Source organism: Sceloporus undulatus, chromosome 1, assembly GCF_019175285.1.
Source record: "Sceloporus undulatus isolate JIND9_A2432 ecotype Alabama chromosome 1, SceUnd_v1.1, whole genome shotgun sequence".
In the NCBI taxonomy this organism is placed as follows: domain Eukaryota; kingdom Metazoa; phylum Chordata; class Lepidosauria; order Squamata; family Phrynosomatidae; genus Sceloporus; species Sceloporus undulatus.
Genome location: NC_056522.1, coordinates 7454422 through 7580896, shown reverse-complemented (window position 1 = coordinate 7580896; position 126475 = coordinate 7454422). Strand labels below are relative to the sequence as shown.

At 42.4% G+C, this 126475-nt stretch overlaps 2 protein-coding genes across 2 annotated transcripts; both read right to left on the bottom strand.

Annotated features, from left to right (window-relative positions):
• Positions 1–30349: 30349 nt before the first annotated feature.
• NEIL2 (nei like DNA glycosylase 2) lies at positions 30350–46168 on the bottom strand. Its single transcript, XM_042444976.1, is given in 6 exon segments — positions 30350–31466; positions 33005–33181; positions 33184–33200; positions 39383–39738; positions 42321–42514; positions 46132–46168. Coding segments are annotated over 5 exon segments (1008 nt in total). The 5' UTR covers positions 42459–42514; positions 46132–46168; the 3' UTR covers positions 30350–31146.
• Positions 46169–48777: 2609 nt separating this feature from the next.
• On the bottom strand, positions 48778–109776 carry GATA4 (GATA binding protein 4). Its single transcript, XM_042441321.1, has 7 exons — positions 109526–109776; positions 98529–99326; positions 59189–59364; positions 56810–56935; positions 56589–56676; positions 55427–55578; positions 48778–52572 (listed from the first exon to the last, which is right to left on the bottom strand). The coding sequence occupies exons 2-7, from the start codon at positions 99052–99054 to the stop codon at positions 52390–52392; spliced, it is 1251 nt and encodes a 416-aa protein (XP_042297255.1). The 5' UTR covers positions 99055–99326; positions 109526–109776; the 3' UTR covers positions 48778–52389.
• Between the last annotated feature and the right edge of the window lie 16699 nt (positions 109777–126475).

Sequence of the window (126475 nt, the reverse complement as noted above, 5' to 3'; positions counted from 1 at the left end):
TGTTCAAAATAGGCAAGGTGTATTCAACAATAAGAGGGTTGAGGAAAAGAATTCTGGGAACCGTGCGGCAGCTGAGACCTTCAAAGACTGAGTTATTCAAATATCCTCATTGTTTCAAATGAAAAGTTTGTTTCCAGACTCTCAGTCACAAACCACGGCCTTTTGCCTCTCATTATGCTCTTTGAAGATGTACTTGATTGCTTTTGATATCAAGAGCTGGCACCCACAGGAATTCACATGAAATGGCAGCAAGAGATGGCAGTTGAGACATCCTGCAGTGCTCTTGAGGTCAGAATGACACAATAGTATTATGAGACAAAAGATCCTGCGTCATTCAACTCCAAATCCCTTTCCACAATTCCACGAGTTCATTTAAACTACCAGGGCTCATATCCTTGGTCTCCATCCGATCTTGTGAGTGACTTCTCTATTGGATCAGTTCCCACTCAAGGGGATCTCAACAGATTCTCACCATGAAGCCAATCTTCCTTGCTTTTGCGGTGCTCCTGCTGGCCATTGTGGGCCACTGAAGGTAATGGGGTGTGTGTGTTTATGTGGATGGATGGCCCTTGTGGTGTCTTTTGACTCAGTGATTCTATGATAACGTCTGAGTCACTGTGTCACCTTTTGGAAACATTAACGGGTGGCCGAGATGCTTACTTGTATTCACATAAACAAAGAGATTATGATTTGAACATAGGGTGATTTGCTCTCTTAATGTGTGAAAGTCACACAGAATTTGGAAAAGTTACTTTTGGGAAATACTTGCAAATTCCCAGAATTCATCAAGTTGTCATCTCCACTGATTTTTACTCAGCTATTGTCCCAGAGACAATGTTTCTAACTCTTTAATGAACCTTTTCAACAACCTGCTGTTACTTGTAGAAAGGTGAAGGATGGAGAAGAGAATTGCTGGGTGAAGAAGACTCACTCTCTCCTAGAGTCTTTTTTTTTGGGGGGGGGTCTTTAAGATAGGATGGCCATCTGGGTCCCCAATGTATGGGCTACAACGCCAAATCTCTTATCATGAGTGATACTACTAAGGACTGAAGCGAGTTGTAGGCCAAAAAGGGCAAGGAGTAGATAGCCACCAGTGTCTTTCCATTCTTGAACCGTAGTCATCATCTAGTACAGTACCAGGAAGAAGACTGCTAAGGATGATGATAAATGTCCAGGACTGCAAGGTGGCTGTGGGCAGAGGTGGCATGGCCTAATACTTCTCTCATCATGACAGAAGACAATTAATAGGACTTTACCAACTCTTCTACAAATTAAAACTCTTTAAAAGAGTTTTGAAAGTGTGTTGGATAAGAAGCAGAGGTCCTTTAAGTTCCAGGCATAGATACTACCCAATAGGTGGCTGGGACTGCATGAGAAGGGTACATAGATGGGAAACATGGAAGTATGCTTCCCTGCTGACTTCACTTTTTGCTTTCCCCCCTCTGTCCCTGGGGAACCTTGAGGTCTGTGACTGTATGAAAACAGGGCTGCTAGGGATCTCAATTGAGAGTTCATCGAAAATTTGAAACATTGTCAATTTTTTTGCTTTGTGCTTTGCAACTCTCGAGGCAATCATTTGAAAATGTTCCCACACTGCTAGCCTGTATTTATTGTTTTAATGCAGAATATGAAGGCTGGTGGTCAGTCCCTTGCTTATCATTGTCCAGTCAATCCTTAACCATGAATGTTGGAGAAAGATGGGGAGGATGGCACAGGACTCTCGCACTGACTGACATCCTTGCATGCAAATTGCATTTTAATATTGAGAGCATCTCACTGCACTCTCCCTTAACAGTTATTTCACCTTTGTTTCTAATTAAAATTTTATTGGTTTTTATAACCAAACCATTTTTAATCTCGTGAGGGGAAACAGGCTTTCAGTAATCCCAGTTCCTGCCCTTCAGTATTTGGATGAATGGTCTGACCCTGGGACGATGGGGAGCCATTTATCTGAATTAAAGCCCAGCCTTGTCCATCACAAAGGAAAGCTGTTGTTCAACCTCAATTTCCATTTGAGGCCTTTGGACAAGGGGCTGAAGCTGTTGCTGAGAGTCTGTGGTCCTGATGTGGACGAGTGAGTCCATTCAATACATCTCTTCCTTTGGCATGGCTGATAGGAAGGAGCTCATAGTCTAGGCCTCAGGGCTATTTTTGTCTGTAGGCTGTTTGTTGGACCTCATTCTGGGAGGAATCTGTGTGGAGCTGTCTCTCCTGTTGCCACATCACTCCTTGTTCTTAGGGCTTAGCTGTTGAATCAATTCTGGGGACCACTTGTCTCTCTCTTGCGATCTTTTCCAGGTCTTATCATTATCTAACCCGGACTTTCTTTTTGCAGCCAATACAGGCAAAAAATGTGGCAGTACTGTATGGAGGCTGTGGCAAGTATTGCGCATATGGTGTGGATGCCATGAAACTGCGCCTGTTCATCCCAAGGTATGGATATGTTTGCTGTCTTGCGCCACCTCCACCTCACCACCACCACCACCACCACCACCCCCTCCTCCTCCACCACCACTCCACCTCCACCACATACAAGGGCTGTGTGCCACCATTCCCCACAAAAAAAAGCTGAGCTGCCTGAGAAAAAGAACAGGAAGAAACACATCGGGCATAGCAAAACATCTTCAGCACTGAAAAAGTATCTGTGTCTCCTCTGATGAATGATACTACTACTAATAATAAAGTGGTGAGATCACAACAGTTTACATGTCATTCCTTTCTTGCTTGTCTGTCAGACATAATTCCTTATTAACCCTTCCAGACCTCTGTGTCATCATTCCCTTGTCCAAATGAGGGCTCTCAGGCAAAATGGGAATATGAGTCCAAAACATCTGAGGTTGGGGTGTTTCTCTAGAGAAGCTAAAGGCTCAGCATAGGAAAGGAGGGCTTGAAGAGGTCCCCAAGAAAGGATTTTTTGCCCTAAAAGTCAAGGGAAAAAGAAAAAAAAGAACATCTTGTACGTGAAAAAGAGAAACAAGAGCTGCTGCCACACTGCAGAACTAATGCAGTTGACACAGCTTATGTGTTCCTGGCCTGCCTACTATGGAATCCTGGGATGTAGTGGACTCTGAAAGAGAAGCTAATTTCACAAAACATCAAATCCCAGAATTCATAGCATGAGTCATAGCTAAAGAGATTTAATCTGTCGCATGCAGCCAAGGTTAATAATCACACACACACAAACACCCACAACACACAACACGGAAATTCTATGGTCTGGTTGTTATAACCCCCATTGCAGCTCCATAACCAAGCCTTCAAACATTTCATATATGAAATGGGGACTATGTGAGGAAAGAGTGTGGTCTGTTGTGAAAATAATTACAAAGACGACAGATAAGCTAAGAGAGGCTGGCAACAGTTTGCTTTTGCTGAGCTGAGTGGGAAAAGCATATCCTGTTTCTCCTCTCCTCTCTCCCTGCTCATGTTAATTCGGCAAGGTACTTTTGCACTTGACCTCAGTTTGCAAGCATGAAAGTAAGCTGAGGATGAAGGGGAAAGCAGTAAAAGGAAAGAGAAACTGGGACATTTGCAAAGCAGCTGTAAAAGTGGGATGCAGAGGATTATTTGGGAACTGTCATTGCCAATCAGGACTTTAGACTTGCATAACTGGTACAAATCCCTGTCACTTGAATCATAGAATCATAGGGGAAGGACCTCAAGGACCATCCAGTCCAACCCCTGCATGCAGGACTCTCAATCAAAGTATCCCCGACAGATGGCCATCCAACATCTGTTTACACAACCTCCATAGAAGGAGATCTACTACAACTCCAAGGGGTGTGTTCCACGTCGAATAGTTTTACTGTCAGAAACTTCCTTCTAATGTAAGGTGGAATCTCTTTTCCTGGAACTCGCATCCATTGGTCTGTGCTCTATGTCTGGAGCAGCAGAAACAAGCTGGCTGTCCACCTCAATGTGACACCTCTTCAAATATTAAACAGAAGCTATCAATACTACTTCTTAACGTTCTCTTCTTCCAGGCTGAACATCCCCAGCTCCCTAAGTTGTTCCTCATAGGGCATGGTTCGCCAGGCCCTTCACATTTTAGTCGCCCTCCTTTGGGCACGCTCCAGTTTCTCAATGTCCTTTTTGAATTGTGGTGCCCAGAACTAGACACAGCATTATTCCAGGTGGGCCTGACCAAAGCAGACTAGAAGGCACTATTACTTCCCTTGATCTAGACCTTGGTGCAGCTACTCCATGTCTTTTCAGCTTCCATGTCGCACTGTTGACTCATGTTCAACTTGTGGTCTACTTGGACTCCTAGATCCGTTTCCAATGTAATCTCATTCAGCCAGGTGCCCCCATCCTATACCATGGATGTCATTTTTTCTACCTAAGTGCAGTACCTTGCCTTTCTCTGTGTTGAGGTTCATTTTGTTAGCTTTGGCCAGCTTTCTAGTTTATTCAAGTAATTTTGAATTTCATCCTGTCCTCTGGGTATTAGCTACTCCTCCTAATTTGGTGTCATCTGCAATTGATAAGTATGCCCCCATTCTTCATCCAAGTCATTGTAGATGTTGAATAGCACTGGGCCCAGGACCAAACCCTGTGGGACCCCACTGGTCACTTCTCTCCAGGATGAGGAACGACTTAGGGAGCTGGGGAGTTTAGCTGGAGAAAAGAGAAGGTTAAGGGTGATATGAAAGCCTGTTTAAAATTTGAAGGGATGTCATATGATGAGGAGCAAGCATGTTTTCTGCTAGGCTTGCCATAACACGGCGGCCCCCGTGCCATTCACGGTTTCAGGGGGCCCCTCCCGTCACGGTCCGGTTTGGGCCCCCACCGTGCCTTGTTCCCGGTTTGGGGGGTGTCGGCCATTGCCGCTGCCGCTAATGCGGCTGCTGCGGCGCCGACCCACCTCCTCCTCCTCCTCCTCCGGCTCCACATTCCTCCTCTTCTGGCGAGCCAGCGCAGAAGAGCGCGCTGCCACGCGCCCCACTGGGAGGGCTTGCGCGCTGCCAGGCCTCAGTAGGGGCCAGTGCAGCGCGCTCCGCGCACGCGCCTCCATTCCTCCACGGCGCGCGCGCTTCCCCATTCCCTCCGCGCGCGCGTGTGCCTGCCCCGCTTCCCTTCCTAGTTCCTCCCAGGCCACCATCCTAAGGAGGAGGAGGGGGGAGAGGAGGGGAGGAGGAGGAGGAGGAGCCGGAGAAGTGTGCTGAGGCCAGGGCGGGAGAATTGGGCAACAGAGGAGGAGGGGAGGAGAGGAAAGCTGAGTCAGTGGCCATTAGGTCTGCCTGGTATTTGGGGGTTTTAAATTTTTTTTAAATATAAAATACTTATTTTATTTAATTTTTTTTAATTTTTATTATTGCTTTTTATTTTATTTTATTAATTTTTATTATTGTTTGTTTTTATTTTTATTTTATTAATTTTTATATTTGTTTTATTTTATTTCTTATTTTTATTATGCTTGTTTTTATTTTATTTCATTAATTTTTATTATTGCTTGTTTTATTTTTTTATTAATTTTTATTATTGCTTGTTTTATTAATTTTATTATTTTATTTTGCTTGTTTTTATTTAATTTTATTATTTTTATTATTTTTTTTATTTTATTTATTAATTTTATTATTGCTTGTTTTATTTTATTTCATTAATTTTTATTATGCTTGTTTTATTTTATTTCATTAATTTTTATATTGCTTGTTTTCTTATTTTATTCATTAATTTTTATTATTGCTTGTTTTTATTTTATTTCATTAATTTTATTTTTGCTTGTTTTATTTATTTATTATTTTTATTATTGCTTGTTTTTATTTTATTTATTAATTTTTATTATTGCTTGTTTTATTTTATTTTCATTACTTTTATTATTGCTTGTTTTTTATTTCTTAATCATTCTTATTGCTTGTTTTTTATTTTATTACATTAATTTTATTATCAAATATATACACCCCCTGCCTTGTTTTTATTTACTTTTTCTTTATTTTTTATATTAAATATATGCAGTGCATTTTTTGTGTATTTATGGTGCTTTGAATGCTAACAGTCCGCCTTTCTTGACCAATTATAGTGTGATGATGATGATGATGTGATGATGATGATGATGGATGATGATGATGATGATGATGATGATGATGATGATGATATGTACTTATCAACAAGCCTCTGAGGCACGGCCAATGAACTGCTGTGATTTTTACAAACTCATGCGCAGTGAAGAAAAACCACAGTCCCTTGCCCAAGTACACACTTCTTATGTGTCAGTTGAACCTGAGGGCAAGTCCATTTCTGCCATCTGTCTAAGAATAATGCCAAAATGTCCTCCATTTTGATCATGCCTAAAAACATGCATTTATATTAACATTTTTTTAAAAAACCTCAATTTTTTGCGCGTCCTCCATTTTTATAAAAATGTGTCCTACATTTGAAAATGTTGTCCTACATTTGTCCTACATTTGTCCCGGTTTGGAGGTCCTCACTTATGGCAACCCTATTTCTGCTGCTCAAGAGACCCGGAGCAATGGATGCAAGCTGCAGGAAAAGAGATTCCATCTCAATATTAGGAGGAACTTCCTGACAGTAAGGGCTGTTCCACAGTGGAACAAACTCCCTTGGAGTGTAGTGGAGTCTCCTTCCTTAGAGGTATTCAAACAGAGGCTGGATGGTCATCTGTCAGGGATACTTTGATTTAGATTTCCTGCATGATAGGGGGTTGCTTCCCCTTTCTGCCAATCTGTCAAGCCCCTTATATTCATTTAGATTAACCAGGTATTCCTGTACTATCTCTTTACTAATTCTGTGCTGAAATTCCCCTATTCTGTCCTCTGCTCCATTCTCCTCAGGTTGAGCACCCTTTGACTTTTCTGAGAACACTGAAGCAAAGAAGGTTTTGAGTAATTCTGCCTTTTCTCTGTCTTCTGTTAGCATTTTGCCATCTTCTCCACTCAGTGGTCTTACCATTTCCTTCTTCTTCGTTTTGCTGCAGACATATCCAAAGAAAGCCCTTTTTATTGTTTTTAACCTCTCTAGCAAGAGAGGTTCACTCTGTGCTTTAGCTTTCCTGACTTTACTCCTACATAAGCTCACTATCTGTTTGAATTCCTCTTTGGTGATTTCCCCATTTTTCCATTTCTTTTACATGTTCTGTTTAAAACTTAGCTCAGTTGAAAGTTCCTTAGTCATCCATCCTGGTTTCTTGAGACACCTCCCATTTTTCTTCCTCACTGCAACTGTTTGAAATTGTACTTTCAATATCTCCCTTTTGAGAAACTCCCATCTGTCCTGAACTCCCTTCTCTTTTACTATTTCTAACCATGTGATCACCCCCAGTATTTCTCTAAGTTTATTAAAATCCGCTCTCCTGAAGTCTAGAATGCATGTCTTGCGGTCGCCTTCCAGCTCCAATCGATCCTGGATGAAACGGATTTTCTAAACCCATTTCAAGCCGGCTTCCGGGCAGGCTATGGAGTTGAGACTGCCATGGTCGCCTTAGTTGATGATCTCCGTCTGGGCATGGACAGGGGAAGCGTGTCCCTGTTAGTGCTTTTGGACATCTCAGCGGCTTTCGATACCATTGACCATGGTATCCTTCTGGAACGCCTGAGGGAGTTGGGTATCGGGGGCACTGCGCTCAGTGGTTCAGATCCTACCTCTCAGGTAGTTTCCAGATGGTGCAGCTGGGGGACGTTTGCTCCGATAAGAGGGCACTTACATCTGGTGTCCCTCAAGGAGCTATTCTGTCCCCCATGCTATTTAACATTTACATGAAACCGCTGGGAGAGATCATCCGGAGATACAGGGCGCGGTGTTATCAGTATGCTGATGACACCCAAATATGTTTCTCTGTGTCTCCGACTGATGCAGTGACTAGGGATGGCATCTCTCCTCTAAATGCCTGCTTGGAGTTGGTAATGGGCTGGATGAGGGAAAACAAACTCAGTCTGAATCCAGAGAAAACGGAAGTACTGGTGATAGGTTCCCCGGGTCTGGGTGGCGAGATTTGCCATCCGGTCCTGAACGGGGTCACGCTCCCCTTGAAGGACTCGGTCCGCAGCTTGGGAGTGTTCCTAGACTCGTCGCTCCAGCTGTCATCTCAGGTGGATGCGACGGTCAGGAGCGCTTGTTATCAGCTTTGGCTGATACGCCAGCTGCGTCCCTACCTGGACCGGAGAGACCTTGAAACTGTAGTACATGCTCTGGTAACCTCTCAACTGGATTTCTGCAATGCGCTCTACATGGGGCAACCCTTGTACCAAATCTGGAAGCTACAGTTAGTGCAAAATATGGCAGCGAGATTGGTCGCTGGTTGTTCCAAGTCTGACCATATAAGATCTATTCTGAAAGGTCTTCATTGGCTGCCTATTCGCTTCTGGGCTCAATACAAGGTGTTGGTAATGACCTATAAAGCCCTAAATGGCTTGGGCCCAGGGTACTTGGAGGGCCACCTATTCCCATACAATCCACCCCGCACATTCAGATCAACAGGGATGAAATTGTTGCAGGTCCCAACAACACGCTATGTGAGGACCTTACAGAGGGCATTCTCTATCCTGGCCCCTAGATCTTGGAATAATCTCCCAGATGAGCTCCGCTCCACCACATCCTTAGTTCTTTTTAAAAAGAATCTAAAGACGTTCTTCTTTTCCCAATCCTTCCCACCGTGAAAATCATATTATCCCTTACCCTCTTTTATTGATGACCTTGTAATGTGTATATCGACTCCCCTATTCATCTGGCCCTTTTGTTGTTATGATTACTGTGTTGTTTTTAATGCTCTTTTTAATTGATTTTATTGAGATGTTTTATACTTCAATTGTATGCCGCTTTGATCAAATTTTGGAAAAGCGGATTATAAATAAATAAACCATATTACTATGCCTGGCTTCTCCTTTCCACTGTATAACAAACTCCAGGAGAACATGACCACTTCCACCTAATGATCCCACCACTTGAACCCCATTAACCAGGTCATCCTTGTTGGTTAGGATCAGATCTAAAATAGCTGACCCCCTTGTTGCTTCTGGACAATGAAATTGTCTTCCAGGCAAGTGAGGAATTGGCTAGACTTTGAGGATTTGGCTGAGTTTGACTTCTAGAAAATATCAAGATAGCTGAAGTCACCCATCACTACATCTCTTCTTTCTGAGTGTGTGGACATCTGTTCTAGAAAGGCATCATCCAATTCCTCCATCTGATTTGGGGGTCTGTAGTAGACTCTCATGCATTTGCAACACATTTGTTCCAGACTCTGGCCTAGAGCACAATTGGGGAGGCCAGGAGAGGCAGTCCATTAAAAAGAGCTTAGGAACCATTTCTGTTTCAGACATCAGCTCTCAAAATGTTCAGGATAGCGCAGGATGTAATCACACTGGGTGGAACATTGTAAGAGCTATGCATTCAAGAGAGTAATTTTCTTGGGTTCCTGCCCTTCTGGGTATTAGGTAGTGAAGCTGTTACAGTGAAGCAGCACACAAAGAACCAATGCCACTGGGAATAGGCCAAAGAAGTCAGTTTCTCCTCCAACAGTCCTTTAGGACTCTAGGAAAGTCCTAATATTTCCCTTCAGTGGATGACCTGACAATATTCAATAGGAAAGGAAGCATCTCCAGTCCACTTTCTCTCTCCCTGGGCATAATGTATAATAAAATACTATATTTTTATTAAAAATATACATTGGCTCTCCAATGGCTCCTCTTCATCTTGGAGAGAAGTGACCAGTGGGGTGTCACAGGATTCTGTGAGTATTATTCAACATCTTTATCAATGACCTGTGTCTGAATTTCATATCATGAATCTACACATAAAGAGCCATACATTAAATAAATGAACCACTGACCCAAGCATCAGATGTGCCAGTAAATGCACAACCAAATGATGCATCCATACACAATACACATTCATGCCTAATGTGTATCTAAGCAGAATGACAATCTGCATACACAATAAGACTAGATGCACAACCTCACTCCCATAAACATGGACTTCATACAGGCATTCATGTCCGAACAAAATGATGTAGGGGATCTGTAGGGGAAGCAATGTATGCATAAACGAATGTGATTCTGGTCAGAGTTCAACTGTGGAATTCCTGGCCACTAGGAGTGATGATGACTATGAATTTTCAGATCATATTGTGTCAGTTTTTTGGTTCAGAAAATGGCAAAGTATTATTTGATGGTCTGGTGTCCTTAAAATCAAGAAACTGAAATTAATTATTCCTTCTACCTGTTTTCAAAATGGACTTGATATGGGCTATGTCCTGTTGTTTTTGTGAACAAAATCATAGAAATGGTGGCCTGCCTCTGAGATTCTTTAGGGTCATAACAAATATTGTATATTTTATACTTTTTTAAAACTTTTGTAGCGTTTTAATTTCTATAGTTTTAAAATGTTTTTAGCCTCCTTGAGCCCCATTAATGGGAGAAAGACAGGATATAAATCAATAATAATAATAATGCCAAAAAGACCAGGCATACCTTCACTTTCCACATAAAATAAACCATGTTTAAACATCGTTGTTGTTGACTGCTTTTGACTTGACTCATGGGGACCCGGTAGATGAGATGTCTCCAAGTTTCCCTATCCTGAACTGCTTTCCTTAGGTTCTGCAAATTCAGATCTGTGACCTCCCTGATTGATTCCATCCATCTAGCATGCAGTCTTCCTCTCTTTTTATCATCCTCCAGCTTTCCTAGCATTATTGTCTTTTCTAGTGAATCATGTTTTCTCATGATGTGGCAAAAGTACAGCAGCCTCAGTTTGATTATCTTTGGCCATTATCAGACGAGTGTGGAACTGGGGGTCTTCTGCACTGGGCGATTCGAATTCACGTTATTTCGCACAATACCATCATACCTGGGAGTCCCTCCGCATTGGCATGATTCAAATTGGCCAATCTGCATTCGCGCGAAGTGCATTCAGTGCAGAATGATTTGTCACACCGGTGCTCAACACGAGAATTGGCCGATTCGTATCGGCCCCCTCGCACATGCTCAGTGGTGCCCTGCATGGGCTGCGACCTTAAACGCTTCCGGGGTGAAAGGGGAGGTCCCGTCATGACAGCCCGGTAAACAGCTGGAGAGCCAGCTCATGCACATTAACAATCGCGATACAACGTGCCCGTTACTGTTTCCTCTCTACATTCCTGCTTGGTTTTAATGTTACCATGACCTTCCCTTGCAACAAATTAGCAATGCCCGGTTCTACGTGTGTGTGTGTGTGTGAGTGTGTGTGTATGTATTCTGGGGGGGGGGAGGAGCAGTTCCAGCGGCTGTCAATCGCTCCGTTAGCAAGTGCCCACTACAAATTGAAATCGAATGCATTTTGACAGAAATCGAATGCATTCTGTAGATTGGCCGCTGCCAATCAAGCTATCGTCATGGTGACGTTTGCAGGGCATCGGGGGAAGTGTCCTCCCTTTTTAAAGAGCCAGGCACAGGGGTTTCAGCGGCTGCACAAGTGCAAGCCTGGCTCCATCTGCCTCTGGAATATAAACCATGCGCAGCTGCGCTCAAAAAAATGGTTAAAAATAAAACATACATTCTAGGATATTAACCATGCGCATCTGCGCTAAAAAAAATGGTTTGAATTTGAAAGGGGGGGGGTTGCCTGACATGAGCTCCGTTCATGACCTGATTTTTTCCTCCTGCAAGGGAAGGAATGCCCAGCGACAGAGGGCTTTGGGCAGGGGATGCAGGGAAAAGAGGCTCCTAAAGAATGCCTTCCCTTGCTCCCTTCTGCCCAGGGCTCTTTCCTCCTCCCCCTCCCCTCCGATGAGGGGAGGAAATGCCTTGCCCTTCCAGGCAGGGAAGAGGCGCGGGGGGCAACGGGAATCGCGGTTCCAGCAGCCTCCTCCTCCTCCTCCCGGCTTGGGATCCAGCCTGGGCTGCATCCCAGGCAGGGAAGAGGCGCGGGGCCGCTAGAATCGCGGCGATCGCCGCCGTTCCAACGGCCTCCTCCTCCTCCTCCCGGCTTGAGAGGCAGCCTGGGATGCAGCCAGGGATGCCTCTCAAGCTGGGAGCAGGAGGAGGAGGCTGCTGGAACCACAATTCCAGCGGCCCCCCGCACCTCTTCCCTGGAACCGGCAAGAGGAAAGACCCACCGGAAGTAAAAACTGGAATCTGGGGGTCTTGCGATGGAATTCAGGACTGGGTAGTCACACCAGACCCATTCGCACTGAGATCGAACAGAGCCCCAATCCAGGATATCGCCAATCCCCTTATCAGCGCACTGGCCAACACGCTCCAAAAAGAGGAGCCAGTACGCATTCAGTTCGGCAGCTCGCGCTTTAACGTGAGTGCGGATTGGGCCATTCGAATGCAGGTATGATGGTATTGTGCGAAATAACGTGAATTCGAACCGCCCAGTGCAGAAGACCCCCAGTTCCACACTCGTCTGATAATGGCTTTTGCTTCCAGGCAGAGTTCCAGCTTGATCTGTTCCAGGATCCATTTGTTTGTCTTTTTGGCTGCTTGTGATATCCTCAGCACTCTTCTCCAGCCTCACATCTCAAATGAGTTTATTTTCTTTCTATCCACTTTCTTCACTGTCCTGCTCTCACATCCATACATGGTGATGGAGAATACCACAGCATGGACAATCCTAACTTTAGTGTTCAGTGCTATTGTTGGAAGTGTAAAAACGCTCTGCACTGAAAGAGTTGGTGCCTCATAGTGGGCAGTAGTAATATGGTTAGATTGCATGAGTAACCCAAAGTGTCCTCTGTTCTGGTCTATGTCTCCTGACTCCTCTCTCATGTAAACTGAAACTCTTAGGGATATTTCTACTCCTCACTCTCACTCTTCTCTAAAACCAACCTAGAGGTGTAGCTAGATTAGAATAGCTCCATCAATAATTTTCCTATCTTAGATTAGAAAGATGGACCAAATGTAACAAAATGAATTTCAACATTTAGAGCAAAAATTAAATGCATAGATACAGGATGGGAGACACCAGGCTTAACAAGACTACATGAGAAAGGGATCTAGGAGTCATGAGTCAACAGTGTGATGCGGCAGCTAAAAAAGCCAATGTGATTTTAAGCTGCATCAATAGAAGTATAGTGTCTAGATCAAAGGAAGTAATAGTGCCACTGTATTCTGCTTTGGTCAGGCCCCACCTGGAATATTGTGTCCAGTTCTGGGCACCACAATTCAAAAAGGACATTGAGAAACTGGAGCGTGTCCAAAGGAGGGCACCTAAAATGGTGAAGGGTCTGGAAACTATGCCCTAAGAGGAGAGACTTAAGGAGCTGGTTATTTTTAGTCTGGAGAACAGATGGTTAATAGGTGCTATGAGTGTCCTTTTTAAATATTTGAAGGGATGTCATATTGAGAAGCTTGTTTTCTGATGTTCCAGAGAATAGGACCCAGAATAATGGATGGAGGGTACAGGAAAAGAGATTCCTTCCAAACATTAGGATCTGTTTGACAATGAGAGCTGTTTGACAGTGGAACACTCCCTCGGAGGGTGGTGAACTCTCCTTCCTTGGAGGTCTTTAAATAGAGGCTGGATGCCCATCTGTCAGGGATACTTTGACTGAAAGTTCATGCAGGCAGGAGGTTGGACTGGGTTGCTCTTGTAGTCTCTTCCAACCCTATGATTCTATGTTTCGAGAATGAGTTTCCTATAATAAAGTCTTTAGTTTGTTCTCTAAGCCATTCGTGTCTTTGCTTCTTGGACAGAACCTGTGTATTGCTGCACTGCACTAATTCTAATAGTTTTATCTTTGCACTTTTATGGCCTTGTTTAGTTCTTTCATAGCTGCCCTTCCCATTCCTAGTCTTCTTCTTATTTCTTGACTGCAATCACCATTCTGATCAATGTTTGGTCCAAACTTTGGAATCTTTTACTATTTCAATTTTCTTGTCATCTAGGATGTATTACTCTTATTAGCTTGTAAGAAGATAAAAATGTTGTAAATAAGTATTGAGTATTGAGTATGACAGTTCCCCCCCCCAGATTATTTAAAGGACATTTTAGATGGCCCCCACTAATTAAAAGAAGAGTAGACGAGTAGTGGACAGTGCAATGGTATGCAAAGGGATCTTGTAGCACCTTTGAGACTAACTGAAAGAGAAAAGTTGGTAGCATGAGTTTTCATAGACTTGAGCCTCCTCCTTCAGATGCATGAGGTCAATGCAATGCAATGGGGAGCCCTGGTGACACAGTAGTTAAATGCCAGTACTTCAGCCAGAAGTTGATCCTACAGGGCTCCAGCTTAACTCAGCCATCCATCCTTTCGTACGTCGGTAAAACAAGTGCTCAGCTTGTTGGGGGCAATTGACTAACACATTGTAAACTGTTTAGAGATATAAAAATGTAAGTGCTATTGCTATTGCTAATGAGTAATGTAACTTGCTACTACTACTGTGCATGCATGACAATATTAATGATGAAAAGCAGTTTTGCAAAGAGTAATGTAGAGGGTAACTACTGAAAAGCAATTTATCCCTCTCTGGTCAAGGCATCAGATGCCACTGGCCAGGTCTTTAGCATGACTAGCCCAGTGACTAGACCTTTTTCAGCATTAAGGACCTCAAGTTACAAAACTGCCTCTGTGACAGGTTAGAAAAACTGTCTCCAGGTACAGGGTTTTTTTTCCAGAACAGTTTCAAGACAGATGTCTCTCCCCTGATTTTTCATGATCCTAGACCTTCTACTGTCTCTGTATGCTGTTCTTGGTTTTTTACTTTATTGATACCAATTTCCACCACAGCATTTATACTATTCTTTTAGAGGGGTGGGGGAGATGTGGTCAAAGGGCCATATGTGGCCTTCCATGTTTATGGACTCTGAAGGCCTCCAGGGGATACCAAAGCCTACAGACCACCTCTTTACTAGGAATATTCCTCTACTGAGCCAAAACTACACAAAAACATGGTGGTTTTGTTTCTTGTACATGCAAGTCCCTCAAAATTTAAATTCGAATTAATGTCATGATATAATTGATGTCAGGTTATGAATTGATGTGATATTATAAACTTCCATTTTATAAGAAATGTGCTCCCATGGCCTGATGAGGTCAAAGTTCAATTAGGTTCACAAAATACGATAGATCAAAAGGAAAGATGAGCAACTGCATTAGAGAAGTGCTGATCTTCCCGTGTGTACCCCCAACAGGGAAAGATCAGCCCTACCCTTTTATCTATTGCATATTGAGAACCTATTTGAACCTGCACTATTCATAAAGCATTGACAAGCTGACGTATGGCATCTCTGAAGGACAATAGGTTGAACAAAATAGCAAGCAGCAGGAGGAGTAATGGAAACAATTAAAAATAATTTTGCTTTACAGAAACCCCGCAGTTGCAATTGACAAGAAGGACACAGATGGCTAAATTGTTGAGGTCTCACCACTTTTTTATTACTTAACATGAGGAGACAAACATATCTTTTGCCAGAGTTGAAGCGAGATGGCTGGCGCCCTTGATGCTGATCCTCCTTGCTGATTCTCCTGGTGCTCAGCCTTTTTTGGGGTATGATGGTGGCGGTACCCAATGTTTATAATGTGGTGGTGGAGGAGGTGGAGGAGGTGGTGGTGGTGGTGGTGGAGGTGGAGGTGGAGGTGGAGGCGGTGGTGGAGGAGGAGGAGGAGGTGGCGGAGGTGCAAGGCAGCAAACGTATCCATATCCCTGGGATGAACAGGCGCAGTTTGCACTGGCATCCACACCATAGGAGCAATACTTGGCACAGCCTCCATGACAGTACCTGCCACATTTTTTGCCTGTATTGGCTACAAAAAAGAAAGTCCAGGGTTAGATCATGATAAGATCAGGGAATGAAAGATAGGAATGATCAGGAATTAATCAGGGAACTGACTTGGCCATGACAGTAGTGGCTGGGGGCTTCCATATTGACTGGAAGGTGGACACATTCCAGGTCTTTGGGAATTTATCCAAGGTGCTGAAAATTTCATAAATAACTTTGGTACTCTGGAGAGCTAAATCAGTTTAAAACTGGAATGCAGGTATGTCTTTTAGTGTTCCCAACTAGGAAACCTGAATAGAATGGGAGCAGGCACTGCACTTCATTATAGGAACCTTCAATTGCTACCATAAACTTTTGGAGTACAAACCAGAACAGGTTTACAGGCCCAGGCTGCATCTACACTGCAGAATTAGTGCAGTTTGACACTGTTTGAATGACCATGACTCAATGTTGTGGACATCTGAGATTTTGGTGAGTTATTTAGCCTACTTTGTCAGAGACTGCTGGTGCCACAACAAAATACAAATCCCAGGAGCCCATAGGAAGGAGCCTTGATGGTCAAAGTGGTGTCAAACTGCAATAATTCTACAGTGTGGCAGCAGCCCCATTTATAGGGAAACCAAAGACTGCCACTGCCAAAAGATATTGCCCAGTTACCAGGCAATGATTTCAGGCCACTGGAGAGTAGCTAGGCTCCACAGATCTGGCTTAGAAGGAATGATTTGTCGACAAATGTCTCTCAAACTCCTAGAAGGCCTGAGAGTCTGAATATGCTCCTTCTGCCAACCACAAAAAGGAAGGAAACATGGTGGCCACAGTCCTTGGTCAAGAGACAGGTCCCCACTTCAGTTCTAGCCTCTCCATAACTGTACAAGGGCTCTTGGTCCTTGCAGAATGATGAGAGTTGGCATCCAACACATCCATGGGGCCAGTCAGAAGGCTGGGCTGGAGCTTTAATTTCAAATAAATGTCTTTTCCCTTCCTCGATAAGAAGCAGGACAAGGATCTCCAGAATTACCTAATGCCAAGGAATGGGGTTTTTAAAGATTTTCTCGCTTGGCAGGGTTTAAACATTCAGGAAATATTTAGGGTTGATGGGGTTAGTTTCAAGGGTTTCCAAACCAAATTTCCAAAATTGGAGGCAAAAATGTCTGCATTCTAATCCCAGCCTGATGCTTTCCATTTTGCTAATTTTGAAGAGTGTATCACCCCCTTCTTTATACTAGACTTAAAGGAAGAATAAGCAATGGTCCATTTGTTGCAACCTGCACCTCCTATCAGTCCTAGCCAGAACCACTAGTAGTAAGATTTTATGGGAGTTATAACCAAAAGCATCCGTCTTAAAGAGTAAATTAAAAAAACCAAAACCAGTTGGCTTCTCCACTCAGCAATTCTCTGCTCCCATCCATTATATTTCTATGAGTATTATCCAAAATCAAAAGTTAGTGTAGCACTTGGAATAGTTACCTTTTTGGACGACAGTTCCCAGAATCAGTCTATCTGCTGGAAGAGGATTTCTTGAAGTCTAAAAGGTGACTTTTCCAAGCTTGGGGATAGCATGACTAGAGAAGTGGCTCTAGGTGCATCTACACTTTAGAAATAATGTAGTTTGATACTACTTTAAATGGTGTAGCTCCATCATATGGATCCTGGGACTTATATTTTTACAAGGTTTTTACTCTTCTCCACTCAAGCATGCCTTACAAAACTACAAATCCTAGGATTCTGTAGGAGCCATGGCAGTAAAAGTGTTGTCTACGGTGCAGATACACCCAAGGTCCCTAAAGGAGACAATCCTATATTTACCCTTTGGGTTAGACATACTCTCAGGAAATACCTAGTTCAACTCTGCTACCACTCTGAAGAAATATTGCTGTATGACACCACTTTAACTGCTATTGCTTGATCCTATGGAATTTTAGGATTTATAGTTTTTTTAGATATTTAGTCTTCTCTCTCAGAGAGCTCTGGTGCCATAACAAACTCCAAATCCTAGGATTCCACATCATGGAGCCGTGACAGTTAAAGAAGTGTCAAACTGCATTAATTCTGCAGTGTGGCAACAGACTGTGACACACCAATGTGTTCCACCCAATTCCCAGGTTACCTTCAGTGGCCACAACGGCCAGCAGTAGCACCGCAAAGGCAAGGAAAATGGTCCTCATGGTGAGAGTTTAGTTCAGATCCTCCTCAGTGACAAGTGATCTGTTGACGGGTGATCCAATGATGGGGAACTCACACGATTGGATGAAGAGGGAGTCTCCAAATCCCAGTATTTATGGAGGATTCAATGAATTCACTTGGAGTTGAGTGACGTTGGGATCTTTTGTCTCAGAATACCATTGTGTCATTGTGACCTCAACAGACCACAGCCAAAATGCTTCATTGTCATCCCTTCCCATTTTCCACATAGACTCTATTTGGTGCCACTTGATACTGGAACTTCTCACTTTCTAGATCTCGGTCTCTGATTTCACAGAGTAATAGCACATAAATGGTGCCTTAACAGCTCCTGAGATCAAAAACATCAAATATTGTCTCCAAGGAAAGTGAAAAGATCACAGTCAAGATTATGGCCTTTGACAAGGATCACAACATCAGAACCGGAAATAAAAATTTCACTTGAGACAAATGTTGGAATAGCTGAAAGGTTGAAGCCCTGAAGCTCCCTCATGGCTCCCAGAATACTTTGCCCCAAAATTCCTCAAAATTGGTCCTAGAATGAAACTTTGTACAGAATTTTAAAACTTCCGGTTAAACAAACCTGTCGATAGGTTGCAGACAGGAGACCATGGGTGATTGTGATAAGAACCATCTTTGACACTTAAAGTCATGTGTATCCCATCAGGAGAAAGACGGGATACAGCATGTGCGATAATCTCGCAAGTTTCTCCTCATAGGGCATGGTTTCCAGATCCTTCACCATTTTGGTCCCTTTCTTCTGGACACACTCCAGTGTCTTAACATCCTTTTTTAATTAATGATGCCCAGAACTGGACACTGGATTCCAGCTGAGGCCTGACCAAAGCAGAACAGAGTGGCACTATTACTTCTCTTAATCTAGACACTATACTCTCACTGATGGAACCTAGAATTGCATTGGCTGTCTTAGGTAAAGCATCACACTGCAGACACATGTTCACTCTTAGATCCTTTTCATGTGTATTGCCTTTAAGCCAGGTGTCATCCATCCTATAGCTGTAAATTTCAGCCTTGATTTGAGGGCAAGGATCATAGACTGTAAATCCACAGAAGAAGCTCTTTTCTCAGTCATAGAATCCTAGAGTTGGAAGAGACCACAAGGGCCATCCAGTCCAACCACATTCTGCCATGCAGTAAATCTCATTCAAAACATCCCTGACAGATGGCCATCCAGCCTCTGGTTAAAGACCTCTAAGGAAGGAGACTCCACTTTCACAGGAATGGTTGGTGGGAACCCAAGAGAGGGTCTTCTCAGTCGTCGCCCTACGGAACTTCCTCTCTAAGGAGTCTAAAATGGCCCCCTCTTTGCTGTTCTTTCATAGGCAAGCAAAGTATCATCATCATCATCATCATCATCATCATCATGAACAATGAAGCAGGAGTATTGTTTTAAACCATGCCACTTCACTTTAAGAAAAAAACTTTTTGGATGTGTATGTTTTTAATATTTAGTTTAATTCAGTTTTAATATTGGCTTTTTGTATGTTTTTAACTGTGATCCCTTTAATACATGAGCTGCTTGGAGTCCCAGTCTTGGGGGGAAATGGGGACAATAAGTCAATCAATCAATCAATCAATCAATCAATGCCAGTATTCTATATCAGCTACATAGGTTACATCTATATTGTAGAATTAATGCAGTTTGACACCACTTTAAGTGCTGCAGCTCCATCCTATGGAATCCTGGGATCTGGTGCCTAACAAAACTACAGATCCCAAAATTTTGTAAAACGGAGCCACGGCAGTTAAAGTGGGGTCAAACTGCATTATTTCTACTTGGTCTAGACACATCTTTAGTAAAGCATCATGATACCAGAATCTGAAATTATTTACTTGTTTTATTTTACTTATTTACAAATAAGGGTGTTACTTAACTAAGTAATTTATCTTGGCCTCAGAAACATTGGAAACAAATGGAAACATAATTCACTCATGCTCCAATCCCTGACCGAATGGACCTCTTTCTCCCCATGCAAGTAATGCACAGTGAAGCAGATTGGGAAAGAATTACAATTGTATCAATAATGTCATAATTGTGACTAAATACCAATTATAAATATGGTACCTAGATTCACCCATCTGTAATGGTTCTGTAGCCATGATCCTCATAATCCCAACCTGAAGCTCTGTCAATAGGCTTCGAAAATGAATGGTTGGGTTCTTAAAATGATGGGCGATGTGGCACAGGGGTATGAAGATCAAAGGAGGAAGCCTACAGAACAACTTAGGATGCTGGTGATGTTTAGCTTGGAGAAGAGATGATGGAGAGGTGATATGAGAGTCATCTTTAAATATTCACATATGTTGTGTGTTAGATGGAGGTTGTTTTCTGCTGCTCCAGAGACAAGGGGCACATCTACACGGACAGAAAAATCTAGTTTACCTTTGGGTTACCATGATCGACAGTGACCAAGGGCTTATCTACACACACCAAGATGACTTCAGGAGAACCAGTCACACATTTCTCCTTTTCAAACACACCTTTGTCCAATAAATCACAGTATGCATGGCCACATAGATATGGTCACTCTAGGGTTTCCCCCTCAACTCCCCATGTGCGTGAATGTATGCATTTCTGTGGTCCTCTCCCCAGACTCACACTGATGCTATAGAGCAGTCCACCAATAGCATCCACACAGATACTATTGCACAATTACATGGAGGCACAAATATTTGGATTTTCCACTTAAAACTGAGTCTTACAGCACACTTGCTTATTTTTCATTACAAGAAACCAAACAGTATAATCCTAGGCATGCCTGTCAAGCATAGGAACGCAACCTGATATTTTTTTAGTTCTTGGTTTTTGTTGTTGTGTCCCTTCAAGATGTTTCCAATTTATGATGACCCTAAGGCAAACTTATCACAGTTTTTTTTTTCTTGGCAAGATTTATTCAGAGGAGGTTTGCCCTTGCCTTGCTCTGAGGCTGACAGATGCCCAAGATCAGCCCATGGATTTCATGGCTGAGATGGGATTCAAACCTTAGTTCCCAGAGTTGTAGTCCAAAGCTCAAAGCACTGCACCACATTGCTCATCCAGAAAGAGACTAGTGGTGTCTTTGAATTTCCATTGTGGAAAAGGCCTTGCATTGTGCACTTTGTTGATTTCTATCACTGTGCTTGGCATGTGTGTGTTTTCAGAAAACTACCTGGCTCTTGATGCTGCACAATGGAAACCACTGTCAGAACAATTGTTCTTAACCAGGAGACAAAAGAGACAGACAGTCCCAGAACGGAGAGTTCCACTGGAGCAGAGAAAGAAGTTGATGGCTTCATGTTTGCAGTCAGTGTCCAACTGGTGGGGCAAAATCTGTATTTTTTAAAGTAAAATGTACAGGCCCCCCATCCCCAAAGTTTCCTGGGCGATAATGCACAACACCAACCAGCCATCTCTGGGTTCAGCCTGGTTAATATCTGGATCATCAGGAGGTAGTAGGGGAACTTCAGCCAGGACTAGGAGAGACTCCTGTCTGAAAAACTGGACAGATCTACTGCTAGTCAGAGCTGACAGTACAGGGCTGGATGGAGCAAAGTTCTGACTCAGCATAAGGACTCCTCCAGATGGCGCAAATGTGTGGGGCCTTGTGGTATTTGCAGCTATACTGTATTCTCTTAGGTGGCTTCCTGCTAGTGAGACACTCATGCATAAATCATGCCATATGCATGGGGTGAATTATTTGCCATAGTGCAACAGACACATTCTGCTGACAGTGGCAGAAGTGGAGTTGCACATACAGCAACATTGTGCATGAAACAATAACACCCATAATCCACAAAACAGAGATATCTTTACTAGGCCAACCAAAATGCACAAAATACAGGATGCAAGCTTTCAAAGTTCCACTGGCTTCTTCATCAGGCAAAGGTGCTAAAAATCATACAAGAGAGAGAAAAATATGAGGATGCTAGAGTCACAGGCTTACATTTTGTCCAGTTGTTGTTGCTGTTGTTCTCAGTTAAGATGGTACAGAGGGATCCGTGTAGACAGAGACCATTCCTCCCTTTTGACCTTGTGGACTCTGGGAGACAAAGAGTCCTAAAGTCCAGAAAATATCATTTAAACTCCATTAGCAACACAAAAAGTTTGTGAAAAGATGGATATCCCTCCCTACCATCTTAACTGAAAACAACAGTCTGGGACCTTGATATATCACAGAGAATCAGCCCTGGTGATGCTACTGAGATGCTTTGAAATATCAAATCTGACCATGGTAACACATGCTTTAATTCCATCTTGGGTGGATTACTGTAATGGACTTACATGGGGCTGCCTTTGGAGACTTTTGGAATTCAGCCTAAAAATCAAGCAGTGTGCTGGTTTTCTGGGATTTGGGAATGATGGTCTCAGTGAGAGGTAAGGGAACCATGATTTATTCAATTCTTTATTTTTAAAAAATAGGGGTCTGGGAGCTTTGGAAGACTCCTGGGGGAATCGGGGACCCAAAAATGGGATTCTGGGGGCTACATGCAGCCTACAAACGACACTTTCTCTCACCCCTGACTGAAGGTCTATCTACACTATAGAAATAATACAGTTTGACACCACTTTAAAAGGATGTAGCTCCATCTTATGGAATCCTGAGATTTGTAGTTTTACAAGGTCTTTAGTTTTCTCTGACAAGGAGGACTGATGCCTCACAAATCTTCAGATCCCAGCATTCTGTGGGATGGAGCTATGGTAGTTAAAGTGGTGTCAAACTGCATTAATTTTGCAGTGTAGATGCAGCCATAGTGGATGTGATTGATTGATTGATAGATTGATTGATTGATTTTATTTTATTTACATGCAACTTTTCTCCTTATGCAGCAGCCAAGGTAGCTATGCAACATCATGAAGCTATACAGCCCATCAGAGTGGGCTATATACCAAAGTAACTAAAGATTTTATTTTTAAAAGCCCATTAAGAGTCAGTGGAATCATTATTAGGGTGCGGACTGTGCCAGGTGACACCCTAAGGGAGGGGGTGACACCACTGCTCTCAGACACCAACCATTTGGCAGAAACAGTCTGTGGAATTCACCTGCTTCCCTTTCAAATGCTTTAAAAGATGGTGGGAATGGGGAGAAGCTCAGAGGGAGAAGAACAGAGAGGCTCCAGATTTTTTTAAAATTCAAATGTCATTTTTTTTTACTTTCTTAAAAATTTAAATTCTTAAATTCTTTTTAAAATTTTCTTTTTAAAAATTACATTTTAACCAAATCGCATACGTAAACACATTTAGGTTGTGCCTATGATATTGTAATTTGAAGGTATAATTTTAATTTTGTTAGTTGTTTATGTCACAGCTATTACACTCAATGGCATATGGAAATTACGATTTACGAGTAACATTTAGTGCAAAAAAAGCATTGCTAAGGATTCTGTAGGGTGTGAAATGGGAGGAGGTCAATGGGAAGTGTGTGCCATCATGAGTTACCAATCGTGGATGACGCCAACCCTAGAGATGCCACTGTTAAGAGCAGGGGCAGTGCTTCCAAGCCTGGCCATGTGGATGACTATCTGATGTTCTTTTGTTGCCTGTTTATCGATCCATTTCCTGTATTGCTATATATTGTATATGTATTATCCTACTTGAGAGTATGTATTTTCCCTCGAAAATGATTAACCATCCATTATGAAGCCTCGCCCTCCCTCCATTCCATCTGCCTTGGTCCTGGCCTCGGAGGTAGAGAGGAACTGCTGGACTTCTTACCCTTTCCCTCCACCACTCCCTTCTCCTTCTGTGTCATGTCTTTTTAGATTGTAAGCCCGAGGGCAGGGAACCGTCTAACTAAAAAGATTGCATGTACAGCGCTGTGTAAATTTACAGCGCTTCATAAATAAAGGTTAATAATAATAATGATGATGATGATGATGATGATGATGATGATGATGATGATGATGACCATCACAGCCAACTGGACTGGCCTGGCTCTCAGACTCAAGCACCCTCATTGCCCTCTAGTGCCCTCTAGTGGCAGTTTCTGGAAAAACCTTGGGGTGGGAAGGGTTTTTTTTTCCAATGTAGCTACAGATTTGTAAAAATATGAAATGTCAACCCTAAGAAAAAGAACATGGTCAAGACCAGTTAAAGTATAGTTAAACTATGCATAGCATTAAAACCATTTAAACAGTTTGCAGACTGCTCCTTTCCTTACTGTTTTTAAACCTCAGTTTAAAATGTTCTTATTATCCAAAGCTATTGAAATTTTAGTCAAATACGGTTTATAATCTGGTAAATTTTGATATATATATATATATATATATATATATATATATATATATATATATATCAGTTTGTTTTATATTGAGTTGTTGTATTTCTAATTAGATAATTTGTTTAGAATTACGTTGCATTAGTTTTATGTTTGTATTACTCCTTCCTTCCTCTCTCTCTCATTCTCTGTGTATTAGATTTGCCAGGGCTGACTGTTTTTAATATTAAAAATTTAAATATTATAACAGCAATACCAACATTTACAATATAGTGATTAAAAATAATAAAACAATAAAATACTATACTCTTCAAAACTCTTGCAGTCGTTCCTCCAAAGCTTGTTCGAACAGAAGTTTTTACCTTTTAACAAGAGGACAACAATAGGAGGAAGCTGGTTTAAATTGCTTTAAAAGGTGTTCCCTTTTCCAGGGGCAGTTATCAAAAAGGCCTTCTCCTACATTCCCATCAAATACATTTTTGAAAGTGGAGAATGAAAAAAAAAGGATCTACCCTGGGGCTGTGATTATTTATTTCTGGTTTATTACACTGACAGATCACCTTTCTTTGTAATGCACTCGAGGCAGTTCAACATTTAAAATGTTGGCCTGGAATTTGCTTGATGCAACACGAAACAGGGAGGGAACAGGGAGGGAAGAGGGGAAATGATCAAACTATGGGCATCTTGAAAACTGTAAGAGGAAGGTCAGAGAATGGGAGGGGTCAGGATGAGTGGGAGGAGCCAAAGGGCTGCCTCTCTCTACCAAACCAACAGAGGGCGACATAGTCCATCAAAGTGTCTTTCTCAATCTCCATTGAGGAACATAGGACCAGATCTGTTGGCCCAGAATTTTGACTCAGAGACCCCTGTCCCATCAGAACCATGGACAAAAGCTGTTGCTTTTTGCATGTAATGTGCATACTCTTTCGTGGACCTTCCTGTGTCCCTCCCCATATATATATATATATATATATATATGCCTTCTACTGAGCTACAGAGCTAGCAAAAAATCCATTTCTGGATAACAACTCAACCCTTGTTTCAGACAGCATGGTATAATCTACCTTAGCTATGCAGTGACTTCCTCAGATCAGGTCATTCTGCCTCATTCCTGGTCTGCCAGAGCCTTAAACAAATGGTGACGTGAGGATTTGAACCTGGAACATTCACCATGTATGGCATGCACTCAGCCACTGGGTTGCCACACAGATTACCTGTCCAGCTCCCTGTATATATATAGCAATAGCAATACATCAATAAGCTTTTGTACAAGGAAGCATTCTCCACCAGCTGCCTTGGATACTATTTGGAGAGAAATAGTCATCCCAGGAGTATATTCGTAAATAAATATTACTCAGACATGAGATTCTGATCCCCATCATCTCAGGTGGGTCAAGGAATGTCTTGCTTATTCAATATTGGGTTGGGGAAAAGGGGAATCCCTCATTATATGGAGATAGAGTCAGTCAAGGAAGCCATGGCTGCCATGAGTTTGTAAGATCTGATCAAGGCAATGGAGAAGATCTCTGATTCATAGGGTCACCATAAGTCAATGTTGACATAATAGTGTCAGGATTATGGTCCAGACATGGTCCTGCCATGCATAATTGCTGTGCTTGGGTATTTGTGTGTAAATGCAGGATGGTGGGTTATGCTATTGGTGATGCTGAGGAAAAGAAAAGTATTGTGTATCTGTAGTGGCCTGGGATAAGGAGCTTATGTGGGCAGCTATGTGGGGAGAAAGTATGTGCTGCAGATACCAAGCCCGTTCTTGTGGGAAGATGTTGCATGGTATGGGGAGGAGGGGTGAAAGCAGGGAAGACATGTTTTGAGTTGATGGCAAATTTGCAATAGGTGAATTGCTTGAACTCTAAATATACAGAGTACAGTGCTACCTCGGGTTACAAAATTAATTCGTTCCGCCATTCCGTTCGTAACCTGAGTAATTTCGCAACCCGAAAAGGCTTTCCGTTAGCGCTGGAAAGCCGCTAGCCGCGCTTTGCGTTTGAATTTCGCGCCGAAATAATTTTCGTAACCCAAAAAAAATATCGTAACCCGGAACAGTTTTTTCCAATCTAACTTTTTCGTATCCCGGAAATTTCGTAATGCGATCATTTCGTATCCCGGGGTACCACTGTAATCAGAAAAAGACATATCAGTCCTGACAGCAAAACTACGTGCTGTGATCTGCTATCCTTACTGAATAAAACTTTACTGAAGGCTTGTGCTCCTGGAGTTAGCCTGTACATTGCAGACAACAATTAATAACATAATCCAGGGATGGAAGAAGGAACTGTCAACAAGGTTTCCAAAAACAAATATGCCAACAAAAACCATCTAAGTTCATACCTACACATCATGCCACCCTGCTTTTCCAAACAATAAAGGATTGTTGGGTTTTGAAAATTCATGTGTGGGCAAACAGACCCTAATGTTTCCAAATTGAAACATCATATCTTTATCCTAAAATAACAGAGCATTAACCTAACATTTAAGAACTGCCATTAAAAAAAAAGAGTTTCTCTCAAAAGACCATTTTAAATGCAAAATTGTGGAGGGGAGGAATGTTGGTGGTTTTAAAACAGTCATCTTTCAGACTTCTGAAACCCTCTGCTATGCAAAAAAAGAATCATCACAGAACCCTGCCACCGAAATAACTACTAAACCAATTTGAGCATGTACTGAAGATATATAGTGTAAAAGGCCAACATCCTCAGACTTTGTAGAGATCTCTGCATACTAGCATTGTTCTGTTTTATACACTCATTGTCTAGTGTTGCCTCAGTGCCCCAAAGGCTCCAAATCCTGTCTGATCTTGGAAGCTAAGCAGGGTCAGTACCTGGAAGGCAGACTACCAAGGAATACTAGGTGCTACAGGCTGTATTCAGAGGAAGGCAATGGCAAAACCAACTCTGAGTATTCCTTGCCTAAGAAAACCCTAGAAAATTCATGGGGTCCCCAAAAATCAACAGGAGACTTAAAGGTGCATTTGATACTTGTAGCAATGAAGCTATGGAGAACATCAGGTGTCCTCCTAAATCAGGCCAAAGGCACATTGAAAATCCAGCATTCTGTTCATCCAATGGGCAATCCATAGATGTCTGTCAAGAATTCACAAGCAATTCATGAAGACCAGCGCTTTCTTCAACTCACATTCCTCAGCAGCTGATATACATAGACTCTAGAGACCAGGGTTCGAATGTCCTACTTAGCCATGGAAACCTTTTGGGTGACCTTGGGTGAGTCACACACTCTCAGCCCCAGGAAACAGTGTGATAGGTTCTCCTTAGAATTGCTGTAAGTTGGAAACAATTTGAAGCCATACAACAGCAACGAAGTATAGATTTTACTACAGTGGTACCCTGGGTTACGAAAATAATTCGTTCCGCCGCCGCATTCGTAACCCGAAATCCTTCGTAAGCCGAAAAAGCCATAGGCGCTAATGGGGAAAAGCCGCGATTTCGTGCGAAATAGCGCCGAAAAGCACCAAAAAATTTTTCGTAACCCGAAATAACCTTCGTAACCCGGAACAGTTTTTTTCTATGGATTTTTTTCGTAACCCGGAAATTTCGTAAGGCGGCGCATTCGTATCCCGGGGTACCACTTATTTTAATATAAGGCACACCATCCTACTATGTCATTGTATTATACAGGACCTGAGCATCCACAGATTTTGGTATCCATGATGGGACCTGGAACCAGACCCCAGAGGATACCAAGGGTCCAATGTACCTCTGATACAGGCAGTAATACATAGCCATCTCCATGAATCTATCTAATTCTTTTTTTAATCCAGCCAAACTAGTTGCCACCACTACCACTTTATTATTAAATAATAACATTCCACTATAAATTCCACAATTTAATTATTTGCCAGAATCCTGTTGATTTTTTAATCTATTTAAGTACCCTTTCAGAAGCAGATATACTTTTTTGTCTGATGCAAAATGACTCTATTAAATTTAACTCAAGTAGAGTTGTGCATGCCACTTAGTAGCACACCGCACAAAGACATTCATCTGCATTGCACACTGATATGCATAGTTATTGTCCAAGGAAGCAACCTCTCCATGCTCTGATTGAATCCAGCCCACTTGCAACCATGCCATAAAAGGCACAGCAGTGAACCCCCTTGACAAGGTACCTTCAACCTTCAGGAGCCACAGCAGCCAGCAGCGGAAGCCAAAAGGCAAGGAGGACACCCCTCACGGCAAGAGTTTGGTTTGGATCTCTCAGTGAGTCCTGACAGCAGGTGCTCCCATGAAGGAGAAATCATTCAGAAGACTAGATGAAGAGTTTGGTCTTCTTGTTTTTGTTGGGTGCCTTCAAGTCATTTCCGGCCTAAGGCAAGCCTGTCATGGGGTTTTCTTGGCAGGATTTGCTCATAGGATTAGTTCTTCCCCTGAGACTGAGAGTGTGTGACATGCCTAAGGTTTCACAGCTGAGCTGGGAATCAAACCCTGGTCTCCAGAGTCAGAGTCCAATACTCACACCACTATGCCACCCTGTTATTTATTGTGAGTCTGACAAGTTGATGACAGAGGGTTTGGTTTGGACCCGTTATTTATGGGTAGTCTGATGAGCTGAGGGAAAGAGTTTTAAAAGAGGGTAGTGCATTTGTGTATTGTCCTGGAACACACCTGTGGCATCCTGACCCAGACGTGCATTCCTAGCATTTCCCTCCCCCCCTTGGCCATGTTATTATCCAAGGATCAAGTGAAAAAGGTTTCACAGGCATCTCCCACTCCCTTCCCAGATGGAGTCCTTTTGGTGCCCAGTGCCGGAACTCACCTCCCTCTATATCCGGCTATGCAGTTCCAGAGAGATGAGATGGACAAAGGTGAGCTTAATGGCCCTTGAGATCAGAGATGCTGAGCACACTTTAGAAGAGAAGAATGGGAGATAAAAGATCAAAATAGAGATTGAGGTCTCTGAAGTTGCTCAGAGAGGCAGAAAGACCTGGGCCAAATCTTGCAAGGGAGGAAGGCAGTATTTCACAAGAGAGGGCAAAGAATAGGATTGGTGGTGCAGAGAAACTTGTGTGCTGGTAGATGAACCCATTGTTAGGCAGGGTAAAACAAAGAAGCAGCTGGAAGGAAAATCAACTCATGTGAACCATGGGGCTGGTAGGAAAAGGCTGCCATTCCAATCTCAAGTTGCACACTTTGAGTTCCATCTTCCAATGACAACAACATGCCTTCCGGGTTTGAAAACTGGATACTTGAAAGTTGGAAGGATGTTACATGTTTTTATAGCCTACTACAGCCATTGATTTCTAAAACTATCCCAACTGAGTGTCCTCCTGATAAGTTGACTACAATTCCCATAGCCTCAGCTATGACTCATGACTCATTACCATATTAATTGAGGAGAAAGGGACATGTAGTCCATTGGTTTGAGAAAGGCTAGGTTAGGCCAAGTAAAGAACAACACCTCCTTCCCAAGGCTTGGAAAATTTATTGAGAGGAGTGGGAAATTCAATTACTAATCCCAGGCAGAGCAGATTCATTAAAACATGGGATTCATATTCATGTAGACTTATAATTCAGCTAGTGATTCCACAGGTTTATCGTAACTGGGATAAACAATTGGCTTTAGGTCTTGGACCTAACCTTCTTGGAGAAAAGAAGGTTAAGAGGTGATATAGCCCAGTTTAAATATTTGAAAGGATGTCATATTGAGGAGGGAGCAAGCTTGTTTTCTGCTGCTCCAGAGAACAGGACCCGGAACAATGGATGCAAGCTACAGGAAAAGAGATTCCACCTGAACATTAGGAGGAACTTCCTGACAGTAAGGGCTGTTCGACAGTGGAATGCACTCCCTCGGAGGGTGATCGAATCTCCTTCCTTGGAGGTCTTTAAACAGAGGCTGGATGGCCATCTGTCAGGGATGCTTTGATTTGGATTTCCTGCATGGCAGGGGGTTGGACTGGATGGCCCTAGTGGTCTCTTCCAACTCTATGATTCTATGATTCTATGACTACAGTTCCCAGAATCCCACAGCCACCATGGCCAGGAGACATGCTGATTGGGGGATTTGGGGATGTATAGTCCACAAAAGTAACTTTTTCAAGCTGTTTTCTTCTAGGATTCCATTTAACCTTCTAATTGTTGGTGAAAAATAAGGCCCTATCTACACTCACAATATGTATCTGCTTTATGTTTCTTGGAAATTCATGGCTTCCTCACAATGAATATTATAATGGAATTATAATGTGGTGAGGTACAGCAAACTCTTTATTACAGGTCCCCAGCCACCACCATCATCCCATCCTTGTAGAAACGTACACAAGACATTTCATGTTCAAACCAAACTTTAATAAAAGCCAAGAATCTAGCTAGACACTCATCTTCAAAACAGAATTTTAAGCATCTCAGGAGCTACAGCTGCACACAAAAACTAAAATAAAACCTCTGCTTTGCAGACTAGAAAAAAAACCCACTACCTATTTTCTTATTGTTCAACCAACATCTTTGCCTACTCTCCTAACTTCAATAATACAAATACTAATAGTTTGGCATCAGGCATATGGAGTGCTAGCTTGTGGCTTCCATATCAGTGGAGTGATGAATCCAGTCTGGGACATAGTTCAAACTCTAAAGGAGCTATGCAAGGTGCTGACCCTTAACCCTCAAAACAAGTTTGCAATAGACAACTCCATTAAGAATAAAAACCAGAATGGATTCATCACCCTAATGATAAGGGGAGCCACCAAGTTCCACATACATATAGTATGGTGAGAAACTGGAAAAAGAAAGATCTTGCCAACTGAAGCCAATGTTGTTTCTGTCATGGGTAGCTTGGCAGTGTTTCAAAATGTCTTTCTCATGGGTAACTCAATAATTCTTATTTTGGATTCCAGTTGTGTATCGCTCTCCTTGAACTGCATTCCTTCCTGCAGCAACCTGATGAGGACACGCCAGTAGGTAAGTGCTCCCAAATCTGAAAGCCAGGATGAGAAATGCTAGGTTTGAGCAGTGTTCATTTCACAACTATAAGCATGTGCCTTACCCCTCATTTCAAATGGAAATCTAACTTTGCATTTTTTGCACAACCAACTTAAAAAAAAAACTGGGGAAGGAAAATGGCACTTCAGGTGGAATGTGCAGTGGGCATTTCCACCTCTTCTGATGACACTTGAGGTTGACATTGTGGACACCACCAGGTAAGTCTTTTCAACCCATCTAGAGGTCCAAAAGCTGCCTTCTTCACCTCGTGCCCTTCAGGGCATTTATCTCTCCTATAAATCTGTAGCTGTAACCTTTGCTTCTGTAACTTGCTGTGAAGCCACTCCAAGCTAAATTGAACAACAGAGTGCAGCAAAGATTCAAGGTCCGAGAGTGGCAACATAGAGCCAAGGGAGAGTGGATGGATCCGGGCAAGATACAGAGCCTCATTCTTAATTCTGTTACCTGGAGCAGGTAGGAGGGTGGGAGGGAGAGAAGAGAATTCAAGAAAAAGAGATAAAAGCAGAGGAATCAATAGAAGCAAAATAAAATGACTGCCACCCTGTTATCACAGTTCAAGGATTAGCAAGCTCTGAAATTCCAAGGTTTAAATTTCACTCTCTGGCCTCAATCTTCAATCCCCGCAACATTGTAAATATCCACATGCAAAGCTATGTTACAGTGAGCCACATAATCTCCGACCCCACCCCAATTTAATGAAAAACCTATGAAGCATCTGACCCATGTGACTAGTCTGTGCTTCACAGGGGGCAGGAAAGCTCAGAGAACTGTTTGGACATCTTCCCATAGCCAGATGTGAAATGATTACAGCCTGAGACCACTGGCAGATCTCAGCACATCTTTTCACATCTGGCTACATGGACATAGCTAGATGCTTTTCCAATCCTGCCTGCTCACTGCAAAGCATGGAATAGCCATGTGAGGAGGCTTCAGGGGCCTTTCAGTGAGTCAGGCAAGGGCCTTTGGGCACAGAGGCTAGATGGCCATCTGTCAGCAATGCTGTGGTTGTGAGTTCCTGCATGGCAGAATGGGATTGGTCTAGATGGATGGCTCTTGGTGTCTCTTCCAACTTAGTGATTCTATAATGAACTCCCCACCCAAGAAAGTTAGGCTGGCTCCATCTCTTTTATGTTTCTGGTGAACAGCCTAAACATCATTGTTCCACATGGCATTCAGTGTTTCAAATTGCTGTTTTACTCGTAAATGTTTTAAAACTGGATTTTAGGATTGTTTTTAGATAGCTCTTAGAAGTTTAGGGAGTTGTTTTAAAGTGTTTTTATAATGCGTTTAACCTTTATTGTTTTAATTGTTTTTTTATTTCTTCATTGCCTCAGGAGCCTTTGTGGACAGGGAGTGATACAGAAATATTTTAAACAAATACATTAAAAAATAAAGGAGACAGAAAATGGCTAAATTGAGGCTATCATAGTTTGGATATATCATGAAAGTCATGATGCTTGAAAACATTGGTAATGCTCTATAAAGTGGAAGAAAGAAAAGAGGAAGACTGAATAGCAGGTGGTTTGCCTCCATCAAGGAAGGAGAGGTTTGCCTCTCAGTTTACAAGACATAAGCAGAATTGGTAATAACAGAGTATCTTGGAGGTCTCTCATTCAGAGGGTTGCCATATATCCAAACTGACAACAATGTCCATTGTCCCAAGGTGAAGCTTTCAGGTTGTTTTAAAATGTTTTTAAGTATTTTGGTCTGTTTTTAAGATTTTTTTTTTAAAAAACCCAACAACTTTATATTGTTTTATTTGCTTTACTTTGTTGTGCATCACCTCAGCAGCCCCTGCGGGCTGGGAGGCAAACTATAAATACCTTAAATAAATAATAAAATAATAAGCTCTTTGGAGTAATAATAGGTGAGGAAACATTTGAGAATATATTTCCTCCTCTCCTAGTTTACTCTGAAATGCTACACACCACCACAATCCCTACCTCAGAAGGGAACCAAACCTTAGGCGACACTAAACTTACCTAGCCCTGAGAAATAGGTTTGGTCCAGGAGTGTGTGACACACAGGCTTGGCTTTGCGAAGAGCTTCCAAAGCCTTTCCCCAATCAAACTCTGGGCTTAGGATGTCAGTGGATGGCTCAGTTGCAGGAGAAGAACACAGCTGAATCCGGCAGTTGTAAAACACAAGGAAACCTCCGCCTCAAAATTTAGAATAAGCCTAAACATAAAACAAACAATTTCTTAGTTTGTAAAAACTGGAGTAGCCATGTGTCAGTATCTGAATCCCTCTGAGTTTCTGCCATACTTGTTTGTCATTAATAATAATAATAATAATAATAATTTATTTATTTATATTTCCCGCTTCTCCCTTCAGATCAAAGCGGGATTACATCATAAAATTCATAGATAATACAAAATACATCAATCAAAATAAAAAATAAAATAAAAAGGGGAAGAGTTGTTACAGTGTTGCTCACAGTTGTAAGAATGGAGTCATCATATTCAGATGTTCAAAATTGGATTAGAGGAGATCCATTGGATAGGCCCACCGGAAGAGATCCGTCTTCAATGCCCTCTTGAAGGCTTCCAAAGAAGGTATAAGATGGATCTCTTCTGGGAAGTTGTTGCAAAGTCTAGGGGCCATCGCAGAAAGCGTTTTGCAAGAGGTGGTTTTCAACCAGGTTTTGGGTTGTTCTAATATTTTTGTGCCAGATGTCCTGAGAGTGCGGGGTGGATTGTGTAGGGAGAGGCGTTCCCTCAACTAACTCAGGCCCAGGCCATGTGGGCTTGATAGGTAATAACCGACACTTTGTATTGCACCCGGAAGCTAATCGGCAGCCAATGTAGAGATTTCGACACCGATAATATGCTCTGATCTCGGTGTCTTGGTGATCAGTCTGGCTGCAGCATTCTGAATCAGTTGGAGCTTCCAAACTTGGTACAAAGGTAGCCCCATGTAGAGTGCATTATAGAAATCTAAACAAGAGGTTACCAGTGCATGTACTACTGTTTCAAGGTCCTCGAGCCAGGTAGGGACGCAGTTGGCGTATCAGCCGAAGCTGATACCATGCACTCCTGGCTATCGCCTCCACCTGAGATGTCAACTGTAGAGATGAGTCTAGGAGCACTCCCAAACTGCGGACTTCATTCTTCAGGGGGAGTGTGACCCCGCCAAGGATGGGTTGGCAGATCTCCCCTGCTGGACCAGGGGCACCTATCACGAGTACCTCCATTTTCTCTGGATTCAGCTTGAGTTTGTTTTCCCTCATCCAGCCCATTACAGACTCAAGGTAGGCATTCAGAGGAGAGATGCTATTCTTAGTCACTGCAGCAGTCGGAGACATAGAGAAGTGAATCTGGGTGTCATCAGCATATTTATATTTAACACAGTGCCCCATCTCTCCCAGCGGCTTCATGTAAATGTTAAAAAGCATGGGGGACAGACTAGTGCCCTGAGGGACACCAGATGTCAGTTCGCTTTTACGAGAACAACTGTCCCCCAGCATCACCATTTGGAATCTGCCCAAGAGATAGGAACAGAACCACTGGAGTGCAGTGCCCCCAATACCTAGCTCCCTCAGGCGCTCCAGAAGGATACCATGGTCAATGGTATTGAATGCCGCTGAGATGTCTAAGAGCACCAACAGGGCCACACCTCCCCTGTCGATGCCCAGACGAAGATCATCGACTAGGGCGACCATGGCAGTTTCAACTCCGTATCCCGCCCTAAAGCCAGTTTGAAATGGGTCCAGATAATCGGCTTCATCCAAGACAGCCTGGAGTTGGAAGGCGACTGCCCTCTCGATCACCTTGCCCAAAAATGGTAGTAAAGAGACTGGCCTATAGTTGTTCCTTATCAAGGGATCTAGAGAGGGTTTAAGAGTGGCTTAACCACTGCATGTTTAAGTGCTGATGGAAATTTCCCCTAAGGGATGCATTTATTACAGTCTGAAGCAGTGATGTTGCAGCATCTCCTCCCTGAACGGTCAGCCAAGATGGGCAGGGATCAAGGGGGCAAGTCATCCTCCTTACACATCCAAGGAGCTTGTCCACTTCATCGGTACTCACAAGCTCAAAACAATCCAGTATAACGCAGTCCGCGGAGTCACTGGATACCTCTCTCATAGTTTCTATTTTAATGCCGGCATCCAGATTGACCCTTATCTGAGAGATCTCATCGGCAAAGAAGTCATTGAATGCGTCAGAGTAGGCTGCTGTTGGTTCTAGTAATACGTTCGGGGTGGGAGGCAGTTGGATTAGCTCTCTGACCACTCTGAATAGCTCTGTATCTGCTTTGCTTTGTATTACTGGGTGATGGGTAATGTCATAGATCTGGTGTTGCTGGATGGAAAAGCTTGTTTATCTATTCTGCAGTTGGGTAATGAGCAGATGTAGGAGGGAGGGAACAGGCACTGGGAGCTGCCAAAGTCTTGTCCTGGGAAGAAGAACATTGTGGTTTAGGAACTAATGAGGTTTGTTCATGGGAATAGGTTTGATTTGTTTGTACTTTTAATATACTGTGTAACTGAAATTGCTTTAGTCCTATCAACATTGCCATGCTGTGAAATACTTTAGTTTCTGAATAAAGCTGATTGTCTTAATACTGATGTCTGTATTTCTAAACTGATGTCAGCCAGTTAAGATTCCTGAATAATACAAAAATGCATTCAGAAAAGGCCTTCCATGCCAGTGAACTGGAGATAGAGAGGCGCTGGACACAAGGTGAGCTGAGCTGCAAGCCACTGTGTCCAATGTACAAGAGATTGAGGAGTTGGATCAAGATGAGGTTCAAAATGAAGGGAGGAATGAGGTGGGGATATATCTCTACAAATACTTTTCAAGTAATGTTTATGGATTCCCCCACTCAGCTGGCCCTGTGTTGTTATTGTGACTGTTTTTAAATGTTGTTTAAAATGTTTTTATCTTGGTATATTTTTTATCTAAATTCTGTATGCCGCTTTGATCAAAGTTGGAAAAGCGGGATAAAAATAAACTTTTTATTTATTATTATTATTATTAAGTCAGTGCTCTCACGTTGAAATTCCTCCCTGAGAACTGGAGAAGGGCCAGGCTATGAAATCTGGCAAGCTTACACCTCCTACACTCTAAAACAGTGCTTCTCACGCTATCTGATGTATGGGCTCGGAATCTTTTTTCCTAATGTGCCATTGTTTCCGAACTGTATTTATGCTACAACTGTTTCTTCCCACTGGCCAGCAGCCAATGGTTCACAGAACAACACCACTCCATGGATCACTACTTTTAGTAGTGCCAGGCAATTTGGATAGGTTCCTACCCACTCCAGGTCTTTTAGACCTGTGGGGCTTTCCTGCCATGAAGTATCTCCTGCTCATTTCTTGTTTCAAAAACAAAGTCTCTCCCTAGACCTAAAGAGAGTGATAAGAGACAACAAGATAAAGAACCACAAAGTGCTATTGTGGGAGAAAATGTAGGTGCCCAATCCGACAAGGAAGAAAAAGGGAAAGAAGAAGGAAGAGGAGGAAAGAAGAGGAGGAGGAAAAAGAGGAGGAAAGAGAAGCTCATTGGTCTAGAAATTATGATTCAAAATAAAAAAAAAGTATTAACAATAAGAATGTACAAGCCACAAAAGAAAACACAGAAATCCTTCCCACAAAATATATGCAAAATACAAGAATATAGTTATGACAAAATTATTATAATGGGAGAGCGTAATGGGGTTATAGAATCCAAACTGGATAGAGTTTCAGGGAAAAAATAATAAAATAAAAACAAAGGGCGCTCCCAAATGCAATTTTTAAAAAACCTATTGGATAATTTAACTTTAGTTGACATTTGGAGACTTAAACATGGAGAAATAAAAGACTATATTTCTTTTTTTCAGAACGACACAAATCTCATTCAAGGATAGATATGTTTTTGGTTTCTAACTTTCTACGTCTGAAAAGTAGTTCAAGGGATTTCAAAACAAAATTATCTCCAATCATAACCCAATATCTTTTACCTTTAAAAACACAAGATCAGATTTTATGTGGCTTTTAAATGATAACCCATTACACAATTTAAAAAAACTTAGAAAAAGTAAAACAAAGGCACAGTACAGACCAGCTTAAAATGGTGGTCTGCAGGTGCCCATTTTAACTCCGGAGGGACACTGCAGCCACCAAACCACACAACGTCCCTCCAGAGTTATAAGAACCTGGTTTTTCTGGGTTCTTTTAGCAGTGCCAGGGTTACGTTGTGAGTGCGCCAATGGCGCGCTCGTGACGTAATGGACATGCAGTGATGTGTGCACGCTGTGTGTCCGTTACATCAAGATGGCAGCGCCCGTGTGGATGGGACACCGCTATCAGGCCGCCACCATTGCATACTAGGGTTCCAGACTGTGCGGTTGCTGCACAGTCTGGAACCCTAATATCGTCGCTGCCACGCCCCTTTCGGCCTGTCTGTCTCAGGCCTAACTACTTTTAAAAAAGAAAACATTGGGAAAGGAACAGATATAGGGGTGAAGCAGATGGGACAAAAGGAGCAGCCAGAGGCTAATCCAGGCCCAATCGCTTCAGAACTGTGGCAACCAGATGGAGCAGTCCCAAAGCCAGCCACTGCCATGGTCCCAAATGGGCCACCAGCAGGAGTGAGTTTTGCTGTTCCTTTTCATAGAATCATAGAGTTGGAAGAGACCACTAGGGCCATCCAGTCCAATCCCCTGCCATGCAGGAAATCCAAATCAAAGCATCCCTGACAGATGGCCAATCTTGGGCAGCCTCAGAGCAACCTCCAGGCGGTTTGGGAGCATGTGGTGTTTGAATGCCATGCCCCCAAAGTGCCCAGAAGTGGGATCTCTTTTCCTGTAACTTGAATACATTGCTCTGGGTCCTAGTCCCTGGAGGAGCAGAAAACAAGCTTAACATCCCTTCAAATATTTAAACAAGGCTGTCATGTCACCCCTTAACTTTCTCTTCTCCAGGCTAAACATACCCAGCTCCCCAAGTTTCTTCTCATGAGGCATGGTTTCCAGACCGTTCACCATTTTGGTTGTCCTCCTCTGGACACACTCCAACTTGTCAACATCCTTTTTTAAATTGTGGTGCCCAGACACAGTATTCCAGGTGAGGCCTGACCAAAGCAGAATAGAGTAGTATTATTACTTTCCCTGATTTAGGCACTATACTATTGATGCAGCCTATAATCGCTTTGGCTTTTTTAGCTGCTACATCACACTGTTGACTCATGTTCAGCTTGTGGTCTACTAAAACGCCTAGATCCCTTTTGCATGTACAGTGGGACCTTGTTATTTGCTAGGGTTTGGTTCCAGGACCTCCCATGGATACAAAAATCTGTATATTTAAGTCCCACTAAATACACTGGCACTGTAAAATGTATAAAATGGCAAAATCAAATTTTGCTGTTTGGGTTTTATATATTTTTAAAATATTTCCAAATCATGGACACTTTCCATGGATAAAAAAAATCCATGTATATGGAGGGGTGACTGTACAGTTGTCAAGCGAAGTGTCACACATCCTGTATCTCAGCCTTTCTTTCTTTCTTTTTTCTGCCCAAGTGCAGTATCTTACATTTCTTCCTGCTGAAATTCATTTTGTTGGTTTTGGCCCAACTCTCTAAACTGTGACAGTCATTCTAATAGTACCACTGAATTCTGCTCTGGTCAGGCCCCACCTGGAATATTGTGTCCAGTTCTGGACACCACAAATTAAAAAGGATGTTGAGAAACTGGAGCATGTCCAAAGGAGGGCGACTAAAATGGTGAAGGGTCTGGAAACCATGTCCTATGAGGAACAATTTAGGGAGCTGGGGATGTTTAAATATCTGAAGGTGTGTCATATTGAGAGAACCAGCTTGTTTTCTGCTGCTCCAGAGAGCAGTACTCAGAACAATGGATGCAAGCTCCAGGAAAAGAGACTCCACCTCAACATTAGGAGAAACTTCCTGACAGTAAGGGCTACTCAACAGAGATAGTGGAGTCTCCTTCCTTGGAGGTCTTTAAACAGAGGCTGGATGGCCATCTGGGGATGCTTTGAGAGTTGCTGCATGGCAGAATGGGGTTGGACTGGATGGCCCTTGTGGTCTCTTCCAGCTCTACGATTCTATGATTCTATGAATCCTGATCCTGTCCTCTGAGGTATTAGCTACATACACACATTGCTATTTTAAGAGAACAATTTTAGGTAAGACATAGGGTAAAGGCCAGCTGAAGTTGGGTCGAAATTTTATTTTTCTCTACTGCAACTCTCTGAGAGATGTATTCCAAGCTCTGGTATGTATTATGTAATACAGTGAGGAACGTACAGCATGTATGCATCCCCACCAGGGATGTTTTGTGCCCCCGGCACATTTTTGTCATGCCCAGGTCTCTCTTTTTGTCACTTCTTTAAAAAAAATGCACCCCAAAATTTATACCTAGGAACTGGATCTCTCCAATCTCCCCGTTTGTTTGCCTTATTGGCTCTTGCAAACTCGTTGGCGCGGATGCTTCCATACAGGCCAAAATGGAACCGCAGCCACTTCCAAAGGTCACCAGCAGTGTCTTTGGCAAGCAATGGCGAATCTCCATCATGCTCCACTTGTGGCATTTTTTGAAGATCATGGGCATCAGCCACTTTTTCATCTTCCCTCATGAGAAAGGAGCTGCCCTCACAAGCTGCCAGCCCTTGACCAGTTGATCTCTGTTTGGATGATTCTGAATCTGCGCTCTCACAGCTGGCCACTGCTTCCTGAGAGATACCAAAGGCCAGAAACAAGTTCTTTCCATGGACCTAGAAAAAAAAGTACTGTTTATGTAAATGTTTGTGTATTGTTTGTGTATTAAGCACCTTCAAGTTGACTTAATATCTCACTAAACTACAAATCCCAGAGCATTGAGCCATGGCAGTTAAAGCAGTGTAAAATTGCATTCATTTTGCAATGTAGATGCAGCCAAGGTCTTTATCCTTCTCTGCCAAAGAGTGCTGGTGCCTCACCAAACAAATCCCAGGATTCTAAATGATGGGGCCATGGAAGTTAAAGTGGTTTCAAACTGCATTATTTCTACAGTGTAGATGCACCTTGTGTTGCCTCTTTTCCCTCACTCGTCTATCACTTTGTACCAGTCAAATTACATTGGAAGAGGATAACAGTCACGGAAACTATTTCAACATAATGTGCAAATGTGACCAGTTTAAGGTAAGGCTGGTAATTCTGTGGCCTTCCAGATGTTGTCAGAGAGCATCTCCCCTGAGTCCTAACCAGTATAAGCCAACAATGAGAAATGCTGGGAGTTGCAGTCAACCAACCTGTGGAGAGCTGCATGATTCCAATTACTGGCTTACAGTAAGGGTAGAGAAGAGAACTTCACTTGGACCGAGGGCCAAATCCGACTTTAAAGAAGAGTTCCACATTCCTACAGTTCAAGATAATCACTGGTCCAATGATCCAAAAAATTCCAGCATATTTTATCTTATTTAGCATATTTTAGCTCTTCCTGCAAAGAGACTTTGTAGTGTTTTGGAATGGTGGAAAATCCATTTGGAAACTGGGAAGCCACGGAATCACAAGGAAAGAAATGTATTCAGCTGGAGCATGATGCAAGCCAGCTTGGTGTAGTGGTTTAAGCATTGGGCTATGATTCTGGAGACTGGGCTCAGTCCTGGCTCAGCCATGTAAACCCACTGGGTGACCTTGGGCAAGTCACATTCTCTCAGCCTCAGAGGATGGCAATGGCAAACCACCTCTCAACGAATCTTGCCAAGAAAAACCCATGAGAGAGTCACCATACGTTGGAAATGACTTGGACACAACAACAACAACAATGTTGTGATTCCTGGAGGGACAAACTCAACCACAGGTTCTCTAGCCATGCTGTGGACATACAAAATGTTTAAGCAGATAACAACATATCTACAATCCCAGAGGTATCCAGAGGGTCCAGAAAGGAATGTCTTCATTCTAGAACCAAAGTGGGCGCAGGATGCTTCTATCACTGAGCCAATCTCTCAAATTCATAAAAGGAATGTGAAGTTGAAGGCATTCATGGCCGGCATCCATAGTTTTTTGTTGGTTCCTTGGACTATGAGGCTGTGTTCTAGAAGAGTTTATTCCTGACATTTTGCCAGCAGCTGTGGCTGGCATCTTCAGAGAATGCTGGCATGGAAGAGAGTGGGGTTTATATGCTGTTGGTTGAGAGAAAAGCAATTCACATGTTAATCTGTGTACTGTTCTGTTGTTGCTGAACCCTGTGGACTTGTCATTCAACCCCACTCTCTTCCATAGCAGCATTCACTGAAGAGGCCAGCCACAGCTGCTAGCAAAACGTCGGGAATAAACTCTTCTAGAACACAGCCTCATAGTCTGAAAAACCCACAAAAAAACTACTCATAAAGGGAATTTGGAAATAACAGAGTCTGTAAATTCCTTGGAGGAAGGACCTGCGCTCTTCTGTTTCTGATACACTTGTGATATCCTGTATATGTTAAAGTTATTTTTACTTGTTAATCACTATTTGGAGGTCTTTAAACAGAGTCTGGATGAGCATTTCTCAGTAGTACTTTGGTTGGTATTCATGGAAGGGGCTGGAATAGATGGCTTTTGTTTCCAGTTCAACTCTATGATTCTAATCCATTTTTAATTTTAAAAAACAATTGCTAAAGAAAATGGTACCTTTTCCTTTAAAGAAAAAGATGCAAAAACGAGCTTAGTATAGTTGAAAATGATCGGTCCTAACTAGAGCCAGTTCACTATGACAATAAGAACTTGGTTAGTCAAACCTTAGGTAAGTTCCATTGCTGCAATGGCCCTAATCATGACTTTTTAATTTGTATATTTTAAAGAATGTACTCATATGGGTATATTTTAATGATACTGCACTATATTTTAACTGTTGGTTTTATGTGTTTTCTGTTTCTTCTCTCTCTTTTTTATGTTTTGTATTTTAATATTTTTCTGTGTCTTGTATTTCCTGCATTCCCCAAATTTCTTTGATCTCCAAATGTGCATGACTAGATTGGAAATAATAATAATAATAATAGTAATAATAATAATAATATAAATTATAATAATATAAACTATTCTCCCTGTATTGGAAGAAAAATGGGATATAAGAAAACAACAACAACAACAACAACAACAAGTTGTACTCTACCTTGAGCCTTAGGAAGGCAGGAAATAAAATAATAATAATAATAATAATAACAATAATAATAATAATAATTGAGCTTATGCCAAACAAATTGGGGCTGGAATGTTGACTTACCTGGGAGTTAAGTTCCAGTATTTTCTGTAGGGTACATCTTTTGAGCAAGCACGGATAAGATCATATTAGAAGAGTAAACTGTTTGGGCAAGCCAAATGCAGCAAGACTCACCTGAGCATCGGACAGCACCAGTGTTTTCAGATCATTGGGGTTCATCTGTTTCGTGCTCCCTCCCACTTTGGTCACTGTCTGCCCCACAAAGGGAGAGCAGAGGAGTTGAAACTTCTTTACGGATGGGCCTTCAGGCATTGTGGAAGGAATGAAAAGGCCAAGGAGCCAGCTGAGGTCGGCAGTCAAACGAAAAGCTGCAAAGTTTGTCAAAAATACAGTTCTATGCAACAGATTTTTACATGGATTGCAGAACTTCCAAACAAATAAACAAAATGGCCAACATAACTACACCTTACTTGTTTTTGGATTGTGATATACCACACTGTAGCTGCAACAGGGGAACCCTGAAGAGTGAGCCAGCGGACTGGGACCTTCAACCAAGGTAAAACCATGTTTTTCTTCTCAAATTTGGACCGGATTGGCATGTTTTACCTCAACATCTACCAAAATATTCCTGATGCAAAAACATGGAAGTTTTATCGCACTGGCCCTGAAACGGGCCCAGTGCATTCTAAAACGTGCGTGCGCACAGGCACGCACTGAACGAGATGGGGCTAAGAACCCCATTTTACCAATTGTGTCCCCATTCCATTCCAGAGGGCACCATTTCTGAGAACGCTTTAGAACAATTCTCAGAAATGGCACCCTCTGGAACGGAACGGGGATGCAATTGGAACGCCCGGCGTCAAAGGTGTTCCAGTGTGTGGTAAAATGGGGTTCTTAACCCCATCTCGTTTTGTGCGCACCCGCACACATGCACATTTTAGAACGCACTGGGCCCGTTTCAGGGCCAGTGCAATAAACTCCATGGTGACTTTTTGAGGGATCCATTGTCTTCTGCCTACAAAGGGGCCTGTGGCCTCACAGGAATGGAGACAGATTGGATTGCAAAAGAGAGGTCCTTGATACATAAACGGACTTTAAATTTCCTGGACTTTGTCCAACTGCCACATGGCCAGAGGAGAAGGGGCCAGCCTGCTAAAGATATGCTATAGGAAAAGAGATTCCACCTCAACATTAGGAAAACCTTCCTGAGAGTAAGGGCTGTTCGACAGTGGAACACACTCCTTCCTCGGAGTGTAATGGAGTCTCACTCCTTGGAGGTCTTCAGACAGAGGCTGGATGGCCATCTGTCAGGAATGCTTTGATTGTGAGTTCCTGCATGGCAGAATGAAGTTGGACTGGATGGCCATTCTTGGGGTCTCTTCCAACTCAACGATTCTATGATTCTATGGTTTGACCCCAGGGAGCTGGGGACCGGTGAGGACCAAAATCAAGGCAGCCAGTAACAACTCCTCCTCAGGAGAATGAAGAGACAAAAGCAAGGCGAATGGCCCTGAGACAGTTTGTCCGCAGCAAAAGAGAGGCTATAGTCAAGCAATTTTGGAAGGAAGGCCTGTGGCCGTTTTATAAGTTTCACTCAGAGATAAGAATGTGAAAAGTGAGCCAGTGAAGGGGCTCCATTTTAAAAAATTTCCTCAGGAATAAAAAGAGGCTTTGCCAAGCGCGCCAGGAAGGCGGGGAGAAGGCGAGGCAGGCCGCTGTTAAACAACTCTACCTCAGAATTTAAATTCACATTTAAGTATAATATTATCTAAAAAAACCCATAGCATTTGCTTTAAAATATGAACAATTACCACCAAAACACAGATTTAGCCTGTCAAATCGAGTTTTTAAAAGTCTGACAGGAAAACGAGTTCCTAGATGCTGCTGCTAGTGCGGCAGACAAAAAGGAACTGAGGGTGTCGGTGGGAAACCGGCTAATAAAGCAGTTGGAGGGTGGAAGGGGCTACCACCAAAACGCCACTAATAGCTCCAAGAAGGTTCCAAAGCTAACTGTGCAGGCAAAAAGCAAACCTTGATTTTGCCATTTTATAGAAGGGACAACATTGCCTGTGTGTCATATTTAGCACGTCTCCAAATATCATACAGGTGTGTGGTACCTGGCACACCTAGATGTCTGGGACAACAACCCCCATCATCACCAGCAAGCCCATTGGCTGGGGATTTTAGGAACTCATCTGGCAAATAACATACAGGATAAGTCTGACTTGACCAAACCACGCATGGGCTGTCCTGAACCTTAGACAGATGCCTCCTCCACTAACTAATGTCTAATCCAGAGCTGCACAATTTGGAAGTAGGCAGGGGCCAAAATTAAAATTGCCAAACTTTTTCAGGCCGGAGATAGGTTTTAATTAATTATTATAATGAATTATTATTATTGATTTATTATTTATTACTACCGTAATAAATAATATTATTGTCAGCACCTTGCGCTTTGTTGGGAGAAGGCCGAGCAGAGTAGGAGCCTTGAGCAAGGTGACCAGATGTCATAATAACCAGAATGGAGGGAAAGAAACCATAAAATGGAGGACATTCAAGAAAAACGTAGGCAACATTGCAGAATAAAAGCTAAAAACAATAATATAAATTCACAACATTTATAAATATCAATGCACAAAAAACTCTCCTGATGCCCCCCATGCCATTGCGCTCCTGAGCTAGAAAAGCACATCTCACTCCAGAAGATTAATATACTTGAGCAGTTTGCACTCTATGTCTTTCTATAATAGCTACTAAATTGAATAATGGTAATAGTATATGGGCCGCTTAGGTTCAAAACACACTGCAGAAATAATCCAGTTTGAGACCACTTTAACTGCCCTGGTTCAATGCTAAGGAATCCTGGGAACTGTAGTTTTCTGAAACATATATCCTTCTCTATCAGAGAGTACTGGTCCCACAACAAACTACAACTCCCACAGTTTTTTGTGGGTTTTTTGGACTATGTGGCCATGTTCTAGAAGAGGTTATTCCTGATGTTTTGCCTGCATTCTCTGAAGATGTCAGCCCCAGTTGATAGCGAAATGTCAGGAAGAAACTCTTCTAGAACATGGCCAGATAGCCTGAAAAACCCACAAAAAACTATGGATGCTGGCCATGAAAGCCTTCGACTTCTCATTACAATTCCCACGTTCATTAGCATTGAACCAGGGCAGTTAAAGTGGTCTCAAACTGGATTATTTCTGGAGTGTGTTTTGGACCTTACTTTTTAAAAAAATAATCCAAATATAAATGCTGCTTTGAAAATTCTTTCCATGTCCCAGCTATGAAATGGTTGGGGGGAAAGGAGAAAGTGTTGGGGGAAGGGGCTGCCAATATATCAAGTCCTAATATATCGGCAGTCCCTCCCAGCATCACTTTCTCATTTCCCCCCAACCATCTCTTAGCTGGGAGATGGAAAGAATTTTCCACCTCTAAGAATTAGGTGATGCCTTCAAGGGTATGTACAACACATATGGGCACAACACATGCTCTCAGCCTCTTTTGAAGAAACTTGTCAAGAAAACCCCATAAGGTTGCCTTAGAGTCGCCATAAGTCAGAAAGGACTTGAAAACACAGAAGAACAACAACAACAGTCTGCAATAGTTTCATAGGTAGCACATAGGAATAGGAGCCAGTGTGGTGTAGTGGTTTGAGTGTTGGACTACGACTCTGGAGACCTGGGTTCGATTTCCTGCTTAGGTATTGAAACCCACTGGGTGACCTGGTCATATCACACGCTCTCAGCCTCAGCAAGGCAATGGCAAACCTCCTCTGCACCAGTATTGCCAAGAAAACCACAGGATTGCCATAATAAATCTTGCCAAGAAAACCCCGTGATGGGCTCCCTATAGGGCCGGTCAGAAACAACTTGAAGGCACGCAACAACAATAGCAGTAACATCACTAAAAGGGCTTTTCCTTCCTTTTTTTAAGAGTATTTATACCCCGCCCTTTAACCCTAAAGGCTCTCAGAGCAGCTTACAATTATTATTGTTGTTTTTAATTAGCCAGTTCCTTGTCCTGAGGCTTACAATCTAAAAAGACATGACCCCAAAGGAGAAGGTGGTGGGGCAGGGGATCAGGCCCAACAGTTCTGCTTTCCCTCTGAGGCCTGGACCAAGGCTGATGGACTGAAGCCAGGGCTCTGCTTATTAATCTAGGCCAGGCCCGACGGAGCTGGGAGGCGGATGGCACCAGATGGACTGGAGGGAGGGCTCTGCTTCTTAGCTTAATAATTAAACCTCCCCACTGAACACACCCAGATGCAGCCATCAACATGGCTAGGGAGCATAGTGGTGGCGGCCGTGGCTGCAGCAGAGGGAGGTGACAGAGCTGGTGGTGCCTATAATGCAGCCTAGCAAACTTTACCTACAGCTGTGCCTACAGAGCCCACAAACTCCTGCTGCAGAGGGAAGAGTGGGAGGGAGAGGAGGGATGAAAGAGGGAGGGAGCAAACTTAGAATTGCAAAAGTGGAGAGGAAGGTCTCCTCCAACAGGGCACAGGCTGGTCTGACAATGAGGACACCGTCTGAGCCTCTTCCTCCTCCTCCTCCTCCAGCTCCTTCCTTCTCAAGCTGCTGGCTGGCGCAGGGGCTTTTGCCCCATGGGTGTGACACTGCTGGCCAGACAGCTTACTGCTGGGGAAAGTGTTGCTGTGAGGCTGGGGGGGGGGGGGCAGGGCCCGGGGGCTGAGAGCCCCTCTTTGGTAGCCTCACCTAGAATACTGTTCTGGGCACCACAATTCAAAAAGGATGTGAAGAAACTGAAGCATGTCTAAAGGAAAGCAACTAAAATGGTGAAGGGTCTGGAAACTATACCTTACGAAGAGAGACTTAGGGACCTGGAAATGTTTAGCCTGGAGAAGAGAAAGTTAAGAGGTGATATGATAACCCTGTTTAAATACTTGAAGGGTTGTCATATTGAGGAGGGAGCAAGCTTGTTTTCTGCTGCTCCAGAGAACAGGACCCAGAGCAATGGATGCAAGCTCCAGGAAAAGAGATTCCACCTCAACATTAGGAGGAACTTCCTGACAGTAAGGACTGTTCGACAGTGGAACAAACTCCTTCCTCGGAGTGCAGTGGAGTCTCCTTCCTTGAAGGTCTTGAAACAGGCTGGATGGCCATCTGTCAGGGATGCTTTGACTGAGAGTTCCTGCGTGGCAGGAGGTTGAATTGGATGGCCTTTGTGGTCTCTCCCAACTCTATGATTCTAAGTGACAAGGATGTACCAGTTATGCATATCATCTAACAGTCCTAATTTGGCAATGACAGTCCCAACTAATCCTTTGCCATCCCTTGGAAGTCTTTAAACAGAGGCTGAATGGCCATCTGTCAGGGATGCTTTGATTGAGAGTTCCTGCATGAGCGTCTATGATTCTGTGCTCCAGCAGCAACAGCAGCTTTGAGGGCAAGTGGTCTAATCCTTTTGAGTAATATTTCCGATCTTTTTGGTTGTGAAAGCTGAACAGTAAAGAAAGCTGATACAAGGAGAATCAACTTGTTAAAAATACAGTGCTTCAGAGTTACAGGGATACCATGGGCTGCTAAAAAGACAAAGCAAGCCTGAAGTCTTACTCGATGCCAAGATGAATAAGCTGAGGCTGCTGTACTTTGCAGGTATCATGAGAAGACATAACACATTAGAAAGGACAATAATGCTTGGTAAGATGGAAGGCAGTAGGAAAAGGGGAAGTTTTCATTACTGGTGGATGGATTCAAGCAAGGAAGCCACGGCCCTGGGTTTGCAAGACCTGAGCAGGGCTGTTGATAACAGCATGATTTGGAACTCTCTCATTCATCTGGTTGCCATAAGTCAAATTTGACTTGACAGCAATTTACAACAATGGCCCTTTCTAAGTAATGATGCCAGGGGTTGCAACTGTGACATTGGCATGTGCCATCTAAGAGTGCATCTACATTGTAGAAATAAGGCAGTTTGACCCCACTTCAACTGCCATGGCTCCATCCGACAGAATCCTGGGATTTGTAGTTTTGGGAGGCCCAAACATGCTTTACCAGGGAAGGGAAAATACTTTGTAAAACTACAAATCCCAGGATTGCATAGGGTGGCGCTACAGCAGTTAAAGTGGTGTCAAACTGCATTATTTCTACAATGTACACGCTCCCTGCGTAGATGATGTAGAATACTGGTATTAATTGATTGTCCTCATAAAAAGCCAACATTAAAAGCAAATTAAACTAAATATACACATCAAAATATACATTTTAAAGTGAAGTGGTACACCCAGTGAGGTTTTTTCAAAGACATTTGTACCCATTTGACAGGTTTGTTTAACTGGAAGTCTTAACACCAAATTAACTGCAATGGCTCCATCATACAGAATCTAGGGTTTGCAGGTTTGAGAGACACCAGCAGTCTTTGGCAGAGAAGGCTAAAACTACAAATCCCAAGATTCCATAGTAAAGTGGTGTCAAACCTGCACAATTTCTACAGTGTAGATTGACCCAAAACCTCAATGATTTTAAGTGACTGTGAAAGATGTAGGAAATGAGGCTTCACTCTAAATTGCTTATAGATTTCAGCCCTGGGAAAATGGAAGCTGTACACCTTATTTTTTTCTTCTTCTTTTTTGGAGGTTGGAGGAATACAAGCATCAAACACAGCCAGGTTTTTTATTTAGGATTCCACTTTATTGTGCCATTTGCTATTCCGCTTGATCTGAGATAGGTAAAGACATGATTTATTTTCACTGAAACCTGCTCAAGGACATTACAGCATCTTTGTATTCGTGGGCATCATCACGGCTGCCTCAAACAGAGCTCAGTCTTTTTCCAAGAGGGAAGATGTAAACAATCAGCGTATTTCCACATTGTGATTCCCATCGTTTTTAAAAGAAAAAGAAGAAAGCCTATGGGAATTGTATTGTTAAAGCCATTTGATCCACAGTCTCCTGGCCTTAAAAATAATAAGCTGATTGAAGAATCCCAACCAACCCCAGTCCGCCATCTGGACTCTCAAGGAAAATCCTTATATCAGAGTAAAGTATTTGTCCATCTCGTCCAGGGCAAGAACTTGGCAAAAGTTACACTTTTGGACTGAAGCTCCCAGAAAGCCCATAATTTCCTCATAGCTGGCAGACAAATCCCTCGATCCACCAGCCAGCATTACCTTTCTGGCTAGGGTTTCTGGCAGCTACAGTTTTAAAAAAGTAACTTTTCTACCCAATAATGTCTATTTTGACTGAATGCCTCAAACAAGAAGCCATCCCTCATTGTCTGATCCTCCTTCTCCCTTCTACTTTTCTATTCTTGTTCTATTTTTAAAAAACCAACAATGCCACGCATTTAACCAGGACATGGAAAGTACGACTCATTGTCCAACACCATAGAATGGAATGGGGTTGCCAACTGACCAGAGCAATGGGCCTGTGCAGCTCTTGTGTGTTTTGCTTTTTTGCAGCATTTTAATCTGCTATTCCAAAATCAAGAGGCATTTTTTCCAGCTGCGGACAGAGATCTGCCCAAACCATCTGTAAATGTGGCATGCAAGAGGGCAACTCAAAGCACAAGAGCTGGGTGAGGTAAAGACAATGGCGATCCTACCTGAAGATTGGGTGCAGTCTAAAAGGCTGCTGTTATCCCATATCACTTTTTATTTAGCTCATGTGGCAAGTTTGGCAGCATAGGAGTGGTGGCTGTGTTTGGGATTTAAAAAGTGACCTTTTTTGTTTGCAATGGGGAAATCTTGCCGCTTATCCAGCTGATTTGCAGTTTTTCCATATTCTCTGTCAAGTTCTGCTTGTATTGGGGAGGGGGAGAGTATTTAAGGGCATTAGAAACTCCCTCCTTCAGTTTAATGTCAGGAAAGGGAATGCGGAATTGCTGCTTGTAAAGTAAGAAACATTAGATTCATCACTAGTGACAGAAGGGGGGAAATAATCAAAATGACAGAAATGGAATGAATTTAACACTGGCACAAGCTGCAGGGAGTTGTCAGATCACTAGATCCATGGGATCCCCTAGGCAGTAGTGGATTCTGCCAGCTGTGATCTCAGCTACCCGAGTCAGAAACCTTGGGAATCTTTCTCCCACCTTTCAAAAGGCTCTAAATTCTTGGGACCCTTTTTCAAATCTTCAGCTTGTCATTTATGGTGGGATTTTACTATATCTTATTAAGGAAACCCCGTCCTAGATTTGGAAAAGAGGAAGCCAAGAATGAATGTAAAGCGATCCATTCAGTTTTGCAGAAATTTTCCCAACACATAGGACTGCTAAAGAATCCAAGTCAGCAGCTAGTTTGGGGGCAGAGAGTCCTTTGAAAACTGGAGGGGGGCAACAGGAGGGGGTAAGACCTCAATCCATCCTGGTAACTACCTGGAAGCCTAGATTCATTGCAAGTCAAGCTGCTCACCTATAGCCCACTATTGCATCCAGGACTGGCAGGTAGGTGGACAAACATAACCTCCCAGCAGGGCAGATTTTGCACAGTGGCTGCCAGTGGCTGATTCCCCACCTGAGAAATCATTGGGACATCGCTGAATCATGTCCAACTAGTTCTCTTTCTGTTTTACTTTCACCAAAGAAAGTGCCGCCCCATATTTTTTAAAAGGTGTGAGCAAAGATGTCTTTCAGAGGTCTTTCAGATATCATGGCCTTGCACCTCCCAACATCTTCAACACTGGCTTTGCTGGCCAGAGCAGAAGGGAGCAGCAGTCTAACAACATCTGGAGAGAAAGACTTTGCCCAGCCCCATTTCATGGTCCTCATGCCCATTCTAACTATACTGCTGTGATTCATTCCATCCACCCATCCATCCATCGTGTGCCCATCCATCTGTTCACTCACCCATCCACCCACCTACCAAACCATCCATCCATCCATCTATCGAGGCAGCCAGCCAGTCTGCCATCCACGTACCTGCCCACCTGCCAACTCATCGGTCCAGACACCTACCCAACCACTCACCCATCCATCCACCCACTCACTCATCCACCATCCACGCATCCATCCCTTCATCCATATCCAACCTTTCGCCCAAGCTGGGTCTCATGGTAGCTTTAAAAAAGGGGGTGGGGGGTAAAGCCCTAGAGGTTTGTAGTTTGGTGAGACATCGGAAACAATTTGGCCATGAATCCTAAATGCCCCCCTCCCTAAACTGCTAATCCCAGGATTCCATAGGGCATTGACATAACAGTTTAAGTGGAATCTTGGCTCTGTAATTGTGTGGTGTGAATGCGCCAGTCTGGGCTGCACAAATGGTTTGGTTTTTCCAACTTTGTTGGGCTCAGGGCTGTCTGTCTGAAAAGCCTTATTTTGTGCACATCACATGGAGCAAGATGAGAGCTCCACTGGGTTTTAAGTCAGTATTTAAGTCATCACGTCATAGTTGGCTTCTCTAGCAAATGAGAACCAGTTGTATGGAAAAGTTGTTCACACAGCCAAATCTTATCCATGAATGATAATGAATGATGGCATGAGGAGCATTGGGCAACTTTCCCCCAGCGTGTCCAGGGACCACATTCCCCAGCATAAGCCCATATATCTCTATCTCCATCTCCATCCCCTCTTAAAATGTCACCATTTTGAGAGAGACTGTAGAGGGAAACTGTGTTATTTGGGTATTGGGATGTTTTTAGGGACGGGATGAGGTATTTTCATGTGCTTTTGTGCACTTGTGAGGCTTTCTATGTGATTTTTTTTAAGGCAAAATTGCCTGGAATCACATTGAAGTTTTGAAAAAAAAGTGGTGAGTTGGGAGTTTTTGAAGGACTGGTGGGGGCTTGCACCATGCCCACACCTTATTCTAGCTGATCTTGGAGTGAGCACTTTCCAAGTTAGGTTAGTCCAAGGAGGATCTCTGTTCTCCCAAACTTTTTGAGTGAAGCAGGAGTCTTGAATAGATGATGAAAGTCAAGAAAAGAGCAGAAATATGGCTGTCCAAGTCATCGGGTGCAGAGTTTTGTTTCATTTTCTTGAAAGAATTAATCATTTTTGTCTGTTGTACTGAAGGTAGCTTTCTGAACCACTGCTGGCCAAAATTTTCCATTTGTTCTAACAGTTGATGGCCATCTTCACAGAGTTGAATCCAAAGATGGACCCTTTGGCCTTCAGAAAAGCCACCTCCAAAGGCCAAAGCTTGGAATGGTTCTACTAAGACTGGTATACCCTTCAAGAAAATGGGCGGAGAAAAAAAACCCAAAACCTAAAGAAAAACAATCCGGTGTTGCTCGATCGTGTGATTCGTCTATGTGTCTTGTACATCCATGGAGGGCAGAAGGTGGTTACCCTGTGATGATGTCTCCATGGTTTTCACCTAAGACCAGGCCATTCCATGAGTCTTGCTTGGCACTAGCCTGGGGAGACTGGCTGACGCTTGCCTGGTAACCCTGGGGGGAAAGTTTGAGGGATGCCATGGTGGAATGAAGAGTGGAGCTGTGCCCAGACGCTGTAGCGAGTGGATACGCCTGGAATGGGGAAAAAGCAGGGCAGGTAGAAAGAGAAAGAAGAAAATAGGTGGTCAGTAGAAAGGTGGAGGAGGGGACACAATACCTTCCCAACATGTCACAGATGAAAACCAGGATATGCATTCACCAACAACATCAGAGTGCATTCAAGACCGCAAAGTTACTAATGAGGAAGAACACACAAACCAGGAGAGGCTGCAGCAGTTTGCTTTTCCTGGCGCCCACTGGCTTCCTCTCTGGAGTTAATTGAGTCCAAACTACTTTGAACACAATTTGCAGCAGTGGAAGTAAGCAGTGGACCAAACGCCTTTTCGGTTGCCCTCTCCTACACCATTTCCAACTCCACAATATCCCTTCACAATACTCTAAATTGTCCCACACCACAACTTTGTATTATGGCTTATGTCACATTGGCAGTTTTATCCCCTTAAACCACACCTTTTCCAAGTAAGCATCAACCATAAAAGGTTGAGATTTTTTAAACCGGCCCTGCCAGTCCTAACTTTATTAGGGGGTGGGGTGGGTAGGAAAATAAATAATATAATTTAAAAATTCCTGCTTTTTGCCAGGCAATCAAAGTGACATACAACAAGCTAAAATACATCCATATATACATAGTACCCCCCCTTAAAACAAGATTAAACAGTATAAGATTAAAACTAACATGCAAAAATCCAAATAATCCAAATAATAACCATGCACAGAATTCAATAGATGGGAAGTCTTATTCGTGGCTGAGTATTTTATTCTGGGAAGGCCTGCTGGAAGAGATCCGTCTTAATGGTTTTGTTTTTTGTTTTTTTGTTGTTGTTTTTTGAAGCTCTCTAGATTGGTAATTTGATGGATCTCATCTGGCGGGCCATTCCATAAATTGGGAGTGGCTGCAGAAAATGTCCTCTGGGAGGTCGCCGTCAATCTGGTCTTTAAGGGGTGTAGTAGATTCCTCCCAGAGGACCTGGGTGTATGGGGCGGATTGTATGGAAGCAGGTTATCCCTTAGATAGGTTGGGCCCAAGCCATGTAGGGCTTTAAAGGTAATAACCAACACCTTGTACTGTGCCTGGAAACTAGTGAGTGACTTCAATATTGGTGTTATATGGTCACTCCTTGCTGTTCCTGTGACCAACCTGGCTGTCATATTCTGTACTAACCGGAGTTTCCAGACTAGGCACAAGGGTAGCCCCATGTAGAGTGCATTGCAAAAATCAAGTCTTGAGGTTACCAGTGCATGTACTACAGATTCGAGGTCACCCCGTTTCAGGAAAGGGCACAGCTGGCGTATCAGCCGAAGCTGATAACAGGCACTCTTGACCGTCACATTCACCTGATTCATCATCTGAAAGCGACAGGTCAAGAAGCACCCCCAGACTGTGAACACAGTCCTTCGAGGAGAGCGTGAACCCCTCTAGGACTGGAGGTTGCAGCCCAATATCTGGTTTGGGGGGGCCCTACCATAAGCACCTCCATTTTGTCTGAGCTTCTTTTCCCTCATTCAATCCATTATTGCCTGAAGACACTGGTTGAGGGGAGAGATGCCATCTGTCATTGTTGCTGATGACCGGGACGTGGAGAAATATATTTGGGTGTCATCAGCATACTGATAACACCCAGCCCAATATCCACGGATGATTTCTCCCAGCAGCTTCATATAGATGTTAAATAGCATTGGGGACAGGATGGTGCCTTGAGGGACACCACAATTAAGCTCTGTTTTTGAAGAGCAACTGTCCCCGTGCATCACCCTCTGGAACCTGCCTGAGAGGAAGGAATGGAACCACTGTAATTCAGTGCCTCCAATTCCTAACTCTCTCAGGCATTCCAGGAGGATGTTGTGGTCTATTGTATCGAATGCCGTTGAGAGGTCTAGCAAGGGTTACGCTCCCTCTGTCAATGCCCAGATGAAGGTCATCAGTTAAAGTGACCATGGCAGTCTCCACCCAGTCCTGAAGCCCATTTGAAATGGATCAGGAAAATTGGCTTCATCCAAGACCATTTGGAGCTGAAGAGCAACTGCTCTCTCAATCACCTTACTCAAAAATGGTAGATGAGAAACAGGCCTATAATTTTTCATGTCCAGGGGGTTAAGGGAGGGTTTTTTCAAGAGCGGTCTAACAGTCGCTTCTTTCAAAGAGGATGGTATATGGGGTTATTGGAATTGTGATTATAATACTTTCTGTACATGGACAGACAAAGTATATGACAAATGGAAAATATAAAAATGATTGAGGAAGGAAAAAAATATTTGCATAAATAACCAAATGATTAACTCATTAATTAATTATAATAACCTTGTTTCTTTTTTTGCTTTTAAGAAAGGTGTATTAATGATTAACAGTTCAGTGTGATTCTTTGGCATTGGGGAAGCTCCTACAAATTTGTTGTATTTGAAGTTGTTTATTTGTAGTTATGTATGAGGTTTTTTTTGTCTTTGTCTTCTCTGTTTATGCATTTGTAACATAACGTATGTGTAAAACTAATTTTAAAATTACCAGACAAAATGCCCTTCCCCCCAAAAAAATCCAAAAAGCAAACCTTGATTTTGCCATTTTATTTAAGGAGTACCATTTTACTATCCCACTATATAATGGAACTTGAGCATCCATGGATTTTGGTATCCACAGGGGAGCCTGAAACCAAACTCCAGTGGCACCTCTAGGGTTGGTGTCACACACATACACACACACGCACATGCACCCAGTGTCACCATTGGCAGATACCAAGGGCCACTTTTTTATTTTAAAAAAGCTGGAGTGATTTGAAATCGTGGTTTTAGGTGCATGCTGACCTGAAATCCCACTATTATGATGGCAGGAGAAAATATTTTAATTACATCAGAAATAATAATCAAGATTCACCTGAGGAATTGGACTGAGGTGCCCATAATGAGATGAAATCCCTGGTTCTGTCTTGATGGGACGCATTTCTTCAGTGGTGTTGGTAGTTGTGGTGCTGGTGCAGGCGGCTGAGCTGATGGCTGAGGTAAGGTTTTCATTATTACTTGCTGGTCCTAGATAATGATGAGTGTGAGGAGTGGAGAAGAAGAACACTTGTTAAACCAGATCCTTCTTGAAAACCTAAGTGCCAGTATGGTTAGAGCTATCAGCATGCTCCATGTTAATAGAGAAGTGGGTCCACTCTGGGTGTCAATGAGAAAACCTGGAATGGATTCACACTGCCCCACTGACATGGAAATTGCTTTTGAGCATGGTATATTGGATAGGACTTAGATCTGACTGATGTATGCCCATACCAGGACATACCTAGGGTCTGTCCACACTATACAATTGTAGCACTGTGATTCCACTGTCATGATTCTATCTTATAAAATTGTGGGATTGGAAGTTTAGGAATTCTAAATACTAAATTTATTAATATTATATTCTGCCATTCTAAATACAGTGTGCCCTTACTATCCGTGGGGGAATCACTTCTGGATCCCCCTACAGACAGTAAAAAACGCGGGACCTTAAGTCCTGTTCTTCCCAATGGGTGCATGCACTTAGTGTGGAAAAATGAAATGTACAGATATAAGATGGCCGGCACCTGGCTGAATGAAACTACGTGTGAAAGGGATCTAGGAGTCCAAGTAGACCACAAGTTGAACATGAGTCAACAGTGCAATGCGGCAGCTAACAAGGCCAATGCAATTCTAGGCTGCATCAATAGAAGTATAGTGTCTAGATCAAGGGAACTAATAGTGCCACTATATTCTGCTCTGGTCAGGCCCCACCTAGAATATTGTGTCCAGTTCTGGGCACCACAATTTAAAAAGGACGTTGAGAAACTGGAGCGTGTCCAAAGGAGGGCGACTAAAACCATGCCCTATGAGGAAAGACTTAGGGAGCTGGGGATGTTTAGCCTGGAGAAGAGAAGGTTAACAAGGGATATGATAGCCCTGTTTAAATATTTGAAGGGATGTCATATTGAGGAGGGAACAAGCTTGTTTTATGCTGCTCCAAAGATTAGAAGATGGAACAATGGATGCAAGCTACATACATACATATATATTATACTTACCTGCAGTTGGCTTAGACTTGTTTACGTTCTTTGGTTTACGTTTCCTGGTTTGGATCCCTTCTTTTCTCATCGCTAAAGGCCTTGGGACCTATAAAGAGGGATTCCAGACTGTTAAGGGCAGTGGTGGAGAAAGTGAGGTGACCTGCAGCCCTAAAGTTCCCTTTATGGGCTCCCCACACCCTCCAATTTTAAAAATAAAATCAGGCAAAAACTGCTCTTACCCCATGGAGTTTCATATATAAACCACAAGCATTACACACTGGCTCGCCTTCCGCATTCCTGCGCCACAGGGTGGTTGTGGTCGTCTGGCAGTTGGCACACATGAGCCCCAACCGACGGGAGGCTGACTGTGGGAACAAGAATCCAAAAGCAAGAGCAACTGGCTGTTAACAGTGGCCTTGAGCAAACCAACATTATCCCCAGTTGAAAAGCTGTCAGCCATAGTATGGCAGTTCAGGGGGCTTTTGTAGCAAAACCATGAGTCAGGCGAGCAGCTTAAGTCATTGGAGAGAGGAAGAGAATACAACCTAAGGGTGATGAGTAGTAGCCTTAATGGAGTCCACTTACATAAATCTTCCTGTTGAATTAAACTGCTATAGCAATATAATGTACATATACTCCTTGTTATAATAACAAGAATTGGTTGTGATGGATGGGCAATTAAGACCTGTTAACTTCACACAAGACCTGCCCCCCATAACTGCTAGAACTCAGTTGCTGAAATGGATCAAGAGTGGATCTTGGTGGAAGATGTTATCCCTCTGCATCTGGCTATGGAATGTAACCAAATGTTTCTCCAATGCAGTGGCATCTCTAGGGTTGGAGTCATCCATGATTGGTAACTTATGATGGCACACACTTCCCATTGACCTCCTCCCATACCACACCATACAGAATCCTTAGTAAGGTTTTGTGTACTAAAGTTATTCATCAATCATAATTCCCATAAATCACTGAATGTAATGGTAATAGTTAGAATCATAGAATCATAGAGTTGGAAGAGACCACAAGAGACAACCAGACTCCTAGATCCCTTTCACATGTAGTCTTGTTAAGACAGATGTGCCCCATACTGTATCTATGCATTTCATTTTTTCTGCCTATGCACAGTACCTTACCTTTCTCCCTGTTGAAATTCATTTTGTTAGTTTTGGCCCAGCTTTCTAATCTATTCAGGTCATTTTGAATTTTGATCCTGTCCTTGGGGTATTAGCTACTCCTAATTCAGTGTAATCTGAAAATTTAATAAGCATGCCCATTATTTAATCCATGTCATTGATAAAGATGTTGAATCGGAAACTGGACCCAGGACAAAACTCAGTGGCCACTGCCGAGCACCTTTTGGGTTCAGCCAGTCAACCAAGTAAAAATTCGAAAGGGACGCAGGATCACAATGTGTTCCATTCTAGATGTGTTCCATGAGGCTGCAAACATGGGCTTTAGTAGCCTGAAGGTCTTTGTTGGGGGCCATTTCCACCCCCATGAGCTACACCAGTGATGGCGAACCTTTTCCAGTTCGTGTGCCGGGAGCGGGGCTTCTACCCCCAGGATGGGGGCTGAGTGCCGGGGGCAGGGCTTCCACCCCCTTTTCAGAGGGAGGAGCCTCTGGCTCCTGCCCCAGCTTTTGCTGGCCCCTGAGGGTCCCTTCTGGGGTCGTCAGAGGCCGTAAAAAGGGCCACGGAAGATGGCGGGCCGCCCTCCGGCTTTTGCCGGCCCCTGAGGGTCCCTTCTGGGGCCATCAGAGGCCGGCAAAAGGAGGGAAAGGGAGGAGGAGGAGGCTGGGCACGCGTCCCAGCTGCCTTCTCCTCGGCCTTTCGCGCAGAGCGAAGGGAAAGGCAGGAGGATGAGGTTGGGCACGCGTCCCAGCCGCTTTCTCCTTGGCCCTTCGCTCCCCACGAAAGGGCTCTATGGAGCCCTTTCACTCAGAGCGAAGAGAAGCCAGGAGAGAAGGAGGAGACAGACGCGCGTGCCTCTGTCTCCTCCTTCCAGACGCCATTTTCTGGCTTCCCGCTGTCTCAGAGAGACAACGGGAGGCCCAAAAATGGCAGGGAGGAGGCGGAACGGGCACGCGCCCTTTCCGCCTTCTCCCTTGCCCCATGCCCGGTGAAATGGCGTCGCGTGCCACCCCTGGCATGCGTGCCATAGGTTCGGCATCACGGAGCTACACTGTCACTCCTAAAATGGCCAGAATTGAGATTGCATCACTTCTAGTTCCATGAATCAGTTACCAAATGGCTAATCTTGAGCGTATGGGGGAGAGCACGTTATGGGGGACCCAAACCACAATGTTGTTGTGGTGTTTTGAGATTTTCCCCTCTTATTGTTGGCTTAATATTTGTCCAGACTCTTAAAATATTTTGAGGTCTCAGGGGGCTTCAGAATCTTGGGGGTGGGTACAAAAGGGGATCTCAGAGGGCCACATGTAACTGCAAAGTGCCGTTTCCCCACCCCAGAATAGATCTATTTTGGGGTAGAGTGGCTATTATGGATCCATGTTCTGCATGGGGTGTATGTGTGGTGGAAGCAGTCCTTAACTGTGGGCCTGACCCCACAGTTGTGGCACGGGCCACATTCCTAGACCAGGACAAGCTCTTCCTTACCAGCCTCCTCTGGGGCTTAATTAGTGGCCGGTTGATGCCATTCATCTTGTGGTAGAGTCCACAGGCATTGCACAGGTAATGGCCGGTTCCATCTCTCCGCCATAGTGGGGTGGACATGGCCCCGCAGTTGACGCATTCTCGGCCTTCGCTGTAATCGTCAAAATAGTCTGGAGGCACTGCAGAGAGAAGGAATGAAAAAGGAATCAGACACATGAATCAGTAAACACATTTGGGCGCATGGGAAGCTACCATGCATTGTGACAACTGAGCATCAGAGAATCCTGAGCTAGAGAAATGCAAACCATTAGTCAATGAACAGTCCCATTCCATGTGTCCAACAACAACAACTTCTTCTTTCTCATAGTGGTCCCTCCACATTCGCCGGGGTTAAGGGTGAAGGCCCCCCATGAATGTGGGAAAACCACAAATGAAAAAAAAACACCATTCTTTTAACCTAAGAAAATACCTCTCTAGGAATTTCCAGGCCCTCTATGCACCTCTATGGTCAAAATCTACCAGAAGCTGACCACAGAATCATTCTGGAGGACCTAGGAATGCATAGAGAAGTGTTTTCTCTAGGAACTTCTTGGTTCTCCAGTATAACGCTATGGTCAACTTCTGCCAGAGTTCCGCTGGAAGACCTAGAGATTCCTAGAGAGACTATATTCCTCAAAACTGCATTTACATTCCCCCAAAAGGAAGACCAAAATTTCCTTTCCTCTTTGTTTCCATTAGATACAGAAACTACTCCAGGTGAACCAATACATCCTCTCACATGGAGACACTTTTGAAAATCTGTTGGCTTTTCCCCTTCCCATCATCTCCAAGACACGATGGTCCAGGACTTCAAGAGCAAGACTAGGGTTGCTGTATATGTGTTGTGTGTGTGTGTTGTGTGCCTTCAAGTTGTTTCCAACTTTTATGGCAATTCAGGGTTTTCTTGGCAAGATTTGTTCATAGGGGGTTTGCCATTGCCTTCCCCTGAGACTGAGAGAGTGTGACTTGCCCAAGGCCACCTAGTAAGTTTCATGACCAAACTGGGAATCAAACCCTGGTCTGCAGAGTCATAATTCAACTACTATGCCATGCTGGCTCAATGCTGTCTGTCTGTCTGTCTGTCTGTGTGTGTGTGTGTGTGTGTCCTTCCTTATTTCCTCATTCTGTCCCCTCTAGCAGAATCTCTCAATGTTGCTCATAATGTTATGCTCTTTTGGATTGACCCAATACAGGGTATGCAAAGGGATATTGTGTGAACTAGCATGGTATAGTGATTTGAATGTTGGACTATGACTCTGGAGACTCGGTTTTGAATACCAGCTATGCCATGGAAACATACTGGGTGACTTCACACGTCACACACTCTCAGCCTCAGAAGGAGGCAATAGTAAACCCCCTCTAAAGAAACCTGCCAAGCAAACCCCATAGTGAGGTCACCTTAGGGACACCATAAATCATACATGGCTTGCATACAAGAACAAGAACAAAGGGATCTTGAAGCACCTTTGAGATTAACTGAAAGAGAAAAGTTAGTAGCAGGAGCTTTTGCAGACACGAGCCTACTGTTTCTGATGCAGCTAGTCTCAAAAGTGCTACAAGATCTTTTTGCATACTGATTTTTGAGACTAACAAAGCTGCATCTTTGAAATCTACCAATAAAGAGTATTACTCCAATATGGATTTTGGAACTCCTTGTTAATTCATGGGGCTCCCACTAGAGGGAGCCTCATCCCACACAATTCTTAATGCAAATCCATTGTTTTACCATTTAGCCCAATGAAAGGATCAAGTGGCATAACTTGGACTGTGTGAAAGGCATGCTTCAACACTTTAAAGATCCTTCCAACTCAAATTGGAAGTGGAAATCCATCAGCTTCTTCAAGAAACTTGCCCAGAGACAGACAGAAATCAATTGCATAACGTAGGGAACAGCAACGTACCAACTTCTTTCTTTCAGATAGTCTCAAAGGTACTCCCAAGATCCAAAGTTCTGCATCTTTTTGCTGGATAGGCACATAAATTTAACCGCCATGGTTTGATCCTATGGAATCCTGGGATTTGTCGTTTTTTGTGGCACTAGAGCTCTGATGAAGAAGGTTAAATAGCACACAAAACTACAAATTCCAAAATTCTATAACATTGAGCCATGGCAGTTAAAACCGGTGTCAAACTGCAGTAATTCTGCAGTATAGATGCAGCCCTGATTACAAACTTCTACACCACTGAGATGCATGTCTGAGGCAGACAAAAGTGAAAGAAATTGACATTTGGGTTACAATTCCTAGCATCCCTTGGCCTGTGGCAGGGAATTCTAGGAGCTGCAATCTGCTATGTCCTGTTTTGTCTCCAAAGACCTTGTTTATGTGCAAATTAATATTTTAGGTTGATCTTTTTTGACTTGTAAGCACCCTTTCTTTTTGGAGAAAGATCAGATATAAATTCAATAAATAAATCATGGAACAAGTGACTTCGAAGTTACATTTTCCTTAAAGGCTCTTAAATCCCCTGAACCCCCTTTGCCTCCAAAGTGAACAAAACCCTGCAGGGTTATTTTCATTCCTAGAAAATGCACTGCCAGGAAAAACAAGGCTTGTAGCCATCAAGCGGGCAAACAACGATCTTCTGGATGGGAATCATCCATAAAAAGTATGAAGCAGACAAGCAGATGCAATGAAGGGGGTGGAAGAAGGCATGGGGCAGAGAAGGGAGGCGGAAGGGAAAGTGGTGTCCTTGCTGTCGGCTTTGTTCTAGGTTTATATGTGGCACATGCAGAGGCCGCCTGGGATTTATCATGCGGGAACAGAGGCCTTGTTTGTACTGCACCCTGGAAGACGGAGACAGAATATACATAATGTCCAGGACTGGGGTTGATAAACTGTGCAATGTTTTTGGAAGGCGTTCAGCTCCTCCGCTGTGCCAGACAGAAGCTAGAAAAACTTGGAAAGCAGAGCACAGCAAAAAAAAAGAACAAGGAATGGAGTCCTGTGCGTTTTTGAAGGACGAACACTAACTGCAAAAAGAGAACTTGACTCCAGAAGGCTCCAGTATATTAAATTTCTGGCTAAATTGGGAGCAGTTCTTTTCCAAGGCTTTATTCTGATTATTCAGTTCTTTCCCCTGGTAAATGCAACTGAGGAAGTAGACATTAGACTGCGGAAGCTCATGCTGCCAACTTCTTTCTTCCAGTTAGTCTCAAAGGTGCTACAAGATCTCTCTACATACTGTTTTTACAGACTAACACAGCTATATCTTAGAATTTCCCCAGGTTTTTTATACACCATTTTGGTGGTGCATCTCTACAGCAGAAATAATGCAGTTTGACACCTCCATCCTAAAGAACCCTAAGATTCATAGTTTTGTGAAACACCAGCACTCTTGGGTAGTGAAAGTGAAAGACCTTGCAAGACTACAGGTCCCAGGATTCCACAGGATGGCCCCAGAGCAAGTGGTGTCAAACTGCATTATTTCTACAGCATAGATGCACCCCAAAATGGTGTAGAATAAACCTGGGGCCCTTTTCTCTAAAGCACTACTTTGATTCCACTTCAGCTTCCAGGTTTCTGTTATAAGGAATTGTGTGGTTTCCAGTTTAAGGAGGCGTACTTAGAATTCTCTGCCAGAGAGTTCTAGTGCCTCACCAAATTACAAATTCCAGGATTCCTCAGGATGCAGTCAGGGGAGATTAAGTGAAATCATAATAATAATAAATAATAAAAGCTTTATTTCTATCCCGCCTTTCCATAGATCAAGGAGGCATACAATAGTGGGATTTATCATCCCGATGACAGATAAAAAAATTACAATAAAAACATTACAATATCAGCATAAAAACAACGGCAATACACAATAACACTTCCAAGCTAACAATGGGGGGAGGGGAACATAATAGGGCTATTGGGGGTAAGCTTGTTTGAACAAATACGTTTTCAGTCCTTTTTGAAATTGGGCTAGGGAGGGGGTCGAGCGGAGCTCGTCGGGGATCGAGTTCCAGAGCTTAGGGGCCGCCATTGAGAAGGCCCTTTGCATGGTGACAGCTCGTCTCGCATCTGGAACTTTTAAAAGATGTTTATCCCCAGATCTGAGAGTGCAGGGCGGATTATATGGAGAGAGGCGGTCCTCTAAGTACCCTGGGCCCAAGCCATTTAGGGCTTTATAGGTAACAACCAACACCTTGTATTGCGCCCGGAAGCAAATAGGCAGCCAATGAAGATCTTCAAGTACCGGTGTTATGTGGCTAGCCCTGGAAGATCCAGTGACCAGCCTAGCTGCCATGTTCTGAACCAACTGAAGCTTCCGGGTATGGTACAAAACCCCATGTAGAGCGCATTACAGAAATCCAAACGAGAGGTTACCAGAGCGTGTACTACAGTTTCAAGGTCCCCCCGGCCCAGGTAGGGTTGCAGCTGGCGTATCAACCGAAGCTGATAGCAGGTACTCCTGACCGTCGCATCCACCTGAGATGTAAGGTGGAGCGACGAGTCCAACAGCACCCCCAGACTGCGAACAGAGTCCTTCAGGGGAAGCGTGACCCCGTCAAGGACAGGTGGACAAATCTCCAAACCTGGATCTGGGGAACCTATCACAAATACTTCCGTTTTCTCTGGATTCAGCCTGAGTCTGTTTTCCCTCATCCATCCCATTACTGACTCCAGACAGGCGTCTAGAGGAGAGATGCCATCCCTGGTCACTGCATCAGTCGGAGACACAGAGAAGACTATTTGGGTGTCATCAGCGTACTGATAACACTACGCCCCGTGCCTCCGGATGATCTCTCCCAGCGGTTTCATGTAAATGTTAAATAGCATGAGAGACAGAATGGCACTGATAGAGGAATGTCTCAGTAAAGAAAACCTCTCACAAGGAAGCTTCTTTTTTAATAAAGCATTTCTCCCTCCAAGGTCCCAAGGCCTTTGGATCTGTGCCTTGCTGTAGCTAAAGAAGGATACTCCAAAGTTGCCATCCCTCTTCCAACTAAGGCTGAATCTGCACCACAGAAATAATGCAGTTTGACACCGCCTTAACTGTCATGGCTCAATGCAATGGAAAATATGGGATTCGTAGTTTTGTGAGTTATTTAGCCCTCTCTGGCAAAGAGCCACAATAACATACAAACGCCAGGATTTGATAGCATTGAGTCGTGGCAGTTAAAGCGGTAGCAAATTGCATTAATTCTGCAGTGCAGATGCAGCCTCAGAGAGTGGCAAGGGAAAGCACTTTGATTTATGGCTTTCCCTCCTCCAACGACAGCTCTAAATCCAGCCATTATGGACCTCTTGACACCAATCTTTTCCCCTAGAAATTTGGAAAGGAAACACTTATTCAGGCAGCAGCAAGCTCTGAACAGCAGGAAGAATAGGTTACCACAGGCAAGCATATCCCATTCAGGAAAGATTTATGCCTCTTTGATAGAGCTTTCGAACATTTCCCTTTCTGCTGTTTCAAGGAACATTCACTCAATGGGCCTGAGCCAGCAACAAGTGAGCTAAAAAGGAAATCCTGCCACATTTGAAGGGAGAGCTTCCTTTGTGCTCAGAATCTCCAAGTCACATAGGCTGCATCCACACTGCAGAATTAATGCAGTTTGACACCGCTCTAACTGCCATGGCTCAATGCTACGGCATTTGGGGATTTGTAGTTTTCTGAGCTGTTTAGCCTTCTCTGTCAGAGAGCTCTGGGACCTTGACAAACTGCAAATCCCAGGGTCCCATAGGATGGACCCATGGCAGTTAAAGCAGTGTCAAACTGCATTATTTCTGCAGTGTGGGAGCAGCCCTAGTTACCTCTCCCCAAGGGTGTCTGGAAGGAACCCAGGTAGTGCATCCGTTCTGGGTTTCAGTCAGAACTGTAAAGGAACCTCCTATGCAAGGGGCTGAATTGTCCTCCAAATGGGTTCAGGACCTGGATAACTTCTTTAAAGTTTGTACTAGTCCCTTTACTGTTGTAGGAGGCACCAACTGACACTGTCTGCAACAAGGTGTTTTTTGTTCACAAGGGTACAGTGAAGTTATCTTTTCAAAGTAATATAATGAGCTGAAACAACATCACTTGTGTGTAATGAGTAGCATTTTCTAAGTATTTTGACACAATTTGTTTCAGGTAATCTTTAGTGACATAGTGGCTTGAGTGCTGGACTACAACTCTGGAGAACATGGTTTGACTCCCCAGCTCAGCCATGAAACCCACTGGGTGACCTTGGCCAAGTCACACTCTCTCAACCTCAAGGGAAGGCAATGGCAAACCTCTTCTGAACAAATCTTGCCAAGAAAACCCCGTGATATGTTTGCCGTAGGGTTGCCATAAATTGGAAATTACCTGAAGGCACACAAAACACACACACACACCATTTTAAGCAACACATAGAAAATTTTTATGGGGAGATATGCCATTCTTTTATTAATCCTAACTACAACCCCTAGCAAGTAAAAGCAGTGAAACATACTGCAGTCAACTTCCAGGGGTAACCATGTTGGCCATATAGCAAATCAGTGTTGCCAAGAGGCTTCGAAGATATCCCCCGGAAAGTTTTACCGAAATCCAAAATTCCCAGAATTCCCCAATATTTATTATTAGTATTAAGTCAAAATCCCTGGAAAGAAATTAATTAAATTCCTGAATTCCAGGGAATTCCCTGGAAATTAGCAACACTGGTCAAAATAGATGATATACACGTTGCAGTCTTTTGCAGCTCCACTAGCTTCTTCAAAGGTGTTTAAAAACCATACAAGAGGGGGAAAGTTGAAGATGATAGTTATAGGCCTGCATTTTTCTGTTTTAGTTCTTAGTGCAGATAGTATGAAGGGGGATCTCCTGCAGGCTTAACACCTGGCTTGATGAAGAAGCCAGTGGAGCTTCGAAAACTTGTATGTTGTATATTGTGCATTTTGGTTGGTCCAATTAAGGTATCACTGTTTGGTGGATTTTCTGAAGTTGCAATCTTTTATTTTATTTTTCCCAGCATTGTCACAAAGAAGGAGGGGAAATGATTTTGAATGTGATAACAAGCATTGGAAGCAAAGTATTTCTAAAGAGGGACTTTGTAAACTCTTCATATACTGATTCATATGACTGGTCCCTTAAATTTAATACTGTCTACACTACCATTCTTCAGGTTCTGACAGTTCTCCATCTCCAAAACCCTTGCTGCTGCTGCCTGCTTTTATCATCACTGCAATGCCTTTCATCTCCAGCCTCTTCTCCCCTTTCTGAGATGGCAAAAGGTTTTCGGTCATGCCGTCCGAACCTTCTGTTTATAGACAGAGGGAAATGTAATATCAACATCCCTATGGCTTGAAAAGCACCTTGTCAGATTGGCAAAGCATCTCCACCATGGAGGAGCCATGTGCCAAGACCCAAGGAGGCACTTACAGGGAACGCTTTCTCACCATACCACCTCCCTCCCCCCCCAAAAAAATCCTAAGTTTCCTAAAACAATTTGTTATGATAAGGAATGGCCTTGATAAATCGGGCACCCCGCCACACCGAAAGTAATCTCTGCAAGGATGAGCAGGGCCAACTGGGAAGGAATGAAGGGAGAGGGAAGAAAACAGATTCAGAAAAGCCCAAGGTTGTACTCCAACAGAGAAATTATCTGTGCTTAAAGCAGATGCTTTCTTCTTCTTCTTCTTCTTCTTAATTTTTTCAAACTGATTTCCAAAAAGTAAAAAAGAGTTTACACACAATATGCGAAACCATCCTTTGAACATTTTTTTTAACATCCAGTACTTCCTACCTTCGGAGAGTTGGTGCTGACTAATTCCCATAGTTTTTTGTGGGTTTTTCAGACTATGTGGCATGTTAAGTTTTGGGCCACATAGCCCAAAAACACCGCAAAAAACTGGATGCGGGCCGTGAAAGCCTTCGACTTCTTCACATAACTCCCATAATTAGATTTTTCTTTCTGTCATCACTATTTGGTCTCAACCCTCCATCTCTAAGGAATCTTTGTCTTTATCTTTATCCACTGATTCAAGCATCCACAGTTTGAAAATATTCCAATATATATATGTGTGTGTGTGTGTGTATACATATATATATATATATATATATATATATATATATATATATATTCCTCAGAAGCAAACCTTGATTTGCCATTTTATGTTAGGGAGACCATGTAACTATGCCATTTAATGGGACTTCAGCATCCACGGTGATGGTGGGGGTCCTGGAACCAAACCCCAGTGAATTCTAGGGCCCACTGTACTTATTTGTTCATTTTCCCATTTGTCCTATTATTCCTCTTCTACGCAGCTGCTTTTTCATTCTGATAGAGCCTTCTCTGGTAGAGTGGTGGTGCCACAAGAAACTACACTTCCCAGGATTCCATAGCATTGAGCCATGGCACCTAAAGTGGTGTCAAACTGCATAATTTCTGCAATACAGATGCATCCTTACTCCCTGCAATGCTAGAAATCTGGAGAATGAAAGAAAATTCCAGAAAGAAGAGCAGAATTCTGACAGCTACACCTTTAAAGCTGTATCAGGCTAGTTCATGGAGCATGCATTGAAAATGCCTCTCACCCTGTAAAGCCTTGCTTTGTAAAGCCTTGATCAAATCAGGCATCTCTTAACCAGGCTTGAGCCTCCCTTGGCGCACTTGGAAACCACAAAGTTTTGGATAGTTGTGCAAATTTGGATTCTTGATCCACGCATTCAAGCATCCGCAGCTTGGAAATATATATATATATATATATATATATATATATATATATATATATATATTCCAAAAAAACAAAGCCTGATTTTGCGTTTTTATATAAGAGAGACTCTTCACTATGCCGCTGTATATAATGGGACTTGAATATTCATGGATTTTGGTATCCACATGGGTCCTGGACCTAAACCCCAGCATATTCCAAAGGCCAACTAAATATCCCATTAAGCTTTTAAGTAGTTAGGAGAGTACCCCCACAGTGTTAAAATTTATTATTATTATTTTATTATTATATTTATTTATATCCCACCCTTCTCCCAAAGCTGGGACTCAGGGCAGTTTGCAACATTAAAAGACACCATACAGTTAAAACATACAAAAATATTATATTAAAACAGAATTAAATAGCTACAATAATTAAAACAAATTCAATGCTAAAAGCAAGTTTAAAAAGATTAAAATGCCTAAAATACATTAAAGCAATAAAACAACACCCCGCCATCCCATGCCTTAAAAACTTTTCTGTTTTAAGACAACTACTCTTTTCAAAAATATGTGGGGGTAGCTGTGTTGGCCATTTAGCAAATTCAAACAAAAATCCACCAAACATTTTGCTTGGCCAATGAAGGCATCACTGTTTGGTGGGTTTTTATTCTTTTCAATGTCAGCAGTGAACCCGTGGTAGTAATTTTACATTTTTGTGAGGTTTTGTTTTGGTACTTTGGGGAATCTGGTTCCCTGGAAGGTCCCAGGAAGGCAGAAAGGTAGTCCTTCCACCCTCCATATTTGCCCATCCCTACCTTCCACAGTCTCTCTGGTCTCGTGATGTTGTTCTAGATGCTGGCTCAGGGATTCTGGGAATTGCCATCCCAAAATGTAACACCCCAAACTGTGAAAGTATTTGAGTCATGGGCAGAGTTTTTCAGACCACATGCCCAAACTCTGAAAAGTGTAGGAGTCACAGGCAGAGGTTTTTTCAGACTACAGCTCCCAACGTCCCCCAAGTAGAATGCTCACTGGGGGAATCTGGGCACTGCGATCCAAAAAGGTCAATTTCCCAAATTCAGGTCTCGATTAACCCTTTAATCTGATTTAGCAGAAATGTCTATATCTTCTTACTCTCTGGACGGGACCAGATGCTTAGTCATTACCTCCTATAGTACGATTGGGAATAAATCTATTTCACATCTACTCTTCAGCAGCATGAAATGCAAACACCTGCTGCAGAAAATTCAGCATGTGCCTCTTCTTTCTTTCTTTGACACGCTTGTGTTTGGAAACCTGTCAAAAAGCAGCCTCCTGTGTGATTAATTCAGTCTGTTTCAGAACTGGGGAAAGGAGCCTCGATGTTTCTCTTTTCCAAATGGTTCGGGGCTATGCTCTGGTTTTGACATTAAAAAATCTCACAAGGGGTTCCAGTCGCCCCTTAAGGCACAGTATCACAGCTTTTGGTCAACCATAGAGGTGTCTAGGGTGCTTTCCAATATTTTACTAAGGCAGAGTGCATATTGTTGTTGTTGTGTGCCTTAAAGTCATTTCCGATTTATGGCAACCCTAAAACCACATCCCAGCAACAGCTACAAGCCTTGAAGCAAATAAAATAATATATACAGCACTATTATGACCATGTTTCTATACAGTCATTTCTGGCTTTTTTAAGCTTATGGCTAAACATTGCTTTTAAAGAAAATTGATTGAGATATCATTATTAACTATGGATATTCTTGTGTCAGTATTTGAATTTTATTTCCCAAATATGTTGATTTTATTCTCTAGTAAAATGAAAGAAAAAAAGAAAGAAAAAAACACTATATAGATGTACATTTTTGAAATCACCTACATTACCATCTCAAAACCTGTCCTTTCTCAGCCCTGCCGTCTTTAACCTTCTGCAAAAAAGCTCCAGATCCACTCTGTATTCCAAACTTTTCTATAATATTTTCTAGTTTACATTCTGAGACTCCATCCACACTGTAGAAATAATCCACTTTAGCTGCCCTGGCTCAATGCTATGGGATCCTGAGAGTTTGTGGTGGCAGCAGAGCTTTCTGACAGAGAAGGCTGAATGTCTCATGAAACTACAGTTCCCAGAATTCCATAGCATTGACCCCAGGCAGTTATAGTGGTCTCTAACTGGATTTATTCCTGCAGTGCGGACACAGCCTGAGAATTTAAGTTCTTGATCAATAGCTCAGTTCCCATGTTCAGCCCATAGAAGACAGCAGCATCTGCAAACATCTCAGTATCAGCACCTGGCTTTCAAATCAAGAAATTTGCTTGTTTAATTGTTATTTTTAAGAATGCTTTAAAGGTTCTAAATCAATAAGTTTCACTTAAGCCATCCTTTCTTCTTCTTTTTCAGGTCAAACAGCCTGAGTCCCCTGATCATGGGGCTCATGGTTTTGAGAGACCAAAGTCTGCCGAAAATTCATGCAAGAACATGGCCAAGGAAGGATACTTGATCCAAATCAGTTGCAGTTGAGCTGCTACAAAGTTTCTTGGCCAGATCTCTGCCAGTCTACCACACAAGAAGTGGAATCACTGAGTCCTCATCTGAATACTCAAGCGGTTGAAATTTTAAGAGTACCCAATGGGACCCCCCCCACACACACAATTATGGTCTGTTTGTTAATGGAGAGCCAGTGTTGTGTAGTAGTTTGAGCATTGGACTATGACTCGGGGGATCAGGGTTTGAATCCCATCTTGGCCACGTAAACCCACTGGGTGACATTAGGCAAGTCACACTCTCTCAGCCTCAGAGGAAGGCAGTGGCAAACCCCCTCTGAGCAAATGTTGCCAAGAAAACCCCATGATGTGGTCATCTTAGGATCTTCATAAGTCAGAAATGACTTGAAGACACACCACAATATCACACACACACACACACACACACACACACACACACACACACAGGACCACAAATGATGGGACTGGGCAGGGTTCCAAAACAGACCTCTTTGATAGCAATCCTTCTTGAAGGATCTCCAGCCTTTGTACATAAAACAAACAGGATGACATTCAGCCGGGATCTGTCTTTTGATGGTCTTATCAGGAATAGTTAACATATTCAGGCCTGTTGCTTCCAGCCTGCCCTGTTGCTCCCAGATTAAGGTATGTTGGATGCTCCCAGGGACATAGCCAAAGGGGGGGGGGTTCTTGGGGTCCGGACCCCCCCCCTTCCATTAGAAAAATTAATGGTGTGTGCTGCTGCGCCGCCACACCCAAGCCCCATTATAATGGTGGCACTTAGTCTGGACCCCCCCTTCCTAAAATCCTAGCTACGTCCCTGATGCTCCTCTACAGAAGCGATGGCCTTTAGAGCTAGAAGGGGACCTTTGAGGTCATTTAGTCCACACCTTTGCTCAATGCAGGACATTGCAATTGCAGCAGAGGCAGGAATCATGTGGTTTCCATGTGGCCTTCAGGGTCATTTTGTTTTAAAATGAAACAACAAAGGAGAGTTGTATAGAGCTGCCAGGTCTCAAAGTCTGAGTCTCCAGTTTCCATAGGTCATCTCCAGGTGGGACATGCAGGTGCAAAATTCTCTAGTTTGGGGGGACTCTGCTCTGGGCAAGAGGGAAAGAGCTGTGTGCAAATTTCCAGCTCAGCTAATGCAGCAAAAACTTAGTATGATTTGTTGGTAGTGGTGGTCATGGTGTGTGCCTTCAAATCATTTTCTGACTTGTGGTGACCCTAAGGTGAACCAATCATGGGGCTTTCTTGGCAAGATTTGTTATGTGGGGGCTTGTCTTAGCCTTCTTCTGAGGCTGAGAGTGTGTGACCTGCCCTAGGTCACCCAGTGAGTTTCCATGCCTGAGTGGGGTTTCAAATCATGATGTCCAGAATTGTAGTCCAACGTCACACCGGCATGATGACAACGACGACGACGATGATGATACTGTATCATCCCAGTTCCCTTCAAATTGGGATTCAAAGAAGCTCATAATTCAAAAGAACAATAAAATTGAAAACATACAGAATGTGAGCAAACAGAATTAGACTACATATTACAGTATTAAAACACAGCAAAAGAATCAAATGCAATTTTAAGAATGTAAAAAACTTTTAAAAACAGTACATTTAACAGTACACTACTTTCTGTTTTAAAAGCTTGTCTGTATAAAAATGTCTTAGCCTGAACACAGAAGGATAACAAGGAGGGGGCCATTTTGGCCTCCCTGGGAAGGGGTATGAAAGTCTAGGAGAAGCCACTGAGGAGGCCGTCTCTTGTGTCCCCACCAGCCGTGGTTGTAATGGTGGTGATATTGAGAGAAGGGTCTCCTCTGAGGGTCACAAAGCCCAGGCCAACTCATACAGAAAAACTTCCAAGGCTTAATTAATTTGCTGCTGCAAATTGCAAAGACTATCCACAAGTCTATATACAGTATTTACTTAGCTCCCCACTTACCACCTAGTGCTGGTGGTGCCAGGGCTCACCCTCTGCTCTGCATCTGCTTTCTGGCTAAATCCAAGTAAGCTAGACAAAAGGTTCCTTAAGCCACCAAAACAAGTGAGAGGGAATTATCCCCCAATTAACCTTGATCTGGGAATAGCCACTTTAGCTTCATTTCACAACAAGGAAATATGTTCTGTGGGATTACGTGTTTGAATGACAAGCTTCCAATAATTGTGGTTGGGATTTAATACATAACACTTCATGATATCACCAGGGGTCTCAAGTTTAGGACTGGAAATCTCAGGGTCTGGGATGATCTTGAACTGATTACACTAAAGTTGCAACTTCATATGCATCCAAGGAGCCCAATTCTCTAATTGAAAAACACCACTACACCTTGTTTCAGCAACAGGCACATACCCTCTCCTCCCCCCCCCCACCACAAAGGAAGTGTCTGGTCAATTCAGTTTTCCAGTCCACAACAAGTACACAGGTTGAAAATGACCCTTGGACTTTAAAACAGTCCATCCCAACACTGCAGTAACCCTTGACAGGGGACAATCTACCCTCTTCTTAAATACAGTCAGCCCTCTGTATCCACAGATTCTTTATCCATGGATCCAATCGTCCACAGTTTGAAAAATATTTTTAAAAAATATATATATTCCCCAAAGCAAAAATTAACTTTGATGTAGAAAACCCCATGACAGGGTTGCCAAAAGTCAGAAACAACTGGAAGGCACGCAGCCACTATCACCACCACCACCACAGCATAAGGAACACCATTGTATTTAATGGGACCTGAGCATCCATGGATTTGGGTATGAAAGTGGGTGGGGGATGTCCTGGAACCAAACCCCAGTGGATGCCAAGGGTCCACTGTACCTCCAGCAAAGGTTTCTCCTCCCAGCTTAGCAGCTGAACAGGTAACTCCTGATTGAAGAGTACTTAGCCAAGTTCCAAAGGAATCATGGGATCCTAGAGTTGGAAGTGACCCAAAAGGCCCTCTAGTCCAACCCAATTCTGCCATGCAGGAAGATACACTCAAAGCACTCCCAACAGATGGCCATCCAGACTCCAGTCAAAAACTTCCAAAGGAGACTCCACCACACTTGGAGGCAGTGTATTCCACTGTCAAACAGCTCTTACCATTAGGAAGTTCTTCCTAATGTATAGGTCAAATCTCTTTTTAGGTGGAATCTATGGGCCTGTACAGACAGGCCAAAATAAAGCGGCGTCAGGTTACTTTGGAGGCCTGTTGTTTAAAAGACACACAAGTCTTAAGAGGCCAGAAGCTGCGCCAAATGGCGCAGCTTCTGGCCTCTTAGACGTGGTTGTCATTTAAACAGCATACCTCCAAGGCCGAAGCAGCTTTATTTTGGCCTGTCTGTATGGGCTCTATATTCAGGGAGGAACTGGCAGAACTGCTTCTGAGTATTCCTTGCCTAAGAAACCCCTATGAAATTCATGGGGTCACCATACATTGACAGGTGGAGTGGAGACATAATATTATTATTGTGTGAGGGTTGTGTGCCTTCAAGTCATTTCTGACTTACATTGACCCCTGGGAATTTCTTGGCAAGATTTGTTGAGAGGAGATTTGCCACTGCTTTCCCCTGAGGCTGAGAGCCTGTGACTTGCCTATGGTCACCCATTGGGTTTCATGGCCAAGCGGGGAGCTGGACCTTGGTCTCCAGAGTTGTAGTCCAGCATTCAAACCACTACACCATACTTGTTCACAATACTATTATTATGTGCCTTCAATTTGACTCTGACTTATGGTGCTCCTCTCATACAGTTTTCTTGGCAAGAGTTATTCAGAGAGGTTTTTTGTCATTGCCTTCCTCTAAAGCTTGCAACCAGATGCCAAATACTCAAAAGTACCACACCAACCTGGCTCCTTTTCTGACAATTTGCATGTGGAGTTGTTCTTCCACAGTCATATTTTAGGAGCTATCCTTCATGGTTTAATGCAAAAGTTCACATCCTGTTGACTTCCTGGGATAGGAGGAAAAAACATTTCCAAGAAAGTCCCCTTCTCAGGCCAGTTCATGAACTTTTGTTCAACCTATATAGATTTTTGCAAAAATCCTAAGAGTGTCAGGGTCATGGTTTGGTCTTTAAGGTACGAATATAAGGAAGGAAGGTTAGACATGATGTTTGTGCATGTATGCCTTCAAGTTGCCTAGTGACTTATGGTGACCCCCATGATTTTCATGAGGTTTTCTTAGGAAGGAAAACTCAGAGGTGGTTCTGTCATTTTCACCCTTTGAAATATATCCTCCAGCACCTGGTATCCATGAGATACTTGGTAATCATATCCAAATACTAACCAGCACTGACCTTGCTTAGCTTCCAAGATCAGACAGGATCCATTGCCCTTGGGGTATTACAGCAGGTCAACGACATGATACAGGTATAAAAAAATTAAAATGTTGTGAAAATATATAGAAAGGCCATCTCATAATATAGGAATCCAGTCGGTTATCCACCAAGAATCTCCACCGAGATAATGGAAGATTAGGGCAGATAAAAATGAGGACATCATTTTTGTGGAACTCATTCTTACATTTCTCCATGTTGAAATTCATTTTCACAAGATGTAGGGATAGCTGCCCACTTGGAAGGCTTTCAAAAGGACTGGATAAATTCATGGAGATGAAGGACCATCCATGGCTGCAATTTAAGATTGCTGTGAGTGCATCTACACTGTAGAAATAATGAATTTTGACACTGCTTTAAGTCCTGTAGCTCCATCCTATGAAATCCTGAAATATGTAGTTTTACCAGGTCTTTTGCCTTCTCTGTCCAAGAATGCTGGTGCCTCACAAAATGACAAATCCCAGGATTCTGTAGGATGGAGTCACGGCATTTAAAGTGGTATCAAACTGCATTATTTCTTCAATGTCGAAGAACACCATACATCACCTGCAATAGCGGAGGCAGCATGCTTATCAAATTTGCAGATGACACCAAATTAGGAGGAACAGCCAATACCCCAGAAGACAGGATTAACATCCAAAATGACCTAAATAGATCAGAAAACTGGGCCAAAGCTAACAAAATGAATTTCAACACAGGGAAATGTAAGGTCTTAGGGCAAAAAAGATAAGGCACTTAAGGCAAAAAAAAAAAAAATGAAATGCATAGATATAGGATAAGAGGCACCTGTCTTAAATACACTATGTGTGAAAGCTATCTAGGAGTCCAAGTAGACCACAAGCTGAACATGAGTGAACAGTGCGATACAGCAGCTAAAAAGGCCAACATGATTCTAGACTGCATCAATAGAAGTATAGTGTCTAGATCAAGGGAAGTAATAGTATTCTGCTTTGGTCAGGCTTCACCTGGAATACTGTGTCCAGTTCTGGGTGCCACAATTCAAAAAGGATGTTGAGAAGCTGAAGTGTGTCCAAAGGAGGGTGACCAAAATGGTGAAGGGTCTGGAAACCATGCCTTATGTCACTGCATGGTATGGACTACTTGTAGGGGTTTGACTTGCCTTGCAGATATCAGGGTTTCCACCCGATTTGGGAAAAACCAGGATCAAACTGGTTTTCCTTTTGATCTGCTCTGGGGGGGGGGGGGGCTTGTTCTATGGCTGCATCTACATTGCAGAAATAATGCCATTGATGGCACCACTTAACTACGTGGTTCAGTGCTATGCAAATCTGGGATTTGCAGTTTGGTGAGGGGTTGAGCCTTACAAACTCCTCATCCCAGGATTCCATAGCACTGAGCTGTGTCAGTTAAAGCAGTGTCAAAGTGCACTATTTCTGCAGTGCAGATGCAGCCTCTGAGGAAGACAGTGGCAAACCTCTCGCTGAATAAAATCTCACCAAGAAACCCTAATAGAGGGTTTTGAAGACACATAATAACAAGAAAGGTGGAGGAACGCTAGAAATGCGGTGCCCACATTGTGAAACACATGGTGCTTAATTTTTTTAGAAAACAGTATTATTCCCATATGTTCATGTTTCTCCTGGTTGTTAAGCAGGGGTTCCCCCTTAATTTTTTGGTAGACTAGCATTCTGTGTTATTTACTGCAATCAGATTTATGGCTACTCTAAATGGAAAGCAGGAATTACTCTGGCTTATGTTTTTTTTCTGGTGTTGAGGCTTTTAAAATGTCTTTTTGCTTCCAATGGCTGGGGGAGAGAAGCTTTGGAAGGGATTTTTGCTACTTCTGGCCAAAATCCATAGGTGCTAATGACCAGTTGAACCTTCAGGTTAACTTTTGGGATCAAGGTGACATTAGTCTCCCCAGCCCCCCAACTATTTTGTGTTCTCTTTCATTAGCCTTGCTTCCAGAGAACCTCCTGAATTGTAAACTGCTAATGAGAGCACAGCGGGGTCTCCATTTGCAAGCCCTTTCTATATGTCTGCTTACTGTTAATTCCCTTTTATTTATTTTAATTGCATTTACATTCTGCTTTTCCCCCATGATGAGATCCAAAGTGTCTGCTGCATGCCTTCAAATCTTATGATGACCCTAAGGTGAACCTATGATGGGTTTTCTCTTGGCAAGGTTTGCTCAGAGGAGGTTGGCCACTAGCATCGCCTGAAGCTGAGAGACTGTGACTTGCCCAAGATCACCCGGTGATTTTTCATGGCGAGAGAGGAATCGATCCCTGGTCTACAGGGATCCAACACTCAAACCACTATGCTACATTGGCTCCAATTGCAATATAGTTTAACTCAAAATAGCTAAAAGTGTATATAATATAAAGTGAGGCAATGTGGTGTAGTGGCTTGAGCGTTGGACTAGAGCTGCTGACACACAGCAGAATTAATGCACAGGGGTTTTCTTTGTGGGAGTTTCAGGCTATGTGGCCATGTTCTAGAAGAGTTCTCGAACATGGCTCACAGAGCCCGAAAAACCTACAAAAAACTATGGAAAGCCTTCAACTTCACAGAATAAATGGAGTTTGACCCTGCTTTAAATGCCATGCTTTGATGTTATGGAGTCCTGAGGTTTGTGATTTTGTGAGATATATCTCTTTCTCTGCCAGAGAGCTCTAGTGCCATAACAAACTACAAATCCCCAGATTTCATAAGAGGGGGGGCATGGCATTTAGAGCAGTTTTAAACTGCATTAATGCTGCAGTGTGGCAGCAGTCTCAGATTCCAGGAGATCAGGGTTCAAATTCCTGCTCAGCCACGGAAATTCACAGGGTAATAACCTTTACCAAGTCATACTTTCTCTGCCTCAGAGGTAGGCAATTACAAAACTCCTTGGAATAAATCTTGCCTAAGAGATGGTTGCCATAAATCACAGTCAACTTGAAGGCACATGATAAAAATTTGGTAGCTGACTACAGTGTGGTGGTTTGAGTGTACATACTCCGCCACATGTCTTTTTTTCAGCCATGAACAGCCAAGCAAAAATGAAACAATTTAGCAGGGCTTACTGCCTTCCATTTTGTCAAGCATTATAATCTTTTCCATTGAGTCACATCATGTCCAAAGTACAATAGTCTCAGTGTAGCCATCTTTTGCTTCAAATGAAAGTTCAGGCTTGATATCCTCTATGAACCATTAACCTGTCTTTTTAGCTGTTTGCAATATCTGCAGAACTATCTGCACCTTTCTTCACTGTCCAGCTTTCAAACCTACACACGGAACTCAGAAATACTATGACCTGGATCATTCTTTGGCCTATTAATTTGCATAACTTCCTTTGGGATATAAACGAACTAAAAGAAATAAAATGTGCCTGGGATCTGTAGTACAACAAAGCATTTAGCCACCTCTGACAAAAGAGTGCTGGTTCCTCACAAAACTACAAATCCTAGGATTCTGTAGGACGGAACCACGGCCAGTTAAAGTAGTGTCAAACTGTATTATTTCTGCAGTGTGGATCCACCCCAACAAACAATATACTTTTCAGACAATAACTCCTACAATCCTTCAGCTCACAAAGCTGGTGCTGTGCTCACAGAAGGATTCTTAGGGCTGCTGAGAGCCAGCTATGTTGGCTAAGAGAGCCTGGGGAGATGTAGTTAAAAAAGGTAACTTTACTGAGCTCTGATCCTCCTTGCTCTGATCTAGCTGACTTTTTCCTTCCAGGTCTATCTGTCTTACAGAGTGGAAGATGGTTTGGTTTGTAGTGGTTTTGAGTGTTGGACTATGACTCTGGAACAAATACATTGCTCTGGTCTCAAGGGATTTGCAAAAGGGATGAATCAGACCCTGTTCCTTTGGATGTTTTGTTTTGTTTTGTTTTGTTTGTTTGTTTGTTTAAATTAATTCCCTTAATATGGGTACATGTGGGGAGAAAAGAAAGATAAACTTGCCAATAGCTCAGTCTTCTGCCTCCTCCACCCAACCCACTCCTTTTCTTTTATTTTCCAGATGTTTAGAATAATTATTTTTACAATGCCTTTGAAATGGAGAGATAGCTGAAGGAATTATGGGCGATGGGTCTTTCTGGAACCATTCCAGAAGGACATTGTGTGCTAAATCCAATTGGTAAAGGAAAAGGTTAAATCAGTGGAACTTCCCTAAACCTTGACTCATCAAGGGACCATTGATTTACTGACTCCATCCTAGTTGGCTTTCGCAATTGCATTAAGGCCCCTGGGATTATTTTTGGAGCACAAAGCAGAGACTGTAGAAGTAATTAGCATTTCTGATTAAATCAGCATTCACTTCAGTGGTGTTTGTTTGCTACAGGAGTGAAGGGTGAGGTGGCCACTTTTTTAAATGGCAAACCAATGACTCTGATTTGCACAAGAGGACTGCAGAAAATTCCATTTAGTAGTGTAGGTTCTCCCCAAGTCTCCAGTTATCATGGGTCTTCTCCAAAGGAGGGGCAAAGGTGCACACAAGTGCAAATTTTCTACTGGGGTGGAAGAAAGGCAAGAAGAAAGGGCTATGTAGCACCTTGCCACCATTTCCAAGGCTTCATTTATTCCTTCCTTTTTGCTGGTTGGATTTGGTTTGTTTTTGTTTTCAGCATATTAATATAGTAAATTAGGATTTCCGCATTTTATAGTGTTGCATTTTATCATTTGTTTTTGAGTGTATATGTTCTGATGTACCACCCTTGGTGTAAAGGGAGATGATGATGATGATGATGATGATGATGATGATGATGATGATGATGATAATAATAATATATTTCCTGCAACTTGCAAAAACCCTTTTTTGGGGGGATCTATGGATTTACTTATGGTTTTTGTGGAGTATATTATGTTAGTATTTTAGCATTTTATAGTGTGGTGTTTTTATCATTCGGTTTTGATTGTGTATGTTCTGATGTACTACCCTTTAGAAAGGGCATTATAAATAAACATAGGAACTTCTGACACTGGATGGGAACATGATGGAAAACATTTAAGGGGCCTTGTAGCATTCCGAGCAACATTCTCCTCCAAACAGGAATGGTCTGTGCTAAGTTCATGTTGACCAGCAAAGGGAACTGATTTTCCAAAACACTGTTCTTTCATCTTTCCACTTTCCTCTCTCTACCTCCTGAGTGATCTGAGCAAGGCTGTTGGATGTTACATGTATGAATACACCAGAGAGGTATCAGCAGAGCTTGGAGAAGTTACTTTCCCCAGAAAGTCCTGGCTGGCATGGTCACTGGTAGCATCTGCCCAGTTGTATCCCAAAAAGTAATTCTCCCAAATCCTGGTACTCAGTGCTTGGCTGGGTTGGCCACATACCTGGGTTGGCACTTGGTATCTGCTGGGGTTCAGTTCCAGGACACACACCTCTGGATGCCAAAACCCATGGATGCTCAAGTCCCATTAAATACAATGGATGGTAAAATGGTGTCCCTTATACAACATGGCAAAATCAAGGCTTGCTTTTTTGCATTTATTTGTTTTTAAAAATACTTTCAACCAATGTATGTTTGAATCCATGGATAAAAAATCCATGGATATAGAGGACTGATGGTATATGCATACAGCATATCACCTAACTTTCCTGATTTGGCAGAGATACTTCTTATTAATCCTCTATTGTTCCATTTTTAAAGCTTCTTTTTAAATGTCCCAGTTTCTCTCTCCTCCTTCCACTTTCCCCTGTTGTCCTCAGCTGACTTCAGTTGCTGCAAACTGAGTTCAAGTGAAAACGTCCATTAACTCAGCAGGAGGAATAACAGAGAAAAGGGCAAAATTTTGCCCTTCCCAGTTGGCTCAGGGAAAAGCAAACTGCTGCTGCCTCTCCTAGCTTGTGTGTTCTTCCTTAACTACCTTTTGCCATCTTGACCACACTCTGACATCACATGGCAGCATCTATCCCTGTTTTTGAGAGCCAGTGTCATATAGTGGTTTGACTATGACTCTGGAGGGTTCAAATCCCAGCTCGGCCATTAAAACCCCCTGGATGCATGAAATCCTGAATCCTCTTGTTTAAAGTAGAATAGACCAAACAAAATGCTAAATCCAGCACATTTGAGTGTTGGACTACAACTCTGGGGATCAGGTTTCTATCCCATGGAAACCCACTGGGTGACTTTGAGTAAGTCACACTGTCACAGCCCCAGAAAAACCAATGATACAGTTGCCTTCGGGTTGCCATAAGTTGGAAAGGACTTGAAGGCACACAACAGCAACAACAACAGTGTAGGTCACTGCCATGTATTCAATGGCCTCTCCCTTATTTGGGATTATCAATAGGATTCAAACCATCATCTGAGATGTATTAAGCAAAACCAAAGGCATAAAGCCTCAGCTTAGGAAATTACTTTTTTAAAAAAAGGTATTCCATTCCCTCTGCAGTGTTTGCAAAATGATATCCATTGTTACAGTGCTCAAAAAGTAACTGGGGGTTACTTTTTTGTTGCTTTCTCTTACTTAATTAAAAAATACCTTAGACTTAGAGAGACAATGACACTAACATGTACAGTTCCTAACTAGATGCCTCTAAAATGTCTTTAAAGCTGTTTTAAAAAGTAACTTTAAGAGGTAACTAGAAAATGTCACTAGTTGAACCGATAAAAGTACTGTATGGCTGTTTCTCCTCATTGCACCATTTTGGAAATGTATCTTTGCTGCACTCTCATTACTGAAAAGGTAGCTAGCTACAGTAACAACATTGCTTCTCATGCCTTGCTTTCATCTTCTGCTCTCTGTTTTTCATTCATAAGGTAAGTGCATGAAATCTGAACCATTCTGTACAAAATGGCTCCTGACACGCAATGTCTAACAATAAACTTCCTTTTTTAAAAATTTAATTAACATTTTGTTATTGAAACAAAAAAATAGATAGACAAGGATAATTACACACCAACACAAAAGAGGGGGAAAGCCAGTTACTATTTATACTTGTTTTTGTTGTTGCTATTGTGTGCCTTCAAGTCATTTCTGACTCCAAGATGAACCTATCATGGGAGTCTCTGGGGCTGAGAGGATGTGACTTGCTCAAGGTCACCCATTGGTTTTCCTTGGCCGAATGGGGAATCGAACCCTGATCTGCAGAGTCCTAGTCTTATGTTCAAACCACTAAACCACACTGGTTGTCACTACTTATACTTGGAGACATTAATAAAAAAAGCCAGGGTTCAAATCCTGACTTGGCCATAGAAACTGACTGAGTGACCTTGGATGTGTCACACTCTCTCAGCCTCAGAGGATGGCAATGGCAAACTCCCTCTGAAGGAACTTTGCCAAGAAAACCCCATGATAGGTTCGCCTATCTTGAACATAACTTGAACAACTTGAAGATACACAACAACATCATATACACATGTATACACATAATACTGTAATTAATATTATGTAATATTAAGCAATAATGCATAATACCAATAAACACAATAAAAGACTTCCAACTTATTCCTGTCTCAGTCCTTAACTTAACCATCCACATTTCTTTTTATCATGCAAGGCTAAGCAATTAGACAGAATCTATCTAAACTTTTCAAATCCACAAACGTTAACATAGATTTCATCCAATTACTTAGCCTTAGAAGATAAGATAATTTTTTAAAAGTCTTGCTTGATCAGTGACCACAGTTCGAATCCCATCAGTGTATAAGAAGCCTCTACTTTTCTCACAGCTTAGGTACTGGAGAACTGTCAGAAAGTGGAATCAGTTCAAAAGTGAAACCTAGGTTTCTTTTTAGGTTGCAAATTCATTTTGGCTGTAAAAAAACAAAACTTAAATAACACACTATATATCACTTTTGAAGGTGAGGGGGCTCTGCTCTTTCTGTAGGCAAGCTCTGAAAGGCAAACCCCCTCTGAAGAAACCTGCCAAGGAAAGCCTGTGTAGGAAACCACTTGAAGGAACATAACCAACAACAAAGATGCACCCTGAGTAGCAGTTAAAGTGGTATTCAAATATGATAACTATGTAGTGTGAACAAGCTCAATCGATGGGTCGCAAGCAGTCCTCCTGTCCCAACCTGCTTGTGAGTGAAATGAGACAGTTATTGGCAGAGATTTCTCCAGTTATGTGCCATGTTTATTGGCCATTTTCCTCTCTCTGGCCACTGTCAGCTGGTACTTCATCCCATCCTTCCTCACCCTCTCTCTGCACTCTTCCATCTCCTCCATTCCTCTTTCCTCGAAACCATTCATTTCCACTTTGTCCCTGCCAACCTGAGGCTGAGGATCTGTGGGGCACTGGTTTACCAAGTTAATCATAATCTCAAAATAAACTGAAGTTTCAAAGTTCACCCAACTTTAGCCGGGTTTCAGATTGCCAAGCCAGCCTGTCCGCGGCAACAAGTCTAGCCCAGGGCAATCCCCACAGCCTTCCATCGATCGGCCGATCGGCCCAGGGTCGGATGGAGGAGTTTGAACCCCTCTTTCCCTCCCCAGGGCCAATCTGATCGAGATTCAAGACTGCTTTGATTTCCTTCCTTATCTGAAGCTTTCGGCCTATCTTCTAATGTCTGCTATTGTAGATAAAAAAGCCCAATCAATTGAGTCAGAAAATGGCAAGTTCTATTTCCCTCTGATAACTCTGGGCCATGCTTTTTTATCAGTGTTTGTGTGAAGACCCAGTTTGGAATTGATCTCTGCAGATATCTCTGATATGAGCCTCTGTTAAAACTCCCTGCCAGTTCTTTTCCTCCATCATCATCATCATCATCATCATAGCTCCAATTTTTATTAGAAACCTGACTCCAAATAGAGTAGACCCAAGCAGAGCAGGCCTTTTGCTGCATCCACACTGCAGAAATAATCCAGTTTTGACACAAATTTAACTGCCCTGGCCTAATGCTATGGAATTCTGGGAACTATAGTTTGTTAGTACTAGACATAACAATCAGTTACGACTAGACATCAAGGGGAAGCCTTTACCTCTTTAACCTTTTTAACTACCCTGGCTCAATGCTATGCCATTCTGGTAATGATAGTTTATTGTGGCACCAGAGCTATCTGACAAAGATGGCTAAATGTCTCACAAAAATACAATTGAACCAGGGCAGTTAAAGCAATGCTAAAACCGGATTATTTCTGCAGTGTGGATGCAGAATCAAGTGCTGAATAATGCACCAACACGGGGCATAAACCCCACTGATCCAGTGGATCAACCCAAATATTGGCAGGGGTTCAAGCTGTCCTTGTTATTCTCAGTTTCACGGTCTACCAGGACTGGAGCTTTGGGCCCTGAGTGATCTGAATTCTATGCAAGAGTCTAGGAATCTGTGCGATATCCTTGGATAAGGCAGCCTGTTCCAAATTGTGTCCATTTTTGTAAAGTGCTATTGTGATCCTATCTATCTGGGAAAGCTGTAGACCGCATGTGAATGTAACCGTGTGCTCCCAACCAATTGATGGAGACATAGATTCATAAGAGTTGGAAGAGACCCCAAGGGCCATCCAACCTCCTGCCATGCAGGAATTCTCAATCAAAGTATACTCGACAGATGGCCATCCAGCCTCTGTTTAAAAACCTCTAAGGAAGGAGACCCCATTACACTCCAAAGGAGTGCATTCCACTTTCGGGAAGCTCTTACTGTCAGGAAGTTCCTCCTAATGTTGAGGTGGTATCTCTTTTCCTGTAGCTTACAGCCATTGTTCTGGGTCCTGTTCTCTGGAGCAGCAGAAAACAAGCTTGCGCCATCCTTCATGACACCCTTATAACCTTTCAAATACTTAAACAGGGTTATCATATCACCTCTTAACCATCTCTTCTCCAGGCTAAACATACCCAGCTCCCTAAGTCTCTCCACATAGGGCATAGGTTCCAGACCCTTCACCATTTTAGTCGCCCTCCTTTGGACATGCTCAAATTTGTTAACATCCTTTTTAAATTGTGGTGCCCAGAACTGGACACAGTATTCCAGGTGATGCCTGACCAAAGCAGAATAGAGTGGCACTATTACTCCCCTTGATTGAGACACTTTTTAGCTACAGCATCACACTGTTAACTCATGTTCAACTTGTGGTCTACTAAAATTCCTAGATCCCTTTGACACGTAGTTTTGTTAATCCAAGTGTCCCCCATCTTATATCTATGCATTTCATTTTTTTTTGTCCTGAATACAGTACAATAGCTTACATTTCTAACACATCACGCTATTGACTCATGTTTACCTTGTGGTCTACTAGGACTCATAGAACCAGTGGAGAATTCCTAGTGTGAAATACTAGAAGACAGTGTAGAGGTGACTAGATAAAATATCATGGATGGAGGCATGGTCTTTCACCACTCTGTGGAAGGCCTTTGCCTTGCCCTCCTTATGGCTTGCAAAATCAGAAGGAATGGGCTAAAGAAGAAAGAAGAATGATCATCACTATTTGTGATATCACTATTTATGATGATAATATCATCACTATTTGTGATGATAATAGCAGAACACCCTCGGAGTGTAGTAGAGTCTCCTTCTCTGGAGGTCTTTAAGCAGAGGGTGGATGACCATCTGTCAGGGATGCTTTGATTGAGAGTTCCTGCATGGCAGGGGTTGGACTGAATGGCCCTTGTGGTTTCTTCCAACTCTAGGATTCTATGAATCTATGATTCTATGAACTAAAAGGAAGAGAAAGAGAAAGAGAAAGGCAGAAGAGGAGTAGTAATAGTAATAGTAATAGTAGTTGTTCAACTGCTGAGAAACCAATTTACGTTTTCAGCTGAATGAGTTAGGAGGATTGCAAACAAAGAATAAAAGTATTTCCCCTATATATTTCCTGCCCTCTGGTTTTCTGAAATCACCTGTGGATGTCCTCCTTCATTCCTAGCATCTGTTCCATTTCCTCCAGTGTGGAGGTCCTTTCCTCCTGCTTTTTTGGTTGGTTCCATTCTGACACCTTGCAAGATCCCCTCTGGGTTAAAAAGTGCAGTGATGCTTGTAACTGTTTCAAGGATACTAAACTCTAGGCCTCAAGACAACTGTTCTGATGGACATGTGTTGGCTCTGTGGCTGTTTTTGTTTTTCCTAAGTGCCTACAGGTGGCTCAAATAGCCCAAGCAACCAATGGCAGGGGTAGGAATCATGCTGCTCTCCAGATGCTGTTGGATTACAGTTCCCAGCATTCCTCATCACTAGTTGTGCAAGCTAGGGAATGCTCAGAGTTGTAATCCAATGACATTTGCAAGGCTGCATCATTCCCATCCATGGTTTCATGGATGCTCTCAAATGTTCAGATTTGTTGCAGTATTAGTTAATTCAGCAGTAAAGTCTGGATTCACTTTTCTAAAAAGTTCATATTCCTTCCAGCCCTCCTGGAATGGAAATCGTAAATGCCCCAACAAGGCACACAACACTAGTAGGTAAATTCTAACAAGTTTCACTGCCCAGGTCAAAGGGTGGTTCAGAGTTAATCTCCACCTCTATTGGAATGTATTGTTTCACTTTGCAATGGCCCTTACTGGCTTCACAATGGATCTTTGTCAATTGCCCATTGAAAGCAATTTGCTAGAGTTACAGTTGGAGTCCATTATAGCACTCCCTTTCCATGGTGATGGGATTGTATGGTCCTGTGAGGCATGGGGCTATGCTGACTGGCACTGGTCCTGTCAAGGTCTCCCACATTAGACATGGTTTTGCTGCAACTATAGGGCAGCAGCAGTAATGGGGAAGGATGCCAGCTGACGATCTCTGTGGCACTCGATCTCTTGTTAATACAGGTTGAGTCTCTCTTATCTGACATTCCAAAATCCAAAGTATTCTGAAATTGTCCAGGTGGATGGTTGAGATAGTGATACCTTTGCTATCTCATGGTTCAGTGTGCACAAACTTTGTTCCAAGCACAAAATTATATTTTAAAATATTGTGCATGAAATCTCCTTCAGGCCATGTGTATAAGGTGCATATAAAACTTAAATGAATTTAATGGGTAGACTTGGTTCCCATCTTCAAGATGTCTCATTATGTATATGCAATGATTCCAGGAATGAAGAAAAAAATCCAACAGTTAAAACACTTCTAATCCTGAGCATTTCAGATAAAGGAGATTCACCATGTACTGTGCAGAAAGAGGCCAAGATGGTCCATTTCTGAATTCTTTTTACTTTGAAAACCCTTATGATGAGACAATCCAAAAAAGACATATAAATGGGTGCGAGCAAATCAAGCCTGAACTCTTCCCTAGAAGCCAAAATGACTCAAGCAAGGCAGTTGTATTCTGGACATACCATAAACCGGCATGACTCATTGGCAAAGACCACAATGTTTGATAAGGTGGAAAGCAGTAGGAAAAGTGGGAAACCACATTACAGGTGGATTGATTGATTCAATCAAGGAAGCCACAGCTGCCTTGAATTTGCAAGACCTGAGCAGAACAGTTCAAATGACCAGAATTCTTGAAGCTCTATCATTCATAGGTCAATAGGTTGAAGTCAACTCGATAGCATTCAACAACAGCAACAACTAGTTGCAGTGTGCAACAAATTAGTATACTACCACTGAAGAGCCAGCATGGCATAGTGTTTTTTGAGTGTTGAACTATTATTCTGGAGATCAGAGTTCGATTCCCAGCTCAGCCATTAAGCCCACTGGGTGACCTTGGGTTAGACACACACTCTCAGCCTCAGGGAAAGGCAGTGGCAAACCTCCTCTAAACAAATCTTGCCAACCCCATGATAGGATTGCCATAGGTCAGAAATGACTTGAAGCCACACAACAACCAAACCACTAAAGTTAAAAAAATATAAAGTAACTTGATCTCCCAATTTCTCAGAAATAATTGACAAATCTGGATACTGCAAGCTGCTACCTTGCAGCACAAACACACTCTTCCCCATCCATTTCATTGTCAAATCAAATGCTGACACTAAGCACAAGGCGGCACCTGCACCATGAAATCTTCCTCCTCTATCATTTAAGTGAGGCCACATTCACAATTAAGTTTAATGACTTTATGGTTTACACACTCTTTTAGACTGTTTATAATGTGACATTATGACTGTACATACCCCACTGTCAGATCTGCTGGCGTTTACTATTTGCAGAAGTATAAATATTTTAACAAGCCAATTTAAAAAAAAACTCTTTAAACTCAAAAGTTACGGTTACACATTAAACTGTTAAGTTACAGTTGTACTAGTATCTAATTATACTTTTGTTACTGAAGAAAAGTAATAATTACTGGTTGAGCCTCCCTTATCAGGAGTTCCGAAATCTGAACTCTTCCAAAAACCAAAACTTTTTTCATGGGTGGCTGGGATAGTGGCACCTTTGCTGATGGTTCAGTGAACATAAGCTTCATTTCAGGCACAAAATTGTTTAAAATGTTGTATAAAATTGCCTTCAGGCTATGTGTATAAAAAGTGTACATGAAACATACATGAATTCTGACCTTAGTCTTGGCTCCCATGTCCAAGATATCTCATTATGTATTTGCAAATATTTCAAAATCTGAAACAAAATCTGAAAACCAAAACACTTCTGGTCCTTCATATTTGGATAAGGGAAATGTAATCTGTACATGTAGCCTGTTTTAAGTTATTATTAGTTCTAAGCTCTGCTTCAGAAACCTGGACATGTTAATAAATTGCTTACTAAAACTTCTAAGGGCCTGAGACATGGTTGCGATACGAGGAATTTACTTTATTTAGGCCACAGCTAGGCAGATGTTAAGCAGAACATAATGGTCCACCAATGGAAGCCAAGTGCAAAATAATGATGACCATAAATTCCACAAAACAGTATCTAAGCAGCCCTGCAATGTATTTCCATTTTTAAAAAAATGATTTGTCTCCTTGGTCATTGTCCAGTTTTGCTTTCACTCTGCAAACACAACACTTTCTCCCTCCTCTCTTTCTGACAGCTGCAAAAATAATAGACAATTGCAACATGAACAGAACTTCATTGTCATTCTCATTATCTCCCAGGACCAAATTCTTCTAGAAAGACCAGCTTCCAGACACTAGGAAAACAAACAAAATGGTAATGGACTCTAATATATTGAAACACTATGGAACTGACACAAAACTATTAGGACAAGGAACCTGAAACTGCAAAATGTGTGTTATCTTTCCAGTCAATCACAGCCGTTTTTCCTATAGTAAATTCACATTAAGGCTTCACTTCATGGAAGAAATTACCAATATTTCATATTTTCAAACATTTTTAAAAAAACATATTATTGGGTTGCTTTTCTAGTGATTTGGATGCAATGGGCTGGATCTACACTGCAGTATTAATGAAGTTTGACAGCACTTTAACGGCTATGGCTCAATGCTATGGAATTCTGGTGTTTGTAGTTTTGTGAGCTATTTAGCTTTCTCTGTCCGAGAGCACTGGTGCCACGACAAACTACACATCCCAATATGCCATACGATGGGACCATGACAGTTAAAAGTGATGTCAAACTGCATTAATTCTGCAGAGTGGAAGCAGCCTTACGCAATGATCATATGTACTACAAAGAGTAAGTATTTCAGCACCCAGAACAATGGGTCAATGGAACTCCTAGGTCTGAAAGCATACTAGAGAGTTACAGTGGTGCCTCGGGTTACGAAATTAATTCGTTCCGCCATTCCTTTCGTAACTCGAAAATTTCGTAACCCGAAACACTTTTCCGTTAGCACTGGAAAGCCTATAGCTGCACTTTGCAGCATTTGAATTTCGCGCCAAAATGAATTTCGTAACCCGAAAAATATTTCGTAACCCGAAACAGTTTTTGCCAATCCAACTTTTTCGTATCCCGGAAATTTCGTAACCCGATCATTTTGTATCCCGAGGCACCACTGTATTTAGATCCCACTTTGCTGCCCATACAGTGACTCAATGGCCTGTTACAGACAGCCAAAATAAAGCTGCTTCGAGTCACAGTGGAGGTATGGTATTTGAATGATGCATGCGTCCTAAGAGTCCAGAAGTCGCACCAAAACCACACTCCATCCCTAAGGACTGGAGCGTGGCTTTGGTGTGGCTTCTGGACTCTTAGGACGCATGCATCATTGAAACACCATAGCTCCACTGTGACTCGAAGCAGCTTTATTTTGGCTGTCTGTAACAGGCCAGTGTGACTAACAAAATTTAAATTGGGAAAAAATCACTATCAATTGAAACTTATTTAGTGTGCATGGAATAGCAACTGTTGTGGCATGTACGGAATGGATACAAATGGTGGTGAGTGGGTGGTATATCCTACAAAAGGCCCCTTCTCTCTGGAATCTATAGCAGAAGCAGTCCATGCTGCAAAACTTTGTTGCACGTCTCTATTTTGTGTACCCAATGTTGGCTACGTGATCCTTTAGAAATCTGAAAACACCATTAATAAACCCAGTAGTGAGTTCAGAGCATATCTGTTTATGGACATGTCAGAAATGTTGAACGCCGGCCTTTATGCATGATCTCAGAGGAACCCTGCAAATCTCCAGAAAAGCTTTGTGAGTGCGATTTTCAATTTTCACAATTATAGCCAACCCTCCCTATTCACAGATTTTGCATCCATGGATTCAATGAACCATAGTTCGTAAATATCCACCAAAAGGTAATAAACAATTCCCAATCTTCCTTAAAATTATTCAAGGATTTCTCCTTTATTAACACTGCCAATTTGTCCGTTTTAGCAAGTTGTCTTCACCAGCAAAAGCTTGAGTAACATCCTCTGCACCTTTTAATTGGCCTAAAACACTATCATTGCAAAGTGTTGTTTGGATTTTGTTATATTTTGTTGCATGCCCAACGCAGCTGGATATCTAATCATATGTTATAAATGTACACACTAAACACCCTTTCCACACAGGTTGTATTTATTTCCCCCCTCCAATATGACCATGTAAACAGGTACACAACCACAAGGAGAAAAATTCACATGAAATGCATGGTACATGGAAACAGATTCAGCGGTGTCCAAAAATTGCTGATGCAACTTTCTTAGGAGCTGCATGGAAATCTTACACCAATCATGTGTTTTCAGATTCTGGTAGTCATAACAGCCAAACAACAAAAATTGTAATTGCAATCTAAGCTGTGACACTGCGGTTAAATTTTTAGTGTCAAAGCTACAAAAAAGATCTACTGAGGTTCTAACAGGCTTCAATTTGCCTTCAGAGTAATCTACACCATTTTGAGTTCTGTCTTGTAATCTTGGGAAGGTTTAATGGAGCCGTAACATTCGTCTCCTTTAATATGAAAGTTTAAAAATCAGCCTAACGCTTTCTATTTGCACATTCTCGGTATTTAGAAACGGCACTTTCTAAATGTTTTTGGATTTACACCATTTTTAGACTGCTTTTAGGAGTTTTTTTAAAAAATATTTTAATATTTTTTTAAAACTGCTTTTATCCTTGTATTTTTTAAATTATATTTTTATTTGTTCATTGCCGCAGGAGCTGCAATAGACTAAAAGGTAATATAGAAATACTTTAAAGAAATAATAATAAAATAAATTGTGGATGGATACGGCCATTCATGCCGCCTTGATGGTGCAAAACAAGTAGGCTGTTAAAGCATTTAATCTCATCCGGATTATTATTATTTTTTAAAATTGTTATTTTTTAAAAAACAAACTTTTAAACTTAGATACATTTTATCTGTGCCTAATATTCACAAGCACCTCCTTGTAACTCATCTTTCAGTCTGACCAAGGCAATATCGCCCAACATTATTTTGTTCTACAAACCCATTTATTTCTTACGAGTGCCACAAAGTTAATGTATTTATTCAATAATTCAATCAACCACAATTTTATTTGTTGAAAACCAAAGAATAGGAAGAAGGTGTAAATGACAATCTCCCCCCCCCCCCCCCCAGCATTCAAGAAAGAAAATCCATAAGGAAAGCTGAGCGACGGTAATTTGTTTCTGTTGTGTGCCTTCAAGTTGTTTCCAACTTATGGCGACCCTAACATAAAGCTATCATGGGCTTTTCTTGGCAGGTTTTGTTCAGGGAGGGGTTGCCTTTGCCTTTCTCTGAGGCTGAGAGAGTGTGACTCGCCCATGTTCACCCAGTGGGTTTGCGTAGCTGGACGGGGAATTTGAACTCTTGTCTCCAGAGTTGTAATCCAACGCTAAAAGCATTGGCTTCTCAGTGAGGGTAGTAAATTATCTCATATTGGCACCAATGACTATCACAGAGAGATATAATGATCATGCAAAAATATTTTAAGCGAATCAATCAAGAAAGTATTTGGTTAAAAAAAAGCACAACATGAACCAAATAGACAAGGTTAATTAATTCCTTTTTTTAAAACGCCTTAACTCTCTTTCTTGACTTGCCACTAACAATTCAAGGGCATATTTCCCCACAAAAATGAATATAGAATAATCTCCTGGGTGTTTTTTTTCTTTTTTAGAAATACAATTCTGTATACAAGGAAATACAATTCTGCCTTCAAAACAAGAACTAAACCAACAACCCCCCCCCTTCCCAAACTTATCTCTATCTAAAAGATGTTTCCTCATTATAATCTCTTGAAATTTTCACAAAGAGCGACAAAAGCTGCAAAGTGGTAGCAAACCAATTTAGACCAAACTTGATTTAGGTGTAAAGTTTAGGCAGCTCATGATCTTGAGTTTTCTTTGGTAACTATCTCGAGTTCCCTTTAAAGACCAAACCAAAATTGAATTTCCTAAAGAAGGGAGACACAACTTTGCAAGAAACACTTTCTCTCTATGGGGCAGAGGCTCCTAGAGTTTTAGTTCAACAGGACTAATTACAGAAGGCTAGTTCTCTGCCTGCCCCATGAAAGGAGTCTTATTCTTGCACTTGGCTTGCAAAAACAAATTGGGCAGGAGGCTTTTGCAAAGGTCAGCCTCTTTTGCAAGTCTCTGCTACCCAACCCAAAGTGTCCAGAGTCTTGCCAATAAAAAACAATCCACGGGTTCATGTGCGTAGCAAAGGTAGCCATAACGCTGGGTGCACAAATGGAAAGTCTGAACTGTTGGCTCATATAGCAAAGTGCAAAGTCAGGGTGTCAATCAGGTGACTGAAGGCCAAATCCAGGGAGAGCTACATGCTTGGAAGCTGTGGGAATGGACAGGACAGCAATGCAGGGGAAGTCATGGCTAACTGATCCAGGCCTCCATCAAAATCAAAACAGAACCTTCATCTTATTTTAATGTCTCCAGGGGTCCTCACAAGAGCCAGTGTGGTGTAGTTTTTTGAGCAATGGATTGTGGTTCTAGAGACCAGGGTTCGAATTCCCCCTCAGTCATGGAAGCTCAGTGGGTGACTTTGGGTGAGTCACACACTCTCAGCCCCAGAAGCCCCCATGATAGATTCACCTTAGGGTCACTATAGGTCACACTCCCTCACCCCCAGAGGAAGACAAAGGTAAGCCCCTCTGAACAAATCTTGCCAAGAAAACCCTGCAATAGAATCACCTTAGGGTCTCCACAGATTGGAAACAACCTGAAGGTACACAACAAGACCAACAGCAATTGTAGGCCTTTCGATTCCCTGCTCATCCATTAAACCCACTGGGTGACTTGCTCTCAGCCTCAATGGAAGGCAAAGTTGAACCTCCTCTGAACAAATCTTACCAAGAAAACTCCATGATAGGTTCACCTTAGGGTTGCCATAAGTCTGAAATAACTTGAAGGCACACAACAACAACAACAACAACAACAACAACAACAACAACATTCCACTTAAACTGCCACAGCTGCATCCTATGGGATCCTGGGAATTGTACTTTGGAGAGTTTCTTATTCCAACTGGATGTGATTCTGGATCAGTGTTGCCATCAAGACTCGAAGATATTCCCCAGAATGTTTTACCAAAATCCAAAATCCCCAGAATTCCCCAATATTTACCAGAATATTCAGTCAAAATCCCTGGGAAGAAATTAATTAAATTTCCCAGATTCCGGTGAATTCCCCAGAAATTGGCAACACTGTTATGGATTCACATTTCATATTGAAATGCAGGGCCTGACTTTAAAAATACAGTGGGACCTTCCTTTATGTGGGGGATCTGTTCTGGATCCCACTGAGTAAAGGGAATTCTGCATATGCTCGAACCCCAATGGGCACATGCACCATTTGTTTCACTGTTGCACAGTGTCAGCATATGCTTGAAGCTGCGTATACTGTGCTCATGTATGACGTGGGTGCACTGTATGTGTATACATTAAATTATTATTATTATTATTATTAATTTAATTTTTATGCTGCCTTTCGCCCAGAAGGGACCCAAGGCGGCTCACAAACAAAAACACATTAAAAGCTTGTAACAATTAAACAATTAAAACTTCACATAAAAAACAATATAAAATTACAAACATTAAAACCACAATAAAAACATGATGCCCACCCCATACAAAAAGCCATCTCATGATTACACATTTAAATGGAGACATATTCACTGGCCCCAACAGGCATGAGTTGTCGGCACATGTAATAAATGTCCTGGTGGGATTTCTTTTTACTCATTTATAGAGCTGGGGAAAAATTACTCTTTTGGACTACAATTTCTATTAACATCTGGGACTTTAAAGTGGAAAAAAAACCCCAAGCTCAGCAAATTTGTCTATAGAGTTCCATCCTTTTGGAGATTTTCAAAGCATCAAAGAGTGTGACGGGGAAATAGGTAATACTCGCTTGAACTAAACAGTACAGGCAGAAAATACAGACTATTTAGAGATCTAGTTACTCTCATATCACACACACACTTTACAGTACTCTGAGGCTGGGGTCATGATAAATCAGATCTAGTTACCATTGCCCCACAATGTTGGAACTGATCCAGTTCCAGCACTGTGTTGAATCATTCCCCAATTTTTTCTTGGCTTGAATTGAAACCAAACTGGAAGTAACTTAACATCGTGGCTGAAGCAAGAGCACATTTGTACTCTTTCTGTCTACATTTGTTGTTGTGTCTTTAAGTCAACTCTGATTTATGGCAACCCAATCCTAGGGTTTTCTTGGCCAGATTTATTCAGAGGAGGTTTATCATTGGCTTCTTCTTAGGCTGAGAGAAAGTGACTTGCCCAAGTGGTTTTCTAAAGCTTAGAAATCCATTTTTGGCACAGTGTCCTTGGGAATAATATCGCCTTCCTGAGTTACCTTAAGGACATATGTGTTTATTCCTTAATCCAGATTTCTGCTTCCCACATTATTCTGGTATTCCTCCTTGTGACGATTCATGTTAGGAATACTAATGTGACATGTGATCACATTACACATTACACCAGCATGGTGTAGTGATGTGAGCATGGGACTACAACTCTGAAGACCAGAGTTCAAATCCTGAATACTCTCTCAGCTTCAGAGGAAAGCAAGAGCAAAGCCCCTCTGAACAAATCTTGCCAAGAAAACCCTGTAGTAGGCTTGCCTTGGAGTCACCATACATCAGAAATGACTTGAAGACATACAACAACAAAAACAACAACATTGTGACATGTTCCACAATTATACCCACAATGCAAAGTTTATGCCCATACTTGCACTATGAAAATTAAGAAAGTTGGCAGGTTTTTAAAAACTTAATAGCTAAAGAACTCCTGACTGTTCGTGGAGATCAGAAAAAAGCATAATATTGTCAACTGGAGCAGCCAAAGCTTGGACAAGTTAGGAGTGGTTTTTTTGGACTACAACTCTAAGTGGTGTCAAATTGCATTATTTCTGCATCAGACGTGAGGGATAAAGTTGCCAGGTAAGGACTATCCCCAGCCCTCAGATTTCAGGGCTGACCTGCACAGACCTAGGGATGACTTCTTGTTGCAAAGAGCAGCCTCTGAGGATGGCATTAAGCATGATACATTAAGCATCAACCACAACTACACAGAGCATGTCATTCAAGTACAGTAGGCCCTTGGTATTGCTGGGGGTTTGGTTCCAGGACCCACTGTGGATACCAATATCCATGGATGTTCAAGTCTCATTAAATACAATGGCATGGTGAAATGATGTCCCTTATATAAAATGGCAAAATCAAGGTCTGCTGTTTGAAATTTATATTTTTGGGACTATTTTCCATTTGTGGATGCTTGAATCCATGGATAAAAATCCGTGGATATGGGCAACCAACTGTATAAAGCCACCAAGTTTTGTTATTGTGTGTCTTCAACGTATCTAACAGGGTTTTCTGCTCAAGTTTCTTCGCAGCGGGTTTGCCATTGCCATCTCCTGAGGCTGAGAGTGTGACTAATCAAACCTTGGTCTCTATAGTTGTAGTCCAATGCTCAAACCAGATCGATGCACATTTCCAAGGCAGTGTTCTCACACTGCATTTCATCCTTGTCACAAAGTGGAGCCAGCCAAGCCCTGAGATCTGGCAACAATACTGAGACACCTTTGCCGGTTAAGCAGTTCAAAAGCCAGGCGGAAGTTGACTCCTTGCATTTTAAGGTTGTAGTACATTTAATGGGTGATGGTTGCCTTCTGATTCCCTCCCTATCATCTGGCCTTTGCATTCTGAGGCCATGCCTGTCTCATACCTGTGGCACGTGGATGGGACAACAACATCCCAGGTGGCTTGCATTTCACACACAACCCAGCCACAACATCTGCAACACTAACAAAATATCAGGGATGAAGACTGCAAATATTCACAGTTCAATAAAAGTCAACAACAACTATCTTAAATATTTTAAATATTAAGATAAAAGAAGAAGTCAGTGACAACTCTCAGCTGAATATTGTGAGGGAAAACAGCTTTACTAGCTGATGAAAAATGGCTCAAGACCTCCATGTCCTTCGATCTTGCATCAAATTGTTGTTATTGTTGTTGTTGTGTGCCTTCAAGTCATTTACATCTTATGGCAACCCTAAGGGTGGCATAGTGGTTTGAGTATTGGACCGTGACTCTGGAGATCAGGGTTCAATTCCCTGCTTTGCCATGAAACCCATTGGGTGACCCTTGACAAGTCACATGCTCTCAACCTCAGGGGAAGGCAATGACAAACCTCCTCTGAACAAATCCTGCCAGGGGAATCCTGTGAGAGGATCGCCATAAGTCAGAAACAACTTGAAGGAACACAACAACAACAACAACAACAACAACAACAACAACCGACTGTCGTGGAGTTTTCTTTACAAGATTTGTTTGGGCAGTTTGCCTTTGCCCCCCTCTGAGGCTGAGAGAGTATGACTTTCCATGGCTGAATGGGGATTTGAATTCTGGTCTCAACTAAATAAAACAAAGGCTTTACCTCGCTGGTTGCATTCTACAATGTGTAAAAAAAAATTGTTCCTTTTACTCCAGTGTGAAAGTACAGGATTGGGGTCCAGAGGGAGAGAAGGGTCTGAATGCGATGTGGGGTCTTGAGCAGTGCATGGCTATGCACAACTGCACAGAAGCAAATCCCAGTGTGTTCAAAGGACTAATTCTACTGGGAAAGACTGTAGCTGAACTCGGCTATGGGGTAATGCCAAGAGTAGCTGGCTTCCTACACCATTTTTAATGTCTAAAAGGGTTCCTAAGACAACGCTCCTTCTAAAAAAATCATTGTGTCAAACTGAAAGTTACACACATCAGTAGTTGTTTTAAATCTATCAGTCTTTAGCACGGAACTCAAACATGTCACAAAAACTGTGATATTTGTTGCTATAGTTCTCTGGGGTTTTGTTGTTGTTTTATTTTTAAAATACCAAACTTAATTTCTCTTGTCTCAGGTTATGTTCTGGCAATATCCAGTGGCAATATTTTATTCCCATTCTTGGGTAAATTCTTTTTAATTCTAGGATCTAGAAGAATAAAATATATCTGTCATCCCTTTGTTTTTTAAATAATAAAATAATTATTATAATAATTATTTTTATTATTATTATTATAATATACAGTGCATCAGTGGACCAGTGAGACGGCACTTTTACACTATTTTATTGCGTGCTTCAAGTCATTTCTGACTTATGGTGCCCGACCCTATTGTTGGGGTTTCTTAGGAAGATCTGTTCAGAGGCTGAGAGGGTCTGGCTTGCCAAAGGTCGCCCAGGGATTCGAACTCTGGTCTCCAGTGTCATAGCTGAAGATTCAAACCATGACACTACGTTGGCTCTCTTACATGATAGCACTCTCAAAAATTAAATTTAATCAAATTAAATTAAACTTTAGGAGGGGAAATTTTGCTTTTCAACCCAGGGAAGCACCTGAAGAAACTGTGTCCCAATTTTAACAACAACTATGGAAGACTTGTGGTGCAGATCCAAGACATTGCTACAAACAGTCCTTTAAAATAATGGAACAAATGGCAATGAGGGTGACAACCAGCAAAGTCCTGCTTCTTTAAAGCTATCTGGAAGAGCCCACTATTAATCTTTCAACTTGATTATATATATTTAAAAAACTATGCATCCCCCCCTCCAAAGAAATCAGCATTTTAGGTTCCCAAATTGGGTAACAAAAAATAACAATAGAGATGGCTTGTGTGTTGAAAAAAGCCCTGTCTCTGTGTGTAAGTGTTACATCAACTCACACTGCAGGGGTGAGAAAATCTAAGAACAACAACTCTAATGCCCTCCTCCTTTTCAAAGGATCTCTTTTTAAAAAGTATCTTCACTGAAGCTAGGATAGATACATTGCTTTAAATGTAAATCAGTTACAGAGCATCAATTGCAATTAAATCAGTAACAATCAGCATCATTTGGAATACTGCCTTTGCCAAAGCTTGCAAATGTTACTTTTTTGCACTACAACTCCCATAAGATAAATACTTAGTGACTTACAGCTCTCAGAACCCTGGAGAAAAATTATTTTGAATTACAACTCCCATTAATCCAGGGAGACAAATACTTTTTTGACTCCTAGAAGGAGGGGAGGGGGTTACTTTGGACTACAACCCCATAAGAAAAAATGCTATCATTCCAAGGGCCTCAAATTCTGGGAACTGTAATCCCTACAAAGGTGTCATTTCCAAGTTCTAGAGAAAGGTAACATTGCAACCCGGCACATTTTTAAAACCTGAAAATCTGGGACTTGTGGCCCTCCTTCCAAAATGACTTTTCCAAGCTATAAAACTGCATAAACATGACCCTCCTCAAGGGTCTTCTCTTACCTATGTTGCCGTGTCTGGCAGCTCCTGGGGTCCCTCGATTTGGGAGGTTGTGGAGCATGGAACTATCAAAGTGAGATGCAGTCCAGCCGGTCCCCAACTCAGGGCTCATGTAGGTTGCCGGATAGGGGCTGGAGTAAGACCCCCCGAAATTCCGGGTGTACTGTTCTCTTCCATTGGCCGTAATGCTGAGTGAACTACTGTAAGCGGCCACCTCTCTGGAGGTGGTGGCCGAGATGGGGCTGCTGGTGGCAAATGAGAACCGGGGAGACACCGAAGGGTGAGAAGACCCCGGGTTGTAGGCCACACTCTCGGCCCCAGGTTGAGTCCAAATGGAGTGGCTGGAGACCGGGCTTCCCTGTTGGGATGAGGCACCCCCTTGGAGATAAGGCAAGCTGGGGATCATGGTGGTGACCCTGGTGGTGGGGATGTAGACTGGTGAAGCTGCGGCTGCACTGTGCATAAAACCACTGGCCCCTTCATAGGAGGGTGGGCCGTGGTTGGTTGCCATGGCCAAACTCTGGTACATTGCGGGAGTTGCAAAATGGACCTTGGTCCAGAAAGCCAACCTAGGCCAGGAGCCAAACTATGGTGAGATATCACTCAGGTGTCCTTCTGCTCCAACAAGGGGCCATGCAGTTCCAAATCAGGTCCAGAGAGGATGGTTCAAGATGGGGGGTGATCTGGAAAATTTTGAGAAGGTTCCTTGTGGTGGTTCTCTCCCATGGATCTCCAACCAACTGGGATGGGGGCGATGTCTTCAGCCGTGCATTGTCCACACCACTTGGCTTCGTGTGACTCCTAGGAAAGAAGAGCAGCGCAATGTCAGACCTTGGTTGGCATGTGAGTAATAGAGGGAAGAGTGTGGCAAGGGGAGGAATGCCCCTTGATTAAAGGCAGCTGAGGTTAGGAAAGCCCCCCCCCCCCAAGCTCAAAAGGTGAGAGACTGGACATCTCCTGAGGTCAACTCCCCTTGGTGCAGGGACTCCATTAGTCAACCCTTTGTCCTCAAGTAGTACAAGTTAATTTCAGCCTCCCTTTGTGTTGTTAATGAAGCTCAAAGTTTCTTGTTTGATCTGAAACCACATCATCCCAGACTGTGCCAGATGTGGTGTCTACACTAGGGGAAAAGGGAGAGAAAATGCAATTAGAAGGAGCCATATGGAGGCCAACAGACTTTATCACACCCTTGTCACACCTAGCTGTTACAATAAATGCAAGCACACCTCAGACAGGAGAGTCAGCGTGGCGTAGTGGTTTTGGTGTTGGGACTACAACTGTGGCATAAAATAATATAGGAACAGCTACTGGGGATTCAGCAGTAGTGATGAGTGACACTAAGTCAACTCTCACAGAGAGAATGGTAGTGTCACCATAGCTGACACTTGTTGGCACTGAGTAAAAGGCAGCAATAGGTGTCCCTCCTTGCGAGACCATTTCACCAAGAAGATCCTTTAGATGAGACAGCTCAAAAACCAACAAATAGAGAGGAGGAGGCCAGACAGAAAACATGTTCAATAAAACAAGTGTAGTTAGAAGATCACTGGGGGGGGGGGGGGATACCAAATGCATCTGAGGAAGTAGACTGCAGTCTACAAAAGCTCATGCTGCCAATTTCTTTCTTTCAGTTAGTCTCAAAGGTGCTACAAGATCTCTCTACGTACTAGAAATAACAATAACATTAGAAAAGGTAGAGGATAGAAGAAAGGGAAGAAGACCACAAACCAGATGGATAGACTTGATCAGGGTGTTATGGGCAAGGGCTTACAGGATCTGGGCAAGGCAGTAGAGGATCGGGGTCTTGGAGATGTCTCATCTACAGGGTTGCCATGAATCAGAGCCAATTCGAGGGCAGCTAACAACAACAATAACAACGAGGTTCAATTTCCAGCTTGGGCAAGTCACATGCTCTCAGCCTCAGGGCAAGGCAATGGCAAACCTCCTCTGAACAAATCTTGCCATGAAATCCCTATGATCGGTTCACCTTAGGGTTCAATGTTAGTTGGAGATGACTAGAAGGCACACAACAACAATAACAAAAGGGACCACAAGGTTAAGAATTTTATTTTAGGAATTTACAGTGTGTGGGGTATGCAAAGGTGGTATAGATCGCATGTAAATGGAAATGTCACTATACCTCCCATTCTTGAGATTATACACATACTCAGAACACACTGAATTATTCGAACTCTGTGCAATCCCATCTATAAAAGCTTGCATGATGCACACATGCACACAGTGTGTTATATGTTTGTACAGCTATGTACACTTAAATGTAAAATGAAGATGCATCCTGGCTGATTGAACAGTTCCTGTTCTTTCTGATTTCATACCAGGTTTAAATAAACAGATTTGGGTGTAAAAAGTCCCTGGTCAAACTGGGAGCTGACAGAACATATTCTGGGATAAACAAAACAGAGTCTCCAAAATGAAATCCGAAAGAACAGGCACAAAATCTGGGACTTTCTGGTCTTTTAACAAGTCGATCTGGGTGTGCCCTCATGCTTCTACCCTTCGGAGAATTCAGCCTCCAGAATTCTTGGAGGTTATGAAAACTTAATCTTGACATCTAGGGAATTTGTGGGTCTCCCTTTCCTATGACACCATTAGCAAGCTTTATTGCCTCGGTGGCATCCTACACAACCCTAGGGTTTGTACTTTGGGGAGACACTAGAGCTTTCTGACTTTTGTTTGTTTGTTGTTGAATGCCTCCAAGTCATTTGTGATTTATGGTGACCCTAAGGCAAACCTTATCATAGGGCTTTACTGGCAAGTTTCTTCAGACGGTGCCATTGCCATCCTCTGAAGCTGAGAGCATGAGACTTGCCCAGAGTCACCCAGTGGGTTTTTATGCTTGAGCAGAGAATTGAACCCTGATCTCCAGAGCCATAGTCCAATGCTCAAACCACTATGGACTAATGGAAATCACACACTCTCAGCCTCAGGGGAAGGCAATGGCAAACCTCTTCTGTACAACTCTTGCCAAGAAAGCCCCATGATAGGGTTGCCATAAGTTGGAAATGACTTGGAAGGCACACAACAACAACAACAACAAATCAAACTATGAAACAGACCTTGGTGGTTACTCAGAGAGAAGAGAGAAAGAGTTTCTTTGCACGCAACACTTTCCTTATCAGAAGGTTTCTTTCAAGCCTGCCAAATGTACCAGACATGGCCCTTGGATATAGGCTCCAAAGCGAAGGTTTACTTCAGTGCCCTCCAGAGAAGCCAAGCCACAGATCCTCAGCCTCCCGGAAAATGGAAAAGGCAGGCAAAGGTCTCTGGTCCAGTGGACATCAAATACAATGGGAAAGTAAAATGGTGTCCCAAATATACAATGGCAAAAATCAAAGTTTGCCATTTGGAAAGTGTGTATATACACAAACACACATTCCAAATGACATACTGTACTTTGATTTTGCCATCTTATATAAGGGACACCATTTTACTATGCCACTCCATTTAATGGGACTTGAACTTCCACAAATTTCATATACATACATACATACATACATATGAATATTTGCAAACCATGGATAAAGAATCCACAGATTATATATGTATATGTATATATATGTATATGTATATGTATATATGAATATTTTCAAGCCATGGATAACACACACACATACACAGTGCATCTCCACTGTGGAAATAATCCAGTTTGAGACCACTTTAGCTGCCCTGGTTCCATGCTACAGAATCCTAGGATTTGTAGTTTCTGGGAGGAACCAGCCCTCCTCGGCAGAGAAGGCTTTGCAAAACCACAGATCCATAGGATGGGGCTACAGCACTTAAAGTGGTGTCAAAGTGGATTATTTCTACAGTGGAGATGCACCCTTGGCGAATGTTCAAAGGTGGGTATGGAGAACCTTTTGGGAAAGGGCATCCGCAATGCAGAAGTGAACCTCCGTGATTTGAAGTTCGTTTCCAGGCGCGGAGAAGAAAATCACGGGAAATTAAGAAATCACTGGAAACTAGAAAGTAGAAATCTGGATAAATGTCCAAGACATTTCAGGAATCCCCGATTCCCAAAGAAAAGCTCTCTCTTTCTCTCTTTTTTCCTCCTTTCCCCCCTTTTTGCAACTGAATTAAGAGCCTTTCCCTTCTCCGTCTAAAACCAATATTCTTTGAGGCTGAGAATCCGATCCGATTCAAGGCTTCTTTCCTTTCTGCAAGGGTTCGCTTTCCAGAGAAAGGGAGAAACGTCCCTGTTTTTCCTCCCTCGCTGTGAGTCAAGTCGGGCTGCGTCCCCACTGCAGAAATACTCCGGTTTCACACCACTCTCGCTGCCATGGCTCCATGCTACGGAATTCTGGGATTGGCAGTTTGGGAAGCTCTTTCCCTTTCTCTGTCAGAGAGCTCTGGTGCCACAAGAAACTCAGAGTCCCAGGATTCCATAGCACTGAGCCAGGGCAGTATAATGTAGTACTGTATATACACTACATTATATTGCTATTCAATATACCAGTACATATGTCTATATACTAATAATATATGGTATATGATGTGATATCTGAATATACTATATGAGTAAAGCAAACCTTGTAAACTAGATCATCCCACCCTGAAAAGGCGTTTTCCCTGCCTTTCTAGGTCCCACGGAGCTTCTCCAGCGGTTAATTCGGATTAAGGCTTCCCAGCCTGAGATGGAACCGAATCCATCCATTCCAGGGACTTCGCCCGGACCCTTAATACAGGAGCATGAGAAATTACTAATGAGAAGAAGGGGGTTTTGGTTCTACATTGTAGAAATAAGGCAGTTCGATTCCACTTGGAGGGCTGTCGCTCCATCCTTTGGGAGCCTGGGATGTGTAGTTTTGCAAGGTCTTCTCTTCCAGAGAGAGAGAGAGGGCTCTCCACCGAATTGCAAACCCCAGGATTCCCTCCGATGAAGCCACGGCAGTTCAAGCGCTGTCGAACCGCATTATTTCTGCAGTGCAGATGCGATGTAATTCAATGGTAAATAAGGTCCGTAATGCGAGAAAGTCGACCCTTTCGGTGATTTGAAGTTTGTTTCCTCGCGGAAAGAAAATCACTAGGAACTAGAAATCAGTGGAAATTAAAAAAAATCACTGGAAACTAGGAACTAGAAAGTCTCTAGAAACTAAAAATTAGAAAATCACTGAAAACTAGAAAATCCTGGAAACCAGAAATTACAAAAATCACTGGAAACTAGAAAATCACTAAAACCTAGAAAGCTTACTTCCCAAAATCTCCTTGGAAAATGTAATAGTTAAACCCTGCAGAGTAGACCAGTTCTTCTATTCCGTTGTACTTGAAAAGGAGGCCTTTGGGATAAGAAGAAACCCGTTCTTTGCGGCTTCTGCGTTTTGCAAAGTTTGGAAACGTTTCCTTTGAAAACGGACCTTGCCTGCTTCCAGAGATATAGTTTAATTCTATTTTAATGTACCCTTTTTGGTATTCTTTTAATTGTACTGTTGTTGTTGTTGTTTTTAAATATTGCAAGCCGCCTTGCATTCCAGTTTGGGGGAAAGTGTAGGATATTATTATTATTATTATTATTATTATTATTATTATTATTATTATTACAAACCATCCTGAGTCCCAGTTTTGGGGACAGTGAGGCATATTATTATTAGTAGTAGTAGTAGTATTATAACAAGTCCAAGTTTTGGGGAAAGTCCATAATAATAATAATAATAATAATAATAATAATAATAATAATACTATCCAAGTGAATGACAAACTCTCCCTCCCACTAAAACCAGCAAGATTCAAAAGCTGACTGGCTATTCTTATAGTTGCATTAACTTTCAAATACTGTACGCAATGCTTATTTTAGGGCCTATAATGGATGGATATACACTTTACTTCTGTCTCCCCTTTTGCCAAGAAAAATATCAGGGTTTAAATATGATATTTTCCGAAGCAGATTTTTGGGAAAGGATGTTGGGAATGCAATGAAGTCTTTTTATCTGGAGGTCTTGCAGGGAGAGAGATAATTATGGAAAGAGAAAAGCCATATTATTACACAGTCTATGAGATGGACACCAGAGAAAGGATTTGATTTTCCTTTTCCTTTCTGCCCCCAGGATTTTTAAACAATACATTCTTTCTCCCAGCTTTGCAGTTTCTTAAAAAGAGACAAGATGGTGAGGAAGGATGGAGAACAAGGCAATCCATAAAATCACCTTGGAAAAGTAAAAAGCCCCATTTAAAGAACACTTTTGTAATGAATGGTCATAACTCCCATAAAGAGAGGGTCCAGCTGCTTTTGAAAGCTCCCTGGTTTTTGCATCTTCCTTGTTTTTCTCTATTAAGAAATCCTTTATACATATATGCAACACACACACACACACATTATATTGATTATATTATATTATTGATTAGACAGATATAGTTCTCATATATATATATATATAATTACTAACAGCGCTTTGAATTCAAAGACTAAAAATGTGATATATATATATCAGTGTATGTGTATATCACTTGGTATATATGTCTATGTGTATGTATATATATATATATATATAGAGAGAGAGAGAGAGAGAGAGAGATTATATTATATTATCACAAACACATATACATATAAACACACGAGTTTGCTCCTCGGATTCAACATATATATATATATAGAGAGAGAGAGAGAGAGAGACAGAGACAGAGAGAGAAATTATATATATATATATATATATACACACACACACACACCCATAGAATCCACAAAACCGTGTGCTATACACACATATACTCCTTATATATGCTGTGTGTGTGTGTGTATCCTATATATATAGGATATAGAAAGAAAACCTTAAAACTCCTAAGAGTCCCAAACCTACTTACAGTGGATTGTGTATAATATATATTTGGGACTCTATGAAGTTTTAGGGTTCTCTTTAGAAAAGGGTTTAGAAAAAGAACCCTTAAACGTTTTAGAGTCCCAAAGCTATGTGTGTGTGTGTGTGTGTGTGTGTGTGTATCTCCATTGTAAGTAGGTTTGGGACTCTAGGCTCCCATTCCTATCATAGGCAAAGAATATTCAAGAGATGTTTTTTCTTCTGAAATATAACCTACAAGCCCCTGGTATTCCTTGGCAGAATCCCATCCAAGTACTAACCAGGGCTGACCCTGCTTAGCATCCCAAGATGGAATGAGATCTGTTGCCTTATAGGGCCTTGAGGCCTCTCATAAAGGCCCTATCTTATCTGAACTGCAATGCTGAGAAAACCCATGGCCTCTTCTGTACTTGTGTGCGTGTACAGTACATAATGATATAAATACTGTATATATAGGATTTCTTCATATACATGGGACCCACCTCACTTTGTGTATTATATGTCTGTCTGTCTGTCTGTCTCCAGGGGTAGCCATGTTGGTCATATAGCAAAGTACAGTAACACCCCAAATCCACAAATCTGTGATACCTTCACTGGGCCAACCCAAATGCACACAATACAACTTTGTGCCTTTCGGTTGGCCAATAAAGGCATCACTGTTTTATGGATTTTGGATGTTATTGTGCCATAAATGACTATACCTGTGTAGATGTGCTTTCCAGTGGCCTGTTGTCTGGCCTAGCAGTGGAAAGGGCTTAAATACGATCCTAAAGGTACCAGATCCTGTTTGCATCTTGGAAGCCAAGCAGGGTCAGCCCTGGTTAGCACTTGGATGGGAGACCGGCAATGGATACTTACCTTCGGAACTGGCAAAACCGTCTCTGCAGATTCCTAACCTAAGAAAACCCCATGAAATTTATGGGGTGACCAGAAACAGACAGAAGACACACACTGTCCTTCCTATACTATAACACTATTAAGGGAATGCACTGTATAGTAATGTATTATACCAGACTGGACTGGAGTATTAAAAAATAGATACTAAAATACTAAAAGAAATCTAGTAGTACTGAAATAATAATGATTTTGAAAATCTGGTCAGAGGGGAATACTAATACTAATACTGTATTAATAATAGTTGTATCATGGTGACGATAATGATAGTATTAATAATTAAATGTGTGTGTGTGTTTGTGTGTATAGATAGATAGATAGATAGACAGACAGATAGGTCTATGGACATATTCATATGTACAAATAGATAGGGAACAGACAGACAGATAGATAGATAGATAGATAGATAGATAGACAGACAGATCTATATACATATATATATGAATATATAGATAGAATCTGAGCTACAGGACTTCGTCAATGACCACTAATGTTTTGCAAACAGACCTTAACACTATCTATCTATCTATCTATCTATCTATCTGAATGATCTGGGATATATATACTGTATATAGACACAGATATGTACAGAGAGAGAAAGATCTGGGATAGAAGATTTAGATCTCGGATATATATATATATATGTGTGTGTGTGTGTGTTTGTGTAGAGAGAGATCTGGGATGGATTTCCCCGTAGAAAACCGGCGGATATTATTCATTAATAATAATATTAGAATAAAAATGTAATGTAATAAATTTATATAATAAAGTGACAAGGAAAATAACACGAAGACCCTGTTTTTCAGGATTTTAGCAGTGAAAACAGATCGCCTCCTGTTTTCGAGCCATGATTTCTTTAGTCTCTTTATTTCCCTCTCTGTTTTCTATTTACTTTCTCCTGCCTTAAAGGAAAGCAGAAGAAAGAAAGTTGGAGGCTGGAGGTTTAAGGAGGCAGCTGGGGCTTTACTACGAGTCTGAGGCGCCTTGGAGGCACACAGCAGCAACAACAGCAACAATAGCAGCAGCAAAGTGTATTGTTTTAGTGTTTTAGTGCCTTATGGCATCGTGTCTTTTATTATTGTTTCATTTTTGATTTATACATGCCTGACGTCTCTGGCGTTATAAACAAACAGCATCATTATATATTATGGGACCCAGTATTACAATAGAACTACATCATTAGAGTCATCATCCTCATCATAAATCAATGGGTCGCTTTAAATGGTTGAAATCTTGCTTGAAATAAATGCTAATAATAATAATAATGAATTCCATCTAATTTAGGACAATTACTCTCCAGACTTCGAGGGAAACTGGCAAAACTCAAAAGTTTTAAACAGGAGAAAAGAGAAAAGATTCAAAAGGAGAGAAAAAATATATCTGGATTTAAATATACAGAGAAAAAAAGGGGGATCAACTACTTCAGCGTTTAACTAAAAGAAATGCAACTCTTTTGGAGAAGTAACGCTAACAAAGTTTTCTTGAGATTGAAAAGAAATAAAAGCGGGATCCGACCAAGTTCAGCGAAGGCCTTTGGAAACCAAGGAGGAAAAGAGGGAAAGAGAGAAAGAGAGAAGGAGATTAGCTCTAATATAAAGATATGGCTGATAAATAGAGAGTGAAAGATGTTGGTAAGATATATAGTTTCAGACCCTTGAAAATAACCAACGGATTTGGCCAAGTTACTCCCGGATTTCACGGCTCTTGTCGAAATCTTTACTTTTCACAAATGAAGCGTATTGAAGAAAATGATAGAAAGGGGGAGGACGCAAAAGAAAGAAAGAAAGAAAGAAAGAGGTACTAGGTACGGAGAAGTGCATACTGATTTATGGTTCATTCTGCAAAATCAATGTTTTAGAGGTATGTTTCGGTTCAATGTTTTGTGTTTACTTGATTATATGACCAATAACAAACATTTCAAAATGTAACGAAGAAATCGTTACTTTGTCACAACTGGAGTAACTGGTTGAAGAGGACTAATAGGAGCAAAACCATGGAGCCAGAGAGGAAATTGGTTTTATCTGTCTGTGTGCATATATATACATATATTATAGGCAATATATATAGGACATCGGGGTTTTTTTTTTTTTGTGTGTGTGTGTGTGTGTGTATGCATACACACACATATATATTATAGGAAATATATATATAGGAGGTTGGTTGTGTCTGTGTGCATATATACACACATATGTTACAGGAAATGCTGTAATATATATATATATATATATATATATATATATATATATATATGCACACAGACACACAAAACCAGTTTCCTATATAGACACAATCGACTGATTCCAGGCCAGTTTGAATGAACAACTGGACAGAGGCCAAACGAGTCTGGAGTGTGAAGTTTGTTGTGTTGTTTTTGTTGTTGTTGTGTGCCTCCAAGTCGTTTTTGACTTCTGGCGACCATTATTATTATTATTATTATTATTATTAATTTGCATAAATAGGAAAAGACTTGAAGGCACACAACAACAACAACAACAGCAAAAAGCAAAAAAGTGTACATCGAGTGGAGATGGAGGGAAAGAAAGGAGGAGAAACCGAGCGAAGAAATGGAAGAGAGAGAGAAAGAAAAGAAGAGAAAGGAAGAGAAACCATCGGGAGAAAAAAGAGAGGAAAAAATATGGAGAAAGGAGAGGAAACTTTTGGGGAAAAACAAAAAGAAAGAGAGAGAGAGAAAGAAAGGAAGAAAGAGAGGCGAAACTATCCGAAGAACAGGAAAAAGGGAAGAAAAGATGAAGAAAAAGAAGAAACTGTTGGAAGAAAAAGAGAGGAAAGCTTCGGAGAAAAAGAAAGAGAGAGAGAGGAGAAGCTGTCGGACGAAAAGAAAAGGACACAGAGGAAAAAAAGATGAAGAAAGGAGGAGAAACTGTTGGAAGAAAAAAAAGAAAAAATATGGAGAAAGGAGAGGAAACCTTTAGGGAAAAAGAAAAGAGAAAGAGAAGAGGAGTAACTATCGGAAGAAAAGAAAAAGAGAAGAGGAAGAGAAGGTGAAGAAAGGAGGAGAAAGCGTCAGAAGGAAAGAAAGGAAGAGAGAATCTATCGGAAGAAAAGAAAAAGATAGAAGAAAAGAAGATGAAGAAAAGAGGAGAAAGCGTTGGAAGGAAAGAGAGAGAGAACGGCGGAGAGGAGGAGAAACCTTCGGCAGAAACCCCAGCTGCGTGGGCCATTAAGTAAAAACGAATTGTTTGAACTTCGGAAGAAAAGAAAGAGAAAGAGGGGAGAAAGGATAGATAAAGAGGCTTTTCAACAGGGAAAGAAACGTTGACAGGAGCAAGAAGCCAGACTCACCTGCCTCTTTGGCTTCCCCTCCAAGGTCCGCAGTCTCTTCCAAAGGGGGCCTCTTTTGGGGTGGTTCCGGAGGGTCTGGGGTTTGTTTGCTTTTCCGGATCGGGATCGGATCGGGGCCACTCCGGAGCGGCGTGTGAACAACGGACTGAGGAGCAAGAGCCAGGCAGCGGAGGGGAGGAGGAGGAGGAGGAGGAGGCTTGCAAGCTCCGCTGGGAGGAGAAGGAGGGAAGGAGGCAGAGAGGGAAGGAAAGGAGGGGACCCTGGGAGCACCTCCCAGGCCTTGCAGGGAGGAGGAGGAGGAGGAGAGCCCATCATCCCCACCCCCGCGTCACGTGGAGCATGGGCAGAGCAGCTCTTGCACCATCCGCCTGCGCCAAGGGTCATTCCTGGGGAAGAAGGGCTGGGGGGGCACATATGGTGCCCATGCGTGCCTAGGTACTGAGAGTTAGAAGGCTGCATCCACACTAGAGAAATAACCCGGTTTGGCCCCGCTTTAACTCTTTCCTGGCTCAAGGCTATGAAATTCTGGGAGCTGGAGTTTGTTGTGGGCCCAGAGCAGAGCAGAATTCCGTAGTCTTGAGCCAGGAAAGAGTTAAAGCATATGCCCACTCGGCATTGGCATGGAGACATAGACAATGCAGGCACAGCACCCATCCCTAGACACCTCCCGACCCAGCCCCACTTTTAAAGGGTCCACTCTGAAGGGTGCACTTGGGATGTGGGTTGTTGGAATATGTGTCCTTTTCCCCTGATGTGTGTTTTCATTGATGGGTGAGTGGGGGGCACATGACCACGCATGCATTGACACAGAGACATACAGAGTGCAAAGCATCCATCCCTAGACACATCCAGGCACACTCACACATGCATGCACACATGTGTGTAAAAAAGGAGGAGGGAAGGGGGCCAAAAAGAAAAGGTGGCAGGAACTTTAGGCATCATTGCCTTTTCTTTTCACATGAGCTGCCATGGATATCAATGCATTACTATCACTCAGTGCTGCATCTGCAGAAGAGGTGAGTTTATATCCATCAAAGCCCATATAAAAATACTAAGGAGCCCTATTCCTTCTTCCCCCCCTCCATCTTGCTTCCTCCATACACACACACACACACACACACACACACACACGGAGATGTGCCCTGTGTGCCTTCAAGTCACCTGTCAACACAAGCTGATCCCATGAATTCTATACATGTACATATGTGTGCAATCTTACATGTATTTGTGTGTGTGTGTATGTATGCACACTTGTATACACACGTTCATATACACATACATAGTGACACGTATACATGCATACATATATTTATACACACATATATGCACCATGGACACATAGATACATAGACACATAAGCCTATGAACATATTTATAGACACATGCCACTCATGACACTCACTGGGTGACCTTGGGCAAGTGACACTCTCTCAGCCTCAGAGGATAGCAAAAGCAAACCCCTTCTGAAGAAACTCATCAAGAAAGGCCCATGATAGGTTCTCCTTAGGGTTGTCATAAGTCAGAAACGACTTGAAGGCACTCAACAACAACCAACAACTCCTACATTCAAGACCTTCTTCCTACCATTTAGATGGAATCTCCTTTCTTGTACTGTAACTTGAATCTAGTTTCTGGAGCAGCCAGAAACAACGCCTGTGGAACATGGAATTTCACTGATGATCGATGTGTACTTTAAAAGTTTATAAAATACTTCCAACGCTGGAAAAATAAACATACCTTCTATTGTTCAAAGGGAAGACCTGGCTGCTTTAGTTCCACATGGAACCTGTGTATTTCGTATACATTGTGTATACATGGAACCAAATGTATTTTTGAAAATATGGTTGGCTTATATTAATATGCTTAGCTGGTATTTATATCCTATATACATTCTCTCGCTTTTTCTTCTTCGCTTCACTTTTCTTTCTTTCCTTCTATATTTTCCTTACAATTCTGTGTTTAAAACCCAATTTAAAAAAAATTAAGCAGAATGAAGCAGCTCTTACAGTAAGGTCTTCCTAGGATGGATCCCCAATATGATGGCATGGGTTGGGTCCACACTGCAGGAATAATCCAGTCTGACACTACTTTAACTGCCATGGCTCAATGCTATGGAATTCTGGGATTTCTAGTTTCTCGTGGCACCAGGGCTCACTGATAGAGAAGACTAAATGTCTCACAAAATTACAGTTTCCAGAATTCCATAGCACTGAGCCATTGAGTTTTAAAGCAGTCAAACTGGATTATTTCAGCACTGCAGATGCAGCTCTAATGTTTAGGTGGGATCTCTTCTCTTCTCATTTGAATCCATTTATTTGTTTCTTTGGAGCAGCAGAAAACAAGCTGGCTCCATCTTCAACATCCCTTCTGACATTTAATGTTTGCTGTCAATCTATCCTTTGCAGGATTGGATGGGAAATTCTGGGAGCTGTAGCCCCCACAAAGTAAATATTCTAAGCTCTGCTGTGTGGATTCATGACCTTTTTACACGCTTGTGCTTCAAGCAATGAACCTGTCCAAGTGAAGCTTCCTGAAGAAATTACTTTTTTAAGGGCAACCTGATAGATGGATTTGGAGGAAGAGAAGAGGACAGAGTTAAGGTGAACACTAGAATGATCTTGATGCTGTAGTTCTGCAATGACACCAGTCATCCAAATGGAGTGTGTCAATGGCTGAGGTTTCCCTAGCTGGGCTTTTCAGACAGGCTGCCAAAGAAACCCACTTTGGGAAAGTCATATGCTCTCAGCCTCAAGGGAAGGCAATGGCAAACCTCTCTTGAACAAATCTTGCCCATGTTGAGGCCGCCTTAGGGTCACCATAAGGAAAAAAATGACTTGAAGGCACAGCTACAACACTGGCCACAGAGGTTTTATCTACTGATTTATTTGTGCATTTATTTATTTCATTTTGTGCCTCTTTTCTCCCAGATTAGACCAAGGTGGCTTACAAAACATGCTTAAAAACTACAGCAGCAGGCCACATCAATATAACAAATCAAAAAGGTAAGATCCTTAAAAATACTCAATTAAGGATATGAAGCCATTAAATGTATACCAAAGCAAACAACTCACCTGGCTATTTCCAGTTCCAGGATACTCTCCTTGAAACTGGACTGAGATAGGAGAAGAAGTTTTCTTTTCTTTTTATCACACAAACACACACATCATTCCTCCACATTGAACGGCTCAAAATAGTAGGCCTGATTTTTTCTTCTTCTTCCCTACTTTATCCTTACAACAATCCTGTGAAGTAGCATAGGCTGAGAAATAGTGACTAGTCCAAAGTCACCCAGTTAGCATCACAACTGGGTTATCCTTACTGTTTTTTTCCATGCCCTGTTCTTCGTTTCTGGTCTATTTCCCCCCCCCCCCCTTTCTTTCCTAAGGTTGTATCATACCCTTCAACTGTCTCGATTTGGAGAGAACAACACCAAATAATTGCCTATCATCCCACCTTTCCACCTGCTTTTTAAATGTCCTGGTTGTGCTCTCCTCCTCTCACTTTATCCCTTTGCTTTCCCCTTCCCAGTAGACCCAGGCAAAAGCAAACTGCTGCAGCCTCTCCTGGCTTGTGTGTTCTTCCTCATTAAGACCTTTTGTCCACTTGAACATTCTCTGATGATGCTTGGCCATGTACGTCCCAGTTTTCATCTGTGAAATATCAGAAGATATGTCATTTCACATGGGAGCCAGCATGTCACAGTGGTTCAAGTTCGATTCCCAGCTCAGCTATGAAACCCACTGGGAGACTTTGGGCAAGTCTCATGCTCTCAGCCTCAGAGGAAGGCAATGGCAAACCTCTGAACCAATCTTGCCAAGAAAATCCCATGATAGGTTCGCCTTATGGTCTCCTTAAGTTGGAAATGACTTGAAGACACACAACAACATGTCATCTAACATCAGGCATATAAAACAAGAAACCTCAACCACATCCTCATGAAAGGTCTTCTTTCTCCTCTGTTTTCATGGAGCTCCCCAGAAATTTTTTGCATCCCAGGAAAGTCCATGTACAAGGAAAGTCCATGTACTGTTTATACTGTCTTCATGTGCAACTGGATCTGCTTCTTGTTTTTCAGGACAGTGTCACATGGCAAGTGACCAGATGTAGCAGGGCTTTCTCTGTACCCCCATTTCTGAACTTCCTTCCATGAGAGATCCAGTTGTCCGGTTAGAATCAAATCTCTTCCTACAAACTTGATGGGGCTATAAGCAAATGTTTCCCCTTGACTTCAGTTTGTTTTTATTTTATTTTAACAGATATTTGTAACTTGAATTTTAGATATATTTTGTAACAGGTACGAGCAATTTGTGATTGACATTTTTTAGAATTTAGATATCTGCCAGTTGTGGTGTAATCTGTGTATTTTTTGTGGTTTTTTCCACATTTTAGATGGAATTGTTAGCTGCCCTAAGCTCTTAAGGTGAAAGATGGGCTATCCACCCTCCATTCATGCATCACAATAGCAACACAAAGGATAGTGTAATATCCAAAAAATACAAGAGGCTGTCTGAATCTATACAATGAAACCAATTCTACCAGCTTCCTTCTTTCAATTAGTTTCAGAGGTGCTACAAGATCCCCTTTCATGCTGATTTTCCAGACTAACAAGGCTATGTCTTTGAATTCTACTAATCCTTCAGTCTACCTCGTCACCAGTAGTTGGTCTTTTGTAAGGCTAATGGCTCCTAACTGCCCATTTACCCAGACTGTAAATTCTTTGCTTTACAACTGAAGTACAGCTAAAGGGAAAGAAAGCAGGGAAGCCTGAAGGAGTGGCAGATGATCCCACCATCCTTCCTAGTCAAAAAGGCCTGGGGTCTGGATTCTTTGAGCCAAGCAACATCAGAATACTAAAGACAGGTCACACAAAGGAGCTGTTTTGCCAGGAGAAACATTCCAGGGATTTACATGTGCAAGACTGTCTGGCATGTGAAGTCGAAGGCTTTCACGGCTGGCATCTATAGTTTTTTTGTGAGTTTTCTGGTTATGTGGCAATGTCTTAGAAGAGTTTATTCCTGACAGGTTGCCAGCATCTGTGGCTGGCATCTTCAGAGGAATGTCTGGCAGGCATTGTTTTACTCATAGCCTTAATGTTTTTAGTCCCAGGTAAGAAGAGCCCCCCAGATGGGGTCAATTGAGCCCTCCAGCATATTTGTTCAAATTGCACCTAGCAGGAAAGCTGGAATGCCAAGCTTCATGCAAGCAAAGCAATGCACATAATGCATGCATGTTGTCATGTACAAGATCACTTCAGTTCAGAAACCCAGACTTCAGTAGTGAAAACCAGAAAACCCTTATTCAGAAACTATAGATGTTCTCCATAGACTTATGTTATCAGGACTGAGAGCCCAGTGTTACCACAGTATAATTAAAACTTACAATAAAGGAGAGTGAGAGCCAGTGTGGTGTAATGGGTTAAATATTGGGATGGGTTCAAATCCCCTCTCAGTCATGGAAACCCAGTCGGTGACCTTGGCAAGCCATACTCTCTCAGCCTCAGCAGATTGCAAAGCCCTCTGAAGAAACATATCAAGAAAACTCAGTGAGAGATTTGCCTTACGATTGCCATGAGTTGGAAACAACTTGAAGGAACATAACAACAACAAACAATAGAGAAGAGATGGGGAAATGATCTTGTTTTATTTTGTGGGTGAATGGGATGTCAGATCACTCAAAATTTGAATTATTTAATATCTTAATTATACTGTGTTAATGCTCGGCTCTCAGTCCTGACAACCTATGTGTAGTTTCTGAATGAATGTTTTCTGATTTTCACTACTGAAGCCTGGATTTCTGAACTTAAAGTGTTCCTGTACATGACCCATGTGCATTGCTCTGCAGCCAGGCAGTCAATCTGCAATCAGTATGTATTATGCAAAGCGAGTGAATGTGCCAAATTTCTCTTTTCCCCCCACAATCTGGTTTCATAGTATTTTGTATCATTTCTTTTGATTTTGCTGGTCATAATGAGGAAAGTCGAAGACCGTTCTACAGAGTAGCAAAAACACAGCCCTCCAAAGTTATTTTATCTAGTCAACTCTTGATCGCAAGAATCAGTTACCCATTTTCAAGCACATCTTTGCAGTTTGAAGGGCCATCAACCTGTCCTCATTAAGTAAAAGCTGAGCATGTCAAGAAAGCAGGAGACCAACAGGATGATGAATCTGCTCCTGATTTTAGTTTGAATTTAAAACATGTAGCGGTTTGGGTGTTGCACTATGACTCTGGAGACCAGGGTTCAAAACCCCACTCCGCCATGGAAACCCACTGGGTGACCTTGGGCAAGTCACACTCTCTCAAACTCAGAGGATGGCAATGGCAAAACCTTTCTGAAGAAATATGCCAAGAAAACGATAGTTTCAGCTTCAGGTTGCCATAAGTCAAAAATGATTTGGAGGCACACAACAGCAAACCACAATTCCAAGGTTCTGAATCTACTGAGGGGTAGGGTTCAGCATTTTGGGACCTTTAAATTTCAGACTGAAACCAGGAATGGATTCACCACGGCAAGAATCATAATGCCAGGGTTCAGGCAGGGCTTCGGGGATTTTAATGTATGATCACCTACATGATGAAGATTGCTGGTTCTTGCAGATAGTATGCTTTTGAAAGCACAAACACTGGCCACTGTGCTTTCCTCCGGCGACCTTACCTTCTCCAAGTCAATGCCCCATCCTGTGTTCCCCTCCCATTTTTCTCAAGTACATTGAATTTTAAATGTACAGTAATAAAATTGCATTTATAACACACTGGCTGTTTTGGAAATCGCTTTGTGTTTCCATGTGTGCCTTCAAGTCACCAGTTGACTAATGGTATCCCCATAAATTTCACAGGGTTTTCTTAGGTAAGGAATCCTAAGAGGTGGTTTTGCCAGTTCCTTCCTCTGAACTGGTATTTACAACTGGTATATACAACACATGATATTTGTGGATAGTCTCCCATCCAAGTACAAACAAGGACTGACCCTGCTTAGCTTCCAAGTTCAGATGGGATTTGGTGCCTTTAGGATGTTAAGAAGTCACTTCAGTGGAACCTTTTTGGCTTGAAAAGCAGTTCAAATCATATTCTCTTCCTTAAATATTCAGGCTGGATGTGTTGTTGCTTGGATAGCCAAAATGGTATCACCCACCCACCCATCCACACACACACAAAGGATTTGGAATGGAAATAATATTTATAAATATTTAAACTCCAGATAAAAGAGTATTTTTCCCATAGTGTTGTGAAAACCTTATGAAAAGAATCCTGAATCGACAAGTATCTTAACAATTTGAGACTTATTCTGTAAGAAAAAAACATTCTGTGAGAGGCTTTTATGAGAAGAAAATAGCATTTTATGTGCAGAAAATGGCACTTTATGTACAGATTTGTTATTTTCTCCACAGAAAGCAGATTTCCTCCACAGAAAACATGGCTTTCTGCACAGAAAATATTGTTTCTGGCACAATACTGTGTGGATATTTCACATGACAAGATTTTGAAAGACTTTCTCAAAGCAGAGAAAATAGGGTTGAATTCCTTGCCGAAGAGAACAATATTTACATATATTTACAGGAGTTAATGTGTGTTTTAGGGACTCAGAAAGCTTGCAGTAGTGATTTTATGTATATTCTCACACATTTCTTTATAAGAAAGAGATATATATAGTACATTTCTGCATATGAATGTAAAAACCCTGACAGTGAAGAAAGCTAATAAAAAGAAAACAATTCATTTGAAATGTGGTGCTGGAAAGGGTACCATGAACCATCAAAAAGAGAAATAAATGAACCTAGAAGCAAATCAAGCTCAGACTCTGCTTAGAAGCCCAAATGACTGATGTGATCATAGCCCAAAAAAACCACAAAAAACTATGATGCGATCATACTTTGGACATGTTGTGAGATGGGATGAATGACTGGAAAAGCTGATCATCATGCCTAGTGAAGTGGAAAGCGGTAGGAAAAGAGAAAGACCACATTACAGATGGTAGAATTCAAAGATATAGCCATGTTAGTCTGTAGAATCAGTTGTAGGGAGATCTTCCAGCACCTTTGGGACTAACTGAAAGAAAGAAATGAGCAGCATGAGCTTTAGTAGACGAAAGTCTACTTCCTCAGATATATTGCAAATGGTTTGACTCACTCAAGGAAGCCATGGCTGTCCTGAGTTTGCAAGATCTGAGCACAGATGCTGATGAGAATACAATTAAAACAACACAATTAAAAACAAACAAACAAACAAACAGGTTATTAGAATCTAAAACCCATAGCTGGCCAGTATATTTATTAGCACCAGCCAGCTCCTACACACAGTATCACAAAAAGACTAGAATTCAAAGATACAGCTGTGTTAGTCTGGAAAATCAGTATGCTAAGGGATCTTGTAGCACCTTTGAGACTATGGGGATGTACATGCAGCCCCTAAGGGGCAGCATGCAGCCGCCCCTTCTTCAGCTGGATTGGGGCTGCAGCAAGCACATGCTGTGGCCTGATCTGGCTTTGGAGGTCGCAAAAGGAGCCACAAAAAGCGGCTCCTTTTTGCACCCTCCAAAAGGTGCTATAGCCATGGCGACGCAGCTGTATGGCGCTCCTTTGGTGCTGCATCATCTGGATGCACCGCTGGATGCGCATCATGATGCTGTGCACCATCTGGAGCAGCGCACGGCATCATTGCACCCTGGGAGTGGAATCACGGCATGCATCATCAGGACGCTGCGCCCCGACTCCACCCACAGGCCAGCCTTTCAGGCCAATCTGTATAGAGTCTAACTGAAAGATAGAAGTTGGTAGCATGCACTTTCGTAGTCTTGAGCCTTTTAAAATGTTAAAATGTTTTAAAATGTTTTAAATGTTTTCTCTTAAAACATGCATCTTAGGAAGTAGGCTGAAGTCTATGAAAGCTCATGCTATCTACCAACTTCTTTCTTTCAGTTAGGCCCTACAGACTGGCACTTTGTGTCAGCCTGTGAGTGGAGTTACGATGCAGCGTCCGACGCACACTGCACACCCTAGCCCCACACCCAGGGCACCATTTTGGTGTACACTGGTCCATACAGTGCACATCATTATGACGCCCCTCTGGTGCTGCATCCACATGATGCACCACCAAAGCGCCCCTATGGCTCCTTTTTGCACTCTCTGAGGCCGGATCAGGGCAGCGGTGTGAGGTTACCACAGCCCTGACCTGGCCAGTAAAGGGGCACAGCAGACAGCAACTTTGAAATGGTCTGTATAGCCCCATAGTCTCAAAGGTGCTACAAGATCCTTTTGCATACAACAAGACAGTGTAAACTTTCAGATTTTCCACAACTCTTCATCACACTATGAGGTATAAGAAGAACAGGCTGTGAGAAGACAATGAAATGTTCAATGATTAGGTTAGATCTCCTGACCATTTGCAGGATAGGGTGAGTTTTTATATATTGCACTGTTTGTTTTCCACCCTGCCTTTTTCCTCAAAATTGGGACCCAAGGTAGATTATCAAAGAAATATAAGCAAAAACATATCGAGAATATATAAAAACCATACAATAAGCAATGTTTAAAATGGTCTTAAAGTGTCTAAAGAACTAAAACTATTTTAAAACATTTTTTATTTGTGGTTAACTGCCCTTCACTTAGCCCTAACTCATGGCGACCCTATGGAAGAGACATCTCCAAGAACCCCTAGTCTCCATTCCTCTGCTTAAGTCCTGTAGATTCAGGCTTATGGCCTTCCTAACTGAAGGATAAAAGTACAGCATGCTAAACAAAGCCCTTCTCTTTCAAAACAGTCAGTTCCCCAAAATCTCCAAAAATGGTGATTATAGACAGAGCAAATGAGTCACTGGTTAGGTGTCGCAAGCTTTATACATTTGGAATTGCAGCCTAAGGCGTGAATCCTATTGACAGTTCCAAGTAGAGCAGAACCACTGAATCAGTGATTGAATGGAGCAAGAACATTTGCATAAATCCCATTGATTCAATTAGAAGAATATTTGAAAATATGGCGCAAGAACATTTGCATAAATCCCATTGATTTAATTAGAAGAATATTTGAAAATATTCAAAAAAATAGTCAAAAAACATGTTTTTCGAGTTACAAGAAACCATGACAAGAGTCATCTTAGACTGATGAGAATCTTATCAATTTGCAATTCAGGATTTATTTTGCATAAAGTCTGCATGGGGTTGTTTCACACAGGAACAAGCATTTTCTGTGCAGAAAAAGATTTCCTGCATGGAAAACGCTGTAAACTGGGGACTTATTCTGCACAAGCTCACACTGACCGATTTGCATAGAAAACAACATTTTATATGTAGGAAATATTTCTGTATAGAAATAATATTTCCTGACCAGAAAATGATGTTTCTTGTGTAAAAATATACAGTTTTCTATATATAAAATAACAATGTGTAAATTTTGCATAGAATAAGTCCAAAATTGTGAATAGACTTCAAAAATTGTGATTTTTTAAACAAAAAACTTCCCATAGAAGAAAATTGCTCATATTATTTGTTGTTTCATTTGAGATATGATGATGATGATGATGATGATGATGATGATGATGATGATTTTTTTTCTTACCCACATCCAAGGCTCCAAGAGGGGTACAACATTGATTAAAATGCATGAAACCATTGAAACACATAGTTTAAAACACATAAGCACTGGGCACAGTAAAATCAACCAAACATACATGTAAAAATATACCAATTTAAAGTTCCTAGTTTAAAAAGGCTTGGCTAGACCTGCTAGAAGAGACAGGTCTTTACTATTGTTTTAAATTCAGACAGCATGTTTAGTTGTTGAATTTCTCCCGGCAGGTCATTCCACAGTCTAGGGGCAGCAGGTAACAGTTTATGAAGAACTGCATTCTTACCTTCTTCTTAGGTTGAGGGAGTGTGTCTTGCCTAAAGTCACCCAGTGGGTTTCTATGGTCAAGTAGGCATTTGAACCCTGATTTCTTGGAGTCCTAGTTCAACATGCAAATCACAACACCACACTAGCACTAATGTGTAGGGTGTTTTCTGTTGTTTTCTGTTCTATCAAATTGTCTTTTATTTATGGTGACCCAATGAACAAGAGAAGAACCAGCGTGTTTGAACCAGTTGTTGAACGGTGCTTGGGCGTTGGACTATGAATCTGGAGACCGGGACCTGAATCCCTGATCAGCAATGGATACCGTTTCGGTGATCTTGGCTAAGTCCTACGCTCTCAGCCTCAAAGGATGGCAAAGCTAAACACACTCTGAACAAATACCCATCAGTGATACCTTTATTGGCAACCAAAATGCACAATATAGTTTTTGCTCAGAGCACATCGTGCCAAGAAAACCTGCCTTAGAGTCACCATAAGTTGGGAAAGACTTGAAGGCACACAGCAATAACAATTAATGCCACCCTGTATCCACAGCCCTGCTCAGGACTTGCAAACTCAGGGCAACGGTGGCTTCCTTGATTGGGTCAGTCCACCTGTGATGTATCTTTACACACCTAACCAGGGATAGAGATCTGCTGGAAAGGCCCTCTTCTGTGTTAGGTCAATGGGGGAAATCCACTGCAGGAGGATTGGGGCAGAACCTTCTCTGCTGTGCCACCCTAAAAATCATGGAATTCTTGGAGAGCCATCCTTGGAGGCTGGATTGGAGCCAGCCCTGGGTTCCTTCCAACACCAACTTAAAACCCAGCTTTTCCTTAAAGCCTTTGAGGTCTATCTGGTTTCCCTCTCCCCCAGATCTCTATATGTACATGACCGGCTTGAACTGTCCAAATTGTTGAAGAGTTTACTATCCTTTTAGAACAGTGGTTCTCAACCTTCCTAATACAGTTCCTCATGTTGTGATGACCCCCCAACCATAAAATTGCAGTGTCTCGGTTCCTAAGACCATCAGAAATATGTGTTTTCCAATGGTTTTAAGTGACTCCTTTGAAAGGCTCGTTCAACCCCCAAAGGTGTCACAACCCACAGGTTGAGGACCACTGTTTTTTTAAAAAAAATATCATATTTAATAATAACATAAAGACATATTGGCAAATTTTATTATATTTGATAACTGCTGCTAGAATGACAATTGCACAAAACTGAAAAAGAAAGAAAATGCCTGAGAACCACTGTTCTAGAAGGTTTCTGTCACTGGCTAGAATCCTGTTGGTGCCTGATCAATATCTAAGTTTCCCTGTAAAAGCAGTTAAACATTTTTGTCCAATGCAGAATGTTCAAGGTTGTGAAAGTGGAGTTGCACAAGTGGTGGCATTGTGCATGACAGCACATGCATGGCTGTAGGCAGTTACCAAAATTGTACATTGCCCATTGATATGCATTAATGTGCATTGCATGCACAATACATCAACTATGAATTTGGTTGCGTAATTTCACAATGAAGTAACAAAGCAACATTATGCAAACTCCATGTTATACTGGGGGTATAATGTTACACCCAGTGTCTTCCAGGTAGAATCTCAGTTATTGCCTAGTGTTTGTAACTGTAAATGGTTTTAGCTTGTTTCAAGTGTTTGTTACAAACTATCCACAGATCCCATGCTACAAAGTGGGAGATAAATACTGTAATAATAATAATAATAATAATAATAATAATAATAATAATACAGTAATAATGATCATGTGATCTATTTCCCAAGATATTTGTAATGGAGAAGGTGGCAGAAGCATCTTTCAGCCTGGCGCCATTTGTTCTTAGGCTGACCTTGGGCATAATGGGATTTAGATTACGTTTGTTTCATCAGTGGGTAGATCAAAAGAGGATCTAGCCACACACACACCAAAACACTGAGTAACGTTTGGAGTTTCCAGAGGAGATAACCAAGAGGAACCAGATTGTTTCACGAGGGCCATCATGTGACCATAGCCTCCCCAGCCATTATGCATCATCTGGGCCTATTGCAGAAATCTGATAAGAAAGTCCAGGCATCCATGCCCTGCCTGTAAGGTTTCTTTAGCCTATGCCTTTGGTTTTCCAGAGCTCCTCAGCATTACTGTCTGCATTCTCTCAAACTCGATAAATCTTTTGGAGGTTAAGGGGCAACTGCTAGAGGCTAAGGGGCCACATTTACCACCAGGAGATCTTGGAGGGCTTTATGCTCTCCCCAAAATTGCCCTTAAACATCCTTTAAGGGTGTGAGGGACATTTTTGTCCTGTTTTTGGGTTTCCCAAGCCAGTGGTTCCCAAACTTTGATTTTCCAGATGTTTTCCACTTCAGCTCTCAGAATTTGGGACTGTTGGCCAAGTGGGCTGAGGCTTCTGGGTGCTAGAGTCCAAAACATCTGCAGAAACAAAGGCGCATTACAGACCGTCCAAAAGCGGGCGGTCTGCCGCTGCCATTAGCTGCGCTGAGAAGCCCCAGCTGCCAGACCACGAGGCTTCCTGGCGCAGCTAAAAAGAAGTGCCGAAATGGTGCTTCTTCTTGCCACCCAGAAGTGGCGCCATGAGGCGCTAGTCACGCACTCGCAGCATCACTTCCTCCGCGTGACGTCTGGACGCTGTACGTCCGAGACGTCAAGATGGCGCCCCCCGTGTGGACGTGCGCCACCATTTAGTACGCGCTCCGCGCGTGCTAGGGTCAAGGGCTGTTAGGAAGGTAAGACCCTTCCTAACCCTAGCACGCCCCTTCCTAATCCTAGTACGCACAGAGCCCCTACTTTTTGGCGGTCTGTAACGCGCCAAAGTTTGGGAACCACTGCTCCAAGCCATTTTAGATTCAGAAGAGGCCTTTTATTTAGAATAGGAAGCCACTTCCTGTTAACAGTAAATCACTTTCTGTGTCCTAATCCTAATATGTTTGGGGCAAGGAGGGAAGATATTGAGAAACTTCCCCCACAACCCCTAGAGAGCATTTAAAGGCATCTTCAGGCAAAACTATTAACCCTCCATTTTTTAATTTCTGGTTAGCCAAGAAAATACACCCGGGGAGGCTACATGTGACCCACAGGCTGCACTGTGCCCACCATTACTTTAGCTCTTTGGAGATATAAGTAATGGACATAACTTGTTTTAACAAAGGAGAACTAAACTTTAGAAATTATATTGCAGCCATTAAAAATGAGGAGAAATACTTGAAGAGTTAGGAAGCCACTAAAGGATAGTATCATGCTGGGAAAGAATGTGATCCTCCCCCCAGGAGACCAGGTCCTGGTCTTCCATCCCTACTCGAGCTCTTAAGTCCTCAAACTCTCATGTCTAAATTTTAGAAGTAGCATTTTGGCCCTTCAAAGTGAGGAGAAATACTTAAACAAAATTCAGGAAACAGCTAAAGGATAGTATGGTGGGAAAGAATGTGATCCTTCCTCCAGGAGACCAGGTCTTGGTTTTCCACCCCTACTTGAGCTCTTAAGTCCTCAGGCTCTGAGGTCTAAAGTCCTAAACTTTAGAAGTGGCATTTCAGACATTCAGAATTAGCAGAAATACATGAACAAAGGTTAGGTAACCCCTAGGATAGTATCATGGTGGGAAAGAGTGTGATACTTCTTCTAGGAGACCAGATCTTGACATTCCACTGCTGCTCAAGCTCTTAAGTCCTATTTTACTGTGAAGCCAAAGCCCAACCTTTTCCAGGCAAACATTCTCTGAAGATGCCAGCCACAGATGCTGGAGAAACGTCAGGAAGCAACTCTTCTAGAACATGGCCACATATCCCGAAAAACCCACAAAAAACTTTTCTATTTTATTCTCTAGGGACAGTGATGATGAAGCTATGCATCCATGCCAGAGGTGGCACTCAGAGCCCTCTCTGTGGGCACATGTGCTGTTGTCCCAGCACAGAGTTTGCCAGGGTTTGTTACTAGAAAGCCAGAGGGACACGACACTTTGCAATAAATAAGTGGATTTTGGGTTGCACTTTGGGCACTCGGCCTCTAAAAGGTTCACCATCACTGCTTCAGGAAGCTCAGGGACATCATTAGGGAGGTGCAGGGAGTGCGGATCACACCAGGTGGCTGCCTAAGGGGAGATGACACCATTGTTCACCCAATATCTGCCTTTGGTAGAAGCAGGCTCTACATTCTCCTATATCAATTTAAAATGCTGAAACTCAGTGGAAGAGAAGGTGTGAGTGGGGCAAGGCTCAGTAGCTGGAGAATGGAGAGGCCTCAGGGTTGTTGCTTTTTGAATTTACTCTTTTAAAAGAAAATTAAAATTATCTTTAAAAACATCACATCTTATCAAATGTTCACTTTAACCACACAAACCTATGTACATGTAAATACATTTGGGCTGTGCTTATGATATTGTAATTTAAAGGTGCAATTTTAATTTTGCTAGTTGTTTATGTCACAACTATTGTCACAACTAGCACAACAACGCGCAGCAACATCTATATGTTGTGCATCGCTTATGTCAAGATGGTGGCACTTGTGTGGATGGGATGCTGCCATTAGGATGCTGCCATGCTGTGCTAGTGTTAGGGACTGTGTGGTTGGTGCGTGGTCCCTAACCCTAGTATCGGTGGCAGCACGGCACTTCAGGACCATCTGTCCCAGGCCTATAGTTCCCAGAACTGTAGGTTCGTTTAGGTTTGGCGTGGCTGCAACCATGCTGATGCCCAAACGGAAGGGAATGCCATAGCTTCTGGGCAAGCAAGAAAGGGACATGATGTCTTTTCTTGCTCACCCAGGAGCCATGCTGGGTGCGCCACCCTGATGGGCGACACCCTCTCTGGGGTGTCACCCCATACAGTCCACATTCCTCGCACTCCCCTAATGATGCAATTGCTCTTAAAGGTGACATGTTTGTGGCTATTTGGCTTCTTTTCATTGAAGCCAAATGAAAATTAGCAATAATAAGAACTCTTTTGCAGGGGGTCAGAAGGGAGATTCAGCAGGTCCAAAATTATGGCCTGGGAGCCCACTGTCCATATTTTCCCCTTCCATACCATATATAAGTAAAGACATGAAGCAAGGGGTTGAAAGTAACCATGATATTTATTACATAAGTAAATGAGGAACTTCTTCTGTAGTGATGGGAGATCCCAGGTGGTCTCTAGCATTGGGGAAGTGATGAATCAGAAAGACATGCATCTTGCAGTCACAAGGAAGCAAGGTCATGTGCAGACTGCCCACCTGATACCTTTCTTTGATTCCTTGATCAAAACTAGGTGTGTGATGGTATGTCAGCCTGACAGGAGAGTCTAAAGGTTGGCCGAACAACAAGAGAACAAAACTGCTGAGCTAAAAGAAAAAAGAAGAATCAATCGATTACTAGGCAACCTTCAAGGATGATAAGAGGAAAGCAGCCATAGATTCTGGTTCTCGAAGTTTGAGCGTTTCCTAATGCTTGGCTTACAAAATTTTGAGTATTTTTTTTCTTTTTCTTTAAAAAAAGGAAGAACTTTGCTCTCTCTGTAGACCAGGGCAGGTTCCGGATATGGCATCATTCCCCACCTATACCTCCCCATGGGCTACATGCCCCCATAGCAAATGGATTTCTAAATGCTTGGGCCATCCAGTCCAACCCCCTGCCATGCAGGAAATCCAAAGCAAAGCATCCCTGACAGATGGCCATCCAGCCTCCGTTTAAAGACCTCCAAGGAAGGAGACTCTATCACCCTCCGAGGAAGGAGTGCGTTCCACTGTCGAACAGCCCTTACCGTCAGGAAGTTCCTCCTAATGTTCAGGTGGAATCTCTTTTCCTGCAGCTTGCATCCATTGTTCCGGGTCCTGTTCACTGGAGCAGCAGAAAACAAGCTTGCTCCCTCTTCAATATGACATCCCTTCAAATATTTAAACAGGGCGATCATATCACCTCTTAACCTTCTTTTCTCCAGGCTAAACATCCCCAGCTCCCTAAGTCGTTCCTCATAGGGCATGGTTTCCAGACCCTTCACCATTTTTGTCGCCCTCCTTCGGACACGCTCCAGTTTCTCAATGTCCTTTCTGAATTGTGGCGCCCAGAACTGGACACAATATTCAAGGTGGGGCCTGACCAAAGCAGAATACAGTGGCACTATTACTTCTCTTGATCTAGACACTATACTT

What these genes read in the sequence shown, in the direction of transcription:
- GATA4 (XM_042441321.1), bottom strand. Translation starts at nt 99,054, where the DNA reads ATGTACCAGAGTTTGGCCATGGCAACCAACCACGGCCCACCCTCCTAT. An exon ending in TGCCAGACACGGCAACATAG is followed by an intron (nt 59,365 to 98,528) that starts GTAAGAGAAGAC and finishes TTCTCTCTGCAG; the next exon opens with TGCCTCCAGACTATTTTGAC. An exon ending in ACCTCAGTCCAATTCCTCAG is followed by an intron (nt 52,573 to 55,426) that starts GTGAATCTTGAT and finishes TCCCCATTCCAG; the next exon opens with GCGTATCCACTCGCTACAGC.